The sequence below is a fragment of the Natator depressus genome, chromosome 20 (genome assembly GCF_965152275.1).
Source record: "Natator depressus isolate rNatDep1 chromosome 20, rNatDep2.hap1, whole genome shotgun sequence".
Classification (NCBI taxonomy): Eukaryota; Metazoa; Chordata; order Testudines; family Cheloniidae; genus Natator; species Natator depressus.
In genome coordinates this window covers 13,203,654-13,347,832 of record NC_134253.1, presented here as the reverse complement: position 1 = coordinate 13,347,832, position 144,179 = coordinate 13,203,654, and the positions used below count along the sequence as shown (strand labels likewise).

Here is a 144,179-nt window from a genome sequence, read left to right as displayed (position 1 = left end):
TGCTCATTCCCTTTCAGGTCTTCATTATGTATGCAAGGTGTTCAGTTAACCTTAAAATCAAAGATGTAAGATACTGCAGGAAACTAATAATTTCTACTTGGTCTTCAGCTTAACTCTCTGTGTTATAATGGAAGAACGGCTAATCACCTTATGCGAATGAGTAACTAGTTTACTGTGTATGCACAGGAAACAGAAGATTAGCTTCAAAGCAAAGTACAGGAAGGTCCTGCTGTAACCATTTTTGTGAGATAGGCTTGTCAGCCTGCTAGAATAGCTAGAAAAGAGAAGGCTCGGGCCTCATCCTGTCATCTCTAGTCTGCTGAAACTTTGAACAGGGAAAGTGTAAGCCATAAGACAGAGAGCTTCCAAATCATCATTTGAAAGAACCTGGAAAATGCATGGAAAAACTAACAGACTTTACATCTAAGCTGCCTTTGGATTCTGATCTGTTGGGATGATTCCAGAGAGACTTGTACAAGCCAGCAGTTTATTCCATCACTGTTGTGATCCTGAACTATGAGCATTGACAGTCACTTGTATGGATATTGATCTTTTAACCATTTGTAACTCTCTTTCTTTTAAGAAGAAATCTTCAATTTCGTTATTAAGGATTGGCTGGCAGCATGCTATTTGGGAAAGACCTGAGATTCACATTGACCTGGGGATAAGCATCTGGTCCTTGATGATGGGTGAACCTCACATATGGTGAATCAGGTTTTCAGTAACCCCTCACTATATTAGACTGGCTGTTTAGATGGGAGCCTAGGTCTGGAATGCCAAAAGGGGACCGTGTTTGGCATTTTGTTAACTAGGGTGGAAGGTCTTTTGCTGTTGACTTGGTGAATGTAATTCTAGAATAAGCCATCCGTTTGGGGGATTGTCTGCCCTCTACTTCTTGCAATCTGCCCGGAGTGTGGTCACAGCATTGTTGTGTAAACCTCTCTCTTATGGAAGCAGAGGGATCTTAGTCACTTTGAGATCCTAGCTGCTGCCCTGGAAGCGTTTTTCATGCATTTGCGTTGAGTGTCAGATCGGATATAAGCAGGGAAGTCAGCTCAAGGAAGAGGAAGGCTATACTCACTGTGCTATGAACTGTCTCTTGATAGGCAGTCAGCAGCTGGATGGTGGCCTGCAAGGCCCTTTCTCTCTCCCACTCCTTCTCTGAACTGAGCCATGTCTCTAGTAGCTGTTGGTAGAGCAGGGGAATGGACAGAGTTAGTACCAGAAAATCCCTCCCAAAAGTTCCTCTTAAACAGGTTTAATTGTCACTAAAATCCCTCTCCAAAGCATCCGACCTCCATGGAGCGAAGGAATTACATGTCTAATGGAAGTCCCAGGGACCAGATTCACCTCTGAGTGATTGAAGCCAAAGGAGTTACATGAGAGATGAATCTGGGCCCCTGTATGTGAGGTCTCCTGTAGACTGTCTGATGGGAGCTGTCTACCACATTGCATGCTGTTTGATGTCTGCTGCTGTGTTCTGTTTCCTGGGCAACTTCTCCCACGTGGAGTGGCCAAATGACAGAGAGGAGCATTTATTTTTATTAATTTGAAGAAGAGCAGAGAAGTCCCCCCCAGCCCAGCTCCTTTTAGAACTTCATTTGTATACTGAAGGTGCATCAAACTCCCCACCCCTCAGCTCTTCAGGATATTCTGTTCATGTCTGAGGAACAGGAAGTCTCCTCTGGATGAGTTTCCATACACAGGGCTTAACTCAATATGAATGAATTCCTCTTTGAAGAAGTGATCAGTTTCAACTGGTTCTCTTGGATTTGGCTACTGCAGTGGTGATTTTCTTGCCGGTCCAAGTAGTGTCAACTACATTGTAAGAAGTTGGTCCCAATCCAGCCCTGGCATAAAATGGCATAGCTTCTGTGGATTTCAGCGGGGCACATGCCTGCTTATCCCAGGAAGAATTTGGTGCTTTTTCCCCCGACAATTCACTCCATTGTGGAAAATTCCTCCACAACTGAAGCTTGACCCCCTAAATCCCTGACTCTTCCCTGCAGTAAAACAAGAAACAAACAAACAAACAAACAATCTCCACCATGGTTCAATGGTCTACTCACTTGAAACATTTCCTGGAACCAGTGTGCGGTTGGTTCTTCCTCCAGCAAAGTCTTCATTAGCTTGCCAAGGGCTTCCAAGGACTCTACGTACAGTGACTGAAACCAGAAGAGAAGGAGTGAGGCTCAGCACAGATAATTTGTGTGTGTGTGGGGGGGGGGGGGGACTGTGCGCTGGGGAAAGCTAACCATAACCTTGCCAGGGAGGCCATGTGTGACTGCCATCACCCAGTGCCTGCTGGGCAGAAATACAGTGGATGGTGCCTGAGGAGAATTGTTGTCACGTACCTGTACAGGCAAAGCATCCTTTGCTGTCTCACCTTCCTCTTTCATCATCTTCTCCAAGGGAGGGAGGGAAAACAAACTTTTGAAACACTGATGAAGGAACTCACGGTTTTCCTTCAAGGTCAAAGACGGTTTGAGTTTGCTGGCAGAAGAAAGAGAGAGAGAGAAAAGTCATGCATTAGACTCAGTACCACCTCCAAGTAAAAGAAATGGGTACAATGACTGGAGATTGTCTCAATCTAAAACCCCAAATGCAAACAACCCTTCACTTTGCAGCTGAGCACCTCTTTGCACCTCTATTAAGTATTGGCTCATTGAGAAGTAAAGCTAAAGCTTCAAGTCCCCTTTTTAGAGAAACCCACAAACTTCCTTCCCCCTGCCAGCTAGCCAGACACCTCCCTCCCCATCTGAACTCTCCTGCATTGTACTGCATGCCCCACAACCTCCAAGTTTGTGTCTTTCAAGCACAAACCTCCAAATGGACACATTCAAACCCTCAAGAACTAAAGTTCTGCTGGTGAGCAGCATGTGAGCCAAACCCGGCAGGCATCAAACTGCTCCCAACCTGGCACTCATGAACTAACAAAGACGACGTCACAGTGCCAGGAAATATGGCAGAAAATAGCCTACCTCAGATGTCTAATGGCAAGAATTGCCTTGTAGCGAACTGGAGATGCCAGGGAATCCAGTGGTTCCTTTTTAATGAAGTCCTGAAATGCATGAATAGGGACATAAAAATGGGAAATGGATTTGAAAGGCAGAGAGGCTTTCCTCTCACACCCTGAAACAGGGCCATATGCCAGACCTGTAATAAACAGACACCGTGCTCGGCAGGCTCTCTGCCTCAGAAATGGACCGTAGGGCCATCTGCAGGCTATATAGAGGACAGAAAGATAATTCGGCAGACACAAGCCATTCTTGCCACTAACAGCCCACAATAGGTCGGCATCCCTGCCAAGCTCAGAGTGGACCCAGCAGCATTCTGGGGGCCGTGCAGGTAGCTCATGAGACTGCAGTGGTACAGTCACAGCCAATGGATAAAACACCATCTACCTGGAAAACCAGTCTTATGACATTACAACAAACTCCTTTGTACTTCAGTCCTCAAAGCTCCTAATCACTCACCAGCATGTAGCCAAGGAGCTCCAGTTTGTAAGAGAATTTGAACTCCTGGGAGTCTCTGGTCTCCAAAATGGCACAGCTAATCTCCGTGACATTCTGGATGAGGGTTAATTTTAGGTGCATGTCCTACATAATCCAGAAGGAGAAACAAGAGGATGTGGATGAGAAACGGAGAGAAGAACCAGAGTCCAGAAGATAAAGATCAGGAATTAAATCTAGCCTCAGGAGAGGAGAGAGGTATCCACAGACCCCAGAAGGCAGAGGACCCTGGCTCTGCACCCACCCCAGAAGAAGAGAAAACCCAGGTTCATGAAAGAAATCCAGGGCCACTTACACCAGAGCAGCCAGGACTCCGGCTTGATGTAGCAAGGAAATCAAGCTCTGTGCAATTTAAACAAGCAACTTGTGGAGAGAAAAGGCAAGAGCTGAGGGCAGATTATTTAGAATTTACCTTGTTTGTAAGAGCGATGCCCAGCACCTGAAAAACGAAATGCAAAACAGCTATTAGCAATGTCTATAGTCCCACATAACACACATCCTCAAAATGGCCTGGCTGGTGAATATGGAGCAGAGAGAAATCATGATTGTTAAATCTTCCAAAAGGCAGGAAATGTATTCAGAGGGGGTGTTTTGCAGAGGTCAAGATCAGGGGCCATCCTACGGAATATTTGCATTTGTGAACTTCTGGAAGATATCCGTTTGGTTCAACTGTGATCAACTTTTTTGACAAAGGCTAAATGAGAGTCTCAGTTAGACAGGGCAGAATTGAATGGCAAAGTGACGTGGCGAGGTTGCACTGAGAGGAGAGTCAATACCAGCAGTCAGACACCTAGGGAACAGAAATAACGAGCACACAGACAAACAAGGCGACAGAGAAGAGGTGAGGGAAGTAGTGAGTCCAAGAAACAGAATGACAGCAAAGAAACTAAATACAAGTTAGCCCCATTCTCTCTTGGCTAGCAAAAGATAGAGCTAGATACACATACATATTAGGGGAGTTAGAGTGTTATTCTGAATAGCCTGAGTGTGACTGCGTCTGAATTACTGTGTAGCTGTGCTCGACAGAATTTCAGAAGAATATAGAAAAACTAGAGAAAACACAAAGAAGAGCAACGAAAGTGACACAACATGTGACAGCTCACGCTCCATCCATTACAGTTTTAAATTTGAATTACATGACAAATTATTGCTCAAAGGAGAGTTTTAGAAAATACAAGCCCTCTCTCTATAAACTCAGAGGCAATGCTATAACTTCAGGGTAATGTCCCTCACAGTTGTCACGCAAAAGCTCTTAGCTGACAACTGGTTCTGTAATGGTGAATGACGTTCCTTGTGATGTCTGCCTCTACTCGGGAGAGAAGCTGCTCTTTTGGAGCATGGACAGCCACGTTGCTGTATGTCAGCATCAGGGTGCGGCGAGTCTTGCCTCTTGTCCCATGCTGGTAGTCCTAGACAATAGGAAACGTCACTAGAGACAAGTTCTTCTGATTCATTTGGCCTTGGAATGAATCAAACATTGGTGGAGCCGGGCCCCCGAGCCTTGAATACTGCTGGAGCCCAGGCACCATGAGCTCATAGAACTTGCCGCCCCGTCGCCATCATTCCCACTGGGTAACTCTGACCCAGAGAGCCGAAAAGGCTGAACCGACAGCAGTGGAGTACACGGGAGCTTAGTCATTGACACTGGTGGGTACAAGATCAGGCACTAAATGTCTTGCCTAAGGCTGCACAGTGAGTAAATGGCCGAGCCAGCAATGGGAGCCCAGAGGCCTAGTCTCCTGCTCTATCCTCTAGATCAGTGGTGTTCAACCAGGGGGACTTCTGTACCCCTGAGGGTCTGCAGGGGTCTTCCAGGGGGTATATCAACTCATCTAGATATTTGCCTAGTTTTACAGCAGACGACAAAGAAAGCACTTGCAAAGTTACTAACTCAAATTTCATACAATGGCTTCTTTAGACTACTCTATATACTGCCCACTGAAATGCAGGTACAATATTTAGATTCCAGTTGATTTATTTTCTAATTCTAGGGCAAAAATGGGAAAATAAGCAGTCTTTTTTCAGGAATAATGTGCTAGGACACTTTTATAATTTTATGCCTGATTTTGTAAGCAAGTAGTTTTTAAGTGAGGTGAAATTTGGGGTACACAAGACAAATCAGACTCCTGAAAGGGGGACACTAATCTGGAAAGGTTGAGAACCACTGCTCTAAATCAGAGGTTCCCTAATTGTCATCCGTAGACCACTGGTGGTCTACCTAAAGCGGGTTGATAAGCCACATGCTGCTTGCAACACCTCCTCATTTCCAGCTACTAACCTGGAATAAAAAACAGCTAAAAATACCTTCAGTGCTTTTCCATGCAAGCAACTGATGTAGTTCCCACACATTGTGCATGGGAGGGGCGCTCAAGCCATGAGACATCAGACCATAAAAATCATTTGAGAGAACCCCAGCTCCACATTGTGCTCCTGTCTGCTTAACGGCAGGCATCACGTAGAACGCATACATTGGGGGACAATGCTAGCTGACCGGAGCAGACACTACCGTGGGGCTGCTGCCCCTGCTTTAGAGGGAGAGGAAGTTTGAGAGAACCCCCTGGCTCCTTTACCTTCAGGCGGCTGACGAACCCAGAAATCTTAACCTGGCTCATTGCAGCCCCAAACTCCTGAAGTGCCTTCAAGGTGAGGTCCAAGTGGCTCGCAGCACAGACTGCGAGGATGGAAACGACTCCCTGTCACCCAAGAGAAATACAGGTTAGGATCGAACCAGGTGCCTGATAGATCCCACGAGTCCATTCCTTTCACCCAAAGTGGTGTAAAGTGCCAATCAGGCCTGAGACACATGGGGAGCGGGCGCTGAGTGAAATAGCAATCAAGAGGATAGGAAGCAAAATGGCATCTGTCCCAGGCCAACTCAGAGCTGAGCCCCACAGAGAGCATTCAGGGATTACTTGGTAAAATGGGGAGAGGGACAGAGGTCTCACCTGTCTCTCAGGGGCTTCCATATAATCTGCTGTCGTCAGAAGTGTATGAATCTGTGATTTAACATGGACCAGGTCCTGACAAGCTGCTAAGGACATTCCTAGCGCCTTATACAGGAAACTCTGAAAGAAAGAGACCAGCCCTGGGATATCAGGAACACAATGTGCCTGTCAGTACAGACCCAGCTCAGCAACACTCAGGAAGGAACAAGACAGCCAAGTCCAAGCACCCATGCTGCAGAAACATCCCATCGTCTAGCCCAGCCAGAGAACCAACAATGCAGTACAGACAAGCAGCCTGTCCAAGCAAATATTGGAAGGGCAGGGGGGCAAGAGAGCAGGGAAGAAGTACAAACACATTTTATACGCAGAATAAAATATCAAATAATGAAGCCTTGAGAGAAGCCTTATGCAGCCCTCCAATCAGAATTTCAGGGGAAAGTAACTAGAAACTAAACCTTAACAGAGAACAAACCTTCTCTTTGGAGGGGCTGGCATAGCCGCCCATCTGCCAGCTCAACTCAAGGGATATCTGGCTGCTCCAGGCACTGTCGTCTATCATCTCCAGAGATGTTCTTAGGAACTGAGTGTAAAACCAGAGTTAAAGCAGATGGTTAATTGCAAAAATGTGGGGGTTGTTGTGGGGTTTGGGGTTTTGGTTGGTTGGTTGGTTTTTGCTTCCTTGTTCTGTTGTAAACTTTCCAATATTCAGGTGTCATGGGAAGATTATTTCCCTATTGAGAACTATAAACATCGACAATCCAGACTTCCTCTGCCTCTTGTTCTTGAACCTTTGCCTGAGGATTCCTCTCAGTCCCCAAACCCAGATGGACAGTGAATTGGAGAATGAGATGGAGCCAAGACATCTGACCATTGAGGAATGATTTTCGAGTGGATGGACGATGGGTCTAGTCAACTTTGAAGAAAGGGCCCTGGACTACGAAGGACCAGGCACCTTCTCTGAAGTGCTATGGACCTTTTATGACACCTCCCGAGGGTACCCAGGGTTGTGAGGGACCTCACTACCACCTGCCCTTAGCACGAGGAAGCCTTCTCTGTGCCTGCCAAGTGTCAGCTCCTGACTCTGCCAGTCACAGGAAACACAAGCACACCCTTCTCACCCCATCCAGGCTCCACTGTCCTTCTACAGATAAGCAATCGGTACACTCCACCCGCCCAGCCCTCTGGGCATCCCCAGAATGTCCAGCCCCTGTTCCACTGGACACTCACAGAATTCAGAGGTTTGCTACACACCACCTTACCAGTTTCACCTCAGCATCACCGCTCCATTTCACACACTTCGATACATTGACAGTGAAAACAAGTAGAGTTTAATTCACCAAGATCAGAGATTTGAGAAGCAGCAAGAAAAATTAATGGAAACAAATGGTTACATAAAAAGAAAATCCTAACACACTTCTAGAGCTTCAACTTAAAGAACCAAACAGTCCCCTGTCTCACAAGGGATAGCTCCCCCAGATCTCTCTCCCAGCAGGAAACACCCAGACCAAATGTGATCCTCCATTCATAAGACAAGCCACTTGGCAATTTGTCCAATAGGTGAAGGATACCTGGTGCAGGATACCTCTGGACCTCCAGATATAGTTCCAAGCATCCATTGTTCGCTTGTAAACAGGGTACCCCCTATTGTTTGTTTGTTTTTCTTGTCTCGAATCTCCTCTGGAGACTTTGCAATCACTTGATTAGAATTTTGCTCTATTGATTAGCATCCACTGGGAATAATTACTCAGTCTACATACAGCCATTCAAGCAGCTAAGCATCTTCTGCCTGAAAGAAACTTCTTTATCACCTTCTGGTGACCAGCCGCAACGCACAGACCTTCAAAGCATCAATTTCAGTAGACAACCAGAACGCCTTAGATATTATCCATCCAGTCACTGTGCAATGATTATGAGGATTATGCCGTGTGGCACAGGCATCCAGGAAAGGCTTTACATGACACCCTTTGATGATATAGAGATCAGATCCAGGGAATCCTGGGAACCCTATGCACTCCTGTGGCCTCTGTCAGTGGGTACCCAAAGGACCCGGGGTCACACCCTCAACTCCCATTGAAGTCAGCCAGAGGTTAGTAACTCTCAGCACTTTGCTGTTTCAGGCCCGACTTTTGAACAGCAGCCAGGAAATATCAGAAGCCTCACAAGAGAACCTAATCTTAGTTGATTTTTGAGCCCAAAGAATTTCAAATGAGGCTGGATCTGGAATGGGAAATTCTAGAGTGTAATCCAACCCCAAATGGAACTCCAACCCTTCTGGGGCTTCTTTGTCACTAGGTCCTTTCCTTTCATTTTCAGCCCTCGCCATAAAGATCTTCCTTGTCTGGATTTACATGAGGCTGTAAAGAGCTCTTTCTGACCACAAAGGCTTCTCCATGAGATACAGACACCAAACCTTGTCTTGTCTCTTTTCCTTTTTGGGTTTCTCAGAGCAAGTTTTCTTTTGAGTGGCAAATAGAAAAAAAAATCCTTTAGACGTCCCCCAGTGATGCATTAGCACCATTAGCATGCTGGGTTTCTGGTTAAGTTTTGTGTTGTTCCCAGGGGTAATACAGAGGGATTTATAACTAGAGCTGGTTGAACAATAGTAAGTCCATTTCACAAAACAAGTGGGATTTTTTTGTTTTCTTGATTTTTCAACATACAAATGAAAAGTGAAAACACAAAAATATTTTGCTTTTCAAAATCAAAAATGACCATTATTCCATTCTTTGTTTTCCCCATTTCCTTCCCTTTATCCCTCGTCCCCGTGCTTTTTCCCCCCTCTTCCACTTGTAATTGAAAAGGTCGGGGGGGGGGGGGGAAGGGGGAAGGAGACAAACAGCAAAGCAACTGGAAAAAAAATCAGCTTCAGTTTCAAAAAACTAAACATTTTCTATTTGGGTTGGGCTTATTTTGTTTTGTTTTTTTTGTGTGTGTGTTTAAAAAAAAAAAAAAGAACCCTGAAAAATTTGAAAATGTCCCATGAAAAAAAAAAGGCCATTTTTAATTGAACAAAAGTTGCAAATGAAATGGTTTGACCAGCTCTGCTTATAATGAATAATTTATCATTATTTTTTTCCCCAGCTGATACATTTGGAGGGGGAAGGGAGGCCTGTGACAATACATCTGAAAGCCATCCTCTACCTGAAGCAGCATGTGCTCCCACTGTGCATGGTCCAGGGAATTCTCTGTGTTTCCTATAAAGCAGGAGGCAAAACAATAATGTCACCTAGATTAGCAAGAAGAGTCATCCCAGGTATCTCCTTTGCGATGAGTCCTTCTAAAACTCCTGGTCTGCCAAGCTGTAACATACCTGGGCTTTCAAGGCGAAATGGGACTGTACCTATTGGGCTCTAGGAGAGTCACCCCGCTCCTGTCCTGAGGGACTTAAAACAGCCCTGGGCGAGGGCTGTAGGAGGGAAAGAGGTGAGAGGTTTTTCGCAGGAGTGGGTGGGTGAGATTCTGTGGCCTGCGTTGTGCAGGAGGTCGGACTAGATGATCATAATGGTCCCTTCTGACCTTGCTATCTATGAATCTAGGAAAGGGATTAACAACAGCTGGGCTGACAGGGAAAGCAGCCACAGCTGTAGCCAGGGTAATCAGGGCCGTGGGCCAGTAGGAGAAGGTCTTTCTCTCTAGTTTTGAAGGGAGCAGGGCCTGCCTGCAGAAAGGGTACTGGGAATGAGGGCGGGCTGGGGAAAGGCCAGAGGAGCAGGGAAGCTCTAGGCTGGCAACTACCCAGGCTATCGGGCCTGGTCCAAGGCCCATAGGGGTACTGGGTTGCAGGGAAAGACAGCAGACCCAAACCCCCTTGCCTGTGGTGACTGGCTCTTACACTGCAATCTGCCCCAAGGTGCAGGGGCTTGATGATGATGATGATGCGCAGTAGCCCAGACTGAGGCAAGGTGGGGATTAGAGGGTTGGGCGTTCCCCAGAGAAGGGAGACCCATAGAGACTGAGGGGGTACTGCCAGGGGGCAGCACCCTGGGTAAAAAGGGCACCGGGGTCTGAGAGGGACACGGGCCTGCAGAGGGTGCTCTGTGCTGGAAAGAGCTAATTCCCAGATGGCCAGCAGGAGGCGCTGCAGGGGTGAGTCGTTGCGCCGTCACAGGGACCTGCGCCAACGTTCTTTGTTGGACCAACAGAAAATGTCCTGTTTCAGAGTAGCAGCCGTGTCAGCCTGTATCGGCAAAAAGAAAAGGAGGACTTGTGGCACCTTAGAGACTAAGAAATTTATTTGAGCGTAAGCTTTCGTGAGCTACAGCTCACTTCATCAGATGTTACGTACCCCGCTGGCATTTTTATTCAGGGTCCGTCAACCCACCAGGAGTGAGATGCTGAGCCCTCCCAATTCCTCTTGACTTGAATGGGAGCTGAGGGTGCTGAGCACCTCACAAAACTGTTCAGCACATCAGAAGACTGGGTTTAATAGGAATACAAACTTTTCCTGCAGAATCAGAGATTCTGGACTTGATCCGAACTGGATGTAAATTGGTGTAGCTTCACTGAAGTCAATGGAATTATACTGATTTACATCAGCTGAGAATCTGGCCCTGTTTCTGAGTGTCCAGCTCTAACCTAGCCTTCTTTAATGTCAGCACAATGTAGCGCTGGGGACTCTGTACAGCCACAGCAAGGAGGGAAGATACAGCTCATTTTTTTAAATCTTTTTCGGAATATCAAACCCACTTGTCCATTGTGGGGTTCGACGTTCATGAGAAACATATCGGGCTTGTGCTGCACTTAGGGTCTGTCCTGCTCCACAGAGACTAGACAGGCGCTGCTACGTCACTGGAGCTCTGCTGGCATAATGCCATCGTGTAGACGCAGCCTACACTGACTGAAGGGTTTTTTCCATGGACGTCAATAGATTCATACCACTGTAAAATTGGTGAAAGACATTATTAGGCCCACAATACCTAGATTCTCCCTAAGGCACCCACTTGGCCAACCTAGCTTTTATGGCTTAGGTTTCCTTACAGAAAGACAAACTCTGGGTTTTTTAATTGAATCCCCCTTGAAAGTAAACATGGGGTTTAATGTTCAGAAAAAGTCCGTTTGCAAAATCAGACTCTACATGTAACCCCAAAATCTTTCACTAACCTCCAGCTTCATGCGTATTGACCTTCCCAAAAAATAACCTAGCAAAGGTGTGGGGGAAACTGCTGTGAAATTTCCATTCAGCTGAAACCTTCCTGGCCTGATTCTGCCCTGTTTGAATTGGCCTCAGTGGTTCACAGTTATCCAGAGGAAGCAAAAGTGTGGGCCTAGAAGCCCCATTTCAATTCCCCACTGTTCCCACGTACTGCAACAGGAATGGCACAACACACGTCAATACGAAGCTGCTTTTTCTGGCTTCCCTTCTATTCTCCATGGACCACACTCCTCCTAACTAGCACTTTACCTTCAATGTACTGCAGCAGAGATGGGATCTTTACTCCCCACATCTCACCCACTGCTGCATGGATAGTTTGGTGCAGGGCCTTTAGTAACTGCAAGGCAGCACATCCGTGTCCTTCTCTTTCATAAGGGGATGAGGCTACTACCTGTCAATGAAAGAGAAAAAACAGGCTAAGTTTTGTCGGCACAATACCCGTTTGTTCCGGAGGGAGGGAATAGTTCAGAGACTCTCATTGTGGAGACCATCCAATAGAGTTGTTGCTTCTACTGCAGTGCCTTCCTGAAGAAGAAAGCATTCTAGCTAGTAGGAGGATGCAGAACAGTGTGTCTCAGGAGAGGCCGGAGAGAGAGAGAGCCAATCATACACATTCCTCAGCCTAAGTCAAGCATCTAGCTACAAAACCAATTTGTACAGTTAACTGTCCCATTCCACAGAAAACCTATTCTCATGGTCTACTCACCAGGAGTCGCGCCAGCAGCCCCTGGGGTGTAGGGAGTTGCACTAGGGAAAGAAACAGAATAGCGTTAATTATGCCAGGCTTTGCAGAGAGTCCTGCTGATGTTCTTCACCTATCCATTTCCAACATGCCCACCAATGTTGAATACAGCTGATAATAATTTGCATTTCCATAGTGCTTTCAGTCTGAGCATCTCAAAATGCTCTGCAAACATGTATGAATTCCACCTCACAGCACCTCTGTGAGCTTGGCATGAATTACTCCTTCATTTCACAAGTGGGGAAGCTGAGAGAGAAAGATCAAGTGATTTCCCCAAGGTCACATTAGAATTTTGGTGGCGAGCTGGGAACAGAACCCACATTTCCTAGCTCCCTCCCATGGCCGTGTTGTAATCACAAGACCATCCCTCATTCATTTGAGCCTCCTGATCACAGATGAGAGAACTGGAGCAGACTGAACCTGTTCATTTCATAGTGCCTGGAGAGAAGAAATGAAAGAGTTTCTGTTATAAACCTCGTCCACTGTAGTCGAGGCAAGCAGCTGCTTCTCCTTCCTGCTGCTTTTTCTCAGCCAGTTCCCTCAGGCATCTGCAGAGAGGCTTCAAAGTACCCGTGTACTGAGCTGGCACCACATACTCCAGCAGCCTTGGCCATAACACCTGCACAGAACAGCGAGACTGTTCAGTACGGAGCTATTTCCGTTCCCCGACCTCCAGTATCCTGCTGTCTGAATCCCTCCCTGTCATGTAGCTTCTCCTTTGATTCATCACGGACCCTTCCCTAACCTATCACCTCATCTCTCTCTCCCCATTAGCTCACTCTACCTCTCCGCTGCCCCCTCACTCTGTCTTTTAAAGACACTATCTTGTTTGGTGAGCAATTGGGCTCTCACCCAGAGATGAATCCTCTTTCCCAGCATTAGAGCATTATGGAGATATTTCGATAGTACCATAAGCTTACCCAGAACTTGACAGACCTATATAAGGCACAGTCCCAGCCCCAATAGCTCTTCAAATCCAGGATCACCAACTCTACATTTCAGAAGTATTCATGGGGGATCTAAGGGGAAGTCGCACTCAGACAGTGGAAAGAATTAAGAGACGATCTCTGCAACATGATTCCTTCCAGTTAAGTTGCTTTATATCTTTTCTCTAATGTGAACCACTTACTCCATGATGAAGGGGTCACATCGTCCCTGGCATGAATTTGACATGCTGATCCTCCATTATGCTGACTTTCAGAAAGCTTCCTTGTGGAGGGGTACAAGGAACGTAAGGAAGAAGGTCCCTATTTCAAGAAGCAGTAGCAAGAGATCACTTACTTGGGTCATTCCATTGACTGAGGTGTCCAGAGATTGCAGGATGTCAATGCACAGGGTTTGGATCGTGCTTTCTTCCTCAGCACCCTGGGCGAGAAGTGTTGTTCCCTGCTGTGAGATAGCTACATAGAACTTATTCGCTAGTAGTGAGACACTGGCAATAGAACCAGTGTCCTTCTCTTACAAAGCCATCTTGAGCATTGACCTGTGCCTGCTTTTCTACGGCACTGGAAGTGCACAAACATCTGAAGGGAAGAGAATAATAGAAACTCCGAACTGGTGGGTCAGATCCCAGGCTTAGGAAAACCCTAAAATGAAGGGAATGATTCACTGAACACAAAAGAGTTCCCCCAACAGTGTTCAATTTTTTAAAATTTGAAAAACTGTTTCATCTTTTGATCTCTGAGGAAAAACATTCCGATTCTGCCCAAGGGAAACAAATATGCAGAACCAGGGGGATCCAATCTCTTTGTTCTCATGCCCCAACCAGCTTGGTCATTCTGTGTGTAGTGAGTGTGATTCTATCAGTGGGCCTAATTCTCTACTGATTTCAGTTTAAAGGAGACCAAAACTGGCCTGATGAGAAAAAGCAGCCTTCTTTAAGGTGTGTGTGTGTGTGTGTGTGTGTGTGTGTGTGTGTGTGTGTGTGTGTGTGTGTGTGTTGCCACAAGCTCCAGCTTTGTAGAAAAGGGGCCAGGCAGAGCTAAGATCTTCAACAACTTACTGTCAAGTTGAACTCTTTATGTTCATACATATCATGGATTCGGTCATGGAGCACAAAGTGTCTGGAGCCCGGGGCTGTGTCCATGGATAGAAATACGGATTGAAGATATTTTTAAACTAGTACATGTAGAGTCGAGCATGTAGGGAGTGAAAGATGCAGCAAGCTTGTCCAGGCTCCTGAGACAGTCTGTGATGCAGCCTGCATAACTGAGTGTTTTGCTGATAGTTTAGGTCTGCTTTGACAGCCACAGAACGGGGCATCGTTCTGTTTTTTGGAGAGTCTATTTGAAACAAAAAGATGTGCTTCCTTGTACAAGAACATTGCACTGAAGAATGGTGTTTTCTGACTGTTCAATGACTCATCAGAGGTTGGAGCAGCACAGATAACTCTGTTAGATGGAAATACCCAGTGTGAGATTCTGGTCTCTGTTACACTGGTATAAATCCAGAGTAACACCACTAAAGTCAGTGGAGTTACCTTGACTTTACACCAATATCACGGATCCGATTCTGGCTCTATTCATTCAGTCCAGCTGTCCTGGAGTCAAAACTCCCACTGAAGTCAAGGGGAGCAATCAGCATGCAAGAATGGTAGGACCGAGTCCTGAGTGATAAGAACTCTCCTTACCAGTTTGCTGGTGGACACACTGAACTCGCTGAAAACATATGCTACCAGATCTCATGCTGCACAATTCTCCACATTTCCTGAACTGAGCAGCGTCCTGATGAAATGAAGAGCTGCCTTCCTCACCTGCAAGGGTAGAGATTACACACAGCACTTCTTGTTAGCCCTTCTGCCTGAAATAGGAGCTAGGATATGATATGAGAGTCCTTATGCTTTTGATTTTGTCTCCTTGGATTAGAAACATGGATACATTTAACACCGGCAGGAGAATGACATGCCTTCTCTATTCTGCAGTCTCTCATCTGGATCGGAATGAAAGCTCCACCCAGATATCCATTCATCCCATAACACTGAAAAAATTGAAATAGTTCACTGTTCCACACACAATCTTACCGTAGCATTCTGATCACTGAGAGTGGATTTCACTGCCTTCACAATCAGAAGCTTTTTACCTCTTGTCTCAGGCACTGAAAGATAAGGAGAGGTGTACAGTACTTCTTTGTTCCACACACACTCACTTTCCACACTGGAATTAATCCTGGATTTCAAAGGGCCCTAGTTAAGAATAGTACCAAGCTTCTCTCCTCTACAGAATCAGCGGGGAAAACGTAGGACCAGATTCTGGTCTCAGTTGCACCAGTGTAAATCTAAAGTAATTCCATTTCTCTAAATAGTGCCATCCTACTACCATGATGGAAATATTATAAAGGAGTTTGATAGACTGAGGAGACTGAAGTTAATCTGTGTTTACACCGGCATAACAGGACTCAGAATCTAGTCTAGAGTGTATAATACTTAGGATTCTCGAGTCAGGAGTATTATTCTATTTTTATCTGATTATTGTTATCATGCATTAGCCCCAAGTTAACTTCTATATTGGAAGTTGAAAAAGACCTTGACAAATATCTTGGGCTACATTCAGCACTTAGTTGAACCTGTTGATTTCCATATGGGGCCATATGGGGGTAACTTAGGGCAGCATTTGGTCCCTTAGTGGATCTCCAAACCACTGGTGACTGTGTGTTCTAGAGCCTCTGTGCCCCAGGTGCAGAGGTGATGAGTCTGTTGCAGCCCTGCCGTGCCTACAGAGCCTTGGTTCTTTAGCTCAATCTCTAGTAGCTCAAGCTTTTAGCTCTGGATGTCCTCAACTCAACCCTCAGCATGTCGGCCAAGAGGGCAGCTGGCACAGTTGCTCCTGTGTTACTTACAGTCAGCCCCAACAATAGCTCTCAGGAGCTCTAAAGACGCCACACGAACGGCCTCATGCTCAATCTCCAGCTGCTCGTGTAGGAATGCCAGCAGGTCATCAGGAGAAGAACGGGCTGCAAGGGAAGAAATCACATCCTCACTGTCTGCAGAACCCTTCTTCTTACCGTACCTCACAAAGGTAAGGAAGTTACAAAGAAACCACTGTGTAACTCAGAGTTTCTTCCCCTTACCTAGCAGAAGTACACAATGGAAGAGCTCTTTGTGGTTTTCTATGCTGAGCTGCTTAGCTGGAGAACAGATCTGTGGGAAGAAGGGAAATGGTCAAAGAAAAACTAATCAGAAGCAATGGAAAAGAAAAATGTTCAATTAGTTTCTAAGCTTCCACTTCCTGCTGGTCCAACTAGAGGTCTGAACCCCAGGGAGATGGTCCTGCACGCACAGCAAGACTCAAAGACAATGACCACTACATTAGATAAGAGAAGCTAAAGTGTTTTGAGCAGCAGAGCTGACCTAATCAAGACACAGCCACAGTTTTTACTTTACAACTCTGACTCCCCCTGGTAATCGGCTTATGGTGAAATTGCTTTACAAACTGAGCTGGATAGTAGCTAAGAAAATGAGAGCGCTCCCTGCTTACTCTTGAGCCTGCAGAAATCAGTAAGGCATGAGGAGGTCCCCAGGCTCTGCACGATCATTCCATCGATTTTTCAGTGTTAATATGCTTCAGATCTGCTGTGCCTAAGCTCAAGGGATCCAAGCAAAACCACCCCTCACCTGGTTGTGCAGAGCACTGCAGATGGCTTGAAACTTCCCTTTAGGTAGAGGGATCTTATATTCACCAGAGACCTCCAAGAGCTGGCTCAGACTCTGCAACAGAGGGTGAAAGTCAGATGGTGGGCACACAAAGGAGCCATATGTAGTGACTGAAGCAGATTCAGGGGATTCCTAGATTCCAAAGCCGGACCGGGTTCTTGCCATCATCTAGTCTGACCTCCGGTCGGTATGACACAGGCCATAGACCTTGCCCAGAATAATTCCCAGAGCAGAGCTTTTAGAAAAACATACCAATCCTGATTGAAAAATCGTCAGAATCCGCCTCGGCCCTTGATAAATGGCTCTAATGGTTAATTATCTCACCATTAAAAATGTACACCGTATTTCCAGTCTGAAAGTGTCTAGCTTCAGTTTCTAGCCATTGGATCAAGTGACACCTTTCTCTGCTAGACGGAAGAGCCCATTAGATAATAGGAGTCCCTCATGTAAGATATTATAGACTGTAATTAAGTCACCCTGTCACAGGATAGGTCCAGCCTGTCAAGGTGGTATCAGGTTGAGGAGGAATTGAAGTAGATCTGGAGCGGCCCAACTGGCCTAGTCTCCCTAGCCACCACAGCAGTCCGGGCTCCTAGGGCAGCATCGCCTAATGGTCGGGATCAGTGCAGCAGCCCTTGGGTGAGGGTCCGCGGCCCAACAGCCTGAGTCACTTGGGCTGCCCTCCTAGGGATGGCAGTGCGGCCTAGTGGCCAAAGTCACTAGACCCACCCTTGGCTGCAGGGCAATGCGGCCTAGTGGCCAGAGTCGATAGAACCACCTTTTGCGGCAGGGAAGTGTTGCCTAGTGGTGAGCCCTTCTCCACTGGGTCCTACCTATTCCACAGGGCCCCAGCCCAGGGCGCAGGGGTATCTGCCACCAACTCAGCGGGGATCCTTCCAAAGCATGCTGAGTCAAGCCTGCTACCTCAACTGGATCAATGCTTCGTCCACCTAGGCTGCTTCCCACCCGTTCTTCCGCAGCTGGGAGTCTCAGGGATTCTGGGGTCTCTCCTCCATCTCTGGCATTGGGTGGCTGGGGGTCAGCTGCAGCCACAGTCCAGCTGGCCTCTGAATCCTGGAGCACTGGCAGTCTCTCTGCAGGAGCCTGCAATGCGCCTCCGCTCCCTTCGGCAGCCATCCCAGCCTGAGCTGAGCGGCTCTCTTTTGTATCCTGGGTCCAGCTGAAGCATGCCCAGCAGAGATGAGGGGGCATGGCCTCCTCGGCCCACAAAGCATGATTAACCCCTGCTGAACCAAGGCGGGGTAGGTAAACCCCATCACACACCCTTTTACTTTCTGTGTATTAAACTAAATAGATTGACTTCCTTGATTCTCCCTCTGTAAGGCATAGTTTCTAATCCTTTCATCACTGTGGCTCTTCTGTCAATTTATCAACACCCTTTTTGAACTGTGGGCACTAGAACTGGACACAGGATTCCAACAGTCGTCAGACAAGTGCCAGACTTAGAGGTAAAATAACCACTGTGCTCCTCCTTGAGATTCCCCTTTTTATGCATCCCAGCTTTTGCTTTTTTGGCCACAGCATGAGTTCATGTTCAGCTGATTATGCCCCATGACCCCCAAAATCTTTTTCAGAGTCACTGCTTCCCAGGACAGCATCCCCCATCATGTATGTCTGGCCTAAATCCCTTGTGCCTAGACGCATACATTTACATTCAGCCGTATTTAAAGGCATATTGTTTCTTTGCGCCCCGTTTGCTAAGTGATCTAGATCACTCTGAATCCGTGAGCTGTCCTCTCCATTATTTACCACTCCCCCATTTTTATCTCATCTGCCAACTTTATCAGTGATGATTTTATGTCCTCTGCCAGGTTATTGATTAAAAAAAAGGTGAAAATCGAATTCCTTCCTGCATCTAACACACTTTTCTCCTTTGCTGCTTGAAGCTTCCCGAATGTCTTGGATGCCATCTACATACTTTACTATGTTTACACAGTTGCGTAGTGCCCTGATGCTATCAAACAAGTCCATGATGCATTGGTTCCCTCCAAATCATGGGTATTTCAACCCCCAAAGTGACCACATACTCTGTACTAGAAAGCTTCAACCAACATAGACGGTGAGTAAATATCACTACCAAGAAGTTAGAGCTGTCTCATGACTTCATTTACAACTGTGTAGCCCCACTGAAGACAGAATATGGCCCCTTACTTCTCGCTCATGTGGTACTGAAGGGGGATGAAATAGAGAGACAAGGTGAGTGAGACAATATCTTCAATTAGATTATCACACCCACCTTGTCGCTCCCATATCTTGGACCAACATGGCTACAACAACACTGCAAAGAACGGTAGATGAAACAGACGGGCAATGATTTTATATCTATCGAGTTATGCAGTGCAAAGCAATGACCCTCAAGCCTCCTTATTATTAATTTTCAACCCTTGACAGTTGGCTGGGTACCGACCAGAGACAACATATGGTAGCCCCTGCTCTGAGGAGCTTATGATCTAAAAGAGAGACACAGAGTTGACAGGATGTTTTGGGAAATCACAAGGAGGGAGTATCTTGTTGTGCAGGTGTTTTGTTTTTTAGCTCCTTCTCCTCCCCCCCAGGAAACAGAGGATGCTTTTCATCAGAGGCAGTTACCTACAAATCTTGTTGCCTGGGTCACCATGTGTATAAACCCAGAACTTGTGTGCATATTTATTATCTAACAAGTCACTATCTAGACCAGGAAACCCCACTGGCAGCAAATTCCTCCTGCAGTTCACACATGCACACACAGAGACAGTTACCTTAATGAGTGGTACCTCACCTTGGTGACGTGAAAAACGTCAATTTCCTCCTTATATTGCTCAAGGAGCCATGAGATCTCTTTAAATATGGGATTTTGCGGCTCCTTTTTGTGTAGCAGGATGCCCATCATGGGACCAAGGGCTTTGATGATGGCCTGCTTGAGCTGCATAGATGAGACACAGAATTTATGTTCCTACGAATTCATTCAATATCTTCCAATAGGCATACCTTTTCTACTTCTAATGAGTGCAATTTCCCTTGTTCCACTGTCGGAACGGTCCTATCCCAATATTTCCTGGTAAAGAACCAGGACTCGTAGGGTTGGTGTCAGGATTATATTCTAATGCACCTCACAACCAGACCAGGTAAAATATTTCCCCAGATTAGTATGCGTTCTAGGCCAACTCATCCCTGCTGTAACTCCACTGGGGCCGAATGGACTTAGACCAGGAATTAATTTAGCCCACTATCCCGGGTTCATCTGCACATTAGGTGCACAAAACTAGACTCCATGTACACTGGGTACAGATAGAATTTCCATGATGTGGTGACATTATAAACGTATGGGTTTTCGATGTTTTCCATGACAATCTGTTCCATTCTAAAGGACCTACTATTAAATGCCATCATCACAAAGAGTGCCAGACACACAGAATGTAACATCACAATTTCCGCTAAAGGTTTAGAAAGCCAGCAATTCTCACCTCCAGCTCCTCACAAGTCAGCCAGTTGCTGGTCACATGACAATATAAGGGAAGAATTTGACGGCAGAATTGTGATTCACCCATTCTGGGGAATGAGCACTTTTCCCAGTTCGTAAAATATCCATTCACTGCCCTTGACCATTTTTCCAGAACTGCATGGAAGGAGAGAAGACAGGCAATGTGAAAAGGACATAGTAATAATGAGGAGAAGTTGCTTTCTCAGAGAAGACACCCAGGCCTATCGTTTACTCCAATTCCATGGCAGCTCCTATCAGGACTAGATGCTGAAATCCCATATCAATCTGGAGCTATTTCTCTTTCCCCCATTCCATTTCTTGTTTCTTAAAAGGCTTTTTTCTTTGTACATCTCTCCATCTTTTTTCAATGACCATCATTTGAAGACTCGCGTCCTCTGCAGTTGTTGTTTGTTCAACCCGAACACTGTATGATTTCATCTTGAGTTACAGTTTGTCTGAAAGATGTTCAGTGCCCCTAACTGCCATTGGCTTTCCTGGGATTTGAAGGTAGTGGGGAGCACTTTGCCCTAAAAGTATGTGTATCTAGTGTCCTTGCTAAGACGAATTAGGGCCCAATCCTGTTCTCTATGAAGTGAATGGCAATATTCCCATTTCCCTCAAGGGCACAGGATTAACCCTTACTGAGCATCACCTGAAAAGCAAAGGAAGAGAGAAGTGGAGAAGAAGAGAAGACAGAGAAAGAGGGTGAAAGGAGATGATGATGAGGAAGAAACTAAGGAGAGAGAATGGGTGGAGGAGTGGGAAACAGGAGATTTTTAAATGTACAGTAATGAAATCTGCTCCCTTCACCTCCTCCCCCAGGAGCCTCCTGGCAGAGGGACAGCTTCAGCCTTTGTGTCTGTTTATTTTAAACGATATGCGTGAGTCACAAAGGGCCTGAACTTACAAATGCTCAGCACCTCCTGCAAAGTAAGGAGCACTCTCAACTTCACTGAGTGCCACGGGAGCCAAGGAACGCAGCACCTGGTGCAATCCGGGGAAGGGAGCACAGTTCAGGGCCTGTTTGCAAACTTGGTCAGTCACTTAAATCTGTACCAAGACCCCCTAAATATCCATTTGGGGCACCTACAGGAAGTGCTGGCACTTACCACCACAAAATGCTTGTCTCATCCTGCTGTCCTTGACTAACTCCAACATGGAGATCATGTCGTTCAGGATCACTCCCACAAAAGGGATACACTTAAGTGCTGCAGAGAAAAGCCAGAAGAGAAGGAAGACAGACAATCAGCTGCTCTCTGCCTTCTGACAACACACTTAGAAACACTGTGGGGCAGGATGCTATGGGTTCCGAGGCCATTGGCGCTGCGTAAGCAGAGCAGAATGGCTTTAAAGCAGCCATTGAAAGCCAGTGGGGGATTCACCCTGAAGAGGGGAATCCTCCACAAGTGTACAGCTGTGCCCAATGCCCAACTCTCTCCCAGAGTAAAGGGAGAGGGCACTGGGGCGGGATGGGAAGTGGGGTGGAGAAGAGCTCCACTAGACCTGATCTTCCACTCATTCCCATCCTTAAGGTACTTCACTCAGGGGCATAAGTTAGAGCTTGCACCTCCATCTGGATCGCTCATGATCTGGAGGCCAGAACTAGCAACAGCAGTTAATCTTGTGTTTCTACACACACACACACACACACACACACTCAAACAGAGCTCTGTTTAGCGGTAACATTTTTAGGTAGAGAGATAATCCCCTGTCCTTAAATGAAAAACAATCACTTTGAAAGAAAAGAGGGAAGTGACCATACCATAGGCGGATGACAGGTTGCCCAACGTAATGAAAATAAACTCTTCAGGCAGCTCCAGACGATACACCAGCTTGAACATGACATCATTGAAATAGCAGCGTGCCAGAGTCACTAAGGTGTTGCTAGCTGCCACTTTTAGTTCATTTCTTGCTTCCTAAAAACAAAAACCAAAAGAGAGAGACTGATGTGACTGAAGCCGGTTGCACTAGCCAGAGTTGTTTACATGAGTCAAGTCCTTCTTTCTGTGCACAAGTTGTGAATGAACCAACCCAACTTTCTAAGGGTAGAGTCATTCGTCATAAATATTCCTTGAGTCACTTGGCGAAACAGTTTTCAGCCTTTGAGTTGCTTGCAAGCTGCTTCGTTAGCCTATTCGCTGTTAGCTACTTGTGGTGGGTGACTGGTCACCATAGTCACATGATATTTTCCCTGCCCTTCCCTGAGGCGGTAAGTGAGACACAGACTGGGCAGCTTCACGATATTCCGAGAGCTTTCCTCGAATAAACTGTCCCCCAAAAGGAGGCTGACTTCCTTTGGAACAAGAGAGGGATTTTTCCATGGGTTTTCCTGCTGGCAAACTATATTCTAAATCCAATGCTGCTTCTTTTGGAGATAGCTCAGATTCTGTCTTGGGGCTTTATACTGCCACTTATCGCTACAGTATCAGAGCGCCTTCCACATAAAATCAGTATCAATAATGAAATCCCGAGTAGACTTCGGGAAAGACTTGCTCCTTAAGACACCATAGGCTTGTCTCTGGGTCTGAGATCATGTGTCTCAGGTCCTGATCCTGCAAAGCACTTCAGCACATGTGTAACTTTCAGCATGTGAGTTGTCCCATGTTATGCATGTGCACAAGTGCTGTCTAGGACCTGGGCTTTGGTCTGGAGGAAGGTGTGGACCTCTAACAGAAGAATACATTTTCATTTCAGTATATAGTTTATCCCCCCAAAAGAGAGTTTGAATGCGTTAAAGCTTTGGATCCTTTGATTGGTATCTCAGGAGAACTAACTTACCTGAGTCTCTGTCATGTGGTTTGAGGCTAGTGTTATTATTTTCTCCAGAAGCCGTCTCTCTAGGCCCTGGGTGTCCTGCTGTAAGACTTTCTCCAGGACACAGTAAATGTCTACTCTGTTTTGCTGGGGAGAAAACATAAAAGAGAAGAATTGGGAAAAGTTTTTCTTGACGACCAGACAGTAATTTGGCTAATAAGCCCCTGCCCTAATTGGTGGCTTAATTGGTGTAAAACATGCCCTGCCCTCCACAAGCACCGCATTTAGCAGCGCTTCAGAAGCAGCCGAGCAACTGACATCGTTTAATCTTCCTGGAGAGAAAAGAGCCAGAGGAAGCGCCCTTCACTGCCCCCTTCTCTAGTTTCATTTATTCAGAACAAACAATAAAAATGAGCCCCTTGCCCTTGCTCTAGCCACTCCAGGCAGAATTTGTAAATGTGGAATATAAAATACCCAACTCCTGCAGTAAGTCCTCAACCGCTCCCAGGGGCAATGAGCTCAGCCGTTAGATCTACACTGACAGTAACACGCTCGAAGGTGTCTTTTATGCGGCCCATCAGTGTAGAACTTCACAGATGAGACTAACTATGGAGGAGTTGTAGGATCAGTTGGGACCGAGAAAAAATAAAGCGGGACACAGAGCAATTAAAAGCCTGAGGAGAGAACAAGATTCATTTCAGAAAACTGCAAACTAGCACCTCTGGAAAGGAGGTAGAAGTAACTGACAGAATGGGAGGGAGACAAGTGGGAAGCAACAAGTGCCCTGGGGGTGACAGTGGAAAACAAAGTCAACAGGTATATGCAAGGTGTGATGGCTACCACAAAGAGCCATGTGGGTTGGGTCTTTTACACACAGGGATCATGGCACAAAGCAGGAAGACAACAGTTCCTCTCTGTTCAGCTGAGCTGTGACTGCATCTGGATGAGTGCCTTTTCTAGCACCACATTCCCAGAGAGATCAACAAATGGGAAGTCATTCCTGGGAGAGCAAAACAGAATGCAGGGGGTTGGCAGAAGTGACTCCTGGTTAGAGCCCTGCAACCTGACCCAAATCCTAGGGGACCTGACCACAGGCGTCCGGGTCAGGTTGGATGAGAAAACAACTGGACCCTCTTGGGCTCGGGTCAGGTCGGCTCTCCTCCTTTAGCCCCTCGGATCTGCACAACCGTGACTGCGTGTTCCTGCCAGCCACCACCTCCTTCCTGCGCTGCACGCGCTGTGGAGCGAGGATGCCGAGGAGTCACAGCGTCTCCCTCTCTCTCTGCAGCGCAGACCCAGCGCAGCAGGGGCCATGTCAGAGGATGGAGCCATCGCTGCACACAGTGGCCGCTGCACCAGCCCCATGAGCAGGATGCAGCGGCAGGATCCGGTTGGGGGGGAAGGGTTGGGACCAGGATGGAAAATGATTCAGCCCTCTCAGGGTGAGGTGAGTGGGCCGGGGGCCAGTTCAGGTTGGGCTTAAAAATTGGGCCTGAGCAGACCCCTACTTCTGCAGACAGACGGAAAGAGCTGTCTGTGTCCGATGCGGCCAAGGGATGACTCTGAGGGAGAGAGGATAATACCATACAACTACCTGGAGGGTGTGAACACCAAGGAGGGAGAGGAATTTTTTAGGATAATACATTTCAGTAAAAGTAGTGGTAATGGGATTAAGCTAAAAAAGGACATTCAATGTAGACTTTGACAACAGGAAAAATGCCCCAACTGTGAGACAGGGCTATTAGGTTATGACATAGTCTTCCTAGGAAAGAGGCGGAAGTTCAGTCCTTAGGGGCTTTTCAAATTAGTTTGGCCAAAACAGTGGGAAATGGCTGCTGGGAATGCTCCTGCATTAGCAGGGAAATGGACTGGATGATCCAATAGGTCTTTTCCATCTCTGTCTCCTGTGAGTCTAGACATCTGTGTGACCTGCATGCCAAGGTCATAGCCCACTTTGGAATGTTCAAAGCCAATCAGATCTCTGAATGGGAGAGGTTAGGGGTCAGACAGGGTCTGCATCAGATCTCTTGATTGGCTAAACGTTCCAGTGGTTCTGCTTTAAAAGGCATGCTTCTGCAAACTGCAATCATAACAGACAGCTCCACTGGGGAGAAGCCCCTTCCATTCATTTTTAAATGTAAGGAGGATTTTTTTAATTGAAAATTGTCACTGATAACTTATCAATACATAAGCACTACATAATTCAAGTAATTCAAGTAATTAATCACGTGAATTAACATAATTAATCACTCTTCTTACAGTGAGTATGATAACACCCATTTTTTCATGTTCTGTGTGTATATAAATCTCCTCACTGTATTTTCCACTGAATGCATCCGATGAAGTGAGCTGTAGCTCATGAAAGCTTATGCTCAAATAAATTGGTTAGTTTCTAAGGTGCCACAAGTACTCCTTTTCTTTTTATAATTAATCAAGTAATTCAAATAATTAAAGGAGTCAGAGGCCAAGACAAGCAGTTCAGTTGGCCTCCTAGTACTTTAATGGAAACTAAAATGCCTTCTGTGTTGGCCCTTAATAGAGAAATGGACTTTGTCGGATGCAAGTATTAATCAATGGAAAAAAGGGGTCTGAATATTCCTCCTGGGGCAATTCTGCACTACTGCACACGTGCATAATTAATGAGCCCCGCATATTTTTATTTTTTTGCACAGTAAAAAGCTTCTGCTGAAATGCTGCTGCCATTCCATCTCTTGCCCACCAAAGGGTGCTGTGGCAATAGAACAAAGGAGCAACTCCCTATCAGCGCAGGAAGAGAGAGAGCCTGTCTTCTTCACAGCAGGCCAGGTCAGGAGACAGGGGCTATGGGGAGACAGACAGTGTGGGATGCTGGGGTGGGGTCAGTCAGGGGCTCATAAGGGCTAGTGGGGGAGGACAGACTGGGGCAGGGGCTGAATGGGAGTGGAGGCACAGAGTTAGAGGAGGAGGGAGGTTCAGGGCCCCATAATGATGGGGGAGGAGGTGCAGAGCTACATAAGGGCAGGGGGTGGTTGGCTGGGGGCACAGAGACACATGGGGACAGGGGGAGGGGGTACAGGGACACATTGTTAGGATACAGATGTTCAGACCTGTCTGTAAAGGCCTATCATCTAAGAATTTAGGTGTATTCTTATCACTTGGCTAGTTCTAGAGGTATAAAAGAAAGAATCAAAATCACTGTCTGCCAGGGTAAGGTCCTTCTCTTACTGTGACAGTCTGAGGCCCTGTTCTTAGGCTAAGGCCTTTGGCTAAGCAGCAGAGGCAGCCATAAGCTGGGAAGCGACCGGTCACCTCTTCACATTCCCAACTAGTCACATTGAAATAAGGTGCTATTGGGCTGTTAGGAACACAATCCTGTTCTGATAATGCCTATTGACTCCAGAGAAAGGGAAGGGCCTAGAAGATGTAAAAGGAAACTTAGTTTGATAGCATCCTGTCTGGCAAGAACTCACTTATCACTAGCTGGGATGTGAAATCCTCATTTCTGTGTTTCTTCTATCACTGTAGTCCCCATTTCCCCATTGTTTGTCTGTATAATCTCTGTCTGGTTCTGTGATTGTTTCTCTCTGCTGTATAATTAATTTTGCTGGGTGTAAACTAATTAAGGTGGTGGGATATAATTGGTTACATAATCATGTTACAATATGTTAGGATTGGTTAGTTAAATTTCAGGAAAAGGATTGGTTAAGGTATAGCTAAGCAGAAGTCAAGTTTTACTAGATAGTCTGCAGTCAATCAGGAAGTGAGGGGGTGGGTGTGTGGGTGGGGGAAATGGAAACAGGGAATGGGGGTGTGGAAATTGGAATCATGTTTTGCTAAAGGGGGAAATGGGAACAGGGAATGGGGCTGGGGAAACTGGAATCATGTTTGGCTAAGGGCAGGAATGGGAACAGGGACACAGCTGTAAGGCTCTGTGGTGTCAGAGCTGGGAAGGGGGACACTAAGGAAGGAAACTGAAATCATGCTTGCTGGAAGTTCACCCAATAAACATCGAATTGTTTGCACCTTTGGACTTCGGGTATTGTTGCTCTCTGTTCATGCGAGAAGGACCAGGGAAGTAAGTGGGTGAAGGAATAAGCCCCCTAACACACATGGGGATGGGGGGGAGTGGGTTTCTGAGTGGGAGTGGAGGGACACGTGGACGGGGGTGCAAGGACCCGTGGGGGTGCAGGAACACATGGAGACGGGGCAGATGTGCCTTACTGAATGGGAGAGGTTAGGGGTCAGACAGGGTCTGCATGGGGGGAGCTGCCTAACAATTCCTCCCCGCCCCTCCCAAAAAAACTGTTCCATACTTTTCCCACCCATACCCAGCAACGCTCCAAGTTCACACCCAGGCTCCTTCCCAGCAATTTACTTCCCTCCATTACCCCTGACTCTACCAAGCCTTTGCACTGGGCCTAAGGGGTGCAAGAAATATGGTTCTGTATTGAGTTTAAATGAATTATTACTCAGAGTTCTGTATTAACATGCATAGTAAGGAATTGGTTTGTCAAAAAACATTTCCTGAATCCTTTTTGTTGTCTGTATTCATACAGACATACTTGCTGACAGGTATTTTGAAATAAATAACCAAAAATAATTTTAACGGGTGTAATCATATTGTATTATTTTGACAAACAAAATATGCAGAATTTTGCAGAACTTCTCAAATATTGTACGCATCATTTTTATTTTTTTCTTGCAGAATTCCCCCAGTAGAAAATATATAGATAAGGGTCCCTTCGATGCTATAATCTCAATAATATGTCATCATAACAAAGGAGTGTTGGCTAGGATTTAGAGCAGGGAGTCAGTTCACTTGGGTTTTATTCACATTCTTTGACTAACTTGCTAAGTGGTGTTGAGCAAGTTACTTAATTCCCTGTGACACAAGTCATCCGTAAATGGGGATAATGCTTCCCATTCTCACCAGGGTGCTGTGAGTCTTAATTCATTAGTATTAGGGAAGTGCTTTGAGATTTTTGGACGAAGATGCTAAAGAAGGGCAAAGTATTATTAGAAGAGATTACTGCTAGTCCGATCGTGTACTTTTACTGTCTACAGCCCATGTACTCCACTGTGTGTAAAAGGACAATGCTCTCTTTAGAGAGCATTATATCATCCTGATCTGTAAGAACAGCATTTTGCATGATGAGTTTACGCCTGAGGACAGAAGGGCGAATACTGATTCTCCTGATGGTGCGCCAGGCCAAGTTCTACACTGAATTACCCCCGTGCAGTCCCCTGTACCCCCATGAAGTCAGGCAGACTTTGGTGTGGACACCTGGAAAGCGGATGTAATTTCATGAAACTGCCCTACCTCATCCTTTTGCAGTTTCTCGAGCAGAACTGTCAGAACGATAGCCAACTTGCTCTCGGCTATAAAGGCAATCCTGAGGGCAATTTTGCCATTATCTTGGTCACCCATATGTGCCAGGAGGGAAACAACCTCATTATAAACACCTGAAATTAAATAAAAGGATTCGGCTGGTTACCACTGATAGCAGAAATTGGTGCTGGCCTCTTTAATTCACTATCCAGTAAAGATTCTGCAGGAGCCCAAACACTGTGAGAAGTAGACCTGGGAATCCTGGAAATCCTCTTCCTTCCTCCTCATGACCAGGTTTGTTTGCTGAACTACCCAGTGTGCTTGGGGGGAAATCATAATGAAGCAAATTTGCTCCTTTCAAGTAGGTCCCCACGTAAAATAATCTTCCTTTCCCTCTTTACTGTCAATTGATGAGTTTTGATAGCATACAGAATAATAATTTAACTCTAAGCCAAGAAATAGAGCTAAAGTTAAGCACATGCTTAAGAGTTTTGCTTAGTCAGGGCCTCATTTTCAAAAATCCTGCGCACCCAGATGTACCTATTGGCTATGCTGGGAACTTTTGGGGCTCGGTATCTCTTGAAAATCAGGCCACTGTTGTAGACCTCGGTATGAATTTAGAAGCTTAACTTTAGGCCCCTTGTTTTGAAGAAAGCCTTTAATCTTCTTTTATGGTAGTTGAAATACTTGCAGAGAAGACTCATGGAAGGGAGTTCATCCAGTTCATTGAATATCAGGGTTGGAAGGGACCTCAGGAGGTCATCTAGTCCGACCCCCTGCTCAAAGCAGGACCAATCCCCAACTTTTGCCCCAGATCCCTAAATGGCCCCCTCAAGGATTGAACCCACAACCCTGGGTTTAGCAGGCCAATGCTCAAACCACTGAGCTATCCCTCCCCCCTGTACAGTTGCCTGTAGAGGTCATAAAGGAATTCCCCTGCCCCCGCGCCCCCCACCCCAATGCAAAATTGGTGAGGTGTACGTTGTGAGTGGGGTGGGGTGGGGTGGGTCCCTCCAACCTTCATCTGAAGCATCAGGGATTGACCGTAGCAGGAGATGGGACACCTGCTAGGGTGGACCAGTGCTCTAAGATGGTTCAGAGAATCTGTTTCCTTAGCTGTCCTGCTCACGTGCTCAGGGTCCAACTGATCTCCAGAGTTGTGGGTGGGAAGGAATTTCCCCCTGCTCGGATTGGCAGGGACCTTTGAATGGCAGGATGGGGCACTGATCACCTGCTAGGATAATCTGAGTATATCTGACCTAATCAATTCTCGACCATTGCAAGGGCCTCAGGCATTGGTGGAACCTCAGTCTCTCCTGTCCTCTGCCGATGGCACACAACAGTTTTGTCTCCTAAAGACTGAAATGGTTTCGTCCAAGACAAGTTTTGGGGTTCAGTGTAGGGTTGCTAGGTGAAATTTAGTGGCCTGTGAAATACAGGAAGTCAGACTAGAGGATCTAATTGTCCCTTCTGGCCTTAAACTCTAGGAAACAATGAAATAGCGGGTGTATGAAAAAAATCAGGATTTGATCTCCCATGTATCTCTTCGCTCTGGGCAGAAATTCTCCAGGAGACTTAATATTTCACAAGAAATCTGAAAGGCCGTATTTATCTGTCTCCATTGTAACAGCATTCCAAGCATGAAGGAGGAACTAACAAGATTTCCCCTTCCCAGGAAAGACTGCTTGAGGTTAGGTGATTGCCCATCCGTTATGCAAATTGCATCCTTCAGTTGTAACACCCAGATGCAAACGGAATCATAACTGTAACCTACTCTGCCCATCTGTGTGGGATGAGGAGCACTAGTGTTGCTAAGAAATGTGACCCCATGCTTTGTTCTTTTGCATTTAAGATATTAGCAGAGCTTCATTTAGACAGCTAGAGGAGAAGTCCTTCTGCCTTTTTTGTTCTAATTTCCCCTATCTCTGATGGAGTTGGCTCCATGGATGCAGAAGACACAAAATGAGGACCCATAACAAACATAAAACAACTGGGAGAAAAGAAGGAAGACCTCCCCCATAACATTCCCTAGAAACTCAGATTCTCAGGAAAGTTTCCAGGTCCAGAGGCTGTAGGCCAACTCCTCAACTGGTGTAAATCAACACAGCTACAAGGAAGTCAACAGAGGGACACTGGTTTACAGCAGCTGAGGTTCTGCTCATACAAATGGAGAACATTACAGCTAATCTGTATGCCTATGCTTTCTAAATGTGTGTGTGAATATAGAATGGATATAGAGAATACAATGCTGACCCTTACCTCTGTCGGTTACCTCCTGCTCACTCACAAATTTATTCATGTTTTAATCTTTCCTCAACACTTCCTCCAGTCCTGTCTCCAAAGAGCTCCAGTACTGATAGGCAGCTGGCCTCTCAGGCTGTCCTGTCCAGGATAGCCAGTTCAGATTATGCAAGCACTATTATGACATCGCTGTGACTGTGGCATAGCACATAAACTGCCGCTGACCAGGTAGGTGCTGTGATGACATGGACAAGAGCCTCAAAGGTATTTAGGCTCCTAACTCGCACTGAAATCAATAGATGTGAGGAACCTAAATACATTTCAATATCTGGGCCCATCCATGTACGCAGTCCAATAGGTGGCTAAATTTGCTCCAGTGTAGAATTTCTCATTCGCTCTAAATCATTTTGAATTTTGGTTCCGTCCCTCTCTCAGTTTGCCACACTTTCCAATATTGGTTTTATTGGAAAATCTGCTCCTGGTTGAATGGATAGAAAATAAAAGCACCGAACAAAGAAAGAGAAGAAACTGCCTTGGAGAATGCACAGTGACACTTGAGCGTGGTTGGTTGGTTGGAATGCACAGTGACACTTGAGTGTGGGTGGTTGGTTTCCTTTGCTTTTTAATTCGGTTGATTAAAAAGCTTGATGAAATCTTATTGGACTGTATTACAAATATTGATTTTTATATTGTTTTACAATGAATTGAAATTTATTCTTCATTTCCATGTCCCGCCAAACAAATCAACTAAATTATTTTTGGTTGTGTTTAATACAGCGTGGTGTCATATGTATGGCCATATGTAGAGCCCACACTTGATTTTGGAGATGATGTTGCCTTTAAAGCATTCAGAGTGATGACACTCTTTGCAGTAAACCATATGGAAAAAGAATTCCAGTTACATGTGTCCTTTGCTATGTATAACTGATTTTGTGCCTTACCCTTTTTGATTTTGCTCTTACATGGACACTCTATTCTTTTGTACTCCTCCTTAGTAATTCGTCCAAGTTTCCCCATTTTGTAGGATTTCTTTTTGATTTTCAGGTCATTACAAAACTTCTGATGGAGCCATTGGCCTCTTACTATTCTTCCTCTCTTTCCTTTGCATTGGCAGTTGTGCCTTTAATATTGTCTCCTGGAGAAACTGCCAGCTTTCCTGAACTCCTTTATGCCTTAGACTTTTGCCCCATGGGTCACTACCTACCAATTCTCTCAGGATGTTAAAGTCTGCTTTTGGCAGTCCTTCTCCTGTCATTCTCACTCCTTCCTTTCCTTAGAATCATGAAATCTATCATTCATGACCCCTTTCACCCAAATCACCTTCCACCTTCACATTCACCACCAGCTCCTCCCTGCTGGTCAGAATCAAGTCTAAAATGGCTGTCCCCCCGGTTACTTCCTCCATTTTCTGAAACAAAGCATTGTCCCCAGTACATTCCAGGAACTTATTGGGGAATTTTGGGTTTTACCATATTCCTTTTTCAGCAGATGTCTGGGTAGGTAAAGTCCCCCATTACGATCAGGATTTGTGTTTTGCATATTTCTGTTGTTTGTTCTAGAAATGCCTCATCTCCCTCCTCTTCCTGATTTGGTGGTCTGTAATAGACCCCTACCAGGTCCTCACCCCTGTTTATTCCCTCTTTTATCTTTACTCAGAGACTTTCAACTGGTCTGCTTCTCACCTCCTTCTGGACCTCAGAACAGGTTTACAATGCAATATGTCCTCTCTTTTTTTTCCTGCCTGTCCTTCCTCAACAAGCTATAGTCCTCTATACCAGTAGTCCAGTCATGAGATTTACCCCATCAAGTATCTGTGATGCAGTTAAGCTCAGTGAAGATTTATGTACTAAAACTCCCAGTTCTTACTGTTTATTCCCCATTATTATTCCTCCTTGCTTGTGTGTACAGACATCTAAGATGTTAAGCAGATGCCCCCATGGATTTCCCTCTTGTTTCTCCTATAATTCTACTGCAATTTTCCACATCTACTTCTCCCCACGCAGCTAGTCCTCTATTAAGGCCACCTTTTTTTACCTGGTGGCTTTTTTCACCTGCCCCCTCTGAACTTAGTTTTAAGCTCTTCTCCTAAGGTTGGTGAGTCAGTGCATGAAGATGTTCTTCTCCTTCTTGGTCAGACGGACCCCATCTCTTCCCAGCAAACCTCCTTCCTGCAATAGCATCCCATGGTAGAGGAAGTCAAAGCCTCCCAGAGACCCATCTTCATAACCCTATTCTGTGGGCATGCCTACCATTGAGTGTGTATTGAGCAGAAAGAACACTCAGTGCAGGAGACAAGGGGACTGAGTTAAACTGCAGATGTCAGGTTCACAAACTTCCATTTTCCGTGACTAATCTCTTAAGCTAGTGGGGATGGCCACGGTATAAAAATATTTCTGGAGATCAGCATGTGATTATTTGTATTGCAGTCCTGCCTCACAGTCCCAGTCACAGAGCAGGATCCCATTGTGCTAGGACCTGTACAAACAGAGAACAAGATGGTCCTTAACTGTCATTAATTAATTAACACATCTTAACAGCACAACAAACAGACAAGAGGATAATAAAGCAAGCAAAAAAGCCCCCTTTGACCAGGTACCAGCAGATAACTAATATAGTGCTACCTATTTCGGGAACTTTCTTCCTGATTCAGGGTCTGATGTGACTCAGCCCCTGTTCCATGCCATTGTGTAAACTGGGGACTCGTACATTTGCACAAGATGGAAAGTATCCAGTGGCACACCGTTGAGGCCTACTCCATTTTTAGTACATAAACAGCAGGCCACTCTGCAAGAAGCTAAGGGCCTGGTCAGCACAGAGAGTTTGCCTGTCTCTGGGCTGGTGTTCTGCAGCCCTCGCTGTCTACACCTGGCTCCATAAAGTCGGGCCTTTCCAAAATGCAGCATCAGGTAGGAGCACAGGTAATTGTAAGAATGCTTGCTCATTGCAGCTGTTACCATCCGGGCAAGGCATCCACATAAAGTCCACTACGGATGGACCAGTGATGGGAAGAGTGTTCATGCATGTGACAAGTAACACCATGAACTATGTAATGCCACAGAACAAATTAAGATCAAGAACAGAACAAGAGTATGTGTGGCAAAGCCATGACAAACACTGTGCAGGCATCAAGGAGCTCATAAATTAGCACCTCATCACCCCAACACTGCCTCAGCTTGACTTAGAGCTTGGGCAACAGTAGACCCTCAAAAGGAGGAGGCCACAGCTTTACACCCGTGGTCACTGTGATGTTAACTGGCTGCATTTGACAAGAGCTGGATCAGAGGTTGACTTTGAGTGTATTTACAGGGGGCAAGGTTTTCACAACACAAGCCTTGTGCACACACAGCACAGTGTTCTGCAGCAGTGCAAGTTGAGCTGCAGCAATGAGCAGCGGGATCCTGCTTGGGCTCGTAATTCATACACTTCTCTCACTAATGAGGATCAACAGATCAACCCATACTGAATGCAGCTTGACAATATACCATCACTTAAAACACATTACAGTCAGAGAGGATGATAAATATTCCATTTATACACATTATGTACAAGGCCCAAAATGACTGAGGATGCAAGAAAACAAAGCTGGTAAATACAGAAAATGCATTTGTCATAAATATAAAGGGAAGGGTAAACCCCTTTAAAATCCCTCCTGGCCAGAGGAAAAATCCTCTCACCCGTAAAGGGTTAAGAAGCTCAAGGTAACCTCGTTGGCACCTGATCAAAATGACCAATGAGGAGACAAGATCCTTTCAAAAGCTGAGAGGAGGGAGAAAAAACAAAGGGTCTGTGTCTGTCTGTCTGTCTGTCTGCTGCTTGTGCCGGGGACAGAACAGGAATGGAGTCTTAGAACTTTTAGTAAGTAATCTAGCTAGGTATGTGTTAGATTATGATTTCTTTAAATGGCTGAGAAAGGAACTGTGCTGAATAGAATGACTATTCCTGTCTGTGTGTCTTTTTTGTAACTTAAGGTTTTGCCTAGAGGGATTCTCTATGTTTTGAATCTAATTACCCTGTAAGGTATCTACCATCCTGATTTTACAGAGGTATTCCTTGACTTCTATTAAAAGTCTTCTTGTAAGAAAACTGAATGCTTTTTCATAGTTCTAAGATCCAAGGGTGTGGGTCTGTGGTCACCTATGCAAATTGGTGAGGATTTTTACCAAACCTTCCCCAGGAAGTGGGGTGCAAGAGTTGGGAGGATTTGGGGGGGAAAGACGTGTCCAAACTACATTTCCCAGTAAACCCAGTTAAAGTTTGGTGCTGGCAGTGGAAATTCCAAGGGCAAAGGGTAAAATTAATTTGTATCTTGGGGAAGTTTTAACCTAAGCTGGTAAAAGTAAGCTTCGAAGGTTTTCATGCAGGTCCCCACATCTGTACCCTAGAGTTCAGAGTGGGGAAGGAACCTTGACAGCATTACTGAAAAAACAGCTGCAGACTGACTCCTGCTAGCAAGAAGCTTCTGTACAATGTACAGTAAGATACTGGGCTTAACCCAATGCAGGGCTAGGCTGAATTAAAGTCAGTCAAAGTTTTGTCTGAGTAGGGTATGAGGCCCAGCTCCTCAAAGGTCTTTAGACTCTTAACTTCCACTGAAATCAGTGGAAGCTAGGAGCCTAAATCCCTACTGTAGAATTTGACCCAATAACAACAATAATAATAATAATTTGCATTTCTAGAGAGATTTTCTTCTTCAAAGCATTTTACACACATGTTTTCTAACTCTCTGCTTCAAATAAAAGCCATTATTGACAGACAATTCTATTTTTCTGTCACAGCACAGACAAATAGGAGAGTGAAGAGAACACAGTTTATTAATGGGATTTTAAGCAGGTTCTCGTATGGAAAAAAAATTAAAGATCCAGCACGCAAAAGATGACTCTGCTTAGCTGTGTGCCTTGTGGCTTAAAGCAGAATTCCAAGAACATTACTTCGCTTTTTGAAATGGTTTCTCAATTAATGACAACTCAAAATATCTGCTTCCACCTAGTGGTGCGGGTTTGCATAACAGGTGTTGTTTGTATTCCCTGTTTTCGATATCTTTGCCTAAAAGATAAAATACATCAGAATCTACTGAGACAATTCACACTTCTGCACAAAGCCACAACAGCACTAAGAATGTATGTATTTGTTAGCAAATAGGATCATTAGGGAGAAGGAAAAGGATAATCTCAGAAAGAGGCTCTCTCTTTCTCCTTCACTTTATTCTATATAGGTTTTTCTACTGTTTTCATCAATGAAGTATCTGAGCAGCTTCCTCTAGTACATTAATAATATGACTCACATCTGTCATGGTAATATCTTTTATTGGACTAACTTCTGTTGGTGAAAGGACTGCACAGAGTTCTCCTTCAGGTCCTTGAAAGGTTATTTCTTTCACCAACAGAAGTTGGTCCAACAGAAGATATTACCTCAGCTAGGGTGACCAGATGTCCTAAGTTTATAGGGACAGTCCAGATATTCGGGGATTAGGCGCCTATCAATCCCACCCCACCCCCATCACGATTTTTCATACTCACTATCTGGTCACCCTATCCCTCACCCACCTTGTCTCTCTAATAGCCTTGGAATGACATGGGAGTTTGTTCTCCTGTCACAGGCTGTCCCCTGAGAAAGCTCTATCTACTGCACAGACAAGCCTCATCCTTATAGTAGAAAACTTCATGGTGCCTGAGAAATAGGCCCTGTCAGCCACAACCCTAATCCCAGGGATTTACCTGATATTTTAGATATACTGGGCCCTGGCCACTGAGCCCCTGGAAGAGAAGGACTGCGACCTGGACCTGACTTGATGTGGTCACGTTGCAGAAGTATGTACACAGCGTCTGAAGGCAAACAACAAACAACACTTCAATGGTCACTGAATGAGGGGCCTGTGGAAAAAATAGTACAATTGTGCAATTAAAGACTGTGTAAAAATGCACGTGCACAGTACTCAGACTCCCTGAATCCTGGCATTTCCGAACTTTCCATTGCTCAGTTTTGCAAACTTACTAATTGTTATTTTAATGCAGATTTTTATATATTTGTTGGGCGTCTAAAGATATAAAAATACAGACATCGATTCATATCATTGTCGTGCAAACATCCCCATTTCATTGTTTGTTTTTAAAGAAAAAAGTACAGGACTAGGTTCTGGCAATTTCTGTATTGAGCTGTAAAGAAAGGTATTTTTAAGGGTTTTGAACTGTCGAAACAGAGGCACAGAGATTGTCTCACACAGGGAGGAGTGGGTGATGCAGTGCACACTTTCCCAAGCCAGCAGAGTTGCTGGACCCCAGGAGATTCCCCCTCTATTCCTGAGCCAACCTTTGCCAGAAGCAAGCAGACAGAAGGACAAAAGTAGCTCTCCATTTTAATAAAGGCTCTTGTAATTTCCTGGGTAAACTGGTCCCTTCCATTCTTTAGCTGACTATTACTCAGGCTCTTTTCTTACTGGCGAACTTGAATTTGATTTTTCTACGTCATGGCCAGTCTTTATCGTCTCTCTTGTAAATTTGAATATGCCAATCCCTGAGAGGACGTACTTTCTTGTTTTTTCCTGATTCGGCGATCATAGCTCTGGGGATTGAGCTCCCATTTAAGGTACTTTTTAATGATGACCCCCAGTCCTTTATTTCATCTATCAGGATGTTCAAAGAGAGCAGCTACCCTTCACTGAATGCCACTGCTCTGACTTTGGATTCCCTTGTAGAATGTGTGGGGCTGGGGTAGTTGTCTCAGCTGGATTCTTAATCCAGAGGAAAGACGCTCTCCCCTGTTCAATCAAGATCAGGAATGCCACATAGATTTGAGAGAAAAAGTACGTTTTACTTTTACTCTATTTTCTTATTTCTCAAAAGGAACAGTACAACAAAAATAAAAACATTGTGAATAATCAATATAGGTATTGATGTATCTTGTCTGAAATGGGACAGCTGCTCTTCTACTCTCGGGATGGATGCCATATCAATAGATAAGATAAAAAGACAGGCCTAACTGAGAGACTGAACCCATATGAGGGCCAAATTCTGCTCCTCGGTTACATGAGTACGTCGCTCCCCGACTAGGGCCCAAATCTGTGTAAAGAAGAGTAAATCTGGTCCCGAGGGAGTATCGAACAACTTCCAAACTGTATAAGGAGGGTGGTTGAGTCTAAACTATAAAGACAGTTCCAAATATGGACCGCAGTTCAGGAAAGCAGCCTTATTCATCCAAGCATATGAATGATCCAAGCATATGAATAATTTAAAAAAATTAATTGACACAGTTGGACACCATTCACATTTGAAACATAAAGTAGCTTAAAACTGTCCTAGCTTGAAGTGGTTTGAAACTGCTTCAGGAAATGTGGTCCTCTTACAAGTGTAGATGTGAGTTGCATATATGGTAAAGCCATGTATACAGAATACATGCTGATTTTAATCCTATAAATTTCCCAAACACTATACAGAATATCTAATGGCTTATTTTTAAATCCTAATCAGAGAAAAATTAAAATGATTTGTGCAAATAATTGAATTCTAAGGATTGTGTAACAACAAACACTCTTATTTTCTAGATCTACTGAGAGCTAGCTCTGAGAGAACAAAACAGTATTTTCAGTGTTTATGGTTCTTTACTGAAGCAGGTCTATTCTTTATCTAAGAACAGGAAAACAAAAGAATTCACAATATTGTTATCCCTTTTGACCTGAGCAGTTAGTGAATATTTTGGGTCTTGTGAGTTGTTTCCATTAGGGGGAGAAATGGATGATGGAGTCAGGTATTTTTTTGACACAATCCTGCTTATTTACAAAGAATGTACACAAAGTTCTATTTCCCTAACGACAGCAGGAATAGTTTCTTGGCTCACAATTCCAAGCCTCTTTCTATCCAGCAGTCTACCCTAAAGCGCGCACGCTCTCTCTCTCTCTCTCTCTCTCTCTCTCTCTCTCTCTCTCTCTCAACTTTTTCTGAGATCACACTACAAATACTTCTCTGGGGCTCCTTTGTGCTTCTGCGGTGTCACACTCCCTCTCTTCCTCCCCCCCCCGCCCCGAACCCCGTCCCCCTGCATTTGCATTCAGACCCCAGTGAAAGCCCCTTCCACTGTATGGCTCAACTCCTATTCCAGCTTTACTTGATGGTGACTTCTATTAAGTCAGCCATCTATTCCACAAAAGAGCTTGATTGTTTTTACATTGATCCTGAATAAAGGACAACTGGTATGCCCACCAGCTTCAATAAGGCTTCCCCTTTCCCCAGCATAACTACCTGTTTTCATGTTGTTTTTATAAATCTGTATCTTGTACACGTCTGCAAAACCCACAGCATTCTTTTATTTTTACTAACCTGAAACAGGATATTGAATGCATAATTTCAGTTACACCAATGTAAATCTGTGGTAATTCATTAGAATTATTCCATATTTATCCTGGTGGCAAAATATGTTAGCAGGTCACTAGAGAAAACATGACACTTTTTGATAATTGTTATTGTTGCCGGCACCCGGTGCCGAGAGGCTAAACAACAGCTGAGGTTGGTTCGCTACCCGGTGTGCTACACCCAATAATCACAACGGGGTGGAGAAGCAGAAAAGTTTATTTGCAGCTGCAAAAAGGTACAGGGAGAATAAAATCTCCAATCCTGCACCCAGAGCAGGAAGTTACACAAGCTTTTATACATCCTTTTTCCCAGCATACCTATCCAATAGCAAGCTGTCCTAAGTATCCATATAGCCAGCCAATCCAGTTCCCGGCGAGTTCCCTTGTTCTCTGTATCATTTGTTAAACCATACATAAAGCTGCTTTATTCAGCATTGTTCTTCCATATCTGCCCTCTTTGGCCTTGTTTAGTTTCAGGCAGTCTGACTCTGCAACATATTGTTGCAGATCCTCAGCATAACTGCTGCGAGTGCCTCCAGGCGGGGGGGCCAAGGACACTTGGGCCTAGTACACAGAGCTGCTGCGAGTGCCTCTAGGCTGGGGGGCAGGGGGCGCCAAGGACACCTGGGCCTAGTGCGAGGGGGCTTCATCGACACTCGTGGTCTTCCATCCCCTCGAGTTACCTAGTGGCCATGCCCCAGTGTCCCCACTGAACTCCCACATCTGAACTCCCAGCCAGAGCCTGTACATGCTCCACCACTAGAGGCCCTGATGCAGCAAGCCACCCCTATAGAGCAAAACAAAACTACTTCCCACATGGCATTAGGATAGCAAACGATAGCAGAGAAAGATAAGAACTTGCTATAACAGGGATTCTCAAACTTCATTGAACCACGACCCCCTTCTGACAACAAAAATTACTACGCGACCCCAGGAGGGAGAACCAAACCCTGAGCCCGCCCAAGCCCTAGCTCCCCTGGGCCAGAAGGGGCCAAAGTCAAAACCCAAGGGCTTCAGGCCCAAGCAGGGGGTGGGGGGAGCTGTAACCTGATCCCAGGGCTGAAGCCCAAGTCTCAGCCCTGCTGCCCAGGGCTCAGGCTTGGGCTTCAGCCCTGGGTCCAGGCAAGTCTAACTCCAGCCCTGGCGACCCTATTAAAAAGGGATCCTGACCCACAGTTTGAGAATCGCTGTGCAGTAACATGCAGTGATTATTGGTGATGCTTGGTTTCCTCACAAAGGCATGCACAAGGTTACATGGAACTCACCAGATGGTTAAACCACAAACCAGACTGAGCACATGTCAGGAGACCGGGTTGTAGGCGGTCAGGCATAGTGGTCAGAGTGGGAGTCATGCCTAGTGGTGAGTGTCCAAATGCCAAAAGCAGGGATTGAGACAGGGCCAAAACCAAGAAGCAGGTCCAAAGATTAGAACTAGAGTCAGAATCCAAATGCCAGAGCCAAGAATCAAGTAGGGTGACCAGACAGCAAATGTGAAAAATCGGGATGGGGGTGGGGGGAAATAGGAACCTATATAAGAAAAAGACCCCCAGATCAGGACTGTTCCTATCAAATCGGGATATCTGGTCACTCTAGAATCAAGAGAGAGTCGGAGTCAGGAATCAGAGCCAAGGGTCAGAACCGGATCACCGGGGGCAGGGAAGAAGGGAGCAGGGCTGGTTCTGAGGCAGGAGCAAGGCTGGGTGTAGGACAGGATCTGGGCTGAAGCTGTGGAGGAACAGAGCAAAAGCAGGGCTTGGCAAGAGCTGAGCACAGGGAGGCAGAGAATCACTGAGCACCCAGCGAGCGACTGCTGCTGCTGAGTTGAAGAACCAGACAGCTAACTTCTTCAGCCAATCTGGCAGGGTGGTCCAAGCAGGACAGTGTCGGAGGATGGTGCCGTGGGGAAGGCGAGCAGAGCTTCATCATCATGGGCTTGCTTCTGGACGGCGCCGTGCCTTGTGGTGCCGGAGGTCTATCTTGCCTGGATGGAAACTGCGATACCATCATGGCAATCAAGTCCCTGGCCACCTCAAACGTGTCCAGGATGGAAGGGAGCTCCTGCTCCTCCACCTGGCACTCTCTAGCAGGAGGGTCCAGTGGCACCAGACTTGACGGATCCCTCTGCAGGCCCAAAGTCGACAGTGCTGATCCCTGCGTAGGATGCATACCGCTTATGCTGTCAGACTCAGTGCTCTGACCATGGGTGAGCGCCCTCTATTCGTCTTCTTGTGCTGCTTAGGTGGCACCGGTGATTGCGAGCCGTAGTTTCTCTAACAGAGGCCAGAGCGCTGCGCACAGAGGTGCTTAATGCCAAGTCCTGCTCGCCCAGAGCTGGCAGGGGATGGAGGGCTGCCTCCATAAGGAGTTCTTTGAGCCTGAAGTCCCTTTCTTTCTTTGTTCTCGGGCGGAGAACTTTGCAGATCTTGAAGCGATCTGTTTGATGTGCCTCCCCCAGACACTTTAGGCAGGAGTCATGGGGGTTGCCCATTGACATGAGCTTGTAGCAGGTCCCGTACGGCTTAAACTCTTGGGATGGAGGCATGTGCCGAACCCCAAGAGGGGAGGGAATTGGGCTTGGGGGAACCCCCCACTTCTATCGAACGACTTACTGAAAACTAACACGAACTAATTAACTATTTACAGGTTAACAGAAAGTCCAATCACTGGGGAAACTGCTTGCGGAGGCAAGAGAGACACACAGCTCCAACGACCGTCAGAGGCAGTAAGAACGAATTGAAGAGGTGTCGGGTCGGCAGGGACCTATATACACCGCCATGAAGGCGCAGCTCCGGGGGCTCCACAGCTGACCCGACGGGTACTGCTTGGGGAAAAACCTTCCGACGACTGTGCACGCGGCATACGCACACCTACTTGGAATCGACATGAGCAAGCACTCGAAGAACTTGGCAGATTCCCCCACAATGAAACCCTAATGCAGGGCAGCTTTACCGTTAATCTGTGCATTAGATTAGGAGTCAGCAAGCACCTGACAGGGCTGTAGCCATGAGTGGGCCTGAGTGGGCTGCGGCCCACCCACTTAGCATCCAGGCCCACCCAGATCGGGGCTGGAGCCCCCCGAATCCACAGGCTGGGACTCCCAACACCGGGTCGGTGTCCATCCGTGTCCCGCTCCTGCCAGCGCCACATGCTGCTGCCCTGGTCTCCAGCCCTGCCCCTACAAGGTACACCCCCGCCTCCCCCAGGCAGCCTCATGGTCAGGTGCCTGCTGAGCAGTAAAGGACAGCTAGAGTTGGTGGGGGAGGCCGGTCTCCCTATCCCCAACCGCCCCATCATTGCCCACCCAGTTTCCCTTTCCTAGCTATGCCACTGCCTGTAAAGCTTTTCCTACAGAAGGAAAGTGCTCTCTTCAAATCACCACTCTGCCAGCAAAAATAGCTGAAGGCTGGTTCTTATCAGCCTTCCCTTGAAACTTCAGCAAAGCCTTAAATACAGGCCCTGGCAGAATTCGTCTGAAAGGAGATCCCAACACAGGTGTGGTGAAGTCAAGGGGTAGTCAGTCCGTATAGCAGAGGGTACAGCTTCTCAACCAAGAAACAGGCCTTCTGTCCCCAATATTCAGCTAAGCTCTATTCACGCTACCTCTACCACTACCCGACCGCAGAAAACGTCTCATTTGAAAGAGGCTCTCTGAAAAGGCCCCCTTTGTACACTGGAAAGTGATCTCAGCAGGATTAGAATTAAATCCCATTTCCTTTACCCTTTTTAGGAACACTAGTGCGGCTGCTTTAGTCTCCAGAGTGCTTTAGAAGCATTCCCAAGAGCACCTGTGTGAGACAAGTCATCCCGTCGTACTCGTGGGGAAAAAAGCGGGCACACACAGCCTGACACATTTCAGGCAAGTCACTTAATACTGAGAAAACTCTCAGGAGTCCTGCTAGAAGCTGCCGTTACGCAATAATGCTGAATTTACTCCATTTGCTTTTCCATGACAATCGTGTGATGCCACAAACCCAGGATAATGACACCATAGCAGGCTCAAGTTCAAGGAGAGGAAGAACTGGGTTACAGTCTATGCATATATTTTATTCTCATGCAGAGACCCAATAACAACAATCGTATCTAACTCACTGATCCCCACTCCTCCAGCATCTGGACATCCCCTCACAGTCAGACACCCCTGCTGAGCTCAATCTCCCCACAACTCAACCCCCTCCCCCCACTGAGCCCCAACTACCTTCACCTGGACTCCCAATGCAGAATCCCATTACCTTTGCAGCCAGCACCCCCAACAAGCTCCTGGGCATCCAGATCACCCACTGAGCCGCCAGCTCCCAGATTGCCCCACACAGAACTCCCTCACCCCACAGCTGGATTCGTTCCACACTTGGATCCCACCTTGTGAGCCTCTCTGTCCACACCTGGTGCACCTGGCATGGTGGGGCAGGACTCTGGGGTGTTTCTGGGGCAGACCCAATCCTTGCATTGTGTCAGGGTTGGGTGCAGCCTCACCGGTGAGTCCCTGTCCCCTGGGGGCGGGGGGGGTGGGGAGGGGCGGCTGCACAATGATCTCCCACCTCTGTGCAGCCAGTGGCTTGTGCTCTCCAATGCCATGCTGGAGCCTCCACATTTAATTAACAAATAAAATTTGCAGAATTTTAAAATATTGTGCACAGAATTTTTCATTTTTGGGTGTAGAATGCCCTTAGCAGTACTGGGCTCACACCTAGAAGGCAGTACCATGGCTGAAACAGAGCACTCCAACTAAAGGTACTGCAGCCATGATGCAGGTCCACTTCTGCTATTACAGATTCACACGCTGTCAAATTGTTGTGGTCAGCTGTACAACAAAAGGATTTCACCAGAGCTGACGTGATACCCCTACTCATGGTGATTTCCACAGCCACACAGGAGAACAAAACTTGTTTTCTAGCCTCCTTCTAGATGACACTAAGTCCCAGTTATCACTAGGCCCCTTCTCTACAAATCCCTTTAAATGCGTGGACCTCAAAATGCATACAATTGTTTCAAGAGCTCTAGTTCTCAATTACTGATATAAATTAAGCAACCTCATTTTCCTTTCTACCGTATGCAGAAGATTGTTTCCCCCCACCCCCTTCCAAAACTTAGACATTTATTTTCGAATCAGCATGAATGAGATCTAGCATAAAGCACATTCCGGTTGCTGAGAGCTTGCCTAAATACCCATTTCTGTTCCCACTCTTTTGTCATTGACTTTAATGGAAGTGGATTGGGCCCTAAACTAATAATCTACATTGAATGCTCATCACTAATCTCATAATTTAAAACCAAATTAAGCCCTCCCAACCTGATCACCATTGATTGAGGAAACAATTTAGATGCCAACTTGAAAAATCCCTTTCTAGAATACGAAAGAAAAGAAATGCAAAGCCTAACTTTCCAGCTGAACCACTAGGAACTTTTATCCTTTAAGCAATATTGGTTGTGAGCCAATTTTCAGTCTATTTTGCAAACCATTTTCATGAACTGTAGCCTAACCTACAATGAACAATGTATTACATATTTAGTGAAGATTAATTGTAAAGAGGTTCCTTGATCAATTTTACACTTATTCCATACAGACATTCAGTTTTAAATAATTTTAGCAGACAACTATATGGGTAAAGGACTATCAAGAAAAAACTTTTTTTAAAAAAAATCAGTCTTAATAAAAATGTCAGAACAAGATATCAAAGTGTCAAAACATTTCTAGAGACAAAAATATACCCAGGCCATCTTACAAAACCTCAGACAGCAAAACATACGTCAGTCTCTCATAGCTTTACGTGAACAAATATTACAGTCAAATTATACGTCTCCTCCTGGCCCAGGTGAACCAAAATATGCTGTTTACTGTCCAATACCTTCACTTTACATAAGCTCAAGCTTCCAATGAGAAGGTCAATTACTTACTGGGATAATAAATGCCAAGGTTTTGCCTGATCCAGTCTTTGCAGCTCCCAGTACATCTTTACCTTGCAACGACAAGCCTATGGTCTGCCTCTGTATCTCAGTAACCATGCGATACTGTGCTTCTTGCAAACCTAGTATTTGGGAGAGAAAAAAAAAGATTCTTACTTTTTGCCTTGGATAATGATACATTTTCCCATAAGGAAAAATCCTGCAGGTGGCAACATTATCTTGGAACTCTGATATTTAAAAACAAAACCTCCTGAAACAGCCAATGAAGAAGACTGATGAAAATTGGTCTTTTATTCAAATACTTTCCGAAGAACTGTTGGTGTACTTACCTTTCAATGTTTTGTTTGACAATGGGAAATCTGAAAATCTTTCAATTTCATTTGGGCTGATCTGAAACAAAAGGATTTTTAATCAATGCTAGAATATAAGAATACCATGGGATTGAAATGATATCCTTTTCATTTGCTGGTAACGTTGGTAGAATTTTTCGTGGGTTAATTCTAGGAGTACCCGGCAATCAACGTCAACCAGCTCACTGGAGGTAAAAGGTCTACACATAGGCATAGTTTGACTTCTACATTTGGGGGGCCAGCTTCAGTCAGGCCAACAGGACTCTGCATGGGGAGGGGTGCGCAAATTCCACAACTGTCGAGGCCTGCAGTTTGGGGAGGAGGGGCAACCCTCCCACCCCACAAACTACACCCTTGCATCTACAGGAGGTTTACCTAACCCTGACACTTTTTCCTAATCTAGACACATTTTAAAATGTGGAAAGGGGAGCAAAATATGCACTTATCATGGCTCTATTATGTACAGTAGCAGTTCAATCTAAGGTCTTCAGAAACATCCAATTGTAACAACAATCTAAGATACATAATCAAGGTTTAAGCATTCCATACGCTGCTTGCCAAAAAGCCCAAGCCATGACATGCAATTAAATGCTCATACTAAATAGATGATAAAACAATATCAAACCTAGGAGCAGAATTTCTCTAGATTTTTCTGAAGCTGTCCCACCACTGGGGACTCTCTGCTTCTCTCCCTCCCCCATCCCCAGGGCCCCCGTGCTTCCCCACCCCCACCCCTCGACTGACCTCTTCCTTGCCTGCCCACCCCCAGACACCCTAGTGCAGTGGAGGAAATAGACCGCAGGAGCTGGAGGAGGGCACCTGCATGGCGCAGCAGGTAAGAGCTCCGACTATGTGCCACGAACAGACCTCTGGTATGGAACTCGAGATGGGGGTGCCCCTCCACCCTCCCTAAATGGCAGTCCTGGCCAGGGCTCCCACGGCTTCCCCACAGCTGCTTGTGTCATCCCCACACCTTTGCAGGGCGGGTGCAGCAACAGGGGCAAGAGTCGCTCACTGGCTCTATGGTGGTGGGAGATCACCCTGAAGCCCCCCGCCTCCCCTGAGACATGGACTCAGAGGTGAGGCTGCACCCGACCCTGACACAGGGCCAGGGCTGAGCCTCTCCAGAAACACGCAGGGACTCTGCCCATCTGCACTGAGCTGTAATGTACCTTTAGCCTGAAAAAGAAAACTCAGAGAGACGGGAAGAAGCAGCTGATAGGGATGGGAGAGAATGGGGATCGACGGATGGAGAGAATGGTATTGGTTCCCTCTAACTAGACAGCAGGGATGGGTTTGTGTCTTGGAGAGAAGACGGTTTCCATTCTTCTCAGCAGACTGGGAAACCATCAAATTAAAGAGGCACTTTGTAGCCAAGTCTAACAGAAAAATGTGTGAGTCTCAAAGAACATTCAGGGACAACACCTGAGCAGGAAGCCCTTCTCCTCCACCAGTAGTGAAGTAAAGGGGGTGGGATTTGGCGTTCCCACCATAACACAGCCCTTGGACTCCACTGAGTAGGAAAGGAATTATTTGAAGCAAACTCTGGTTAGTAGGTTTAGTCCTCTGGTTATTAGATGTGTGGTTGTGACTATTGATAACACTTTATGATCATCTGGTGCCTTTTATCCAGAAGGATTTCAGTGCTTTACACATGGTATTATTTTATCCTTTGCTGAATTGCAGCCAGCCCTTGGATGGAACATGTCCGTCAACCTTCACTACATGTGGGGTGAAGCGCAGAGTAATCTATCTATTTGAGACTGCTGTGTGGGCGTGAGTGTATGCTTTCCTCGATTAGGCTTGTTTCACTCTTGTGAGCAAAACCCATAATTGGTGGTGTATTCTTGTATTGGGTTTTGTCACGTTTGCGATGGAGCACACTATGAGACTGAGTACAGCAGTGATAAACTTTCTGTTATTACTAGGGCCCTACCAAATTCACAGTCCATTCTAGTCAATTTCACAGCCATAGGATTTGAAAATAAGACAATTTCACATTTTTGGAAGTTTACCCCTGAAATTTCAGGCTGTTGTAATAGTGGGGGCCCCAACTCAAAAGGGGATGGGGGAGTGTTCCAAGGCTGCTCTAGGGGCATTGCAGGATTGACACCCTCACTTCTGTGCTGCCTTCAGCAGGGATGGCGACCCCTGCATCCAGACCTACCCCCACAGAGCCCCCCCTGCGTCTGGATCTGTGCTGAGCTCCTCCTCCCTTCATCCAGACCCGTGCCCTGACTAGCCCCCTGCACCTGGACTATCCCAAATGAGCCCCCCATCCCACTGAACCCCCCAGCACCTGGACCCCCATGCTGAGTCCTCAGCACCCAGACTCCCCTGCTGACCCCCAACCACCTTCATCTGGACCCCCTGCACAGTCCCATTCCCCCTGCACCCGGAACCCTCACTTCTGAGTCCTGGCCTGCGACCAACACGCGCAAACTAGGGCCCGCGGGACCGGCCTGTCCGGCCCGCCTGAGCTCCCGGCCAAGGAGGCGAGCCCCGGCCCCTCCCCCGACCGCCCTCCCCCCGTCTCCGCCCCATCCAACGCCCCCGGCTCCCTGACTCTCTCCGCAAACCCCTGCCCCTCATCCAATCCCGCCCCCCGCTCGCCGGAGCCGGTCCCGCCGCTGCAACGCTCCGCGGCAGGAGCAGCGGGCAGAGGGCGAGCGGCTGCGGGGGAGGGGCCGGGGTTCGCTCCCCGGCCGGGAGCTCAGGCGGCCGGACAGGACGTGGGCAAACGACGTCCGGCCCGCAGGACCGTCCTGTCCAATCCCCGGCCCCTCCCCCGCTGCCTCCCCTCCCCCGGGGTGTGGATAGGGGACAGGGAGTGGGGGGGGGTTGGGGTCCCGGGGGCAGTTAGGGTGCGGAGGTCTCCGGAGGGGGCGGTCAGGGGACAGGGAGCAGGGGGGGTTGGGTAGGGGTTGGGGTCCCAGGGGCAGTTAGGGTGGGGGGGTCTCCGGAGGGGGCGGTCAGGGGACAGGGAGCAGGGGGTTGGATGGGTCGGGGATTCTGAGGGGGGCAGTCGGGGGGGGGAAGTGGGAGGGGGTGGATAGGGGTGGGGGGCCATGCTATTTGGGGAGGCCCAGTCTTCCCTACCCAGCCCTCCATACCGTTTTACAACCCCATGTGGCCCTCGGGCCAAAAAGTTTGCCCACCCCTGCCTTAGTGACACAGTGGGCCTGGCTCATGGCTCTGAGAGTGAAGGCGCAGCCTGGCCAGTTGGAAACTGGTCCATGAGATCTCTGTGCTTCTCTGAGCCATGTGGCTCCTGATCATCGTCAGCTCTCAGACACGCCAGCATGACCCCCGGTCTGAGTCCTGTAGACCGAGGAGAGCGCTAAGCCCCTGCTGTGCCCCGTGATTCTGCTGCAGAGAACGACAACCTCTGGCCTTCTCAATGCGGCTCTCCCCTCTCCTGCCTGGGACCTGACCCATAAAGCACGCTTCCCCGGGTTTTATTAGGCGTGTTTTGTAGACTGTGAAACTGAGGCACAGAGAGGTCAAATGACTCTCCCAAAGTCACAGAGGGAGTTGGTGGCAGAGCTGAGCATGAAAAGCTGGAGTCCTGGTCCCCTGCCCACCAGGGGAGATGGTGCTCCACAACCCCCGGTGTCTTATCTGGTTTGACCTACATGGTTCCAGTGAAGGCCGGGCTGTTCATCTGCCTTTGTACGGGCAACGTGCATGAAAGGCCAGGATTCCCTGAGCCTGGGAGGAATCTGTTACCCTGAGTAATGGTGGGGCAGAAGGGGATTGAAGGCCAGAGCCTGAGAGGTGAGAGTCGAGAGGCTGCTCCCCTGTGTCCACTGCTAACTCTCCCCCTTGAGCATGTTGCTTTGGGCCAGGTCTGGCAGAGTTGCAGCCAGTTCTGCACTCTGCAAGGGCTGGGCGAGTGACGGGTGTGTGATGCGATGAAAACCCTCATCTAAGCTGACAGTGCCCAGGAGACAGGCTCTGCAGCACCAACTGACTCCCGGGCCACCTCAGCTGAGTTGCTCCCCTCTGTCACATGGGGCCAGTCATCCCCCCAGTAGGGGCACTGGGGCTGAGTAGCTGGTTTGTGGTGGGCGTGGTGTCTCTGATGAAAGGCCAAGTATTAATAACGGGTGCCCACCATACTGGCCAGCTGCCTGAGTGCCAGCATCACAAGAGTGCTGCTGCCTAGCTCTGCTGTGGGTCCAGGGCCAGGAAACGTGCTAGGGAACGGGCACTCGTGCAGCCCGCAGAGCTAACCTAGGGGCGGCTGTGTGTGAGGAGCCCAGCTTGGCTGTGCCAGGCCCCCTGTGTCCTAGTGCATGTGCAGCAATGCGGATGCACTGACAGCCAGGTGAGAGCATAGCCTGGGTATTCGGGCTGCTGCTCACAGCTGGTGTGGACACGCTGCCTCCTTTGCTATGCGAGAGACATGCCTGGCACTTCCCAAGCCAGACGCCCTGCGGCAGCTCTCAGCAGGAGCCCTGCCTTTAGACCCTGCTGCAGCTGCATTTCCTGCTCCTGCTGCTGCTGTAAGGGCAGATGCTGGTTCCTGATGGGGAGCATCTGGCAGTGCCTGTCCTGCTGGGGCCAGTCACCAGGGCAAAGTGTACTTGGCAACGAATTGAAAAGATAAAATGGCAGAATGAATGCCAAGCCGGATACCAGTGCTTCTGGGAATGCCAGCCTGGGCCCCCAACTCCAGCTAAGGAGGGTGGCAGATCTCCTGCCTTCAGAAGCCTGTCTGTGGCCAACTCCCCCTTCTGTCTGAACAGCGGCATGCAATGCTGTCAGCCCCTCTGGGGGTGCAGTCAGCGTCCATCTCACAGTTGTCTTGTGGCTGATCTGCCCAGCGTGGGGGCTGCTTCATTGGGGTGTTGAGTTCCCTCCTTTGCCCGGCACCAGCTCTCACTAAGGTTGTTGGCCTTCTGGAGCATCCTCCTTTGCATCTAGCTTGCAGCCGAAGGCACAAACCTTGTGCACAGGAGCAAGTTGACACCTCACTGCCTCCCACCGGGCACTGCCATCCTGTGCAGGGGTGAGGTCACTCCCTGAGCAGTTCTCCTCACAGGTCGCTGCTCCCCACTTGGAGTCTCTTTTTCGCATTGCCCTTCTCAGCTAATGTGTTGTGTGTGGACACAGCCCCTAATGTGAACAAAGACCTGGACCCTGCAGCTCCAGGCCAGGCCATGATTGAAGAGATGCCATCAGTGTGGGGCTCGCACCAGCTGCTGGGCAAGAGGGACCCTGGCTTTGATTCCACCTGGCAGTTCCTGTGGCCCTAGACAGCAGCAGGTTCAGGAGGGTGGGTGTGCTGCACTTGTTAGACTCTGCACTGAGCTCTGGGAGCGGGCAGGGAGAGTGGGTGGGTGGGTGGGGAGGGGGCTATGTCTACACTGCAGTGAAACCCACAGCTGGCCTGGGTCAGCTGACTTGGGCTGAGGGGCTATAAAACTGCTGACTGGGGGCCCTGCAGAGAGGTGGGGGAAATCTCCTCCTCGGTTGCTAGGTGTGACTGCCCTGGTTTTTGGGGCTCCCCTTGTCTTTTCAGATCCTCCACTGACCTGGGTCAGTTTCAACCAGTCCTTAATGACCCATTCATTCAACTTCAGACAGCGTGACCCAACACCTCTTAAGAACGGCCATACAGGGTCGGACCAAAGGTCCATCCAGCCCGTATCCTGTCTTCCAGCAGTGCCAAGGTGCTGGAACTAGGAGTGCTGGGGGTGTGGCAGAACCCTCTTGCTTGAAGTGGTTTCCCTCATATAGTGCATTTAGTTTTGTTCAGTGGCTTTGAGCACCTCCACTATAAAAATGGTGCCAGTGCCCCTACAACAGTGGCCAGTGCCAGACGCTTCAGAGAGAATGACCAGAAGAAGGCAATTTTGAGTGATCCGTCCCCATCATCCAGCCCCAGGTTCTGGCGTTCGGTGGTTTAGGGACACCCAGAGCATGGGGTTGCATCCCTGACCATCTTGCCTAATAGTCATGGATGGACCTGTCCTCCAGGAACTTCTCTCATTCTTTTTGAACCCAGCTGTATTTCTGGCCTTCACAACATCCCCTGCCAATGAGTTCAACAGCTTGTCTGTGCACTGTGTGAAGAAGTACTTCCTTATGGTAAAAAGAAAAAAGAAAAGGAGTACTTGTGGCACCTTAGAGACTAACCAGTTTATTTGAGCATGAGCTTTCGTGAGCTACAGCTCACTTCATCGGATGCATAGCATATCGTGGAAACTGCAGAAGACATTATATACACACAGAGACCATGAAACAAAACTTCCTCCCACCCCACTGTCCTGCTCGTAACAGCTTATCTAAAGTGATCATCAAGTAGGGCCATTTCCAGCACAAATCCAGGTTTTCTCACCCTTCCCCCCCCACACACACACACATACAAACTCACTCTCCTGCTGGTAATAGCCCATCCCTCTTTGAAACCTCTCTTTATAATGCGCATGATAATCAAGGTGGGTCATTTCCAGCACTAATCCAGGTTTTCTCACCCCCACACACACACACCCCCCTCCAAAAACCACACACACAAACTCACTCTCCTGCTGGCAATATCCTGAAGGATGACCCAACACTCTCACAAATCTTGGGAGAAAGGCCAGTCCTTGCCTACAGACAGCCCCCCAACCTGAAGCGAATACTCACCAACAACCACATACCACACAACAGAACCACTAACCCAGGAACCTATCCTTGCAACAAAGCCCGTTGCCAACTGTGCCCACATATCTATTCAGGGGACACCATCACAGGGCCTAACAACATCAGCCACACTATCAGAGGCTCGTTCACCTGCACATCCACCAATGTGATATATGCCATCATGTGCCAGCAATGTCCCTCTGCCATGTACATTGGTCAAACTGGACAGTCTCTACATAAAAGAATAAATGGACACAAATCAGATGTTAAGAATTATAACATTCATAAACCAGTCGGAGAACACTTCAATCTCTCTGGTCACGCAATCACAGACATGAGGGTCGCTATCTTAAAGCAAAAAAACTTCAAATCCAGACTCCAGAGAGAAACTGCTGAATTGGAATTCATTTGCAAATTGGATACTATTAATTTGGGCTTGAATAGAGACTGGGAGTGGCTAAGTCATTATGCAAGGTAGCCTATCTCCCCTTGTTTTTTTCCTACAAACCCCCCCCAAGACGTTCTGGTTAAACTTGGATTATTGCTGTGCACATTGTAAGATGAGCTATTGCCAGCAGGAGAGTGAGTTTGTGTGTGTGGTTTTTGGAGGGGGGGGTGTGGGGGGGGTGAGAAAACCTGGATTAGTGCTGGAAATGACCCACCTTGATTATCATGCGCATTATAAAGAGAGGTTTCAAAGAGGGATGGGCTATTACCAGCAGGAGAGTGAGTTTGTATGTGTGTATGTGTGTGTGGGGGGGGGGGCGGAAGGGTGAGAAAACCTGGATTTGTGCTGGAAATGGCCCTACTTGATGATCACTTTAGATAAGCTGTTACGAGCAGGACAGTGGGGTGGGAGGAAGTTTTGTTTCATGGTCTCTGTGTGTATATAATGTCTTCTGCAGTTTCCACGATATGCTATGCATCCGATGAAGTGAGCTGTAGCTCACGAAAGCTCATGCTCAAATAAACTGGTTAGTTTCTAAGGTGCCACAAGTACTCCTTTTCTTTTTTCTTTTTACGAATACAGACTAACACGGCTGTTACTCTGAAACCTTCCTTATGGTAGTTTTAACCCGCTGCCGATAAATTTCATTGGGTGACCCCCTGGTTCTTCTGACATGTGAAGAGAGAACGAACATTTCCTTCTTCATTTTTTTCACACCACTCGTGATTTTATAGACCTCCCGTCGTTGTCGATGTTTCCAAGCTTGTGAAAAGTCCCAGTCTTTTTAATTTCCCCTCCTACTGGAAGCTGTTCTACCCCCTTCATCATTTTTCTTGCCCTTCTCGGTACCCTTTCCAACTCTAAGATACCTTTTTTGAGATGGGTCAATCATCTGTGCATAGTATACAACTTGTGGGCAAACGATGAATTTATATAGAAACACTATGGCATCTTCTGTCTCATTATCTATCCCTTTCCTAATGGTTGCTAACATTCTGTTCAGTTTTTTGACTGCTGCTGCACACTGAGCAGATGCTTTCAGAGAACTATCCACAGTGACCCCAGGATCTTTCTTGAGTGGTAACAGCTCATCAATGATATGATAAACCCCCCTCATTTTCTATGTATTGTTGGGATTATGTTTTCCAGTGAGCATTACTTTGCACTTACCAACATGGAAATTCATCTGCCATTTTGTTGCCCAGTCACCCAGTTGTCTGAGGTTCCTTTGTAATTCTTCACGGGCTGCTTTGGACTTATCTGTCTTGAGTAAGTTTCTATCATTTGCACTTTTTGCCACATCACCATTTACCCCCTTTTACAGATCATTTATGAATATGTTGAACATCACTAGTCCCCGTACAGATCCCTGGGGGACACCACTGTTTACCTCTCTCCATTCTGAATATTGACCATTTATTCCTATCCTTTGCTTCCTGTCTTTTAAGTTACTGATCCATGAGAGGACTTTCCCTCTTATCCCGTGACTGCTTACTTTGCTTAGGACCCCCACCAAAGGCTCTTTGTCAAAGGCTTTCTGAAAGTCCAGGAACCTCATGTCTCCTGCTTTGCCCCATGGGCATTTTAACCCTCCAGACCCATTGGGTAACAGTGTGAAGTGCAGAGGGAAACTGAGGCATGCATAGAATTAATTAAAAATATTACAGAAAATTCCCACTTTATTATACTCTGGTAGGTTTTAAACCTGATGCTGCACATGGAAATGTGTCCAACTGTCTCTCAGGCATGGGCCATGCCCCTTGTGTGCTCCTTTCTCCCCAATATCACACTTGTGACAGAGTGCTCCCAAGCAGGGCACAGCTGGGCACCTGGGAACAGAGCTGAGCCTCCCCTGAGCACAGCCAAGGTCACTGACTCTCAGGAGAACTGGTGGCTTTCTTAAAGTCCCAGCTCCTGGAGTCATGTGAATTTGTGAGAATTCCAGGTTTTGCCTAGCCAATGAAGTCAGTGTCTAGCGCTCATGGCTGGGGAGCACAGTCCAGCAGCTCCAAGGAGGGATGAATAAAGAACCCAAACTGATCAGTTTTGTAATCCCATGATTTTGGGGGCCTCACTTCTGAGCTCTGAAACTGGTGACGCTGCATAGATGGTGGGCTCTGTGTGCCTATTAGCTCCAAAGTACGCTAGCAACAACCAGCACAGAGATGTCCTCTGAAGTAGCTGCCACTGTTAATGAGGGGAGCTGCAAGGCTTAGCTGAGCCACTGGGTGGGAAAGGGTGGGTTGGGGGGTGGGATGCTGGGTGGGGCAGGGCAGGCTGGAGAGAGTGAGATGGCAAGTGGGGAAGACTGACTGGGCCGGGGGAGGGAAGGCTGGCTGAGGGTGGCAGGGAAGGCTTGTGGGGAAGGGGGTGGGGCGGTGGCAGCAGCAGGTGCTGGCAGACACTGGGTGGGAAGTTGAGGGGGTGTTGGTTGCGGGAGGCTGGGTTGGGGGAAGCAGGTGCTGGGTGGGAAAAATTGGGGGGCTGGGACATGGGGGGCATGGGCGGTGGGCTAGAAGGGGCAAAGGCTAGGCTGGGATTGGCAGATGCCGGGCAGGGAAGGCTGGGCTGGTGGGGTGGGGAAGGCCACGGGCACTTTGCTTGGCCTTTCCACACAGCATCTGTCTGTCCAGCCCTCTTATCAGGGCATGGCCTTGCTTGCTGATCAGTCTTCAGAGGCTGCTGCTGCAGTGCAAAGGCAATCAAGAGCTGAATTAACCTGACTGCTTCTGCCCCATGCCTCAGTGGGCACCCTGCATGAGAGCCAGCAGAGGGACCCTTGCGTCCTGAGCAAAGCTCCCTGCCAAGGGATTCTCCCAGGCAGCCTTTCCTTCTGTGCCAGAGCTTTGGGGTGAGAGGAGATGGCTGCCCTGGCAGGAATCTGGGGCCCATTGATCCAACACCCTTTGTCCCTTGGGTGGCTGTTAACAGCATCATGGGCTCGTCTGTGAGCCTGTGTGGGATAGAGGGCGGCTGCTCTTCATTGATCCCTCACCCTCGTTATCTGTAGCCTCTCCCTGGCCGATAAGGGGGCTACAGGGTGAGGGCAGGGCTGGGCCTGGAGCCTGAGCTTTGGCAGCCTGCCACTGACTGCCATGCCGGTGTTACGGTAACACCAGGACTCTGATTTGAACTCTGCTTCATGCTGTCACCTTGGGCCTGGAGCTTTGCCACCTGGCGTTCGCCTGAAGGTGGCGAGTGGTTTTCTTCTAATGTTTGAGCCAAATCGGTGCAGCTGTTTGAGTCCCACAAGGTGGGTCTCTACGCTGTGATGTGGAGAATGAACTCTGCGGGTGGGGTAAGGGCTCTGCCGCTGGGGCAGCGGGGGCCTGCTCTCCAGGCCAGTTCTCTAAAGTCAGCCTTTGTATCTTAAGAACATAAGTGTAACCTTTCTGCCTGTCAGAGTTGGCAGCAACAAGGGCCGGGTTCAGTATCTAGGGGATCCATTCCAATAACACAATGGAAAACCGGCTCAAGCCCCCACCCAGTGACCTGGGACAAATATATACCACCCCCGCTGGGCGCCTCCACAAGGCAATACTTCCCCTCTCGCAAGCACAGAGTCTGAGTGTAGCAAAAAACCTTTCAGTAACAGAGAGAAACAATGTGGCATTATGTTGGGGAAACACCACCAACAGGATTCATAATATAACCCATGAGCAAAAAACCCACCCCAAGCAAATTGGGCCATGTCCTTTCCATTTGGTTCTTGAGTCCAGCAACCCAAAATCACCCAAAGTCCCAAAAGTCCAACAACCGAAAAGTCTCTGTCCCTGGTCAGGGCAGCCCCAGAGTTCAAAAGTTTACCTGCAGAGTTTTACCTCCCAACCTGGGTGGAGATTGGGGTTAAGGGGCACCTTACGTGGTCCAAAGCTGATGGCCCCACCTCTCCATGGGGCTCTGCTTTGCCAGCCGCCCCATAAGTTGCTCTAGGTATCCAACAAACTGCTCTGCTCGCCATCCCGCAAACTGCTCTACCATATATCTTCAGGCTCCCCCGCTACTTAACACAACACTCAGTGATTTCAGCTCTTAGTAAGTTTAGCTCTTTCATGATTTCAGCTTGTAGTAGGGGAGCCTCAGTGTGGGTGCACCATTAGCCCAAAGTGAATTCAGCTCAGCAGCCTGTAACTAGACTCCTAATGGAATCAAAATTATAGTGGAAAGAGGAAGAAGTGCAATTAGCATGTAAGGCCCTCATGAAAGGGGGTGGGGGACTGCCATACCACCAGGTATTAATACCTGTCCCCAGCCTCTCTCCCTTCACAGAGTTTTGGAACCCATGTCCCTTGCCTAGCGAGTGCTACTTAGTTGATGGCGAGTCGCTCCATCGTAACAAAAGGCCAAGTACAGTTCCATTGTCCTTGATTCCCATAATCAGGATAATAACAATTTATTCTTCCTGCCCCAATAACAGAGACAATGGGGATCCCACAGCAGCCAAAGTGACCATTTGGGCAGCTATGGCCTCATTCTAGGCGGGCTGGGTGTGCCTATGCAAATGAGATCGGCCCCTGAAGTTCTTTTCCACAACTTGCCACACCTCACCACCAGATGTCAGGGTAGAGCTCATCCCGATTCTGCTTACAAGAGGAAAGTGATCAGGAACAGTCAGCATGGATTCACCAAGGGCAAGTCATGCCTGACTAAACTAATTGCCTTCTATGATGAGATAACTGGCTCTGTGGATGAGGGGAAAGCAGTGGATGTGTTATTCCTTGACTTTAGCAAAGCTTTTGACATGGTCTCCCACAGTATTCTTGCCAGCAAGTTAAAGAAGTATGGGCTGGATGAGTGAACTATAAGGTGGATAGAAAGCTGGTTAGATTGTCGGGCTCAGTGGGTAGTGATCAATGGCTCCATGTCTAGTTGGCAGCCAGTATCAAGTGGAGTGCCCCAAGGGTCGGTCCTGGGGCTGGTTTTGTTCAGTATCTTCATTAATGATCTGGAGGATGGCGTGGATTGCACCCTCAGCAAGTTTGCAGATGACACTAAACTGGGAGGAGAAGTAGATAGGCTGGAGGGTAGGGATAGGATACAGAGGGACCTAGACAAGTTGGAGGATTGTGCCAAAAGAAATCCGATGAGCTTTAACAAGGACAAGTGCAGAGTCCTGCACTTTGGAGGGAAGAATCCCATGCACCGCTGCAGACTAGGGACCGAAAGGCTCGGCAGCAGTTCTGCAGAAAAGGACCTAGGGGTTACAGTGGACGAGAAGCTGGATATGAGTCAAGAGTGTGCCCTTGTTGCCAAGAAGGCCAATGGCATTTTGGGATGTATAAGTAGGGGCATTGCCAGCAGATCGAGGGACGTGATCATTCCCCTCTACTCGACATTGGTGAGGCCTCATCTGGAGTACTGTGTCCAGTTTTGGGCCCCACTCTACAAGAAGGATGTGAAAAAATTGGAAAACGTCCAGCGGAGGGCAACAAGAATGATTAGGGGACTGGAACACATGACTTATGAGGAGAAACTGAGGGAACAGGGATTGTTTAGTCTGCGGAAGAGAAGAAGGAGGGGGGGATTTGATAGCTGCTTTCAACTACCTGAAAGGGGGTTCCAAAGAGGATGGCTCTAGACTATTCTCAGTGGTAGCTGATGACAGAACAAGGAGTAATGGTCTCAAGTTGCAGTGGGGGAGGTTTAGGTTGGATATTAAGAAAAATTTTTTCACTAGGAGGGTGGTGAAGCACTGGAATGGGTTATCTAGGGAGGTGGTAGAATCTCCTTCCTTAGAAGTTTTTAAGGTCAGGCTTGACAAAGCCCTGGCTGGGATGATTTAATTGGGGATTGGTCCTGCTTTGAGCAGGGGGTTGGACTAGATGACCTCCTGAGGTCCCTTCCAACCCTGATATTCTATGATAAGTCTCTGCCTGCGCTAGAGCTTAAGTCTTTGCAGTTAATTTAACCCTTCTGAAACAGGAGGGAAGTTACTCAATGTTCCAGCTGAGGCCACATCTATATTGGGAGCATTTTGCCAGGATAGGTAAACTAGTGTGGACATAGAAGAGCACTACTGGCCCCCACTGAATGAAGAGCCTTTACCCTTAGAAAAGAGCAAGAATACAAAGAGGAAGAACCCACTGCTCAGGCTTGCTCTGCATGGCTTTTATATTACTAGAGCTATGTTGGCTAGGGGCGTGATTCCTCACCAATACAATCAGACCAGGACATCATCTTTACACGTGGATGCAGTTATACCGGTATAAGTGCGCTTATACCAGTACAACTAATATACACTAGCACTGGAGAGCTTAAAATAAGATACTAGACTGAGAGGACAAAAGAAAGGAGCAGATTCTCCTCTTAAATATACAGCATTCTCGCCCAGGATAGAAGACTGAGAAGAGGGAATTTCAGACAGATGTACACTGAATAGAGTTATTAGCAATATAAAAAAAAGATGGCTTAGCAGCTCTCCTGCTCTGATTGCAAAGTAAAGAATTAACTGCAACATCAGATCACTTCTGCTTTGGCCAGCCAGAAGGCATCCATATAACACTGGCTGCATTTGCTCCATGGCCTGAAGTGGGAAGTAAATACCCTGGTCCCATGAGTGAACTGTTGGAAGAGAATAGGATCCCATCACTGAGCTAGGTATTCTGAAGAACCTGTTTCGCCTTTCTTCAGGGTAAATGCACTGATCCGAAGGGCATTACTAAATATGAACTGGATGCTTTTACGAAGTGGTAAATGGATGAGCGATATAAATATGAAATAAAGACGGCTTCTTCCAGCCTAATAGCAAGTGAATGCATCCTTCTAGCAAAAGGCAGCACAGCATACCGAGCTCACCATGCATTAGCATTTACAAAAATATGATTTCCCAAGTGCATTAGAGACCTTAACATCCCATCCTACCTTCCTGCACTTTATAAGATGATAGGGAAACCGACAGGCCCTGATTCGATGACAGTAATCATAGGGACATTGTATTAACCTCTCTGGATCCAAAGCATCAACTGGAAGAGAAGGAATAAAAAGACAAAAGAAAACATTCTGTAAAACAAGATCTAAGTTCATCATCAACACAATTAACAAGAGTGGAAACATACTAGGTACTGGAGCAGCCCTCTAACGGGGTTAAGCCATCAATTTTTAATAGCCGAGACAAAAATGCTAAACTGCTAAGTTGGCACTCATTGTGCGTACCCAACCAAATTCACTTCGGATTTTGGGTGAGTGGAATATTCAATTAAAAATGAGGAAAGCGCAATCAGTAGTGCAGAGTGGCCAGTACATATTAATGACTATACTTATGCAGAACAGTGAGCTGGAAATAAACATTACTATAAAAACCCTTGAAGCTACCAAATTAACTAGTTGTACAGTAGTGACATGCTAAGGATTGGCAGAAGCACGGCATTCTGAAGTAAATCCTTTTGCATTTACCTTCATACTCCAAGGCCTGTGGCGGTTCAAATACAAGACAGCACAGAGCTTTTAGCAAGCAAGCGAGCTGGTCTGCCAACGGACTTCTGCCTGTCAGCTTTCCACCTTCCCCTTTATTCTTTCTCTCCCCCCGCGCATTACATTCTCCAACCGATAAAAGGAATACACTGGCTTTGTTTAACATTCTTATTTACCAATTTCTATCTACCGCATTCCTTGCTCTCGGGCCTTGAGCCCAGTCCTGGGAGGCTTCCCACGGTTCATGTCATCTGGGCGAGATTCCAAGGTTCATGCCCTTGAGAGGAGCTGTGTGTGCACAGCTCCAGCACAACACTCTGGGTGTGCCCTGAATGTTGCCAAACGCATGAACCGTGTATGAATCCCACAAAGGCCATCTCTGCTGGATTAAGAAAAATATCAGACTCAAACAAACATGTCTGGAGTTAAGGATGCAATTTGCACTACAGTGCACTTGGCCCTGTAAAGTGCAGAGGTTGGCAGGTGCTTAAGAGCCCAACGCTCACTGAACATAGTGAGGGCCTAAGTCACAGGCACTTTTTGAAAATGTTCCCTCTTAGTCCATACTATGACCCAGAGACAGGCATGAGTCACCTTAATCACTTAACAGTTACACAGAAGGGACAAGGTAGGGGAGGACCAACTTCTGACAGTGAGACACACAAGCTTTCAAGCATACATAGACCTCTTCTTCAGGATTCAGTTTGTGTCCGTGCAGCAGCTTTCTTGCCATCACAAATGTGTCTCCCCTCACACCTTCCATGCTATTTATCCGCATTTGTATCAGTGTACAGAGGGCATGCACAGAAAGGAACATGGGCCAACGGACTGTGGGAGGTTTTCTAGATAGCTGGAAGTAAGGAGGATGGGCCAGATTGATTACATAAATCAGTGTTTTTCAACCTTTTTGATACCAGGGACCAGCTTAGAATCATAGAATATCAGGGTTGGAAGGGACCTCAGGAGGTCATCTAGTCCAACCCCCTGCTCAAAGCAAGACCAACACCAACTAAATCATCCAAGCCAAGGCTCTGTCAAGCCGGGACTTAATAACCTCTAAGGATGGAGTTTCCACCATCTCCCTAGGTAACCCATTCCAGTGTTTCACCACCCTCCTTGTGAAATAGTGGTTTCCTAATATCCAACCTAGACCTCCCCCACTGCAACTTGAGACCATTGCTTCTTGTTCTGTCATCTGCCACCACTGAAAACAGCCTAGCTCCATCCTCTTTGGAACCCCCTTTCAGGTAGTTAAAGGCTGCTATCAAATTCCCCCTCACTCTTCTCTTCTGCAGATTAAATAACCCCAGTTCCCTCAGCCTCTCCTCATAAGTCATGTGCCCCAGCTCCTTAATAATTTTCGTTGCCCTCCGCTGGACTCCCTCCAATTTGTCCACATCCTTTCTGTAGTGGGGGGACCAAAACTGGATGCAACACTCCAGGTGTGGCCTCACCAGTGCCAAATGGAGGGGAATAACCACTTCCCTCGATCTGCTGGCAATGCTCCTACTAATACAGCCCAATATACCATTGGCCTTCTTGGCAACAAGGCCACACTGCTGACTCATATCCAGCTTCTCATCCACTGTAATCCCCAGGTCCTTTTCTGCAGAACTGCTGCTTAGCCAGTCGGTCCCCAGTCTGTAGCAGTGCATGGGATTTCCTTCCTTCCTTCCTAAGTGCAGAACTCTGCACTTGTCCTTGTTGAACCTTATCAGATTTCTTTTGGCCCAATCCTCCAATTTGTCTAGGTCACTCTGGACCCTTCCCTACCCTCCAGTGTATCTACTTCTCCCCCCAGTTTAGTGTCATCTGCAAACTTGCTGAGGGTGCAATTAATCCCATCATCCAGATCATTAATAAAGATATTGAACAAAACCAGCCCCAGGACTGACCCCTGGGGCACTCTGCTTGATACCAGCTGCTAACTAGACTTGGAGACATTGATCACTACCCATTGAGCCCGACAATCTAGCCAGTTTTCTATCCACCTTATAGTCCATTCATCCAATCCATACTACTTTAACTTGCTGGCAACAATACTGTGGGAGACCGTATCAAAAGCTTTGCTAAAGTCAAGATATATCACATGCACTGCTTTCCCCATATCCACAGAGCCAGTTATCTCATCTTGGAAGGCAATCAGGTTGGTCAGAATCATAGAATCATAGAATATCAGGGTTGGAAGGGACCCCAGAAGGTCATCTAGTCCAACCCCCTGCTCGAAGCAGGACCAATTCCCAGTTAAATCATCCCAGCCAGGGCTTTGTCAAGCCTGACCTTAAAAACCTCTAAGGAAGGAGATTCTACCACCTCCCTAGGTAACGCATTCCAGTGTTTCACCACCCTCTTAGTGAAAAAGTTTTTCCTAATATCCAATCTAAACCTCCCCCATTGCAACTTGAGACCATTACTCCTCGTTCTGTCATCTGCTACCATTGAGAACAGTCTAGAGCCATCCTCTTTGGAACCCCCTTTCAGGTAGTTGAAAGCAGCTATCAAATCCCCCCTCATTCTTCTCTTCTGCAGACTAAACAATCCCAGCTCCCTCAGCCTCTCCTCATAAGTCATGTGCTCTAGACCCCTAATCATTTTTGTTGCCCTTCGCTGGACTCTCTCCAATTTATCCACATCCTTCTTGTAGTGTGGGGCCCAAAACTGGACACAGTACTCCAGATGAGGCCTCACCAGTGTCGAATAGAGGGGAACAATCACATCCCTCGATCTGCTCGCTATGCCCCTACTTATACATCCCAAAATGCCATTGGCCTTCTTGGCAACAAGGGCACACTGTTGACTCATATCCAGCTTCTCGTCCACTGTAACCCCTAGGTCCTTTTCCGCAGAACTGCTGCCTAGCCATTCGGTCCCTAGTCTGTAGCGGTGCATTGGATTCTTCCACCCTAAGTGCAGGACCCTGCACTTATCCTTATTGAACCTCATCAGATTTCTTTTGGCCCAATCCTCCAATTTGTCTAGGTCCTTCTGTATCCTATCCCTCCCCTCCAGCGTATCTACCACTCCTCCCAGTTTAGTATCATCTGCAAATTTGCTGAGAGTGCAATCCACACCATCCTCCAGATCATTTATGAAGATATTGAACAAAACCGGCCCCAGGACCGACCCCTGGGGCACTCCACTTGACACCGGCTGCCAACTAGACATGGAGCCATTGATCACTACCCGTTGAGCCCGACAATCTAGCCAGCTTTCTACCCACCTTATAGTGCATTCATCCAGCCCATACTTCCTTAACTTGCTGACAAGAATACTGTGGGAGACCGTGTCAAAAGCTTTGCTAAAGTCAAGAAACAATACATCCACTGCTTTCCCTTCATCCACAGAACCAGTAATCTCATCATAAAAGGCGATTAGATTAGTCAGGCATGACCTTCCCTTGGTGAATCCATGCTGACTGTTCCTGATCACTTTCCTCTCATGTAAGTGCTTCAGGATTGATTCTTTGAGGACCTGCTCCATGATTTTTCCAGGGACTGAGGTGAGGCTGACTGGCCTGTAGTTCCCAGGATCCTCCTTCTTCCCTTTTTTAAAGATTGGCACTACATTAGCCTTTTTCCAGTCATCCGGGACTTCCCCCGTTCGCCACGAGTTTTCAAAGATAATGGCCAAGGGTTCTGCAATCACAGCCGCCAATTCCTTCAGCACTCTCGGATGTAACTCGTCCGGCCCCATGGACTTGTGCACGTCCAGCTTTTCTAAATAGTCCCTAACCACCTCTATCTCCACAGAGGGCTGGCCATCTCTTCCCCATTCTGTGATGCCCAGCGCAGCAGTCTGGGAGCTGACCTTGTTAGTGAAAACAGTGGCAAAAAAAGCATTGAGTACATTAGCTTTTTCCACATCCTCTGTCACTAGGTTGCCTCCCTCATTCAGTAAGGGGCCCACACTTTCCTTGGCTTTCTTCTTGTTGCCAACATACCTGAAGAAACCCTTCTTGTTACTCTTGACATCTCTTGCTAGCTGCAGCTCCAGGTGCGATTTGGCCCTCCTTATATCTTTCCTACATGCCCGAGCAATATTTTTATACTCTTCCCTGGTCATATGTCCAACCTTCCACTTCTTGTAAGCTTCTTTTTTATGTTTAAGATCCGCTAGGATTTCACCATTAAGCCAAGCTGGTCGCTTGCCATGTTTACTATTCTTTCGACTCATCGGGAGGGTTTGTCCCTGTAACCTCAACAGGGATTCCTTGAAATACAGCCAGCTCTCCTGGACTCCCTTCCCCTTCATGATAGTCCCCCAGGGGATCCTACCCATCCGTTCCCTGAGGGAGTCGAAGTCTGCTTTCCTGAAGTCCAGGGTCCGTATCCTGCTGCTTACCTTTCTTCCCTGCGTCAGGATCCTGAACTCAACCAACTCATGGTCACTGCCTCCCACAAGTCAGGCATCACTTGCCCTTGGTGAATCCAAAGCTTGCAGCCTTTCTAAACAGTGTCAGGGGGATCTGAGGGACAGGCCATTGAGAAAGACTGACACAGGTACTTAGGACAAATGGCTACTTGTGACGAAGTGGAAAATGTCCTGGTGTTTGTATGAATACTGTGCGCGCCTCAGTTTTCCCTATGTGTTGCACAAGTATCTAGGTGGGGGGATAAGGGTGTGTGACCTTTGCAGATACCCCGAGAGGGAAGGTGCAAGTGCCGTCTAGCTCCCTGGGCCCAGACAATAGATGTATCTTGGCAACTGATTGCCGGGGCCCATCCTCTGCAAGAGCCAGTTGGAGGAATTGGAGAACAAAGGGAGGTGGAGGCCAGGTGACTGGTTTGCCTGGGGACCAGCATACAGGATGGAGGAGGGGCAATTGGGTGTGACTGTAGGTGGGCTGCTGGAGGCTGGTCAGACTCCTGGTTTGGGACTCAGGAGGAGACACACATGCCTCTGGGTCTCCTCAAGATGAACTTTGCTGTAACTTCCTGCTTTCTGTGCTAACAAGATTCTGCTCTATGCTGTGTTCCAGACGACTAATAAACCCTTCGGTTTTACACCGCTGGCTGACAGTCACTCCTGACTGCTGAAGTTGGGGGTGCATGGCCCCTTTGGAGGGCGTGTAAGGTTTCCCCAGGTGTCCTATTCAGGTGGCTCACTGCAGGGAGCTTATGGCATGAGACAGGGATGCTGAAAGCTCCGAGGTCAGACCAAGGAGGAGCTGAAGCCCAGGAGGCTTGTCCTAGTGAGAGTGTGCCCCAAGGGGTCGTCACACTGCAAGAGGGTCCTGGTCCGGGGGCTAGTCTTCACCAGACTCACTGCAGCTGCGCTAATGTAGGGCAGTAGTGTAAACGCACTATGAAGACCAGAGAGCGCTTTCCTGTCAGCATAATTACTCCACCTCAGCGAAAGGTGGAAGCTATGACAGAATGAGAGTGTATCCCACTCACTTAGCGCTGGTGCGGACAGCTCAGGGGGGTGGCTTTTTCATATCCGTGACCGACATAAGTTACATCAACTTAAGCGGAAGCATAGACAAGCCCTGAACTTCATTCAATGGTTCCAGAGCACCAAGCCCGTGCATCCATGAACTACTATGGGGGGAAAAAGTCCCCAATGCCTCAAACCAACACCATATACCTGGCTAGGCCTCTGGAGAGGGCAGCACCCTTACCTGACCATGGTACTAATTAGGGCTGTCGATTAATCACAGTTAACTCACGTGATTAACTCAAAAAAAAATTATTAAAAAAATGAATCGCACAGTTACATTTCAATTGGTATTCTATTGTGTATTACACATTTTGGGATGTTTTCTACATTTTTAAATATATTGATTTCAGTTACAACACAGAATACAAAAGGTACAGTGCTCACTCTATTCTATTTATTGCAAATATTTGCATTGTAAAAATGATAAACAAAAGAAATCGCATTTTTCAATTCACCTCATACAAGTACTGAAGTGCAATCTCTTTATCGTGAAAGTGCAACTTACAAATATAGATTTTTTTGTTACATAACTGCACCCAAAAACAAACCAATGTAAAACTTTAGACCTTACAAGTCTACTTACTCCTACTACTTCTTCAGTCAATCACTGAGAGAAACAAGTCTGTTGACATTTATGGGAGATATGCTGCCCACTTCTTATTCACAATGTCACCTGAAAGTGAGAACAGGCCTTTGTATGGCACTTTTGTAGCCGGCATTGCAAGGTATTTACATGCCAGAGATGCTGAACTTTCGTATGCCCCTTCATGCCTCGGCCACCGTTCCAGAGGACGTGCTTCCATGCGGATGACACTTGTTAAAAAAAATAATGGGTTAAATAATGTGTGACTGAACTCCTTGGGGGAGAGCAGTGCGCCCCCTGCGCTGTTTCACCCGCACGCTGCCACAGATTTCCTGTTATAGCAGTCGCGGATGATGACCCAGCACATGTTGTTCATTTTAAGAACACTTTCCCTGCAGATCTGACCAAACACAAAGAAGGTACCAATCTGACATTTCTAAAGATAGCTACAGTACTCGACCCAAGGTTTAAGAATCTGAAGTGTCTTCCAAAATCTGAGAGGGTCGAGGTGTGGAGCATGCTTTCAGAAGTCTTAAAAGAGCAATACTCCAATGTGGAAACTACAGATCCAAACCACTAAAAGAGAAAATCAACCTTCTGCTGGTGGCATCTAACTCAGATGATGACAGTGAACATGTGTTGGGCCACACTGCTTTGGATCATTATTGAGCAGAACTCATCATCAGCATGGACACATTATCTCCTGCAAATGTAAACAAACTTGTTTGTCTTAGCAATTGGCTGAACAAGAAGTAAGACTGAGTGTACTTGTAGGCTCTAAAGTTTTACATTGTTTTGTTTGAGAATGCAATTTTTTTGTACATATTTCTATATTTGCGAGTTCAACTTTCATGATAAAGAGATTGCACTATATTACTTGTATTAGGTCAAGTGAAAAACACTATTTCTTTTGTTTTTTTGTACAGTATAAATATTTGTAATGAAAAATAAATATAAGTGAGCACTGTACACTTTGTATTCTGTGTTGTAATTGAAATAAATAAATTTGAAAATGTAGAAAACATCCACAAATATTTAAATGGTATTCTATTATTTTTAAATGCGTGATTACATTTTTTAATTGCTTGACAGCCCTAGTACTAACAGGATATTTATCATGTTGCGTCTGTAGGAAAATGCATTTTGGAGCCAGCCACTGGTAATAAAGTAAATTATGAATTATGGCAAGGACAGGGCCTTAATAAGAACAGTCACTTCACTGGGATGATCCCCAGGAAACTGATTTAGGCCCTGGCTGCACAAGACATGACTGTAGCTTTATGACCAGTTTGTACCCCACACAGCAAATTTGATCTGCTAGTTGGATCATCCATTTCTCCAGACCACAGACATGCTGCAGCTGGGGGACATAGTCCACTAGGTCAATGTGGGAACCCACAAACCATGATGCACACTGTGGAGGACTGCAAAATGGCAACTTCCTGGAGGTCTTCATGCCTTGAACATCACTGATAAGAACGCTGCGGCTTGGCTGGATTGCATACACTAAATAAATAATACGAACCACACACAGCTGCAGTTACGCCCCCACTCCAGCCTTCCTGGCTCACAAAGGTTGGGGCATGATGTAGAGTATCTGCACCCAATACACTGCCTAGAAGCATTTGTCTCAGTACACCCAGTCCCCAACCCAACATATTACCCAGCCAGTCTCACACCCACCTTGCAAAACCTAGATATTGTTTCTTGCTGTGTTATTGACCCACATCATCCTTTATTGCCTCTAAAGTTTGTGTGGTTTTGAATTGCAAGACCACCACTGCACCTGGTTTTGGGTCCCAGAATGAAAGAAGTTGTGAACTGCTGCTCTAATACACAGAAGCATATATTGACCAAACTTAATGCCTATAGCGGAAAGTTACTCCACTCCCTCCTTTAACCAAGTTTAAGATACTTTCATACTTTCAAAGATCTAAGCTGTCTCTCACTGTATCTTTGCAGGAACCATGAATAGAAACAGAGAATTGTAGGACTGTAAGGGACCTCGAGAGGTCATCTAGTCCAGTTCCCTGCATGAATATTAGAAGCCAGCAAAGAAACACTTACCATAGTTGCTTCTAAATCCATTTGACTGATGCTGAAAGAACTGAAGCTTTGTTGGAGGACCCTTTGAGCCAGTCTCTGAGTGTCACTCTCCTCCTAAAAATATCAACCCTACAGACGAAAAATGAGGAGATTCACAGATTTCTAAGGCCAGAAGAGACAATTATGATCATCTAGGAGTGGTTTTTAACCTGTCACCTGCAGACCCCTGGGGGTCCACAGACTATGTCTAGGATTTCCAAAGGTGTGCTGCACCTCCATTCAAAAATTTTTAGGAGTCCTCAAATGAAGAAAAATTGAAAACTACTGATCTAGGCTGACCTTCTGTAGGACACAAGGCATAGGACTGCCATGAATTAATTCCCATTTGACCTAGAGCAGATCCTTTTGAAATCAAAATTGGATGTCTTTCGAAAATTTGATGGAGAATCTACAACAGTTGGTAATTTTTCTAGTGGTTAGTTATCCTCACTGTTAAAAATAAATCTTATTTCCATTCTACATTTTTCTAGCTTCAACTTCCAGGCACTGGAAATAACTTTGAAGTCATTTCAATTTATCCATCACAGCTATTAAGTATCAAAGATCAACTGCACTACAGCAAGTGGTAGACTTTACAGCTACGCTGTGCAGGCATAGGATATAAGCTTATTCTTGGGGGCCCACGTATAATGTAGGGTACCGGGAACCATGTATTCTTGTGCTCCACAGAGAAAAGGTTTCCTCCAAGATGCTAAAATCCACAGATTTTTGTCTGAAACTTCCTCTTTTCCCAATACATTTAAGAGGATTCAAAGAACCAGTTCCCAAGAAAAATTAAGCCATGTATTTGGGCAGCTCAGTTATCTTTTCTTATACACACTTAAAGTAATACTCCATCCTGAGCCCCTCCACCTGCCTGAGAGGTCAACACTTTTACACCTACCTTGTGGCTCATGATCTGTATGAAGAACTTGGTTCCTGATGTTTTAGTTAAAACAAACAAACAAAAAACGCAAAGAGTTAGATTCTCTCCTGTCTTCACTGCAATTCACACAATTTGAATGCATCAGTCATCTAAAAAAATCCTTCCCCCCAAGATTATAATTCTAAATAAGACAGAATTTAAAGGACTGCACAGTCTAGAGTCAACCTGAATCTCAGATTTGGTTGCCCATCAGAAAATATGTTTGCTACCCCGCCGGCAAGTTGTCACTTCAGTACCATGATGTGCTTTTGCTCTGAAACGTGACCGGCTAAAAATGGCATCTCCTTAGCTGGCCTGCTCTGTGTTTGTGTATTTGAATCAGAGCTGTGACGGTCGTGACAAAAATGAGAAGGGAGAGGATTTGTTGCATTTTCCTCATCTTAACTCTGCAGAGCCAGCCCAGCTACAGGAGGGAGAGCGCAGGTCTATTCTGCATCAACATTTTTATTATTTGTTTGTATTAGCATAGTGCCCAGGAGCCCTAGTCATGGACAAAGATCTGTTGTGCTAGGCACTGTACAGTGATTAAACAAATGCAACATTAACAGAAAGAAAAGGAGGACTTGTGGCACCTTAGAGACTAACCAATTTATTTGAGCATAAGCAGAATTAATATCATATTGCCTCTATATAAATCCACACTACATCCATATCTTGAATACTGTGTGCAGATGTGGTGGCCCCATCTCAAAAAGATATATTGGAAATGGAAAAGATACAGAAAGGGGCAACAAAAATTATTAGGGGTATGGAACAGCTTCCTTATAAGAAGAGAGAAGACTGGGACTTTTCAGCTTGGAAAAGAGATGACTAAGGGGGTGAAAGTAAATAAGGAAGTGTTGTTTCTGCTTCTCATAACACAAGAACTAGAGGTCATCAAATGAAATTAATAGGCAACAGGTTTAAAACAAACAAAAGGAAGTATTTCTTCACACAATGCACAGTCAACCTGTGGAACTCCTTGCCAGAGGAAGTTGTGAAAGCCAAGACTATAACAGGGTTTAAAAAAGAACTAGATAAGTTCATGAATTAGTCAGGATGAGCAGGGATGCAAAACCAAGCTCTGAAGTGTACCTAGCCTCTGTTTGCCAGAAGCTGGGAATGGGCCAACACTGGGTAAGGAGGAATTCTAGGCTACCCTTAGCTGTATGGTTATGACACTATCTGACCCCCCTGCTGGATCCCAAGGCCATAGAGCCATTCAGCCAAATGGATGGTATTGAGATGGGGGACCATGACCTGTTCAAACAGGCTTTGCTGCTGAAGTTTGAACTGACCCCCGAGGCGTCCAGGAAACGATTCCGGGGTGTATGCAAGACCCCAGGTGTCACTTACAAGGAGGTCACCAATCTGCTGGGGGAATATCTCCGTAGCTGGGGGAAGGGCACAGGGGCCACTACCGCAGAGGAGGTGTGTAACCTGGTGGGGTTGGGGCAGCTGTATGACATCTGCCCTCCAGACTTTAAGGTGTGGTTAGTGGACCGGAAGCCTAAAGATCTGGGCAGTGCAGGGGCACTAGTGGATGAGTTTGTGAACAGCAGATAGGGGGCAGGAGGGAGACCCACATCAGGGACTCAGAAGGGGAGTCACACAGAAACCTCTCCAGGGTGGGACTCCAGGAAGCCCAACTCACAGGTGCCCCTGAAGGCTGGGGCACGCCGACCCCCCGTGGGACTTGAGGGACCTGAAATGTAATTACTGTGGCCAAAAAGGACACAAGGTGGCTCAATGCCTGAAGATGGAGGAAATGGCAGCCAAGCAGAACCCGCGGGGTGTCAACTGGGTGGAAGCCCACTGAGAGGGGGCACCGCGGGTCCAGGGGGCCGCAGTCGATAGGGCTATGCTGGGGTCGGGGGACACACCGAAGCACGAGGGTAGGGCTTGACAGTGCTGGGCCAGAGCCTCTGTCCCAAAGTGGGGAAACTGAGGCACCACCAACCAGGGCTGTACCCTCAAACCCAGCAGTCGAATTCCAGATGGAGCTGCAGGAGGATCGCTCCTTAGAGAAGCTGAGGGCCCTTGCTGGCCACAGTGGTGCAGGATCCCCGGGGGAGGACCGCCGGGAGAGATTCCTGTGGGAGAAGGGATTCCTGTGCCGGGAATGGGCTGGTTCAGGGCCAACTGAACCTTGGAAAGCCAGGAGGCAATTGGTGGTCCTCCCCCAGAGGTACCACCACAGACTGTTGTACTTGGCCCACAATATTCCCCTTTCAGGGCATCTGGCGCACCAGGCAGAGGCTGCTGCAGCACTTTTACTGGCCTGGGGCCTTTGACGCCGTCCAACAGCATTGCAGGGCCTGGGACTCCTGCCAGAGGGGGGGGAAGGCCCAGGAGAAGTGTAAAGCAGCTCTGAGACCTCTGCCCATCATAGAGGAGCCTTTCTAGAGGGTGGCCATGGACATAGTGGGGCCCCTCAGCAGGGCAACCCGGTCGGGGAAGAAATACATTCTGGTGGGGGTAGATTTCGCTATCCCGAGGCAGTGGCCATGTCCTCTCTGGAGGCAGACACCGTGGCAGACGCGCTGCTCACCATTTTCAGCAGAGTGGGTTCCCCAAGGAGGTCCTTACAGACCAGACGTCCAACTTCATGTCAGCCCTGCTCCAGTGCTTGTGGGAGAAGTGTGGGGTCTGACACACCTCGGCCTCGGCGTGTCACCCTCAGTCCAACAGGCTGGGGGACAGGTTCAATGGGACCCTAAAGATGATGCTGAAAACCTTTCTGGACCAGCACCCACAGGAGTGGGAGAAGTATTTACCCCACCTGCTGTTCCCATACAGGGAAATGCCCCAGGAATCCACAGGGTTTTCCCCTTTCAGAAATAGGAGGAGGGTGAGGGGACCCCTCGACTTGATGAAGGACGAGTGCGGGGGGAAGGCCTCCCCCGATGGAGTATGTTCTGACCTTTCTGGAAAAGCTCGTGGAGCTCATGGGCTTGGCCAGGGGAAACCTAGCCAGGGCACAGAGGAAGCAGAAGGTCTGGTACGACCGCTCAGCACGTGCCTGCTTCTAGGCTACCAGGGACCAGGGGATGCTTCTCATCCCCATGAGGAAGCACAAGCTGCAAGCTGCCTGGGACGGCCCCTTCAAGGTCATCAGACAGGTAAATGAAGTGAAATATGTCGTGGAACTATCCATCCGGGCACACCGCCACCGGGTGCACCATGTCAACATGATGAAGCCATACTGGGACAGGGAGAAGTTGGGGCTGGCTGGGTGTGGGCAGTGGGAGGAGAAGGGAGAGGATCCCCTGGTGGGACTCCTCCCTGAGGTGGGGGCTGACCCCTCTCTGGAATCAATTCTCCCCTCAGACCAGCTAACCCCTGCCCAGCAGGCAGAGATCAGAGAGGTGCTGCCTTCACACCGGCAGCTGTTCTCCAGCCGGCCTGGGCTCACTAACCTGGCTGTTCACCGGGTGGAAACAGGAGCCAATCTTCCCATCAGGTGTTCCCCATTCAGGGTCACTAGGAAAACAGCCCAGGACCTGGAGAGAGAGGTTGGAGACATGCTGGCTTTAGGGGTGATCCAGCCGTCCTCCAGCCCCTGGGCCTCTCCCATGTTGCTGGTCCCCAAGAAGGATGGGTCAATCCGGTTCTGTGTGGATATCGGAAGTTCAGTGCCATCACCGTGTCCGATGCCTACCACTGATAAAATCCTAGACAAGTTGGGGGGGCGCTGATGTGACGAAGTGGGACTGTTCTTAATGTTTCCTCTGAATAGTGTGGGGGTGCCTCAGTTTCCCCTATGCAGTTCTTAAGTATCTAGGGGGTGGGAGAAGGGTGTATGATCACTGCAGAGCCCTAGAGGGCAGGTGTGTGCAGGAGTCTGGACACAGAGAATGGCCGACACCCTGTTTCCTGGCCACTGATGGCCTGGGCCCTTCCCCCCTGCAAGTTGAGAGCTAAAGGGTTGGAGAACAAGGGAATCAGGTGACCTCCTGGCCCGGGAAAGGAACAAAGCCCAGAGGAGGAGGGGCTGGAGGGAGTTTCAGTTTGGGATGGCTGGGACATGGAGTGAAGGGCAGACGTGGTTGTCTGGCTCACTGACCCTCAAAATGGACCCAGCTGAGGGGTCCTGTTCTCTGCACCTACAAGCTCTGTTTTAGACCATGTTCCTGTCGTTTAATAAACCTCTGTTTTACTGGCTGGCTGAGAGTCACGTCTGACTGTGAAGTTGGGGTGACCTCGGAGCATTCAGCCTCCTCTGCCCCGCCTGAGCGGACTCGCTGTGGGAAGCGCACGGAGGGGCAGAGGAGGCTGAATGCTCCGAGGTCAGACCCAGGAAGCTGTGTGAGCTGTGTCCTGCAGACAGTCTGCTCACAGACAGGAGACTTCCCCAGAGTCCTGACTGGCTTCATGGGGAGCAGTTCCAGAGCATCGCCCGGGGACTCCATGACAGCTATCAAATCCCCCCTCACTCTTCTCTTCTGCAGACAAAATAACCACAGTTCCCTCAGCCTCTCCCCATAAGTCACGTGTCCCAGCTCCCTACTCATTTTCATCGCCCTCTGCTGGACTCTCTCCAATTTGTCCGCATCCTTTCTGTAGTGGGGGCCCAAAACTGGACGCAATACTCCAGATGAGGCCCTCACCAGTGCTGAATAGAGGGGAATAATCACTTCCCTCGATCTGTGGGCAATGCTCTTACTAATGCAGAGCAATATGCTGTTAGCCTTTTTGGCAACACGGGCACCCTGCTGACTCATCTCCAGCTTCTCATCTGCTGTAACCCCAGGTCCTTTTCTGCAGGTCCTTTACACCAGTTCCTTAACCACCTTTCAATTCTCATATTAAACCCCATCTTCTCCAATTGAACTAATAATTTCCCAATTGTATCAAATGCCTCACTGACAGCCAGGTGGATTAGATCATTGGTTCTCAAACTGGGGGTCACAACCCGGTTAAGTGGGGGGATCACGAGCCCCAACCCCAGCGCGCGGCTGTAAGTTGCGAGCCCTGACCCCTGCGCCAGGCTGTCAGCCCCGACCCCTGTGTGGAGCTGCGGGGCTACGAGCCCCAACCCAGGCACACGTCTGTGGGTCACGACCCCTGTGCTAGGCTGTGAGCCCTGACCCCAGTGTGCGGCTGTGAGTCCCGACCCCGACCCCTGCGCCGGGCTGTGAGCCACGACCCCGGTGTGCAGCTGTGAGTCCTGACCCTGACCCCTGGGCCGGGCTGTGAGCCCCGACCCCGACAGGGAATCGTGGCTGCGAGCCCCGACTCCAACCCCCACACAGGGCTGCAAGCCCAGACCCCAACACTGGCCAGGAGCGGGCCTGTGATCCCTGAGTCCGACTGCCACATGGGGTTGCAGGTCCTGACCCCAACCAGGAGTGGGGCTGTGAGCCCTGAGCTGGGGCCTCCAGGACGCTGGGAGCCCCGACCCCTGTAATGGGGTTTCAGGCGGAGCCCGGCCATGCTGAGGGTTATCAGCCGGGAGCACGCACAGGGTTGTCAGCCCCGAGCCCCGCCACCCGCTGTGTTTTAGTCTTAATTTAAAAGCAGTGAGTAAAGGTCAATTCATTTTAAGCAATAGGGTTTAAATTTAGTATTTAACATGGTGTTAAATATCAAAAATGTGTTTTTAATTTTTAAGGGGGGGTCGCACTCAGAGGCTGGGTGTTCGAAAGGGGTCACCAATACAAAAAGTTTGAGAACCACTGGATTAGATCTACTGCGTTTCCTTTGTCTGAAACCTCAGTTATCTTCGCAGAGACACCGCTCAGGTTGGCTTGGCAGGACCTACCGATTGTAAAACCAGGGTGTATTTTATCCCAGTTACCGTTCACCCCTTTGTCCTTCGTTACTTTCTCTCTCAGAATTTGTCCCAAGACCCGGCAGAGAGCTGAGGTCAAATTAAAAGGCCTGGAGATACCTGGACCACGTTTTTTTCCATTTCTTAAAAATAGGAACTATATTAGCAATTCTCCACTCCCCCGCCCCGAGTTTACAGAGTCATCAGAAATCCTTGCTATTGGGCTTGCAATTCCATGTGCCAGTCCCCTTACTATGCATGGATGGAGCTTATGGGGTGCTAGGGGCTGCAGTGAGTGGGGTGGGAGGACCCAGTAGGGGGCACTCGCCCCTTCTAGTCTGTGCCGGCCCCAGCATAGTGCTCAATTTGTGCTATTTTGGGGGTTGTAAATCTAAGCTCCTGAGCGCTTGTCACTAAGGAGCCCATGTGCAGTGCAGCCTGGTCATAGAATCATAGAATATCAGGGTTGGAAGGGACCTCAGGAGGTCATCTAGTCCAACCCCCTGCTCAAAGCAGGGCCAATCCCCAATTTTTGCCCCAGATCCCTAAATGGCCCCCTCAAGGATTGAACTCACAACCCTGGGCTTAGCAGGCCAATGCTCAAACCACTGAGCTGTCCCTCCCCCCTGGCTCCCTGGCCCAGCTCCCCACGCTCTGTGCAGCGCAGTGCAACTAGATGTGGGATTCTTCACTTGTCCTAATCTACTTGCTGTGTGGCTGTTAAACAGCTGCTCCGTCCCACCCCAGAGGTGGCTGCATCTCAGTGCTGGGCAAAGGATCCCTGTGTAAATAGCCCCTGCACCCCACCCCAGAGGTGGCTACATCTCAACCCCAGGGATGAACTGAGTGACTGGAATACAAGTGACTCTAGTCCTGGGAGTGAGCAGGGCTGCTGGGCCTCTTGCCAGGGAGGTGGGCAAGGCCTCAGCAGAGATTGGGGCCCTGGGGTGGTGCAAGGCCGGGGCCGAGATTCTTCTGGCCGTGGGAGCCCAGTGACTCAGTCAGTGCCCCGCTCCCAGCCAGCCCTCCCCATTCACCGAGCCCTTCGTGCCAGCCATGTCGCTCTGAGTCGCACTAGGTGCCACTCGATAGGTCACCTACAATCACATGGTTTCTTTTCAGTGCCTCGACTGGGCAGCGGGTAATGAGCGGTGGATAACGGATTCTCCAGGCCAGGACTACAGACCTGCTCCCCCGCTGTACCAGGGATGCCCCGCTGGTCCCATCTCTGCCCCAAGAGCCTCCCCCTGCAGTCCCTGGCAGGGAAGGGATTGCCCCACTGCCAGCGCCCAGCAGGCCTAAGTGTGACATGAGTTTGGGGGTCTCAACCCCATCCCTAGGGGGATGGGTCCATGCTCTGACGGGCATTAGCTGACAGCCAAAGACTGGCCAAGAGTGCCCTCCCCGCCTTCTCGGGCAGGGCAAGGGGTGGAGTACAGAGTGATCTGCTGTGGGGCCCAGGCCCTCAGACTCTGGGGCTAGCAGCACTGCCCCAGAGATGAACCTCCCCCAGGAGCAGGGAGCAGCTGCCGGGTCCAAAGCATCCCAGCAAACACTGGCCATTTGGTACCAGCCAGGGGAAAGTCTCGCACCCAGGCCATTCTGGATGAGAAGCGTGTGTGGGGAGATGGGAGCTGAACACGGACCCCTCACCCCCATAGGGCCCAACAGTGGGGAACCCAGCCTCTTACCTGGCTGGTACCTCCCATGGCCTTGACACTGGCCCCAGTTCAGCCCAGTTCCCCCACTCTGCAGGGCACTGGAGAAGCCTCCACTGTCAGCTTTTCCGCTGGCACTCTGTGGCAGCTCCTGCCGAGGCCCCAGGGCCCATGCAGGGCAGCGCTGCCCTCCCAGGGGGCTCGTTAGCCAGGGCCATGCAGAAGCCTGGGCCCCAAAAGCCAACCATGGCTCCCCAGCCGGGAGCGGGTTTCCTTGACACCTGGGTACCCCAGGGGGCGAGATCCTAAAGAGCAGGAGGGGAAGATGCAGAAAGAGGAGAGCTGTGCACGGGGCCATGGAGCCGGGGGGAAGGGACAGAGAGACGTTTAAATCAGAGGGGCGGAGGGCGCGCCCCATCTTCCTCAGAGCCCTGGGCTGGCCTGTGCCCCCTGGCACCAGGGTGGGGGCTGGAAAGTGACTTGCCTTGCCCCAGAGTGCCAAGGCCACTGGCTGTACCAGAGAGGCCGTGCGGCTGCAGGAAACCCGCCCCCCTCCCCTCGAGCTGGGCTCCGTGGGGCCAGGATTCAGGCCTGGGGAGCTTTGGGCCTTGTGGAGGGGACTCCAGCACTGGGGAAAGGGCCAGCTCGACTGCCCCAGAGCCCAAGGCTTGCGTCACACCCCCATCCCCCACGCCAACGGCCCTGCCCTGAAGGGACCCATCTAGGGGCAGAGCGGAGCTCAGGCTCTGTAGCCCCAGCGTGCCAGTCCCACAGCCGGCAGGCAACGCGGGTGCTGTCCCAACAGGAACTGGACTGAGCCCCTCTCCACAGCCACCACCCACTGTCAGACACTGCTCCCCTGGGACAGATTCGAACCCATGCCCCAGAGAGGAGAGACGCCCCCTACCCCCGCCAGCCCAGAATATTATTATTCATCTTACATAGCACTGTCCAGCAAAACACTTCCCAAAGGAGGTCAGTGTCATCATCCCCACTGTACACATGGGGAAACTGAGGCAGAGGGCAGGGAAGGGATTTGCTCAAGGTCACCCAGTGGCAGAGCCAGACATAGACCTCCAGTCTGCTGCATCCCAGATCAGTGCTTTACCCACTAGGCCACACTGCCTCTCTTGACTCTGTGGCCATAGCTTGGGAGCGGCTTTCCCTCCATGCACTGCCAGGGGGAGTCATGAGATGTTTAGTATTGTCTGTCCCAAGTGTGGGGAGGCACGAGCCACCCCAGGTCCCACACAGGTGCCTCTGTCGAGATGGCACGAAGGCCGAGCGGGCCCATCAGCTTTGGTGCCCCTCTTGTGCCCCAACATTCAGAAGTAACTAGTCAGGCCTCAAAATCATGAGATTTGCTTAAAAAATCACAAAATTTTAATATTTGTTTGCATTCTGGCATGGCTGTGTTTGGGAGGTTCGAGGTCTGGGGCTTTTCCTCCACGCTGAGGGTGGGCACTTTATCTAACGAAAGCGAAGATTCTTCGTTACTGATCCCATTCCAACTCACCCACCCACTCACTGCTGGGCTCACCATGCAATGATGAGCGTTGCCGACGCTGGCCATTTAAGGGTTAAAGTGTGACAGGGTGTTGGTCTACCCTGGCACTAGAATCATAGAATCATAGAATCATAGAATATCAGGGTTGGAAGGGACCCCAGAAGGTCATCTAGTCCAACCCCCTGCTCGAAGCAGGACCAATTCCCAGTTAAATCATCCCAGCCAGGGCTTTGTCAAGCCTGATCTTAAAAACCTCTAAGGAAGGAGATTCTACCACCTCCCTAGGTAACGCATTCCAGTGTTTCACCACCCTCTTAGTGAAAAAGTTTTTCCTAATATCCAATCTAAACCTCCCCCATTGCAACTTGAGACCATTACTCCTCGTTCTGTCATCTGCTACCATTGAGAACAGTCTAGAGCCATCCTCTTTGGAACCCCCTTTCAGGTAGTTGAAAGCAGCTATCAAATCCCCCCTCATTCTTCTCTTCTGCAGACTAAACAATCCCAGCTCCCTCAGCCTCTCCTCATAAGTCATGTGCTCTAGACCCCTAATCATTTTTGTTGCCCTTCGCTGGACTCTCTCCAATTTATCCACATCCTTCTTGTAGTGTGGGGCCCAAAACTGGACACAGTACTCCAGATGAGGCCTCACCAGTGTCGAATAGAGGGGAACGATCACGTCCCTCGATCTGCTCGCTATGCCCCTACTTATACATCCCAAAATGCCATTGGCCTTCTTGGCAACAAGGGCACACTGCTGACTCATATCCAGCTTCTCGTCCACTGTAACCCCTAGGTCCTTTTCCGCAGAACTGCTGCCTAGCCATTCGGTCCCTAGTCTGTAGCGGTGCATTGGATTCTTCCATCCTAAGTGCAGGACCCTGCACTTATCCTTATTGAACCTCATCAGATTTCTTTTGGCCCAATCCTCCAATTTGTCTAGGTTCTTCTGTATCCTATCCCTCCCCTCCAGCGTATCTACCACTCCTCCCAGTTTAGTATCATCCGCAAATTTGCTGAGAGTGCAATCCACACCATCCTCCAGATCATTTATGAAGATATTGAACAAAACCGGCCCCAGGACCGACCCCTGGGGCACTCCACTTGACACCGGCTGCCAACTAGACATGGAGCCATTGATCACTACCCGTTGAGCCCGACAATCTAGCCAGCTTTCTACCCACCTTATAGTGCATTCATCCAGCCCATACTTCCTTAACTTGCTGACAAGAATACTGTGGGAGACCGTGTCAAAAGCTTTGCTAAAGTCAAGAAACAATACATCCACTGCTTTCCCTTCATCCATAGAACCAGTAATCTCATCATAAAAGGCGATTAGATTAGTCAGGCATGACCTTCCCTTGGTGAATCCATGCTGACTGTTCCTGATCACTTTCCTCTCATGTAAGTGCTTCAGGATTGATTCTTTGAGGACCTGCTCCATGATTTTTCCAGGGACTGAGGTGAGGCTGACTGGCCTGTAGTTCCCAGGATCCTCCTTCTTCCCTTTTTTAAAGATTGGCACTACATTAGCCTTTTTCCAGTCATCCGGGACTTCCCCCATTCGCCACGAGTTTTCAAAGATAATGGCCAAGGGTTCTGCAATCACAGCCGCCAATTCCTTCAGCACTCTCGGATGCAACTCGTCCGGCCCCATGGACTTGTGCACGTCCAGCTTTTCTAAATAGTCCCTAACCACCTCTATCTCCACAGAGGGCTGGCCATCTCTTCCCCATTCTGTGATGCCCAGCGCAGCAGTCTGGGAGCTGTCCTTGTTAGTGAAGACAGAGGCAAAAAAAACATTGAGTACATTAGCTTTTTCCACATCCTCTGTCACTAGGTTGCCTCCCTCATTCAGTAAGGGGCCCACACTTTCCTTGGCTTTCTTCTTTTTGCCAACATACCTGAAGAAACCCTTCTTGTTACTCTTGACATCTCTTGCTAGCTGCAGCTCCAGGTGCGATTTGGCCCTCCTGATATCTTTCCTACATGCCCGAGCAATATTTTTATACTCTTCCCTGGTCATATGTCCAATCTTCCACTTCTTGTAAGCTTCTTTTTTATGTTTAAGATCCGCTAGGATTTCACCATTAAGCCAAGCTGGTCGCCTGCCATATTTACTATTCTTTCGACTCATCGGGATGGTTTGTCCCTGTAACCTCAACAGGGATTCCTTGAAATACAGCCAGCTCTCCTGGACTCCCTTCCCCTTCATGTTAGTCCCCCAGGGGATCCTGGCCATCTGTTCCCTGAGGGAGTCGAAGTCTGCTTTCCTGAAGTCCAGGGTCCGTATCCTGCTGCTTACCTTTCTTCCCTGCGTCAGGATCCTGAACTCAACCAACTCATGGTCACTGCCTCCCAGATTCCCATCCACTTTTGCTTCCCCCACTAATTCTACCCGGTTTGTGAGCAGCAGGTCAAGAAAAGCGCCCCCCCTAGTTGGCTCCCCTAGCACTTGCGCCAGGAAATTGTCCCCTACGCTTTCCAAAAACTTCCTGGATTGTCTATGCACCGCTGTATTGCTCTCCCAGCAGATATCAGGAAACTTAAAGTCACCCATGAGAATCAGGGCATGCGATCTAGTAGCTTCCGTGAGTTGCCGGAAGAAAGCCTCATCCACCTCATCCCCCTGGTCTGGTGGTCTATAGCAGACTCCCACCACTACATCACTCTTGTTGCACACACTTCTAAACTTAATCCAGAGACACTCAGGGCAGCAGAAGGGCAGCAGGAAGAGCAGCAGCCCCACAGTTGAGCTGCCTTGGAAATTTGGGGGTGTGTGTGGAACCCTTATGTTTTCACCCCTTGCAAAAAATTTTCAAAAGCCAAAAATGTATATGTGTGTGTGTGTGTGTGTGTGGTTTTTTTCATCCCCTCCCATCCACTTTCCAGTGGCAAATGAGAAAAGGACAAAGGGCAAAGAAATGGGGGAGGGAGGGGTAATTTTTGAAGGCTTTTTTTAAATTGATCATCAAAAACCAGAAACGTTTAGAAAGAAGCAAACTTTTTCTACAACACTGTCAAGAAAAAGGCCAATTTACCAACAAAAAAGCTCAGGCTTTAGTTAAAAGAGGAGCGAAAGAAGCAGGGCTGAAATAGGTACAGAATATAATGAAAGGAGGGGGGTGCTCCTATTTGCCCCCCCCCTTCACCTGCCCTAGTGTTGCAAGAGCAATGGGACGCTCTGTGAAAGCAAATGTCAAGGGAAGTTACATAATTAGCCAGGGGAACTCACTGCCACTATATGACACTGACATTGCGAGCCTGGCAGGATTCAGACAAGGATGGTGTGGGGTGGGGGAGCAAGGGTGTCAGGACAGAATTTAGAAAACAGAGCACAAGGCCACTGCTGACTGTCAGGATGAGGGGGATATGCCCCCCTTCCCCCCCTCCCCCGACTGGTTATGTCATCATTAGCCACTAGGAGGGGGTTCTTGCACCTTCCTCTGAAGTAGCTGGTGCTGGGGTGGCTGGCCCCATTGATCTGATTTGGGGAAGGAGGCAGCAGGGAGAGGGCAGGGTACTGGGCTAGATGGGTCCTGTGACGCTAGCAGACCAGGTGCCAGCTCATGCCCAGGCCCTTAGGCCTCACTGAACACTGACAAATGCAGAGCTTGACCCAGCCTGTGTGTTAGCCGTGTGAAAACAGCTGCTGATCAGCGTGTGTGGAGTGTTTCGACTTGTGGAATTGCTTGCAGAATTGATCTCTCCCATAACCTCTGTAGCCCGTGGTATAAAGTTAGAATGAATGTTTGCATCGTAAACCTCTGTAACTGCTCTACACCACTGAGTTTGCAAGGCAGCTTACATCCACCTAACACTGCGTCTACACTAAAATTTGGCTCCCGCTGATGTAACTCACCTGCTTTGCTGACTTAATCATGCCACCGCCCCCAGTCAGCGTAGTTAGGTCAATGCAGTGTCAATGTACATACTGCATTGCTTACATCGACTGTCCCGCAATGCCCCACACTGACAGTACAATCGATACCACACACCACAAACACAAGGAGCCAGGTGTACGCACACACAAGTGCTGTAACTACTGTGGCGGCTGCACGCAGGGCGATTTGATTTTGTAGTGTAGCCATGGCCTGTGTAACTCCCCCAACAGGGGAGAAGCATGAATTAGTGTAAAGTGCTGGGCCTGCCCATTGAAACCAAACGAGCTATTGCGAAACATCCTTACTGATTGCCTCTGTTGTTAGATATTTCACTGCGTGTGTGTGTTCTCCCTGTGTGCTGCCCCAGCTCTGCGCAGACAGCCAGCACAGCAGACCTTGAGTGAACCGCCCAATGACCACAAGATCCGTTAAGGGACGAAGGCACCCGGCCAGGTTTATTGTTGACAAGGCATGGTAATAGCACCTGGCAGACTCTACGAGGATACTAAGACAAGTATGCCTGTGACAATGGACGCAGCTCAGTGAATGGCGGGACTTTCCATTTCCCCCTTGGCTGGACCAACACATTCTCTCAGAGATACCCTGATACAAACAAGCTGCCCCTCTGACTTAGATACTGCCCTCTGACCTGGCTAGTTATTGTCCACTTTTTTGTACATGTTGGTTTGATTAAAACATTTGTATTTATTACGTTGCTATTTGACCTTATCTTTTAGGAGGGCTCAGTGTGTTCCTGTTATCCTTGGGGAATGTTTTTGTGCCATTCTTGATATTGTGGGTTTTGTACCACGCTTCTGGAATGTGTTTGTGTGAGTCCTTTGTGCCGAGCACTGTCCAGGACTGCGCGTTTCTGCACGATCAGCGCTGGGCTGGCCAGATTCTGGGAACATGCAAGTGGGCAGGGCCTGACGTTTGCTCACAGCAGGGAGAGGGGATACTGGGCTGGATGGGCCCTGTAGGAACCAGCCAGGCTGAGTTTCCTGCAGGGCAGAGGGAGGTGAGTGGGCCTCGTTAGATGCAGCCTGGGGGGCTGGCTGTGGTGAGGGGGGTCTCGGGCTGTGGGGGGGTTCTCTCCAACAGGCTGTCTCTGTGACTGATGCTGATCGCACTACGCTGCCCCCTTCTTAAAGCCCAGCCCAGCCCAGCCCAGCCCAGCAGCTGGAGCCCACCCAGTAATTAGGAAATGTGATTTAATTTCAGACAACGAAATGCCACGAAAGTGGCGGGTGAGCCGGCTTTGGGCTGCGCGGTAAGACGATAAGCAGCATCACACGGGCTGGTTGCATAATTGTGAACTTGGCTCAGGCCGGTCGCCTTCTACACCCCCCGCCCAGCCCTGGAGGTTGGGGGCCGACTCTGGGGAGGGCTGGGGGACGAGATGCTGGGTCCCTGCCCGGGAGAAGGGGTGTGCGCTGGGCATCATTCTGGGATCGCTCAGCCCCCAGCATGGCCAGGCCCAGGGCAGGGGGCACCAGGCTGCAGTCCATACCCACAAGGAATGGGCAGGTTGGGGACAGGGCTAGCTCAGCCTGGGTTTGGTAAACTCCGATCTTTAGACAATATTTCCTCCAGGGCCGATTGGATGCACCCGTGCTGCCTACAGGGGGCACTGCCGCTGCATGGGGGTATCACCCACCCGCACCTCCTGCCTCCCACTGTCCCACCCCAAATCACCCCCTGGCCCCTCCACCCATGCACTGTGTACAGCTTGCAGTTACTGTAAACCTCCCTGCTACCCCCACTGCCTCCCCCCAGCCCTGCTGTAAGCCCCCCAAGTCACCCCGCTCTGCCCCAAACAATCTCCCTCCAGCAGGGTCTGCATGCAGGTCTCTGCAGGATGAGCTCTTCTGCAAGCCTGGTGCAGCTTCACCTGTCCCTGGGTCCCAGCTCCGCCCTAGTCATGATCCCCCCAATCCAGGCCCAAAGGTCTTGGGGGCCCTGGCACAGCTGACACTGGGAGCTTATGCTCAAATAAATTGGTTAGTCTCTAAGGTGCCACAAGTACTTCTTTTCTTTTTCCTAACCCAAATGTATCCCATTGGCTACAGGGAGTTCCAAGCTGGGACAAGTTCACCTTGATGTCTTTCTCCAGCAGGCAGATGGTTGCAGAATCTCTCCTGGGTTGCAGAATCGCTCCTAGCCAGGGCTGGCTTTGATGCAGCAGCCTGGGGACGGTGCCCCATCCTAGCTGGGCAGGGCTCATGCCCTCCTTGCCTGGCCAATCCCATCGGGCTCCCCTTGAATATGTCCAGGACGCGATGGCTGCAGCCCTGCAGCCGCTGTACAACCATGGGCACAGTAGGCCTGTGTGTGGGTGTTCGTCTGGCTCCAGGGCTGGGGAGGGAGGAGGAGACCCGGGAAAGAGCAGCAGCAAGCCGTTCGCTGAGTAGACAGGACTGGGCTGGCAGCTCCAGGTGCGTTCCCAGCTCCGCGGAGAGGGACGTCAAGGCTGGCTGGACTGGGTCTGCGCTTCCCTCCGAGCCAGGCTCCGGGCAAAGCGTTGGTGACTGGGAGACCCAGCGTGTGTGTGATTACCCCAAACCTTCCTGCAGGCACCGGGGGACCGGGTGGCACCTGGAAAGACCGTGGAGGTGTTTCCTTTGGACCAGCTTCAGCCTGGCCAGGCTCCAAGCTCAGCGCTCCCCTGCCAGCCTCATGAAGGGTCCTGGAGGAGTCAGAACACAGGGCAGGGGAGGAGAACGTAACCCTGCCATGGGGCTGGGGCTGCTTTGCAGCCGAGGGCGATGGGGGGCTGCGTGGGTGCTCCCGCATGGGCACTGCTGCCCTCCAGGGGACGGACGGCTGGGCCCGCACAAGGGGGCCTGTGTTTATACCTGGCGCAGACACAAGTGCTAGCGCCGCACAGCAGCTCGTGAGGATCTGACGGGCTCCATCCCCAGCTGCGCCCTGACGTGGCCCAGCTCTGTGCCTCAGTTTCCCCCTCTGTAGAATGGGAGGATAGCGACACCAACCCTCCGGCTGTCCCGCTGCAGGACTGGGCCCTTGGTGGCATGGTTCTGGAGGATAGCTTCATGCAGCCAGGGAAGGCTGGCATCAAGCTGTCTGTGTTTTCAAAGGCCCTCCAGCTCCCTCCCCTCCCCCTGCACTCTGGTGCGGATTACAGGGATCCCGGGGCGGTTTTTTATTGGGAACGCTTCCCAGCTGCTGCTCCAGGCCCAGAACACGGTGTGTTCCCTTTTAAACCTCGCACTATATCTGTTAGCCTTTTACAAGGCCAAGACAAGAGCTGGGGACGCAGCCAGGGCTGGAGCTCTTCTCCATGTTCCTTTCCCGGTGTGCCAACCAGACGGCTGCACCATGTCACCGCCAGCAAGTTCCTTTCCCTTAACGCTCAGTGGAAACCCTTCCTGCTGCCACTTGCCAGCCACGCCAGCGTCACACCCACAGACCCTGGTCGTCGGCGGGTGGGGATCAAACCTGGGGCCTCTGGTGCTTAGTGCATGAGCCTCTATTGCATGAGCTAAAAGCCCCCTGGCTGGTAGCGACGGCTGCAGAGCAGACTCATCTCTCTCTCTCGAATGGTCTTGGTGCCACTCGATGGGACACAACACTACACCCAGAAGATACGTGGGTTACATCAGCTGGCGGAGGAGTAACTTCATATCGAGCTTCAGATCCCCATCTTCGGCTTTGATTGATTGGGGAGGGGAGTCCCCAGGCATGCTGGGGTGGCTGGGAGGAAATCGAAAGGAGCTGTTTGTGCTGAATTGCCCCCCCCCCCGTCACCCCACATTGTCCATCACAAACCCCGGGGCAGCAGCAGCTTCCAGTACACTGGGCTCCCCACAGCTCCCATCGGGGCAGACCTCGGCTGGGGCAGTTTCTCCCAGCCCTGTTCAGGGGCACAGCACATTCTCCAGCCCCGTTCCTGGAGCCGTGGTCACTGACACGAGCAGTGGATCTGCCCCAGTGACTTCAGTGCAGCTGTGGGACTCAGCGCTGCAGAACAGGAGGCCCTAGGTCACTAGCAGCTGAAGCGCCAGGATGAGAACCCTGGGCCCTAAAGCCTCCCTGTATGACGTCCCCAACCGCTCTCCAGAGGAGAACGCTTGCCCTGGCTCTGGGACTAGGGCTTTTAATCCGCTCCGGGTGGCTCCGTTCCCCAGTGGCGCAGGCTCGTTCCTACCAGAGGGGTTTATTGCAGTCTCTGTTTGCCTCCCGTTAACAGCAGGCAGGAGGGAGGCAGAAGCTAGGAATTGCACACCCGCCCCTCAAGGCAGGTCAGTCTTTCCCAGAGGCTTGGGGAGTGGCTCTGCTTTCACTTTGGCCTGTTCACTCCATCTGACGCTGTTGTGGGCCGGATGTTAACCAAGCTGGCTGGGTTTCAGCCCAACACTCATTGCAGGGCCTCTTGCCGAGGCATCAAGTCCCAGGGTTAAACAGGGCACCCTGGGGCTCCCAGCTCCCTGCACAAACAGCAAAATCTCATACCCAGTGTGATAAAGTGGGACTATTCTTAATGTTTCCTCTGAATAGTGTGGGGGTGCCTCAGTTTTCCCTATGCAGTACTTAAGGATCTAGGTGGTGGGGTAAGGGTGTATGATCATTGCAGAGCCCTAGAGGGCAGGTGTGTGCAGGGGTCTGGACACAGAGAAGGGTCAACGCCCTGTTTCCTGGCGACGGATGGCCTGGCCCTTCCCCCCTGCGAGGTGAGAGCTAAAGGGTTGGAGAACAAAGGAATCAGGTGGCCTCCTGGCCTGGGAAAGGGACAAAGCCCAGAAGAGGAGGGGCTGGAGGGAGTTTCAGTTTTGGGGCTGGCTGGAGACATGGAGTGAAGGGCAGACGTGGTTGTCTGGCTCACTGCCCCCCAAAATGGACCCAGCTGAGGCGTCCTGTTCTCTGCACCTACAAGCTCTGTTTTAGACCGTGTTCTTGTCGTCTAATAAACCTCTGTTTTACTGGCTGGCTGAGAGTCATGTCTGATTGCGAAGTTGGCTTCCCCAGGACCCCGCCTGGGCGGACTCGTTGTGGGAAGTGCACGGAGGGGCAGAGGATGCGGAATGCTCCGAGGTCAGACCCAGGAAGGTGGAAGCTGTGTGAGCTGTGTGTCCTGAAGACAGGCTGCTCACAGAAAGGAGACTTCACCAGTGTCCTGACTGGCTTCATGGGGAGCAGTTCCAGAGCATCGCCCAGGGACTCCGTGACAACTGGTGGCAGAGGTGGGATCTACTGCACCCCGTGGACGGCACTTCCTGCAGTAAGTGACTGGGGAGCAGTAAAACGAAGGGGGATTGACGGGGACCAGGCGTGCTCCTGCCCCTCAGCTGCTATCCCAGCCTGCACCGCTCCACCTCTGACCCACGTTCCCAGCACGCATTGCTCCTGCCCCATAGCTGCTGTCCCAGCCTACACCGCTCTACCTCTGACCCACGTTCCCAGCACGCACTGCTCCTGCCCCTCAGCTGCTGTCCCAGCCTGCCCCGCTCCACCTCTGACCCACGTTCCCAGCATGCACTGCTCCTGCCCTCAGCTGCTGTCCCAGCCTGCACTGCTCCACCTCTGACCCACGTTCCCAGCATGCACTGCTCTACCATCCAGGCTGCGCTCCATCCCCTGCCACCACTGCTGTCCCAGCCTGCACCATGGCCCCTTAGCCGCACTCCCCCATTCACACCGCCCTCCCAACACGGCCTGCTCCAATCCAAGCCCGACCCTGGGGGGCACCAGCTAACCCCTGCGCCGAGTGCCCAGGCCCCTCCCGCCCCGCCCCTTCCGCGGGCGGGCTGACTTGAGCAGCCTCGCTGGGGTGCCCGAGGGGAGGGGGGGTTGGAGCCTCGCTGGGGTGCCTGAAGGGGGGCGGGGGGTTGGAGCCTCGCTGTGGTGCCTGAAGGGGGGCAGCGGTTGGAGCCTCGCTGTGGTGCCCGAGGGGAGGGGGGGTTGGAGCTTCGCTGTGGTGCCCGAGGGGAGGGGGGGGTTGGACCCTCGCTGTGGTGCCTGAAGGGGGGCGGCGGTTGGAGCCTCGCTGGGGTGCCCGAGGGGAGGGGGGGGTTGGAGCCTCGCTGTGGTCTCACGGCGCAGGACGCGGGAGCTTCGCGGTGCCTGCTCCGGAGCTCCAGGAGCCGCCTTCGCACTGAGACCACGCGCCTCCGGTTCGGCGCAAAGTAACGCCTCCTGCTGGGTTCCCCTCCCCTCCCCCGGGCCGGTAACCTATTCCCTCTTCCCTCCCCCCGGCCGGGTAGCCCTTCCCCCTCCCCTCCTTGTCCCTCCCCCTCCCCCTCCCCCCAGCCGGGTAGCCCTTCCCCCTCCCTCCCCCTTCCCCTTTCCCCGGCTGGGCCGGCGGGGTAGCAAACATATTTTCTGATGGGCAACCAAATCTGAGATTCAGGTTGTCTCTAGACTGTGCAGTCCTTTAAATTCTGTCTTATTTAGACTTATAATCTTGGAGGGAAGGATTTTTTTTAGAGGACTGATGCATTCAAATTGTATGAATTGCAGTGAAGACAGGAGAGAATCTAACTCTTTGCGTTTTTTGTTTGTTTGTTTGTTTTAACTAAAACATCAGGAACCAAGTTCTTCATACAGATCATGAGCCACAAGGTAGGTGTAAAAGTGTTGACCTCTCAGGCAGGTGGAGGGGCTCAGGATGGAGTATTACTTTAAGTGTGTATAAGAAAAGATAACTGAGCTGCCCAAATACATGGCTTAATTTTTCTTGGGAACTGGTTCTTTGAATCCTCTTAAATGTATTGGGAAAAGAGGAAGTTTCAGACAAAAATCTGTGGATTTTAGCATCTTGGAGGAAACCTTTTCTCTGTGGAGCACAAGAATACGTGGTTCCCGGTACCCTACATTATACGTGGGCCCCCAAGAATAAGCTTGTATCCTATGCCTGCACAGCGTAGCTGTAAAGTCTACCACTTGCTGTAGTGCAGTTGATCTTTGACACTTAATAGCTGTGATGTATAAATTGAAATGACTTTAAAGTTATTTCCAGTGCCTGGAAGTTGAAGCTAGAAAAATGCAGAATGGAAATAAGGTTTATTTTTAACAGTGAGGATAATTAACCATTGGAAAAATTACCAACTGTTGTAGATTCTCCATCAAATTTTCGAAAGACATCCAATTTTGATTTCAAAAAGATCTGCTCTAGGTCAAATGGGAATTAATTCATGGCAGTCCTATGCCTTGTGTTCTACAGAAGGTCAGCCTAGATCAGTAGTTTTCAACTTTTTTTCATTTGAGGACTCCTAAAAAATTTTGAATGGAGGTGCAGGACCCCTTTGGAAATCCTAGACATAATCTGTGGACCCCCAGGGGTCTGCGGGTGGCAGGTTAAAAACCACTCCTAGATTATCATAATTGTCTCTTCTGGCCTTAGAAATCTGTGAATCTCCTCATTTTTCGTCTGTAGGGTTGATATTTTTAGGAGGAGAGTGACACTCAGAGACTGGCTCAAAGGGTCCTCCAACAAAGCTTCAGTTCTTTCAGCATCAGTCAAATGGATTTAGAAGCAACTATGGTAAGTGTTTCTTTGCTGGCTTCTAATATTCATGCAGGGAACTGGACTAGATGACCTCTCGAGGTCCCTTACAGTCCTACAATTCTATATTTCTATTCATGGTTCCTGCAAAGATACAATGAGAGACAGCTTAGATCTTTGAAAGTATGAAAGTATCTTAAACTTGGTTAAAGGAGGGAGTGGAGTAACTTTCTGCTATAGGCATTAAGTTTGGTGAATATATGCCTCTGTGTATTAGAGCAGCAGTTCACAACTTCTTTCATTCTGGGACCCAAAACCAGGTGCAGTGGTGGTCTTGCAATTCAAAACCACACAAACTTTAGAGGCAATAAAGGATGATGTGGGTCAATATCACAGCAAGAAACAATACCTAGGTTTTGCAAGGTGGGTGTGAGACTGGCTGGATAATATGTAGTTGTTGGGTCGGGGACTGGGTGTTCTGAGACAAATGCTTCTAGGCAGTGTATTGGGTGCAGATACTCTACATCATGCCCCAACCTTTGTGAGCCAGGAAGGCTGGAGTCGGGGCGTAACTGCAGATGTGTGTGGTTCGTTTTATTTATTTAGTGTATGCAATCCGGCCAAGTCGCAGCGTTCTTATCAGTGATGTTCAAGGCATGAAGACCTCCAGGAAGTTGCCATTTTGCAGTCCTCCACAGTGTGCATCATGGTTTGTGGGTTCCCACATTGACCTAGTGGACTATGTCCCCCAGCTGCAGCATGTCTGTGGTCTGGAGAAATGGATGATCCAACTAGCAGATCAAATTTGCTGTGTGGGGTACAAACTGGTTATAAAGCTACAGTCATGTCTTGTGCAGCCTGGGCCTAAATTAATTTCCTGGGGATCATCCCAGTGAAGTGACTCTTCTTATTAAGGCCCTGTCCTTGCCATAATTCATAATAGACTTTATTACCAGTGGCTGGCTCCAAAATGCATTTTCCTACAGACGCAACATGATAAATATCCTGTTAGTACTAGGGCTGTCAAGCAATTAAAAAATGTAATCGCGCACTTAAAAATAATAGAATACCATTTAAACATTTGTGGATGTTTTCTACATTTTCAAATATATTTATTTCAATTACAACACAGAATACAAAGTGTACAGTGCTCACTTATATTTATTTTTTATTACAAATATTTATACTGTACAAAAAAACAAAAGAAATAGTGTTTTTCACTTGACCTAATACAAGTAATATAGTGCAATCTCTTTATCATGAAAGTTGAACTCGCAAATATAGAAATATGTACAAAAAAATTGCATTCTCAAACAAAACAATGTAAAACTTTAGAGCCTACAAGTACACTCAGTCTTACTTCTTGTTCAGCCAATTGCTAAGACAAACAAGTTTGTTTACATTTGCAGGAGATAATGTGTCCATGCTGATGATGAGTTCTGCTCAATAATGATCCAAAGCAGTGTGGCCCAACACATGTTCACTTTCATCATCTGAGTTAGATGCCACCAGCAGAAGGTTGATTTTCTCTTTTAGTGGTTTGGATCTGTAGTTTCCACATTGGAGTATTGCTCTTTTAAGACTTCTGAAAGAATGCTCCACACCTCGACCCTCTCAGATTTTGGAAGGCACTTCAGATTCTTAAACCTTGGGTCGAGTACTGTAGCTATCTTTAGAAATCTCAGATTGGTACCTTCTTTGCCTTTGGTCAGATCTACAGTGAAAGTGTTCTTAAAATGAACAACATGTGCTGGGTCATCATCCGTGACTGCTATAACAGGAAATCTGTGGCAGTGTGCGGGTGAAACAGCGCAGGGGGTGCACCGCTCTCCCCCAAGGAGTTCAGTCACACATTATTTAACCCATTATTTTTTTTACCAAGTGTCATCCGCATGGAAGCACGTCCTCTGGAACGGTGGCCGAGGCATGAAGGGGCATACGAATGTTCAGCATCTCTGGCATGTAAATACCTTGCAATGCCGGCTACAAAAGTGCCATACAAAGGCCTGTTCTCACTTTCAGGTGACATTGTGAATAAGAAGTGGGCAGCATATCTCCCATAAATGTCAACAGACTTGTTTCTCTCAGTGATTGACTGAAGTAGTAGTAGGAGTGAGTAGACTTGTAAGGTCTAAAGTTTTACATTGGTTTGTTTTTGGGTGCAGTTATGTAACAAAAAAATCTATATTTGTAAGTTGCACTTTCACGATAAAGAGATTGCACTTCATGTACTTGTATGAGGTGAATTGAAAAATGCGATTTCTTTTGTTTATCATTTTTACAGTGCAAATATTTGTAATAAATAGAATAGAGTGAGCACTGTACCTTTTGTATTCTGTGTTGTAACTGAAATCAATATATTTGAAAATGTAGAAAACATCCGAAATTGTTTAATACACACACACACAATGGAATACCAATTGAAATGTAACTGTGCGATTCATTTTTTTAATAATTTTTTTTGAGTGAATCGCGTGAGTTAACTGTGATTAATCGACAGCCCTAATTAGTACCATGGTCGGGTAAGGGTGCTGCCCTCTCCAGAGGCCTAGCCAGGTATATGGTGTTGGTTTGAGGCATTGGGGACTTTTTCCCCCCATAGTAGTTCATGGATGCACGGGCTTGGTGCTCTGGAACCATTGAATGAAGTTCAGGGCTTGTCTACGCTTCCGCTTAAGTTGTTGTCACTTATGTCAGTCACGGATATGAAAAAGCCACCCCCCTGAGCTGTCCGCATCAGCACTAAGTCAGTGGGACACACTCTCATTCTGTCATAGCTTCCACCTTTCGCTGAGGTGGAGTAATTATGCTGACAGGAAAGCGCTCTCTGGTCTTCATAGTGTGTTTACACTACTGCCCTACATTAGCGCAGCTGCAGTGAGTCTGGTGAAGACTAGCCCCCAGACCAGGACCCTCTTCCAGTGTGACTACCCCTTGGGGCACACTCTCACTAGGACAAGCCTCCTGGGCTTCAGCTCCTCCTTGGTCTGACCTCGGAGCATTCAGCATCCCTGTCGCACACCATAAGCTCCCTGCAGTGAGCCACCTGAATAGGACACCTGGGGAAACCTTACACGCCTTCCAAAGGGGCCATGCACCCCCGACTTCAGCAGTCAGGAGTGACTCTCAGCCAGTGGTGTAAAACAGAAGGGTTTATTAGTCGTCTGGAACACAGCATAGAGCAGAATCTTGTTAGCACAGAAAGCAGAAAGTTACAGCAAAGTTCAACTTGAGGAGACCCAGAACCATGGGTGTCTCCTCCTGAGTCCCAAACCAGGAGTCTGACTAGCTGTCAAGGTTCCTCCCCCACTCTGAACTCTAGGGTACAGATGTGGGGACCTGCATGAAAACCTCCTAAGCTTACTTTTATCAGCTTAGGTTAAAACTTCCCCAAGGTACAAATTAATTTTATCCTTTGCCCTTGGAATATCCACTGCCACCACCAAACTCTAACTGGGTTTACTGGGAAACGTAGTTTGGACACGTCTTTCCCCCCAAAATCCTCCCAACCCTTGCACCCCACTTCCTTGGAAGGGTTTGGTAAAAATCCTCACCAATTTGCATAAGTGACCACAGACCCAAACCCTTGGATCTGAGAACAATGAAAAAGCATTCAGTTTTCTTACAAGAAGACTTTTAATAGAAGTAAAGAAATCCCCTCTGTAAAATCAGGATGGTAGATACCTTACAGGGTAATTAGATTCAAAACATAGAGAATCCCTCTAGGCAAAACCTTAAGTTACAAAAAAGACACACAGACAGGAATATTCATTCTATTCAGCACAGTTCTTTTCTCAGCCATTTAAAGAAATCATAATCTAACACATACCTAGCTAGATTACTTACTAAAAGTTCTAAGACTCCATTCCTGTTCTATCCCCGGCAAAAGCAGCATACAGACAGACACAGACCTTTTGTTTCTCTCCCTCCTCCCAGCTTTTGAAAGTATCTTGTCTCCTCATTGGTCATTTTGGTCAGGTGCCAGCGAGGTTCCCTTTAGCTTCCTAACCCTTTACAGGTGAGAGGATTTTTCCTCTGGCCAGGAGGGATTTTAAAGGGGTATACCCTTCCCTTTATATTTATGAAACCAGCCTCCAGCAGTCCACCTACAGTCACACCCAGTTGCCCCTCCTCCATCTTGTATGCTGTTCCCCAGGCAAACTGGTCACCTGGCCTCCACCTCCCTTTGTTCTCCAATTCCTCCAACTGGCTCTTGCAGAGGATGGGCCCCGGCAATCAGTTGCCAGGATACAACTATTGTCTGGGCCCAGGGAGCTAGACGGCACTTGCACCTTCCCTCTCGGAGTATCTGCAAAGGTCACACACCCTTATCCCCCCACCTAGATACTTGTGCAACACATAGGGAAAACTGAGGCGCGCACAGTATTCATACAAACACCAGGACATTTTCCACTTCGTCACAAGTAGCCATTTGTCCTAAGTACCTGTGTCAGTCTTTCTCAATGGCCTGTCCCTCAGATCCCCCTGACACTGTTTAGAAAGGCTGCAAGCTTTGGATTCACCAAGGGCAAGTGATGCCTGACCAACCTGATGGCCTTCCAAGATGAGATAACTGGTTCTGTGGATATGGGGAAAGCAGTGCATGTGATATATCTTGACTTTAGCAAAACTTTTGATACCATCTCCCACAGTATTGTTGCCAGCAAGTTAAAGTAGTGTGGATTGGATGAATGGACTATAAGGTGGATAGAAAGCTGGCTAGATTGTCGGGCTCAACGGGTAGTGATCAATGGCTCCATGTCTAGTTGGCAGCTGGTATCAAGCAGAGTGCCCCAGCGGTCAGTCCTGGGGCTGGTTTTGTTCAACATCTTTATTAATGGTCTGGATGATGGGATTAATTGCACCCTCAGCAAGTTTGCAGATGACACTAAACTGGGAGGAGAAGTAGATACGCTGGAAGGTAGGGAAGGGTCCAGAGTGACCTAGACAAATTGGAGGATTGGGCCAAAAGAAATCTGATAAGGTTCAACAAGGACAAGTGCAGAGTTCTGCACTTAGGAAGGAAGGAAGGAAATCCCATGCACTGCTACAGACTGGGGACCGACTGGCTAAGCAGCAGTTCTGCAGAAAAGGACCTGAGGATTACAGTGGATGAGAAGCTGGATATGAGTTAGCAGTGTGCCCTTGTTGCCAAGAAGGCCAATGGTATAATGGGCTGTATTAGTAGGAGCATTGCCAGCAGATAGAGGGAAGTGGTTATTCCCCTCCATTTGGCACTGGTGAGGCCACACCTCGAGTGTTGCGTCCAGTTTTGGTCCCCCCACTACAGAAGGGATGTGGACAAATTGGAGGGAGTCCAGCGGAGGGCAACGAAAATTATTAAGGAGCTGGGGCACATGACTTACAAGGAGAGGCTGAGGGAACTGGGGTTATTTAATCTGCAGAAGTGAAGAGTGAGGGGGAATTTGATAGCAGCCTTTAACTACCTGAAGGGGGGTTCCAAAGAGGATAGAGCAAGGCTGTTTTCAGTGGTGGCAGATGACAGAACAAGAAGCAAAGGTCTCAAGTTGCAGTGCGGGAGGTCTAGGTTGGATATTAGCAAACACTATTTCACTAGGAGGGTGGTGAAACACTGGAATGGGTTACCTAGGGAGATGGTGGAAACTCCATCCTTAGAGGTTTTCAAGGCCCGGCTTGACAAAGCCTTGGCTTGGATGATTTAGTTGGTGTTGGTCTTGCTTTGAGCAGGGGTTGGACTAGATGACCTCCTGAGGTCCCTTCCAACCCTGATATTCTATGATTCTAAGCTAGTCCCTGGTATCAAAAAGGTTGAAAAACACTGATTTATGTAATCAATCTGGCCCGTCCCCCTTACTTCCAGCTATCTAGAAAACCTCCCACAGTCCGTTGGCCCATGTTCCTTTCTGTGCATGCCCTCTGTACACTGATACAAACGCGGATAAATAGCATGGAAGGCGTGAGGGGAGACACATTTGTGATGGCAAGAAAGCTGCTGCATGAACACAAACTGAATCCTGAAGAAGAGGTGTATGTATGCTTGAAAGCTTGTGTCTCTCACTATCAGAAGTTGGTCCTCCCCTACCTTGTCCCTTCTGTGTAACTGTTAAGTGATTAAGGTGACTCATGCCTGTCTCTGGGTCATAGTATGGACTAGGAGGGAACATTTTCAAAAAGTGCCTGTGACTTAGGCCCTCACTATGTTCAGTGAGTGTTGGGCTCTTAAGCACCTGCCAGCCTCTGCACTTTACAGGACCAAGGGCACTGTAGTGCAAATTGCATCCTTAACTCCAGACATGTTTGTTTTAGTTTGATTTTTTTCTTAATCCAGCAGAGATGGCCTTGGAGTATGAAGGTAAATGCAAAAGGATTTACTTCAGAATGCCGTGCTTCTGCCAATCCTTAGCATGTCACTACTGCACAACTAGCTAATTTGGTAGCTTCAAGGGTTTTTATAGTAATGTTTATTTCTAGCTCACTGTTCTGCATAAGTATAGTCATTAATATGTACTGGCCACTCTGCACTACTGATTGCCCTTTCCTCATTTTTAATTTAATATTCTACTCACCCAAAATCCGAAGTGAATTTGGTTGGGTACACACAGTGAGTGCCAACTTAGCAGTTTAGCATTTTTGTCTCGGCTATTAAAAATTGATGGCTTAACCCTGTTAGAGGGCTGCTCCAGTACCTAGTATGTTTCCACTCTTGTTAATTGTGTTGATGATGAACTTAGATCTTGTTTTACAGAATGTTTTTTCTTTTGTCTTTTTATTCCTTCGCTTCCAGTTGATGCTTTGGATCCAGAGAGGTTAATACAATGTCCCTATGATAAATATCATCAAATCAGGGCCTGTCGGTTTCCCTATCATCTTATAAAGTGCAGGAAGGTAGGATGGGATGTTAAGGCTCTAATGCACTTGGGAAATCATATTTTTGTAAATGCTAATGCATGGTGAGCTCAGTATGCTGTGCTGCCTTTTGCTAGAAGGATGCATTCACTTGCTATTAGGCTGGAAGAAGCCGTCTTTATTTCATATTTATATCGCTCATCCATTTACCACTTCGTAAAAGCATCCAGTTCATATTTAGTAATGCACTTCAGATCAGTGCATTTACCCTGAAGAAAGGCGAAACAGGTTCTTCAGAATACCTAGCTCAGTGATGGGATCCTATTCTCTTCCAACAGTTCACTCATGGGACCAGGGTATTTACTTCCCACTTCAGGCCATGGAGCAAATGCAGCCAGTGTTATATGGATGCCTTCTGGCTGGCCAAAGCAGAAGTGATCTGATGTTGCAGTTAATTCTTTACTTTGCAATCAGAGCAGGAGAGCTGCTAAGCCATCTTTTTTTTATATTGCTAATAACTCTATTCAGTGTACATCTGTCTGCAAGTCCCTCTTCTCAGTCTTCTATCCTGGGCGAGAATGCTGTATATTTAAGAGGAGAATCTGCTCCTTTCTTTTGTCCTCTCAGTCTAGTATCTTATTTTAAGCTCTCCAGTGCTAGTGTATATTAGTTGTACTGGTATAAGCGCACTTATACCGGTATAACTGCATCCACGTGTAAAGATGATGTCCTGGTCTGATTGTATTGGTGAGGAATCACACCCCTAGCCAACATAGCTCTAGTAATATAAAAGCCATGCAGAGCAAGCCTGAGCAGTGGGTTCGTCCTCTTTGTATTCTTGCTCTTTTCTAAGGGTAAAGGCTCTTCATTCAGTGGGGGCCAGTAGTGCTCTTCTATGTCCACACTAGTTTACCTATCCTGGCAAAATGCTCCCAATATAGATGTGGCCTCAGCTGGAACATTGAGTAACTTCCCTCCTGTTTCAGGAGGGTTAAATTAACTGCGAAGACTTAAGCTCTAGCGCAGGCAGAGACTTATCATAGAATATCAGGGTTGGAAGGGACCTCAGGAGGTCATCTAGTCCAACCCCCTGCTCAAAGCAGGACCAATCCCCAACTAAATCATCCCAGCCAGGGCTTTGTCAAGCCTGACCTTAAAAACTTCTAAGGAAGGAGATTCCACCACCTCCCTAGGTAACCCATTCCAGTGCTTCACCACCCTCCTAGTGAAAAAGTTTTTCCTAATATCCAACCTAAACCTCCCCCACTGCAACTTGAGACCATTACTCCTCGTTCGGTCATCTGGTACCACTGAGAACAGTCTAGATCCATCCTCTTTGGAACCCCCTTTCAGGTAGTTGAAAGCAGCTATCAAATCCCCCCCTCCTTCTTCTCTTCCGCAGACTAAACAATCCCTGTTCCCTCAGTTTCTCCTCATAAGTCATGTGTTCCAGTCCCCTAATCATTCTTGTTGCCCTCCGCTGGACGTTTTCCAATTTTTTCACATCCTTCTTGTAGAGTGGGGCCCAAAACTGGACACAGTACTCCAGATGAGGCCTCACCAATGTCGAGTAGAGGGGAACGATCACGTCCCTAGCTCTGCTGGCAATACCCCTACTTATACATCCCAAAATGCCATTGGCCTTGGCAACAAGGGCACACTGTTGACTCATATCCAGCTTCTCGTCCACTGTCACCCCTAGGTTCTTTTCTGCAGAACTGTAGCCGAGCCTTTCGGTCCCTAGTCTGCAGCGGTGCATGGGATTCTTCCCTCCGAAGTGCAGGACTCTGCACTTGTCCTTGTTAAAGCTCATCAGATTTCTTTTGGCCCAATCCTCCAACTTGTCTAGGTCCCTCTGTATCCTATCCCTACCCTCCAGCCTACCTACTTCTCCTCCCAGTTTAGTGTCATCTGCAAACTTGCTGAGGGTGCAATCCACGCCATCCTCCAGATCATTAATGAAGATACTGAACAAAACCAGCCCCAGGACCGACCCTTGGGGCACTCCACTTGATACTGGCTGCCAACTAGACATGGAGCCATTGATCGCTACCCACTGAGCCCGACAATCTAACCAGCTTTCTATCCACCTTATAGTTCATTCATCCAGCCCATACTTCTTTAACTTGCTGGCAAGAATACTGTGGGAGACCATGTCAAAAGCTTTGCTAAAGTCAAGGAATAACACGTCCACTGCTTTTCCTTCATCCACAGAACCAGTTATCTTGTCATAGAAGGCAATTAGATTAGTCAGGCATGACTTGCCCTTGGTGAATCCATGCTGACTGTTCCTGATCACTTTCCTCTCCTCTAAGTGCTTCAGAATTGATTCCTTGAGGACCTGCTCCATGATTTTTCCAGGGACTGAGGTGAGGCTGACTGGCCTGTAGTTCCCTGGATCCTCCTTCTTTCCTTTTTTAAAGATGGGCACTACATTAGCCTTTTTCCAGTCATCCGGGACCTCCCCCGATCGCCATGAGTTTTCAAAGAGAATGGCCAATGGCTCTGCAGTCGTATCCGCCAACTCCTTTAGCATTCTCGGATGCAGCACATCCAGCCCCATGGACTTGTGCTCGTCCAGCTTTTCTAAATAGTCCCGAACCACTTCTTTCTCCACAGAGGGCTGGTCACCTCCTCCGCATGCTGTGCTGCCCAGTGCAGTAGTCTGGGAGCTGACCTTGTTCGTGAAGACAGAGGCAAAAAAAGTACATTAGCTTTTTCCACATCCTCTGTCACTAGGTTGCCTCCATCATTCACACTTTCCTTGACTTTCTTCTTGTTCTCTAGTTTGTCGCTTACTTAATTTAAAAATAAAGTGGCTGAATTATTTAGGGTTTCAAAGCACTTACTCCCCAGGTCGGCTTCTTAGGGCAATTTCATCTGTGCATTGAACCATGCCAGTGCTGACACTGCAACAGTTTCACTGTGCTTGTTCTGGGGCTGATCTTCAGTCAGATAAATTCAGGGCGTAGTTTAAATGTAAAAATAAACAAACATAGGCTGTATCATAAAGGATGCGTATGCTTTGCTGTTTTTCCACTGCTTTTGTGCTCAGGACCTGAACTAAGTTTGATTTTCCTTGTTTTAATTTTTTCAACCTATTTCAGGATGCAGATTGCACAAACCCTTCACTGGTGATTAGAAAACACAAGGGTTTGGGTGAATTCAGTGAGATAGCACATGCTTTTTCTGTTTCTCTAGAACCACCCTGAAATTGCAAAGCAGCTAGCCACATGCCCCTTTAATGCCCGCCATCAGGTTCCCCGAGCTGAGATCAGCCGTCATATATCAAGCTGTGATGACAAAAGCTGCATTGAGGAAGACATTGGTGAGAAAATAGTAGACTCCTTTGGCTCTGTAAACTCACTTTGGGAACTCTTGGGCTAACGGAGTTCTAACGTAACTTTTGCTGTTAATGTTAGATTGTTTTAATGCTCTATTATTCCATAAGCAACCCTTTACCTGTAGTGCTTCATGATCCTGAAGTAGCAGGAGTCCTTGAAGGCTTGAGTTTCATTCATTCTGTGTCCATGCAAATTCTCCTAAGCATCTGAGAGGCAACTGGCTTGCATTACATGTGTTATCTGCCAGAGATTTTAGCATTAAAATGGGAACTGTGCATTATGCCATAAACTGTGTGTGTTGAATGAGATCTAGTTGGGAATCTGGATGGCTTAGAGAGGAAAGATAGTGGCCATGAGAGAGGTGGGTCTCCAGTGCAGATCTGACCTGATAGTGACCAAAAATCTTTATAGCCTGTCTAGTGGCATATGTGAAATAAATTGGTCTCAGTCCAGTTCTTAATGGACAAGTGTCTAGATCATAACAATCCTCCCTTCTGTTACATCCTACTTGACTATCTTAGCAGAAAAGCCATGACTGAGCCAGGGAGGCTGAATAACTTTCCCAACAGGAGTTGGGTTCCTCCAGTTCAGAGTGGGGCAAGTTGGGGAGGGGACTATGGAGAAGCTTCCCTACCACTGCCCATGCTGTCTGCTCTGTGATGAGGAGTTCACTATCCAGGTCTGTCAGCCCAGCACCTAAATCACTTGGTTATGTGGGTCGTGTTCCAGTTCTTCCCCCCACTGATATCTATATGGCTATCACTACACTGGAAAACGTACCTATTCTCTGGCAAATGTAGAGTTGTACTGAAGATAGCAATGATGTGCATGTTAATGTAGACAGGGCTTAGAGCATGACAGTAGTGAAAAAACCCTGAGAAGATTTTTGTGACATGACAGTAGAAACACACCTGAACCCTCTCTCAATTCATATGTTGGAGCAGCTGCACCATTGCTGAAAGATGTGTGCAGAATTGTTTAGCTTTAGAAAAGGCCTAAAACAGGCATTGGCAAATGGGGGCCACATCCACCCTGCCAGATCATTTGATTTGGCTTGCCAAACATTCGGTGTTGTAGCAAACCTTTCTGAGTTAGACAATATATAGCCTCTTAAGGTATGGCCCACCAAAGGGTTCTCATGGATTTTGTATCCCTTTGCTACCTTCAAGATGCCCATCCCTGGCCTCAAGAGTTTTGCTCCTAAGACTAGGGGAGTACCTGATCAGCTTCCAGTGTATGCTGCTCCTCTCCAAGGCCTAGAGCTATTCTACAGCTAGGTCAAAAAATGATTAATGTACCTAAAATAGGATTTTATTTTATCCAAAAAGATTTTCTCACTAAGACTCTTCTTTGCTTTAAGTGAGTCACTCAAATAACTGCCAGGGAGAGAAGATGAACATTGTCAGCATGTGGCAGCCGCCCCCATGTGATGAAGATTGGGATAGAGGTAAGGAAGTAGGTTGATGACACGGGCTGTCAGCGCCTGCTATTCCCTTCTTCTTGTCCCCAAAGAAGTCACATGGACTAGGAGAGAGAGGTCCCATAGATCCTTCTGCACAGATCATGTGTTGGGACACCCAATTATACTGTCCGTGAACAAATTAAGTTCCCCTGCTTCACAGGCTCTTCCACATGCCTTCTATTCTTTACAGAACTTCTGTTGTTTTCCATATAGTCTGTTGCACCATCTGTGCTTTGATGAAAATGGAAATTGATGATAACCTTTACACTTTATATTTCTCAGTTAAATGTCTGCTCTGCTGTCACTTATGCCAAGCCTTAGAAAATTCTCATTCCGTTTTGTAAACCTAGCAGCGTCTCTGTCGTATTTCTTATTTGATGTTGCTATGACGCTTGCAGAAGTTACTCAGTACTGAGCCACAGTGATGTCTGTTTCCTTTTGGCAGATCTACAGGAGCAATCAAATTCTACTTTCGTTTGGGGCACGTTCAGTAGTGGCGTAAACAACAGGTAGCAAAAGGTGTATTTCTTGTGACAGTGCTTTCCATAAATGATGTGCTTTCAGACTACTTTGAACTCATGCTGCTGTGTTGTTGGGAAGATGCAATTTACTTTATGAATCCTATTTTTGGGGTGATGGTGGGGGCGTTCCCACTGGCATGACTCAACATTCCTGTGCCCCTGGGTCAATGTTTCCTGTCTCCTTTTAGTGGCAGATCCATATGAGAGTATACGAACATACTGTTGCTACCAGATAATGGTTACTCCTCTAGTTCTACTATAGTACTATTAGTGCTGATGGCCCTGGGTTCAATCCCCACTGGTTCTGTATTTGTGGGGGGGGTTATTAAACACTAAACTGTTACGCTGGGCTTGATAGAAATGCAGACTGATGTCAGCTGTTTAAGCCTAAAACTTCTGACAGCTAATCTAATCTCTCATGGCCTGAGTCAGAAATAATCATTTTGTTGTTTGTGTAATCACAATGCGGGATTGGAAAATGAAGCATAATGTGTCTGGTCATTATCTCTGTCTCACCCCTGAACACCCAAATCATTGTACTGTGCCTTACCTGTCTAATCAGAGGTCATCAACATATGAACTTCTACAGCCTGTAACAGTGACATAGAATTGTAGGACTGAAGGGACCTCGAGGTCCTCTAGTCCAGTCCCATGCACTCATGGCAGGACTAAGTATTATCTAGACCAGTGGTTTTCAAACTGTGGGTCGTGACCCAGATCTGGGTTGCGGAATGAAAGGCACTGGGTCGCGGCGGCTCTCGTCAGCACTGCTGACCGGGCCGTTAAAAGTCCCGTCGGTGGTGCTGCCCAGCTAAGGCAGGCTAGTCCCTAGCTGTTCCGACACTGGACTGCGCCCTGGAAACAGCCAGCAGCAGGTCCAGCTCCTAGGTGGGGGGTGAGCCCCAGGGCTCCATGCGCTGCCCCCGCCCCGAGCACCGGCTCTGCACTCCCATTGGCCAGTTCCCGGCCAGTGGGAGCTGGGTGGGGCAATGCCTGTGGGCGAGAGCCATGCGGAGCTGCTTGCACCCCTGCGCCTAGGAGCCGGACATGCTGCTGGCCGCTTCCGGGGTGCAGCATTGTCCGCGGTGCCAGGAAAGGCAGGAAGCCTGCCTCTGCACCCCAGCTGCACCGCTGACCAGGAGCCTCCCGAGGTAACACCACACCTCTGCCCCAGCTCTGAACCCCCCAAACCCAGAGCCCCCTCCTGCAGCCCCAGCCCAGAGCCCTGACCCCCTCCCACACTCTGAGCCCCTCATTCCTGGCCGCAGCCCACACCCCAGACTCCTCATCCCCAGCTCCTTTGGATCGCGGGCATCAACAATTTTTTTCAACTGGGTCACCAGAAAAAAAGTTTGAAAACCACTGATCTAGACCATCCCTCACAGCTGTCTATCTAACCTGCTCTTAAAAATCTCCAGTGATGGAGATTCTGCAACCTCCCTAAGCAATTTATTCCAGTGCTCAACCACTTGGACAAAAGGAAAAACTTCCTGTCAAACCTAAACCGCCCTTGCTGAAATTTAAGCCCATTGTTTCTTGTCCTATTCTCAGTGGTTAAAGAGAACAGTTTTTCTCCCTTTTCCTTGTAGCAACCTTTTCTCTACTTGAAAACCGTTATGTCCCTCCTCAGTCTTCTCTTCTCCAGGCTAAACAAACCCCATTTTTTTCAATCTTCCCCCATAGGTCATGTTTTCTAGACCTTTAATCAGTTTTCAGAGTAACAGCCGTGCTAGTCTGTATTCGCAAAAAGAAAAGGAGTACTTGTGGCACCTTAGAGACTAACCAATTTATTTGAGCATGAGCTTTCGTGAGCTACAGCTCACTTCATCGGATGCATACTGTGGAAACTGCAGAAGACATTATATACACAGAGACCATGAAACAATACCTCCTCCCACCCCACTCTCCTGCTGGTAATAGCTTATCTAAAGTGATCATCAAGTTGGGCCATTTCCAGCACAAATCCAGGTTTTCTCACCCTCCGCCCCCCCCCCACACACACACACACAAACTCACTCTCCTGCTGGTAATAGCCCATCCAAAGTGACCACTCTCTTTACAATGTGTATGATAATCAAGGTGGGCCATTTCCAGCACAAATCCAGGTTTTCTCACCCGACCCCCCACCCCCATACACACACAAACTCACTCTCCTGCTGGTAATAGCTCATCCAAAGTGACCACTCTCCCTACAATGTGCATGATAATCAAGGTGGGCCATTTCCAGCACAAATCCAGGTTTTCTCACCCCCCGCCCCACACAAACTCACTCTCCTGCTGGCAATAGCTCATCCAAACTGACCACTCTCCTTACAATGTGTATGATAATCAAGGTGGGCCATTTCCAGCATAAATCCAAGTTTAACCAGAATGTCTGGGGGGAGAGGGGGGTAGGAAAAAACAAGGGGAAATAGGCTACCTTGCATAATGACTTAGCCACTCCCATACTAACCAATTTATTTGAGCATGAGTTTTCGTGAGCTCTAGCGAGAAACTGCTGAATTGGAATTCATTTGCAAATTAGATACCATTAATTTAGGCTTAAATAGAGACTGGGAGTGGCTTTTCTTTTTAATCAGTTTTGTTGCTCTTCTCTGAACTTCCTTCAATTTGTCCACATCTTTCCTGAAATGTGGCACCAATCATTGGACACAATACTCCAGATGACATTTAATCAGCCTGGACTAGAGCAGAAGAATTACTTCTCGCGTCTTGCTTACAACACTCCTGCTAATGCATCTCAGAATGATGTTGACTCCTATTTAGCTTGTGATCCAGTATGACCCTCAGATCCTTTTCTTCAGTACTCCATCCTAGGCAGTCATTTCCCATTTTGTATGTGTGCAACTGATAGTGGAGTACTCTGAATTTGTTCCTATTGAATTTCATCCTGTGACGGGTTCCCCCAGGGGTGCCACCTGGGACTGGGGTTCCACTGAGCCCACTGACTCACCAGCCTGGGCTCCCTCTCAGCACTGTGCTGCTGTGACAGACTATAGACTGCTCCTGGACCTACACTCCCAGCAGCATTCACACAGGCAGGGACACACCCAGCTGCAGTTTCATGCAGGCTTTGGACAGCCACTGCATGATCCAGCAATAGAGAGGCTACAGCCAAAATAACCCCCAGTCTGGGACCCCAGAGCTGTACCATCCCGCCCTGATCAAAACCCCAATCAGTATGAATTTATTACCCAGTTCGCCATTCCTTCAATGTGGAGAGGACAATGCATACTTGTGTTAACCAGGCTGAGATTTTTCCCCAGACGCTTTGGTCACAGGCATACCAGTTTAGATAAAGCAAAAAAGTTTAACTACAAAAGAGAGATTTTAAGTGATAGAAAACAGACCAAAGCAGATTACCTAGTAAATAAACAGAACTGCAAACTATAAGCCGAAAATACTAGAAAGATTGGATATGAATTAACAAATTCTCACCCTGGTTGATGATACAGTCAGGCTTGCAGATTCTTAAGGGACAAGCTGCATTTGTTTTGCAGCTTGGGATCTCCTACCCTGTTCCAAGACTTTTTCTTTTAGAGCTTCTCTCTGTTGAGTTGTGGGGAAGTGAAAAACAACCAACGATGTCACTCCTTGCCTTATATAGCTTTTTCATATGGCAGGAGCTCTGTTTCAAACTTGGTTCCCAGACCAGTTTGTGGAAAAATTCAGGTACCCCAAATGGAGTCCAGAAGCATGGTCTGGTCACATGCCCTTGCAGAGTCATAGCAGCCATAACTTACAGACTGGCCTTCCACAGGAAGGCTAAGCTATTCCACAGCCCATTGTCTTTGTTGATGAGCCATTAGCACTGTTTGGCTTCTTCATTGTTGTACCTGAAAGGCTGGCTGTGGGTGTTTTCCAGAGTAAGCCCCTTTGAAATACAGATACCTAGTCAATATTCATAACTTCAGATACAAAAATGATACATGCATACAAATAGGATAATCATATTCAGCAAATCATAACTTTTCCAATGACACCTTACATGACCGATCTTGTACAAAACATCATAATTATGCCATAATCATCCTAATAATAATACTATGATGAATATGGAGTGTTGCACATCCTATTTACTTCAGACCATTTCTCCAGTTTGTCCCAATCATTTTGAATTTTAATCCTATCCCCCAAAGTACTTGTAACCCCTTGCAGCTTGGTATTGTCTGCAAACTTTATAAATGTGCTCTCTATGCCATTATCTAAATTGCTGATGAAGATACTGAACAGAAGCGGACCCAGAACTGATCCCTGTGGGACCCCACTCAGTATGCCCTTCCAGCTTGACTGTGAGCCACCTACTCTCTGGGAACGATTTTCCAACCAGTTATTCACCCACCTTGTAGGAGCTCCCTCTAGGTTGTATTTCCCTAGTTTGTTTATGAGGAGGTCATGCGAGACCATATCAAAAGCCTTATTAAACTTAAGATACACCACATCTACCATTACCCTCCCCCATCCACAAGGCTTGTTACACTGTCAAAGAAAGCTATTAGGTTGGTTTTGCCATGATTTGTTCTTGACAAATCCATGCTGACTGTTCCTTATTGCCTTATTATTTTCTAGGATTCTGCAATTTGATTGCTTAATTATTTGCTCCATTATCTTCTCGGGTACTGATGTTAAGCTGACTGGTCTGTAATTCCCCAAGTTGTCCTTATTCCCCTTTTTAGAGATTTGGCGCTATATTTGCCCCTTTTCCAGGCCTCTGGAATCTCCTGTCTTCCATGACTTTTCAAAGGTAATTGCTTATGGCTCAGATATCTCCTCAGTCAGCACCTTGAATATTTTAGGATGTATTTCATCAGGCCCTGCTGACTTGAAGACATCTAACTTGTCTACGTAATTTTTAACTTGTTCTTTCCCTATTTTAGCCTCTGATCCTATCTCATTTTCACTGGCATTCACTGTTAGACGTCTGCATGAAGTCTGCATGTATAGAGATGACTAGGGCATGTGTGCTGAGATGCCATTTTCAGTTGAGGGCAGTGCAATACTGATAATCAAGCTTTAACTCTGTTTTTTCTTGCTGTCTTTGGCTTATTTCTTTCTTGTCTGGATGACTGATTCTGGGGATTTTAGTCAAAGTAGATGGCATCAACATGTTGTACACTTTTCTCTAGCCTTTGTGAGGAGAAGTAACTCTTCTGATTGCATGAAGGTTTATTTAAATTAACATACTCTGTTGTCTTCAGTTTTAGAAAGATACTTGAATATTTATAGTAAAAGGTACTTGGCTAAAAGAAGTACACATGTGTAGGATAATTCGTATTTGATCTCTTTCAGCCCTGGGTCCAGCGTAATAATGGAACAAAAGAATAACCTAACGTCAGGCATGAGAGCACCCAAGTCCTTGCCATATAGCCTATCCTGGAAAAGCAGTAAGTACAATGGCTGGTGGTCTCCTCATGCTGTAAGCTGGGACCTACATGTTAGCTCAAAGTGGAACGGGATAACTTTTCTCTGTATTTTTATTCCGTGTGTCAGCATTCTCCTCCATAAACTGAAATGCTTTTATTACCACCATCAGCAAGTGGAGATGGAGAGCTCTGTAACACAATCCTCCCTAGAAGCAGCTGCATTTCTGTAGTGGATGGAGTGTCTTCTGTAACCAGGTTTTATTTTGCTGTAGGTGGCATTGTGTCAAAGGTTGTCAGGCTCCATGTATTGCCCCCATTACTGTAGCATCTGACATTTAAATTATTCACCGCTATTCGAAAGGAGTACTTGTGGCACCTTAGAGACTAACCAATTTATTTGAGCATAAGCTTTCGTGAGCTACAGCTCACTTCATCGGATGCATACTGTGGAAAGTGTAGAAGATCTTTTTATACACACAAAGCATGAAAAAATACCTTCCCCCACCCCACTCTCCTGCTGGTAATAGCTTATCTAAAGTGATCACTCTCCTTACAATGTGTATGATAATCAAGTTGATCAAGCTATTACCAGCAGGAGAGTGGGGTGGGGGGAGGTATTTTTTCATGCTTTGTGTGTATAAAAAGATCTTCTACACTTTCCACAATATGCATCCGATGAAGTGAGCTGTAGCTCACGAAAGCTTATGCTCAAATAAATTGGTTAGTCTCTAAGGTGCCACAAGTACTCCTTTTCTTTTTGCGAATACAGACTACCACGGCTGTTACTCTGAAACCTGTCACCGCTATTGGTTGAACAAAAGTCGAGGCTTACAAACAGGTCTGAGTTTGGCACAGTGGAGCTCAACACAGTTGTAGCTCTTCGGGGATAGCTGCTACTGAAGTCAGTGGAATCATAGAATCATAGAATATCAGGGTTGGAAGGGACCTCAGGAGGTCATCTAGTCCAACCCCCTGCTCAAAGCAGGACCAATCCCCAATTAAATCATCCCAGCCAAGGCTTTGTCAAGCCTGACCTTAAAAACTTCTAAGGAAGGAGATTCTACCACCTCCCTAGGTAACGCATTCCAGTGTTTCACCACCCTCCTAGTGAAAAATTTTTTCCTAATATCCAACCTAAACCTCCCCCACTGCAACTTGAGACCATTACTCCTTGTCCTGTCCTCTTCTACCACTGAGAATAGTCTAGAACCATCCTCTCTGGAACCACCTCTCAGGTAGTTGAAAGCAGCTATCAAATCCCCCCTCATTCTTCACTTCTGCAGACTAAACAATCCCAGTTCCCTCAGCCTCTCCTCATAAGTCATGTGTTCCAGTCCCCTAATCATTTGTGTTGCCCTCCGCTGGACTCTTTCCAATTTATCCACATCCTTCTTGTAGTGTGGGGCCCAAAACTGGACACAGTACTCCAGATGAGGCCTCACCAATGTCGAATAGAGGGGGACGATCATGTCCCTCGATCTGCTCGCTATGCCCCTACTTATACATCCCAAAATGCCATTGGCCTTCTTGGCAACAAGGGCACACTGCTGACTCATATCCAGCTTCTCGTCCACTGTCACCCCTAGGTCCTTTTCCGCAGAACTGCTGCCTAGCCATTCGGTCCCTAGTCTGTAGCAGTGCATTGGGTTCTTCCGTCCTAAGTGCAGGACCCTGCACTTATGCTTATTGAACCTCATCAGATTTCTTTTGGCCCAATCCTCCAATTTGTCTAGGTCCCTCTGTATCCTATCCCTGCCCTCCAGCATGTCTCCTCCTAGTTTAGTATCATCCACAAATTTGCTGAGAGTGCAATCCACACCATCCTCCAGATCATTTATGAAGATATTGAACAAAACCGGCCCCAGGACCAACCCCTGGGGCACTCCACTTGACACCAGCTGCCAACTAGACATGGAGCCATTGATCACTACCCGTTGAGCCCGACAATCTAGCCAACTTTCTACCCACCTTATAGTGCATTCATCCAGCCCATACTTCTTTAACTTGCTGGCAAGAATGGAAGCTGTACACGTGTGTAGCAGCTGTAGCATTTGGTTTGGTTTTGCAAAACTTGATTGAAATCTCAGAGCTAGGGTGTGTCTATGCAGGAAAACCTACCAGTATTACTTCCAAGGGGATGTAATCTAAACTAAAAAGGCCATTGTTTGGAATAAGGGTTCACGTAGGAAGGCACCCACATAGTGGTGTAGTAATGTGTATTCCTTAGGGAATTCTGCACTAAAAAATTAAACATTCTGCACACAGTATTTTAAAATTCTGTATATTTTATTTGTCAAAATAATAATATAATCACATCAGTTTCAGTTATTTTGGTATCTTATTTCAAACTACCTGTCAGCCAGTATGTCTGTAACAATACAGACAGCAAAAAAGATTCCCCCAGGAGTAGAGAGTCAAAGAAACTCCTACAACAACCCAGTTCCTGTTTCTCTGTTATGCTTTTGTTGGGCACCTGTCTGAGTGTGTCACACACATCAGCTGGGCCCATCTTGGGAGAAATCTCTGTCCCTCCAGTCTTAGACATCCACACCTCCTACCCTCCCAGAGTCCAGCTGTGGGGCACCCCCTTAGTCCCCCAGACACCTGCACCCCCTACTACCCAGAACCCAGGGATCCAGAGGGAGAAACAGCCTGATGCTGGGTCCCAGGCTTGTACAGAGTTTCCTGCATGCCACTTTCTTCCTTCAGGACATGCTGGGAACTGCACCTGCATGGAAAAGTCCAGCTCCCCCTCGCCCTGGCAGTGTCATGTATTTGCAAGCTGGAGAGCCAGGCTCTGCTAGGTCCCGCATCTGCTACTGACAGCCAGCAGCTTTGCAGCACTAATTCTGCTCTGGGAGGAGGGGGGGAAATGAAATTATGTGCAAATTCTGCACTGTGTTGTGGCACAAAATTCCCCCTGGAGTAAATGTTGGTAATTTCCCCTATATACAAGCCTGGGTCTGTTCCCAATGGTGTCTATGGATGAGTCTATTGTAGTTGTTGGGGAGTGTGGGCTCAAGACTTGGCATTTTTCTCAGTCATCTGAGTCCATCCCTGGTGAGCTGAAATGGCTGTTATCCCTCCCAAAGTCAGATCCTGAGCTTCAGCTCCATGCCTTACTCTGAATGCCCTGTCTCAGCCCTTTGCTGCATGGCTGCCGTGCTTTCCTGTCCGCCACATGTCCTGCTAGTGGAGGGGACGAGGATCTCCGAACCGCAGATGTCAGGCTGTGGGGACTGGAAACGGCTCAGAAAAGAGAAGCAAAAATTACCCAGGGTCTGGAATGGCTTCCATACAAGGAGAGACTAAAGAGATGACTAAGCGGGATGTGATAGAGGCCTATAAAATCATGATTGTTGTAGAAAAAGTGAATAGAGAAGCATTATTTACCATTTCACACAATACAAAAACCAGGGGGTCACCTGATCAAATGAATAGGCAGTAGGTTTAATACAAACAAAAGGAAGTGCTTTTTCACACTGTGCACAACTAACCTGTGGAACTCATTGACATGGGATCTTGTGGTGACCAAAAGTGTAACTGGGCTTAAGCAAGAATTGGATAAGTTCATGGAGGATAGCTCCATCAATAGCTATTAGCCAAGATGATAAGGGATGTTACCCCATGCTTTAGGTGACTCTAAATCTGTAACTGCTAGAACCTGGGAGTGGAAGAGAGGGGTGGATCACTCCATAATTGCTCTGTTGTGTTTACTCCCCTTGAAGCTCTGGTAGGGGCCACTGTTGGAGACAGGATACTGAGCAAGATGGAATATGATCTGACCCAGTATTGCAGCTCTTATGAGCTCTTGCCACATATGACTCTTCACAAGGTTTTGTTCTTTAAAAACTGATTCAGTTGCCCAATGTCCCAAGAGCCCAATTCCCAAAGCATTGAGTTCAGGGTAACTACTATTAAACAGCCTGGTGGTATTCCATGCCATTTGGATCTTAGGGAGGGAGTTTCATGTACTTACACTATACTTAATTGAAAATCTTTTACCCCTTAAACAGCAACAAGCATTAACTGGAAGGAGGTGTGACCCATTGAGCGTTTTTCTTGGTCCCCTTGTCAAACTGTAGCCTTGACGGACTGGCCATAAAGCTGTCCTGTTCCGGGAATGCCTGTGGCTTGAAAGAAAGCAAGATTTTGCAAGAGAATTCCTTTGAAGTAGCCATTAGTTTAAACATTAGGGAGGATTATGGTCTTTTACTTCTGAGTATATGACAGAGTTTCTGTGATCTGAGCATCTGTTCCCAGTGTGAGCCCCTCTTGCTACAGAGACTGTCTCCTTGATCTTGGGCAAGTTACTTAAGCTCCCCGTGCCTCAGTTTCCCCATCTACAGAATGGAGGGATGGTAATACTTACCCTGCAAGTTAAGTATTACTAGTTAGCTGAGAAGATAAACATGCAACCTATAACGCATCCTCAGATGAAAGGTGATGGAGAAGCACAAAATAGCATTATTACGGTTTACACTTTGGGTAGGAATTTGCCAGTTTAAAAAAAAAGGCCTCCACTTTTGCAGGAGATCCCCATTGAAATACACACGTTACTTGACGCCTGCTGTAAATTGCCAGGCGAAAGCGTGAATGAACTGAGAATGCAGCATCATGGACACAGTTATTTGCAGTACAAAACACACTCCACATAAATGGGGGCTTGGTGTGAAGCTTATTTCTGTAGTTTATTTTTATCACTGTATTTTGAGCTAGTAGGTCAGGATTCATGTAACTGTAACTCTGAGGTGCTGAGCGATGAGTACGTTTCAAAAGCATAACGTCTAATAGTCTGGTTGCAATCTGATTTAAGAAAAATCTGAAAATTGTAATACACTATGCTAATCAACTCCTTCTTTGCACCAAGCAGGGTATTTTTTTTTACCCTTTAAGTGCAGTTGTCCTGTCAAAAGCAGCCTTACATAAAACACATGGGCGGGGGAACAAGAGAGAGATGATTAATTCCCAAGTTTTCCTCAGGTGTTAGGCCAGAAAATTCATGATGATATTATTTATATCATTGTTACAACCAGGATCTCATGGTGCTAAGGGCTGTACAAACAGAGAACAAAAAGACAGTCCCTTCCCCAAAGAGCTTAGAATCCAAGTAAGAATCTGAAAGTCACGCTGGCTTGTGCATTGCCAAGAGTTAGAGATTCTGCAGCTGGAACTCAGTTTGACTAATCTGGCTATACGCAAGCCAGCTCTCCCTCTCAGCTTTGCTGGCTTTGCAGTGCTAGCAGAAGTAGTTTGGTCAGTAAAGTAAGCAGAAAGATAACAAACAAATGCACATAAGTGGCAGGTCAGAGTAAAGGGAACTGTCTAATATCCTCGCTTTTCAAGCCAGAACTAAACTTTAAAAATGTTCCAGTACTTAGAGCAGCAGTGAAGCTTGCATTTTGCCTTGAAAACACCTCTTTTGGACTCCTTTTTAAGCAGACCGGTTAGGTACAACCAGATGCTTAATCACCTCCCATGATTAAAAAGCCAGGCAGCCCAGGATATTGTACCAATTTCACAATAAAATCTGCGGGGTGCATGTGTCTAGGGAGTACAGGGTGCGTTGTCGGCAGCCCTCTGCTTTTTTTTTATGCTGAGGTGCATGGATGGGAAATTGGTACTTGAAAAATGACTGCTCATCAGCTTTTGCTACGGTCATCACTATGGGCTGGCTGGCTGTGGTATGGAATAGTCGACCATTTCCAGATGCTGGACAGTAGGTGTCCTGATTTCAGGTGGAGAGTCCACACGTATCATTGGACAGGTACTGGAACATTTCACAGACAAAACCTGCAATCAGTCTTGTCGCTGTATGGGCAGGCCACCTTGGGATTGTGTGCACCTGTATCTGATTAGATTTTCTAGTACATTAATCTTGTGAGATGAGGTTTTCTAAGGAGGATACTTGGGTGAAAGCGGGAATGGCTTAGCTCAGTGCCTGAAGGTCACAGCATTGATAAACACACACTGGAGATGAGTTCAGATGTGTCTGTGTACATTTGGATTGGTTGAGAGTGAGCTAAAGGACTTACTCCAAGTCTGTGGTAACGACCCTTAACATGCCCAAATAGAGCAGCTGGTCATATAAAGCTTTAGCCAGCTTTCTAGCCAAGGTGTGGTGAGGATCCAGTCTAGCAGGGCTTCCTGGAGACCTACAGAACGTACCTGTGCTTCATATTTGATCTTTCTTAATGAATCATTGCACTATGGGCTGATGCATGGCATCAGCCTTGTTCTGCTGGGTCGGCTCCCAAAGACACAGCAGTAAGGACGGTTGCTTGGTTTTCATTCCACTGAAGGTGTTGGAGCTCCAGCCAGACAGGCTGGGTCTATTTTTGGGAAGGAACTAATGCTGAGCTCTGGGCTCAGGTTGGGCACTAGTCCTGATCTTGCATGAGCACAACCAAAGGGGCAGGAATAAGAGCATCGTCACCATACACTGGGACTCTATATAGAGCAGTCAGACATCTGCTTCCCCCAGTTAAGGAGCTTTTCCTGCATGTTGCTTGTAAACAGAGAACAGTTTGTCTAATAAACTGCCCCCTTCTCTGTGTATATGAAAGGGCCCCTAAGCCCTTATCCAGGCCTCCAGTCCCATTCCCCTACTCCCTGGTGTGCTGACCAAGGAGCAAAACGCTAGCTCCCTGTGCTAGTACAGGAGTTGCTTGTGCTCTGGTGGTGGTAGCATGAGGAGTGCTGCGTCGCTGCTTTGGGGAGACCGCAAACTGCCTGGCTGTGAGCACGAGTGTGCAAGAACAGTCCAAGTGTCTGCGTTTCAACACAGTGATTGACTTTGGTGAGGGGGTAGCTTGTGGACCTAGACTGAGTCCAAAGCAGCTTGTCTGTTGCTTACAACTGGGGGATGATGTTAGAGCTGCTATTGTTGACTATCTAAAATGTCTTGCTTTTTAATCTAATTGCAGGAGCCGGTAACTGAAGACCAGAGAAGAGGCTGCTATTGAGTGCTCATCATCTGTTTCCTTTAGAAATGTGAGGTGCTGGTTAGGAGACTCAGACTTATAAATTCCCTCTGTGTTGGCTAAGCACTCGCAGCCCTAACCTTCCTGCAGAACTGTTCTTCACATATCGGCTGCTGTCCCAAAATTATCCCGACCAAGGTAATTAGACAGAATGCTGTTAACCCTTGATATCAGAGATCAAACCCTCAAAAACTAACTCCACACACGCTGATGCCAAGGAGCTAGCAGAGTTCAAACTGTCTGGATCAGCATGCTCTACAAGTTACCTCCTGTAGGGTGTTTGTGTAAATCATTGCTCAAGCCCTGCATGTCTTTGGATTTAAATGCGTTGCAGCTGTTTACCACTGCATGGTGCTGATGGTACGTCCCTCTCATAGGGATTGCTGTGCCAGGTCAGACCATTGCTCCATGTGAGCTCACACTGGGGGTAAGCTCTCGGTGGTACATCTCTCCCCGATGGGGAGTTAGGCACCTGAATGTTTGGTTCCCTCTGTTTCCCTCCAGAGACCTTGAATGTGTTTGTGTGTCCCAGGATCAGATCAGCTGTAGCTCTAAGGCCTGCCTGTTATGCGCACCCACCTAGATGTGAAAAAGGAGCTGCCATTCAGACTGTAGATGGTGTATGGGGGAGTCAAAGCAAAAAGTCTTAAAACAAAATATTCTCATTGCTGTTTAGATTAGGCCTAAAAGTTCATCTGTAAGAGAGCTGGGATGGGGGATTCTGCTGAAAAGTGGCTGCCTTATCAATAAAACAGTTGCACTGTGCCCTCCCACCGTGGCAGCCCTAACACCACACTTCACATATGTGATGCCCAGTGCATGCCGCTGCTTGAGCACCTCTGGCCTGGTGCCCCTCTCTAGTCTCGCTCAGACTCTCTTGGGCTGTGGGGACTTGCAAATGATTTTTGTACTCCGTCACAGAGAGTGCCATTTAGTTCTGAGCAGGGGCATGTGTGGGTGTCCTTGTGCTTCATGGAGAAGGTGAGGGAATGTTAATTGTTGTAAGAACAGGGCTGGGGTGGCAGGAACATTACGCATCCTGGAACATCCACCCAGTCTAACACCTGGTGTCACGTGATCTGGACAACATTAAAGCGTGAGAATATCCAGCCAGATCCTGGTCTGTAGCTCTGTCCCATCTGTGTCTGTCCAGCAGAGCAAAGGGAACAGAGGGCAGCCAGGAATTTCCCTGACATCATAACGAGTTTCATGCTACCTGCTCCCTTCTCCTGGGCAGAGAAGTGCTGGAGTGGGCCTCCCTAAAGCAACATACGCTCCAGCCATTCTTGGCCCAAAGAGCAGTCTCGGGAGAACTGTGGTAGTCAGCGTAGTTTCAAGTAGTCCTTAGCCGGCATTAATTACACTAGAAGATATTTCTATCCCCAGCTGGCTCCAGCATCTGCATGTCAGCCAGACATAGGATCTGGCCATCACATTCTCGTCAAACCTGTCTTGTCCTGTTCCCCTCCACCGCACAAAAGAGGAGATTTGATATTCTGAGTAAAGAGCAAAGGCCCCTCCTTGCTCTTAGCCGAGCATCACTGCTTGATCCTGTACAGGAAGAATAATCCTGCGCCTGACATCCGCTTGTCACCATGGAAACAACTATAGGGCTGGCCCTTTGAGGGAGTGAAGTGTGTTTGGTCAGAAGGCAAGTGTAGCAAAATCTGCTTTTGCCACCCTGCCATTCTGACAAGAAATAAATATGTGCTCTGGTTAGTGAGCTCTTCATACACCCATTGTTGTATCCACGAGATACTCTCTTGGGAGGGATTTCAGTGTTCCACTCCTGGCATTGTGGTTTAGTAGGTCCCACTTGCAAACCTGATGAGAGCAATGTCTAAAAAGTTGTGATAACGGGTAAGTAGCACCTTCCCCTCCATTAGCAGCAGCTCTGTTATAAAACTTGTTGCGTAGTTTTTTTAAGTCTTTGCAACTTGAACATATTTCTCTTGAGGGCAGAGTTAGGTAGTCAGCTTCTTAGCAGCAAAGCAAACTATACATCTTTAGTTTGGCCATTAAAACTAGTCTGTGAAGATCCCAGTGTATGCAGAATAACTCTCCCTAACAATTGTACATAGTGGCAGCATGTCACTAACCTCTGCACTCCAGATTGGCGCAGTCTGTAACGCCTCCATAGAATACATTCTGCGTGTCCTGTTAGGTCAGCATGTTCTCCTCCAGAGGACAGATGTCATGGGACTTCTTTTAGGTTAGCTATTCTGATGCGTTGCCTCAAAGATTTGTGGAGGCAGGAAGGTGCACAGACCTCAGACACTGAGCATGCCCATCAGCACCAGGGCAGGAACTGAAACAGCGTTGCGTGGAGCTACCGCTGGGATTTCCCAAAGGGCTTGGTGTTGGCCTTCAAGCTTGTCTACAGTGGGAAAGTTATTGAAATAGCTGTTCCGGATTAACTCCCTGTGTGGACATTTACTGCTGAATAAGACTATCGTTTTCTAATTTAGTTTAAAACTTAATCCACCTCCAAAGTGGATTAAGCTAAATGAGAAAAAGGCACTCGTATTCTAGAACAGTATGTCTGCATGGGGCCTGAGACAGATGTCGCTATTCTGGGAGACTTCCGTGTGTAGAGACCCTGACTGCTCCTGGTGACGCTAGTGGAAGGCGCTGGCTTCAGTGGAGCAGTTAGGCCACTGGCTTCAGTGGAGCAGTTAGGCCAAAGCTGCGTGTATCTCAAACCCCCACTCTCCAGTGTTAAAGGGCAAGAAAATTCTCAGCTGGGGTTAGGGCAGAGTACCCCTTCCCCCACTGTGTGATCATGGAAATAATCCCCTGTTGTCAGTCAATGCTGTGTCTTGTCCCAGCCTGTCACCTGCAGCACTCATACTGACAAGCTCTGACTTTACCCTGCCTGCCCCACCTTAGTAGGGCGTTAACAACATGTACATGTGACCTTACAGCTAACTTGTTATCAGAAGCTGGGTTGAGTTTTGATCTAAAAGATCCATGCAATAAATAACCAACACACACACACACCCCTCCCCCTTTCAAAGCATACCCAAAAGGGGTCTGGCAGTTTGGGGGAGCCTAACTGCAATAGAAGCAAGCTGTTTATAACCTTTTATCTAGTAGATTGCAGATAAGGTACTGCAACTGCAAGGGGACATCTTAGAGAAAAGGAAACCTACTCTGATGTCCTCTCTGCTCTGGCAGAGTTAGGCAAAGCGCTCCTGAACTCTGCACTCAGCTGCTCTTGTCTCTTGAGGTTACAAGCTCTCTGCTGCTCTAACACCCGCACATTTTTCATTTGTGGGTTTGGATTGTGAGGAATCAATCCTATTGATTCTTTTCAACCCTCTCTCCATGTTAGTTATCCTGGGTTAGTTAGGACCCACCAAAGGCACTTGTACCTGAGCTGGAAACCAGGGCTATGCTGTCAGAGACTGCCCAGCACCATCTGCCTTGTGTAGAAATATAGCCCTTTTCCAAAATCGGAGCCAGATCTGGTGTTTGGAGAGTGCCTCCTGCAGAGAGAGACGGGGCCCAGTTCCTTGGTGCCCTTGCACTTGTGGTAGCATGTCGCAGCAGCTTCGCGGTGGTGGGAGTGACTGTCTCAAGGCACAGGACAGCAGTGAGCTGGGGCGGAACGTCTGTATGCAGGATAAATCAGTGGTGGTCTTCCTTACAAGAAAGCTTCACCTGACCACCCAGCAACTTGATGCTCCTCCAGGGTTAGAAACAAGGGAAGTTTGAGAAGCCCGTTGGCAAAAGTTACTCTCTGGTTTCCTTTATTGAAAAAAAACAAAAACAAAAAACAAGTGCATTGAGCTAAAGTTTTATTTGTGGAAGTGTTCAGGATGGGCTGAAAACCTACAACTTGCTAGTCTGATTATGGGTACATAGGGCCATTAGCAACAGTGGTACTAGCTAATAGCCGCTGGGCCACCATTCCTGCGCTGGTTAGATGCACTTGTGAAAATGGGGTCCCACAACTTGGTAGCAGATTTTCAAGATTACCCAGGAGCGCCCCTGAAGAAGAATGGAGGCTACCGGGAAACCTGGCCAAACGCGCTCAAATCAGCATTGTGGAGGGAGCTGCTTTGGCTGCACTTTAAGTGCTTTTGGGGACATCACTGTGCGTTTGTTTGCGCGTTGCACAGTGCCGTAATGTTACACTGCATAAAGCTAAAACAATGAGCCATGTAGAGAAAAGAGACACCGTTAAGAGTTTAGTTCATTTCTCAGGGGTGAAAATAACCTGAGTTTGAGCTTTTGTTTTGTTCCCCATGTTTTGGAAATGCTGTTCCTAAAAGCTGTCCATGGCTGTAATTTTGTTCGTATTTCAATAAAACCTGCTTTTTGGATTGCTCACACTGCCTTGTCATCTTACACCACTTTAGCAGGACATTTTATTTCCTTTTCCTTTGTCTTCCAACAAAAATGAAGAGAAAAATAACCTGTTTATAGCATCTCTCTAATCCTATAAGCAGCCCTATCTGCTCTCAAGAATTCCATCGTCTCAGAATGGTAGATTACATTACCTCCAGCACCGACTGGTGAATTCTAGATTATAGTGAGATTGGTGTGAATGAGCTGTGTATGCCTTTAACAAGGTGGTGCATTGAAGAATAAATCTGATTTTAAAGGAGGTAATTGATCCAGTCTAGCAAGAGGAAAATGAGCCCCCAGTAGTGGCAACCTAGAACAGCACAAATAGATTTTAGGCTGTAGGTAACATTTCCAGTGCTTAAATTACTTAAGAGCCTTTGGCCTTGTTGGTGTGGGAAAATATTTTTTGGTTTAAGTGAATGGTTAAAATTCAGACTTTCTAGCTGCATGGGTCTGATGCTCGTGGACATTGAGTTCAGTATCCAAAGGGCCTTGGTTTGGTTTATATCAATTGAGGAAGGGGTTTAAGCTAAACCACCCCCAGTAACCCACTCTTCTACTGGAATAAGAGTGCCCCTGCAGGCGGGTTACACCACTGGCATCACTATTCCCAAACAGCTGCATTGACCTGAGTTCCAGTCATGCCCATCACTCATTTCTCAGTTTCCAATGCAAACAATATTAGGAAATACAAAATTAAGATTTCAACATAAATTCCATTGTCTCGTAAAACAGCAAGACTCCTAATTTATTCTGTCACAAAACCAACCCCACCCCCCCAGCCTTAGCTTGAACCAAATTACCAATTCTAATGAACGTAATGTTGAGTCTGAAGTGCACTAGCTACTGCATCTGTCAGTATCTTCCTCAGTTTGTATAACTTGTGGTAAAGTAATAACATAGACACTGACCTTACATGTCAACAAAATACCAATCACAATGACTAACCTAATCTTCAGCCTTGGCAGTCTGCAAAACATATCAGTCAGTTTCATGGGATTCCCTTGATAGCCAAGACCTAAATCCCATTTTCAAAAGTGAATGAGAAACTTGAGTCTAAGCTCATTGAAAATCAAAGGAGTTCACCATCCTAAGTCAGTTATTGAAAATATGAACCTGTTACCAGTTTAGTGTAAACAGAGATTGTTCCTTGAACACTTGTCTGTAATTCTTCACACTTTTCTTTTGGAAGCTATTTCTAAAATCTTTCATGAATGAAAGAAAAAATCCCCATAGTTTTGAAGCCTGTGACACACAATTTAAAACAGAAGGACATCATCAGCTAGGGGAAACTGTCAGAACTCTACATTGGAGCGATGGCAATCTATGCCAGCAGCCAGCTGTGGCCCAGAGCTAACAAAGAAGGTGACTTAAACCTGGTTGTATAAAGGCTTATCTAAATGTGCTTCTCTGTAGTCACGTGTGGTCCCATTGAATACATTAAATACATGTTTGCAGGACCCAGGCTTACAAGTCAGCCATGCATGTCACACGAGTTTGGCTTTCAGAAGCAGAGAACTTTTACGTTGGGATAGGTTTGTTCTGTTGCTGTTTGGTGCTGTGCCCTTAGAACTTGAGCTGAAGCGAGAGCTCACCGTTTGAATAGTCCCTAGGACAATTCCGCTTTGGGAAGGTTCTTTAAGAAAGTGTTAAGTTCCCTGGTGCTGCGGTGCATCAGCTCTGCTACCTTTGCTTTGATCACATTTTTTAGCTGTCCGTTTAAAATAGTCTCAAAATTGTGTTTTGGGTCCTGCAAAAGGAAACAAACACTTCAAGCACCTGCCAGAATTAATCCAGGTAAAAATGTCTGATTTGGGGAGGTGGGGGAATAAACTTTTAAATAACCCCTCCCAGGTCCCTGCAGAGCTGGGGTTCTCATAACGCGTGTGACTCCTTGTTTATCTTTGCTGCCTGTGACTACATTTTTTAAAGCACAAACGGCTCCAAGGCCTGCAGCTGTGCTTGTCAGACAGGAGTTTGAAATCCCCTTTATTTATGTGCGGAGCATTTAGAGCAGCCTAGAAGCTGAGCATCCATCCCACCAGGCTGGAGAAGCATCTCAAACACTGTTGACCCCTTTATGGCACATTAAGAAGCAGCATATTTCTGTCAATAGCATCAGTGAATTGTCTATTTCATGTTGGCTGTGAAATACAGACCGCCTAATGGAAACCTTATTTCAGAATGTCAATGCTGGGACTTTTGAAGGGCAGGCAGCGTTTGCAGCCCTTGCATTCACTCCTCTCACATGCGGCGGGCACCCCACGGGGCCGAGAGTTGCTTTTCTTTCTTTCCACGCTTTCCGAGGCGCTGTGTGGCTGGAAGGCTGCAATTGAGGCTTTGCCTGTGCAATCTCCTTCTGGGCTTTGCTTCCAGACTTGTTTAAGTCGGGTTCTTTGCAGACCTGCTTTTCTCAGCCTCATGTTTGTGTTTCAGCCTGAGAGGATAAAAGCATTTAGCCACAACCCACTCCACTGTGGAGTGAATAATCCCCACGAAGCCCTGCAGGCTGCAGGTGCGGGGAGGGTGGCAGGTATACTTCTTATTTGCAAAAATAAAGTATCGACCCAACTGTTAATTTGGCATTTTATCTGTAACCAGCGAGCACTGGGGCAGGCCTGTTCCTGAGGTAAGCTGCAGCTGATGGGGGAAGGGCAAGCTAGAGGCCTTATCCTGTTACTGTGGATACGACGAGCCGGGGGGGAACAGATTAAGCTCTGGGGTGGATGTTGCCCAGTGAGCTGAGCCAAGGTCGGATTCCAAGGCGGGGTGGCTGGCTGGAGTCACTAGGTTTGGGGATGGCAGGATGAGTTTTAGAGTGCCTGGTTTGTTTCTGGGTCCCTGGGGGACTCCCCATTCGCTTTGGCTTGGGAGGGCGGCGAGGTGGCAATTGCCCCTCAAGATGCTGTCCTGGTAGGCATGGCCCTGTGGCATTGTGGGAGACAGGACAGGAGTGATCTCTGGAGGGAGGGTTTGAGTCCGCCCCTTACACCAGCGACCCCTCCCCAGCCACGGCAGAGTGCAGCCCACCCTGTGGGCGTGAGGGGGAGCTGGGATCTGCGTGCCCCTGTGCAGCAGCCTCCCTCAGGGCAAAGCACCCCTGGCTCCTGACGAAATGGCCTGGCTCCTCAGCCTCAGGCACTGTGCAGCCTGTCCCACCCAGTCCTTGAACACCAGCCCTGGCTATTGGCCATGGTCCTTGCCCCAAGGACAGCACAGTCTGGCATGGCCAGGAGAGGGGGGAGGGGAGAAGAGGAAGAGCCCCCTGCTCTTCCTCCCCCCTCCCAGTCTCAGGGCTAGTCTACACTGGCACTGCTGTGGCAGCGCTTTAACGAGGCTTGTGTGGTCAGGGCACAGCGCTGGGGCTCCCAGCGCTCTAAAAAACCCACCTCCACGAGGGGAATAGCTCCCAGCCTGGGGCCTTGTCTACACGGGCACTTTGCAGCGCTGAAACTTGCTGTGCTCAGGGGGGTGTTTTTTCACACCCCCAGTGAGCAAGTTGCCGCGCTGTAAAGTGCCCGTGTAGACCAGCCCTCACCCTCCTCTGCCAAGCAGCAGGGCCCCGTGCCGGCTGAGCCTTTCTGGAAACCAGGAGGATGGTGGTGTAGTTCATCTTAACCTCTGAGGATGGGACAAAAAGCCATGGGCTTAAATTGCAGCAAGGGAGGTTTAAGTTGGACGTTAGGAAAAACTTCCTACCTGTCAGGGTGGTGAAGCACTGGAATAAATTGCCTAGGGAGGTGGTGGAATCTCCATCACTGGGGATTTTTAAGAGCAGGTTGGACAAACCCCTGTCAGGGATGGTCTAGATAATACTTAGTCCTGCCTTGAGAAAGATAAGAGACTCAAACATTTTGCCTCCAAAAAAGGCTACAATAAGTTATAATGCCATTTGTTTTGCAGAATCACTCTGTTTTAATATAAACACTTGTTTTGATTTTGTTCTTGTGTTTCATCAAAAAATTTTCATCTTGAAAATAAATGCTTAAGCCAGGGCCTCTGTAAAACAAACCGGGCTCCTGGGGCAGCAGATGGCGCTGGAGAGCTGGTATAGGGAATCCCTTTGTCAAGTCTCCCTTGCCTTCTTCACGGGTGGGAGGGCAGGTGGTCAAGTGGTTAGAGCAGAGGGACAGCGAATCAGGTCTCCAGGACTGTGTTCCCAACTCTGGGGTGGAAGTGGGGTCTAGTGATTACAGCAGGAAGGGGGAGGGGCTGAGAGCCAGGACTCCTGGGTTCTATTTCCTGGCTCTGTTGCCTGGGGAGGTGAACACGGCTTCCCACATCAATAACAACATGGCTCTACAGAGTGCACTGAGCACCCCACCACCAGCACCACGCTGGGACGGGTGCCCGAGGGATTGTCTGCCAGGCTCAGGGGGGCTCCATTCCCCAGTGCCCCCCCACCACCAGAACCTGCATTTCCAGGTGCCAGGCATGCCTGGAAACCTAACTCTCCCTGGGCCAGGAGCCTCGGAAACTGCCAGCAAGTGATGGCACCCAGGCCAACTGGGAGAGGCTGGAAAAACTGGCTGACTCAGAGAGGAGATGGATGAAATGGGACCTGCACTGACCCAGCCCCTACCTTGTTCTGCCCCCACCGCCATCCTGCTTTGGCAGGGCAGCACAGGGAATGGGGCTGGCAGTGCAAGGGGGCAGCAGTGGGTTGGGGGTAGCAGTAGCAGCGAGGAGGGGCTGCAGTGCAGCAGTGACTCCGGGACCAGCCCACGTCCTGGGCTGGCTCCCGATGGGGGTGGCTCTAAGGAGTTGTCTCCAGGCTGCAGGCCATGGGGCTGGGCATCCTGCTGGAGAGGGAGAGGGGGGTTCCCTTGGCATCGCTCAGGGTCTCTCCCAGCCCTGCAGGTCTGGGCCATTGTTAGGCAGGCAGCCCAGGGGACCCGCTCCCAGTGGCTGGGCTTTGGTGAAGCATGTAGGAGGGCAGGGCTGGGGGCTTTCTCTGGGGCAGAGCAGTCACATAAACACCTGCCCCAGGGGATGCTTGGAGGCTGCTATCTCCTCGGGGGAGTGGGAAGGGGCTGTTCCTGCCCCAGTGCCCTGGAGCTGCTAGTCACTACAGCTATTACTGATCCCCTAGAGATGAGGTGGGAGCCCATCCCCCACAAGCTGCAGACTTAACTAAAAACCGCTTAAGAAGTGCTCCTGTCTCCAGCACTCAGATACCCAGCTCCCAATGGGGTCCAAACCCCAAATAAATCTGTTTTACCCTATATAAAGCTTATACAGGGTAAACTCATAAATTGTTCGCCCTCTATAACACTGATAGAGAGATACGCACAGCTCTTTGCCCCCCCAGGTATGAATACTTACTCTGGGTTAATAAGTAAAAAGTGATTCTATTAAATAAAAAAAGTAGGATTTAAGTGATTCCAAGTAATAACAGGCAGAACAAAGTAAATTCCCAAGCAAAATAAAATGAAACACGCAAGTCTAAGCCTAATACAGTAGAAAACTGAATATAGATAAAATCTCACCCTCAGAGATGTTTCAATAAGCTTCTTTCACAGACTGGACGCCTTCCTAGTCTGGGCACAATCCTTTCCCCTGGTACAGCCCTTGTTCCAGCTCAGGTGGTAGCTAGGGGATTTCTCATGACTGCAGCCCCCTTTGTTCTGTTCCACCCCCTTATACATCTTTTGCACAAGGCAGGAATCCTCTGTCCCTTTCTGGGTTCCTAAATGGAAAAGCACCAGGTTAAAGATGGATTCCAGTTCAGGTGACATGATCACATGTCACTGTAAGACTTCATTACCCACTTGCTAGCACACGTATACAGGAAGACTTACAAGTAAACAGAGCCATTTACAACCAATTGTCCTGGTTAATGGGAGCCATCAAGATTCCAAGCCACCATTAATGGCCCACACTTTGCGTAATTACAAATAGGACCTCAGAGTTATATTTCATATTTCTAGTTTCAGATACAAGAATGATACATTTATACACATTGGATGAACACACATGGTAGATTATAAGCTTTGTAATGATACCTTACAAGAGACCTTTTGCATGAAGCATATTCCAGTTACATCATATTCACGCTCATTCGCATATTTTCATAACATCATATGAGTGCACCGTCACAGTTAGCAAATGGTGGAAGGGGCCAGGCGCGGTAGAGTGGCCTGTTAACATAGGACAAAAAGGGGGGCTAGTGGTTAAGGCTCAATTCCTAACGGCTAGACACTGAAAATCATGGGCTGAACAGACACTGGCTCTCCGACTTATTACAACCACCTGTAACCCACCAGCCCCCTTGTTCTCCTGCCCCTGCAGCGGTGTTAACACACCACCACACCTCACAGGTCACTTACAACATGTGCTGACTCCTTACGCTGAGCAATCTGTGCACTTGCCCCTTGCTGTGAGCTGGGAGAACTTCACACCCGAAGAAGGGCTTGGTGTGGCTCTGAAGCTCTCTCTCTCCAGCAGAAGTTGGTCCAATGAAAGAGATTCCCCCCTGCCCCCTCTGTATGCTGGGCCCCACTTGGCTACAGCTACACTGCAAACACTAAGACCCCCGGGCATAGACAGCTGCCCCTTGCCCACTGGCTGTCTGTGAGGGCGCCATGGGGGGAGAGGTAGTCTCCTCCCACCCATTGGGTTCCACTGCACCATGCACCTATCTGGCCTGGACTGGGGACATCAGCTGTAAGTTCAGCCCTGTGCTTCCCCAGCCAAGCTGGTTGCAGCACCATGGAGGCAGGTATCTTGGTACTGCCAACCCAGTCACCTCTACTGCCCACCTCATTCTTCCACACAAGCCCACAGCACCAACTGCCTACAAGACAATCCTTGAGCAACACCGTGAAGACAACCTCTCTCCTCGACTACAACCCCCAGCTTTGTAGCTCCACTACAGCCGAGCATCCCTCCCAGCTCAGCCCAGCCCAACCCTCTGTTGCCCCCCACCATCCCTCGCAGCCCGACCCTCCATCACCCTCCCAGCATCCTCCCAGCTCAGCCCAGCCCGACCCTCCATCACCCTCCCAGCATCCTCCCAGCTCAGCCCAGCCCGACCCTCCATCACCCTCCCAGCATCCTCCCAGCTCAGCCCAGCCCGACCCTCCATCACCCTCCCAGCATCCTCCCAGCTCAGCCCAGCCCGACCCTCCATCACCCTCCCAGCATCCTCCCAGCTCAGCCCAGCCCGACCCTCCATCACCCTCCCAGCATCCTCCCAGCTCAGCCCAGCCCGACCCTCCATCACCCTCCCAGCATCCTCCCAGCTCAGCCCAGCCTGACCCTCCATTACCCCCCAGCATCCTCCCAGCTCAGCCCAGCCCGACCCTCCATTACCCCCCAGCATCCTCCCAGCTCAGCCCAGCCCGACCCTCCATCACCCTCCCAGCATCCTCCCAGCTCAGCCCAGCCTGACCCTCCGTCGCCCCCCCACCATCCCTCCCAGCCCTACCCTCTGTCGCCCCCCCGCACCATCCCTCCCAGCTCAGCCCAGCCAGACCCTCCGTCACCCCCCAGCATCCTCCCAGCCCAGCCCAGGCTGACCCCCTGTAGCCCCCGCAGCATCCCTCCCAGGCTGACCCCTCCACAGCCTGCCTACAAGCCCCACTCACAGGGCATCTGAATGCAGGAGGTGGCTTGAGAGCAGAGAGGTGCCTCCCCACTGGCACAGGCGCTGATCCCCCCAGGGGCTGCCCCCCCCAGCCCAGTGCCCCTAGGGCCAAGGTGTCACTCAAAGCTGAGCAAAGTGCCAGGCCCAGATTCAGATTGTGCCTCCCCTGACCCAAACAGCTTCCCAGGGGGAAGGGCAGAGGGGCGACCCTGCCCCACTGGAGAGTGACCCCGTTCCCCACAATCTGCTATCATGGCCACAGGCCGCAGCTCCTTCTCCCCATGGCTGTGGCTCTGCCCTTCTCGCCGTGACCCCGGGGCTCCCTGCTAACGCAGGGTCCTGGGGTGTCTGTCGTAGGAAAGGGGCACACAGGCCTTTCTGCGCCGGCAGTTTCAGGCCTCAGTAGCCCAGAGCCCAGTGGCGCTGGTGCCCCAGCACAGACAGGCAGAGCTGCCCCAAGTTGCAGCTGGCACTGGGCCACGCCCCGCCGGCTGCAAAGGGCAGGTCCCCGCGGCACAGCTAGCTCAGCTGTGCACCAGGGAGTGGGCGGGTTGTTTTCCTGCACGGTGATGCCAGGGCGGTGCGTTGAACTGGATAAAACCCACAGCGACAACAGTCAGCTTGTGGGCTCCGGGGAGGAAGGCAGAGGTGGCTCTTTGAGCCCTGCTGTAGGGCGCACCCAAACCCAGCACCACTCCCATCCTGCCAGCTCTGGGTAAGGTGGCCCCCATACCTCCAGTGCCTGGGCCCCTCAGGGGCTTCAGTGCCTTTATCCTCACAACCCGCCCCCAACTGCAGGGCCACTAACCTCATCATGTGAGGGAAACTGGGGCACGGGAAACTAAGGGCTGGATTTAGGCACCAAAGTCCCACTGAACCCCAGCAGTTAGGCACCTACATACCTGTGGAAGCCTGGCCTGAAGGGCAGTGCCAGGGCACGGCTCCCCAGGGCCTGCACAGAGCTCAGCAGGGACAAGTTTCTCCCTGCCCCGTGGACTCACCAGCAAAGCTTTGGGTCAGGCTCTTGTATCTGCACTGGCCAGGTGAGCCCCATGGCTCCCTGATCGGGCAGGACCCCTGTGCAGCCAGCAGGAGGCAGTGCAGCACCTGAGGGCTGCACGTGGCTCTGTGGGCAGGGCCTGTGCGCTGCACGGGGGAACAATCCCCTCTGCAGCCAGCCAGAGCAGCCAGCGGCCTGGGCAGGGGGGATTCTGCACCCCTGGGGGCGGAGGGGCAGCTCATGGAGGGGGGGTAATCCGGGGAAAGGGGGGGGCTCTGGAGCCATGTTTGGCCCAGACAATGCCTCAGTAAGGAGATGAACTTGAGGGTTCCCCAGGCTAAACCGAGCCCTGCCATAGCTGTACCCTGTGACCCCCCCGCCCCTCCCCCCCACCTGCAGATGGGGCTGGCTGGTGCAGAAGGGCCAGTCTCTCCTGGAGGGTGACACAGCATCAGTGATCTCCAGCGGCTGCCTCTCAGGGCCCCAGCACGGTGCCTGCTGCTCCCATCCCGGCCAGCTCCTGACGGCTGTCACAGGGTGAATCACGCCCTGAGCCTGCAGCCAGTGGAAGTGACTCTGAGGAAACAGAACAGCGGCCTCCAGCTTCCAGCCCATCAGCTCCCCACTCCCCCAGGCCACGTGTCCCACGTCCAGGCTGCCACATGCCCCATGGCCACGCTGCCCATGCTGGCGCCAAGGGGTCAACCCGCCCCACCAGGTCTGTCCCCCCAGCCCCAGCCAGCCCCGACAGGCAGGGTGCAGGGGCATGGCGCTCTTTGGCCTGAGACCCGAGCTAATCCTGTGGAGGGCCAGAGCTCAGGCCTGGTGCCATTCAGCCGCCTGGGCTGGCTCTAAGCACGTTCACTAGCCCGTGCCTCAGTTTCCCCTGTTGTTAAATGGGGGTGACAATCCTGACTCCAGTCCTGTGTGAGAAGGACTGTTACACACACAATACTTCGTTACTCACACACTCTAGGGGCACCAACCCGTACCCAGTTCCTAGGGCTCAGGCGTAACCTCACGCTCTAGGGCATCCACCATTACCCTTCCGTGGGCTCAGGGCGTAACCTCACACTCTGCAGGTTTGTGGGGTCTTTTACCAGTGAAAGAGCCTTACACAGGAATATCCTTAACCTCTATTTATTGACAGTCACCAAAACAGAATGCACCCGCTCCGCATACAATGCTCACCACTCACCACTCCCAAAAAGGCAGCTGACCTTTTCTTGATTGCCAGCCAGGGTCAGGTCATCTGGGGGACTCCAGCTTCCACACGGTGTGATTGGCAGGTGTTGAGGTCTGGCAGCTCTGACCTTGGGGCTGTGTCCTGGAGTTGGTTCCAAAGAACTTCCTTTTGGACCCACCTTTACGTAGTGAAACTTGAGTCTTGCTTAGCTCGACCTTAACCATCATTTTACTAAAATATTACAAAACAATTTTCTAACTAATCCTAGCACATTGCAAAACAATTCTTTAACCAGTCATACCCCACCACCTTAATTGATTGACACCATCGCTCGCTCTCCCCCACTCTTACTCACTTTCACCAGGACTGGGCAGGGGGTTAGGGGAGCGGGGGTGATGGCTCCGGTTGGGGGTGCGGCCTTTGGGGTGGGACTGGGGATGAGGGGTTCAGGGGCTCTGGGCTGGGGCCAAGTGGTTCGGAGGACGGGACGGGGCTCAGAGCTAGGGCAGGGGGTTGGGGTGCGGGGTGTGTGTGCGCGGGCAGTGCTTACCTCAGGTAGCTCCTGGAAGTGGCCGGCATGTTCCTGCGGCTCCTAGATGGAAGTGTGGCCAGGCAGCTCTACAGACTGACCCCAGCTGCAGGCTCTGCCCCCACCGCTCCCATTGGCCACCGTTCCCGGCCAATGGGAGCTATGGAGCTGATGCTCAGGGTGGAGGCAGTGCACAGAGACCCCTTGGCTGCCCCTGTGCCTAGGAGCTGGACATGCCGGCCGCTTCCCAGGATCCACGCGGAGCCAGGGCAGGTAGGGAGCCTGCCTTAGCCCTGCTGTGCTGCTGACCGGACTTTTAGTGGCCCAGTCAGCAGTGCTGACCGGTGCCACCAGGGTCCCTTTTCGACCGGGAGTTCAGGTTGCAAACCGGACACCTGGCAACCCTAGTTCTGTCCCGGCTCTGGGAGGGGAGCAGGGTCTGGGGGTTACAGCACAGGGGCTGGGCATCATGACTCCTGGGTTCTCTCACCAGCTCTGCCCTCCCCCAGCTGACTCACTCAGCTTCCGGGGGCGAGGGCCTCTGAGGTGTGGCCCAGAAGACGCAGAGGCGAGCTGGTCTCAGCCCAGTTCCCCGCAGCACAGGGCTGACAGCGCAGACATCCCCCACCCCCAGCAGAGCCAGAGGGCACAGAAATGCAGCCAGAGCAGAGCTCCGAGCTTCTCCCTCGCCCTGGCACCTGGCGCCCCTGCGCCAGCTGGGGCACTCACTGGCTCCTCTTGCAGCTTGTTCAATGGCCTGGTCACCTGGCGGGTGGGGGGTCCTTGATAGGGATGCAGTACACAGGGGCGGGGGGGAATGATTCACTGACTGACATGGAACAACTGACTCACACGCCTCCTCCCTGCAACCACCCCACTGATCCACTGCACTGACCCACACGCTTCCTCCTCCTTGACCCACACGCTTCCTCCCTGCGCCCATCCCACTGACCAACGCACCTCCTCCTCCCTGCCCCACCCTACTGACCCACACGCCTCCTTGCCCCAACCACAGCCCCACTCCCCCCTTACTCTTCATGCCCCCCACCCACAACCGCAGTCCCAACCCCTCCTCACCCCTCATTTCTCCCACCTCACCTCCTCACCCCCAGCCCCCATCCCACTCCCTCACTCTGCCCCGCACTTCTTCCAGTTTCTCAAGTCAGGCTAAAATGAAAAGCACATAATGAAAAAAGGGAGGTCGCTGACGGGTGTGACTCCCTGGAGCTGGGGGGACGGGCCTGGGGTAGGGGGCTGATGCAGGGGGCAGACAGAGAAGGCAAACAGGGGACTCTTTACTGAGCTGTTCCCAGGACCTTCTCAGGGGCGCTCCATGCTGGACACTCCAGGAGGGAGCTGCTGGTGCTAGGAGGGGCCTTTGTTTTGGGGGTTGGGGCTGGTGAAAGGTGCTGGGGTTGCAGCCTGTTCAAACTAGGGGCTGCAGCTGTCCTGCTGCATCCCCTTTGCCAGCCCGCCCAGCAAGTGCCAAGAGGGTGGGTGTTTGTCTAAGCACAGGTCTGGGAGCCAGGAGCACCGAATACTGGCTCAGGCACCCACTGGGCCAGCCCCTCACCTGCTCTGTGCCTCAGTTTCCCCCTCTGTGAAATGGGGGTGATGACACCCATCACATGGGGGAGCCATGTGCTAAGCATCATCTGGGTGGCCCAGCTACATTGGCCTAGTGGGCAGAAGCCTGGGAGTCAGGACACCTGGGTTCTATGCCTGGCTCTGACCTGCTGCTGGGGGAGAGGGCCAAGGGGTTCATAGTGTGGGAGGGGTCTCCAGGCTGGGGCAGGGGGTGAGGGCTCCGGCTGGGGGGGGGGTGCAGGCTCTGGGGTGGGGCTGGGGATGAGGGGTTTGGGGTGCAGGCAGGGGCTATGGGCTGGGGCCAAAGGGTTCGAAGTGCTGGACTGGGCTCAGGGCTGGGGCAGGGGGTGGGGTGCGGAAGGAGGGGGTGCGGTCACTCCCCTTCCCTGTGCCTGTTTCCCTCCGCCTTGGTCTAGGAGCGTGCCTCTGCAGCGGCACCCGAAAAAGGATGATGAGACCCACCCAGCTCATGGCACCTATCAGCCAGTGCAGTGTCACTGATCGCTCCTAGCCAGGGCTGGCTTTGATGCAGCAGCCTGGGGACGGTGCCCCATCCTAGCTGGGCAGGGCTCATGCCCTCCTTGCCTGGCCAATCCCATCGGGCTCCCCTTGAATATGTCCAGGACGCGATGGCTGCAGCCCTGCAGCCGCTGTACAGCCATGGGCACAGTAGGCCTGTGTGTGGGTGTTCGTCTGGCTCCAGGGCTGGGGAGGGAGGAGGAGACCCGGGAAAGAGCAGCAGCAAGCCGTTCACTGAGTAGACGGGACTGGGCTGGCAGCTCCAGGCGCGTTCCCAGCTCCGCGGAGAGGGACGTCAAGGCTGGCTGGACTGGGTCTGCGCTTCCCTCCGAGCCAGGCTCCGGGCAAAGCGTTGGTGACTGGGAGACCCAGCGTGTGTGTGATTACCCCAAACCTTCCTGCAGGCGCCGGGGGATTGGGTGGCACCTGGAAAGACCGTGGAGTTGTTTCCTTTGGGCCAGCTCCAGCCTGGCCAGGCTCCAAGCTCAGCGCTCCCCTGCCAGCCTCGTGAAGGGTCCTGGAGGAGCCAGAACACAGGGCAGGGGAGGAGAACGTAACCCTGCCGTGGGGCTGGGGCTGCTTTGCAGCCGAGGGCGGTGGGGGGCTGCGTGGGTGCTCCCGCATGGGCACTGCTGCCCGCCAGGGGACGGACGGCTAGGCCCGCACAAGGGGGCCTGTGTTTATAGCTGGCGCAGACACAAGCGCTAGCGCCGCACAGCAGCTCGTGAGGATCTGACGGGCTCCATCCCCAGCTGCGCCCTGACGTGGCCCAGCTCTGTGCCTCAGTTTCCCCCTCTGTAGAGCAGGAGGATAGTGACACCAACCCTCCGGCTGTCCCGCTGCAGGACTGGGCCTTTGGTGGCATGGTTCTGGAGGATAGCTTCATGCAGCCAGGGAAGACTGGCATCAAGCTGTCTGTGTTTTCAAAGGCCCTCCAGCTCCCTCCCCTCCCCCTGCACTCTGGTGCAGATTACAGGGATCCCGGGGCGGTTTTTTATTGGGAACGCTTCCCAGCCGCTGCTCCAGGCCCAGAACACGGTGTGTTCGCTTTCAAACCTCGCACTACTGTTAGCGTTAGCCTTTTACAAGGCCAAGACAAGAGCTGGGGATGCAGCCAGGGCTAGAGCTCTTCTCCATGTTCCTTTCCCGGTGTGCCAACCAGACGGCTGCACCGTGCCACAGCCAGCAAGTTCCTTTCCCTTAACGCTCAGTGGAAACCCTTCCTGCTGCCACTTGCCAGCCACGCCAGCGTCACACCCACAGACCCTGGTCGTCGGCGGGTGGGGATCAAACCTGGGGCCTCTGGAGCTTAGTGCATGAGCCTCCATTGCATGAGCTAAAAGCCCCCTGGCTGGTAGCGACGGCTGCAGAGCAGACTCATCTTCTCTCTCTCTCGAATGGTCTTGGTGCCACTCGATGGGACACAACACCACACCCAGAAGGTGCGTGGGTTACATCAGCTGGCGGAGGAGTAACTTCATATCGAGGTTCAGATCCCCGTCTTGGGCTTTGATTGATCGGGGAGGGGAGTCCCCAGGCATGCTGGGGTGGCTGGGAGGAAATCGAAAGGAGCTGTTTGTGCTGAATTACCCCCCCCCCCGGTCACCCCACATTCTCCATCACAAACCCCAGGGCAGCAGCAGCTTCCAGTACACTGGGCTCCCCACAGCTCCCATCGGGGCAGACCTCAGCTGGGGCAGTTTGTCCCAGCCCTGTCCAGGGGCACAGCACATTCTCCAGCCCCGTTCCTGGAGCCGTGGTCACTGACACGAGCAGTGGATCTGCCCCAGTGACTTCAGTGCAGCTGTGGGACTCAGCGCTGCAGAACAGGAGGCCCTAGGTCACTAGCAGCTGAAGCGCCAGGATGAGAACCCTGGGCCCGAAAGCCACCCTGTATGACATCCCCAACCGCTCTCCAGAGGAGAGCGCTTGCCCTGGCTCTGGGACTAGGACTTTTAATCCGCTCTGGGTGGCTCCGTTCCCCAGCGGCGCAGGCTCGTTCCTACCAGAGGGGTTTATTGCAGTCTCTGTTTGCCTCCCGCTAACAGCAGGCGGGAGGGAGGCAGAAGCTAGGAATTGCACACCCGCCCCGCAAGGCAGGTCAGTCTTTCCCAGAGCCTTGGGGAGTGGCTCTGCTTTCACTTTGGCCTGTTCGCTCCACCTGACACTGTTGTGGGCCGGATGTAAACCAAGCTGGCTGGGTTTCAGCCCAACACTCATTGCAGGGCCTCTTGGCGAGGCACCAAGTCCCAGGGTTAAACAGGGCGCCCTGGGGCTCCCAGCACAAACAGCAAAATCTCATACCCCCCACTGGTAGACATATTTGGGCAGAACAATGGGTTCCAGCAGATCATGACTTTTCAAATCATACCTTCCATGGCAGGCTTTGTATGAAATATCACAACTATGCTGGCTCTGAGGGTTACAGGGTGCTCTTTGGAGGGATGGTGTCACACTTTTGTTAAGGACAGAGCTGGTTGCCAGCAGCTGTTCGTGCAGCGCTGTGGTTTGGAACATGTGCTAATAACAGCATACTGTGCAACCTTATAACTTCAGCAATGTTGCCACCCACATTGACCAAGACAACAGTGACCAGCAAATGATACGTTTTCAGAGGAGCCTTCCCCAGTCATCCTTGTACAAAGATTATGACGATAGTGCACAAGGGGTGAACTCAGGGGTACAGTCAGTCACAGTGACTCCTGTGCCCAGAGAGGAGCACTGACAATGGGGGTACCTCGCTCTTGAACCCTCCCCCAGGCTGGAACAAAAGCATCCTCATTGCGCAGGCAACAGAGGTGAAATGGCAGCAAAGCAACAGCCAGGCCTCAACAGTCGTCTGAGCGCTGCCTTCCTGTGCTGGAGAGCAACAGGAAACTGCACAATGACCGGACCCAGCACAGGTGAGAGCGCTGGCTCTTACAGTGCCAATGCCCACACTGCAGAACCCAGCTCGGACCACATCCCACGCCTGAGCCCCCGTCCCCTCCCTGCAGCCTGCGTCTGAGCCCCCGTCCCCTGCCTGCACCCGAGCGCCCGTCCCCTTCCTGCACCCGAGCGCCCGAGCGCCCGTCCCTGTCACGGAGTCCCTGGGCGATGCTCTGGAACTGCTCCCCATGAAGCCAGTCAGGACTCTGGGGAAGTCTCCTTTCTGTGAGCAGCCTGTCTTCAGGACACAGCTCACACAGCTTCCACCTTCCTGGGTCTGACCTCGGAGCATTCAGCATCCTCTGCCCCTCCATGCGCTTCCCCCAGTGAGACCGCCCAGGCGGGGTCTTGGGAAAGCCAGAAGGTCCTGCCCCACAACTCCGCAGTCAGATGGGACTCTCAGCCAGCCAGTAAAACAGAGGTTTATTAGACGACAGGAACAGGGTCTAAAACAGAGCTTGCAGGTGCAGAGAACAGGACCCCTCAGCTGGGTCCATTTTGGGGGGCAGTGAGCCAGACAACCACGTCTGCTCTTCACTCCTCATCCCCAGCCAGCCCCAAACTGAAACTCCCTCCAGCCCCTCCTCCTCTGGGCTTTGTCCCTTTCCCTGGCCAGGAGGTCACCTGATTCCTTTGTTCTCCAACCCTTTAGCTCTCACCTTGCAGGGGGGAAGGGCCCAGGCCATCAGTTGCCAGGAAACAGGGTATAGGCCATTCTCTGTGTCCAGACTCCTGCACACACCTGCCCTCTAGGGCTCTGCAACGATCATACACCCTTACCCCACCACCTAGATACTTAAGAACTGCATAGGGGAAACTGAGCCCCCCCCCACACTATTCAGAGGAAACATTAAGAACAGTCCCACTTTGTCACATCCCCCTTCGAGATCGAACTTTGCGGGGTCACTTTAGCCAGTGACCTGGGGAAGTTCGAAGCCACCAGCGTTCCCATGGATGCCCCAGCATCTCTCCCGTTCCTTGGTAGGAGTTACACCAGGCCCTTCCAGTTTCACGCCCTCCCTTAGGTCGGAGGTGGTTCATAGCACTCGGAGGCTGCATGTGGGAAGGTTTATGCGGCCTGTGCCCTTTGGCCACCCCCAAAACCCCAGGGGGTCAAACTGGGATTGGGTCTTCTCCCCAACAAGCTGGCCAAACACAGACACTTGGTTATAAGACTGTTTAACTTTCTTAACAGCTTTCACTCCATCTGAGACCTTCTCAAAGCTATCCACACTGGATCTTATAACAGGAAAGTCAGTGGATCCATTCACAACAGAAAATTTCTGGCTGTTAGGAACTGAAACTTTCTTGATTAAATCCCTTTCACACCCTTCAGTTGCAGTAAACTGCTTGCAAAGACTCCATGAGGATTCCTTTCCCTCGGGCTTTTCTATGCAACAATTCACCCCTCACAGAAATTCTGCCCTTACCCTCTTCACCGAGGGCTTGCTCAAGAGGAACATTTTCCTGAGCAACAACAGACTCTTTCTAGGTCTCCCTTACATCCAGAATTACCTCTGGCCCATCCGGCGGATTTCTACACAATCCCCTTTCAGGCAAACTTACAGACTTCCTAGATAAAAGGTCAGAAGCATTCTCCTTCCCTTTGCCACACACAAGTTCAGGAATCTTTTCCTTCTTGCCAAAGGTTTCCACACCCTCAGTAGGTAACACAATCACATCACCTTCATGCTCTCCTTGTGCCCTGGCTAGGATCTCACCCTGATTAGACAGGGTTGCTACACCCTTTCCCAACAACACACTAGCAACAGGCAAAATACAAGCACCAGAATTGTCTGGTCTCTGGGAGTTTACATAGACACAAATTGGATGCGACCTAGTTGCAGGGCCATTCTCCCAAGCAGACACAAACTTAGGACCCTTCCCTTCCTGGGCTTTAGCTGAATCCAGAACCAACTCTGAGACAACTGCACTACCTTCAACCATCACAGGCTGAAAGGCCCCTTCTGTCTGCTCCACAGACAAAGAAGAGCCGGACACACTTTCTCCTTTACCAGAAACACAGCTTGGGATCTCTTTTCCCTTGTCCCAGCACACAAGGCTGGTCACAGACAACTGCTTGGAGATCAGGGTAGCTCCCTCCATAGGCAAGTCAATACCCCTGACAGACACAGGCACATTTCCTTCACTGTCCCACTTCTCCACCCAGCTAACAGGTAAGGTCCAGGGACACTCATCTTCCACTCGCCTCGCCTTCCCACCCTGCTGACTAGACACAGCCATCAGCTCACAAGGCTGCCTAGGCTCATCCAGACTTTCCTTACCAAGCACCTTGCCACTCCCAACAGATCCCCTGCCCTGCCCTGCCTGTGTCTCCCCCCACTCAGCTGGGGTCTCAGCTCCCACTGTGCTCAGCGCTGCCCTTGCTGTCCCAGTGGGGGTAGGCAGCGAGCTCGCTGCTTTCCTCACTGCATCAGAGCCAGCGTGAGCCCCCCCTCCGGTGTGCAAGGGGGGCGGGGAGCCCCAGGGGTCTGGTTACAGGCAGGTAGGTAGCCTGAGCCTAGCAGCTCCTCCCTGCTGCCAGCCAGGTCATCTGCATTTTCACTGACCATTTCCCTCTCCACCGATTGGTTCCCTGGATTCAAATTCAAACCCTCCGCAGTTACAGGAGTAAGGCCTGGATCCTGTCCCAAAGAGACACAGTCACTACCTAACAGGGTTTCACAGCTGGTGTCCTGGAGAACCCCAACAACCAGCCAGCCCCACCCCTCCTGGGTCTGCACAGGGATCTGGGCCATAGGCAGGTTGAGGGGATTCATCCCTGGGACCCTCACCCAGCTCACACAGCCCCTCAGCATTTGAGGCTGCACCACCTGGGGCCTGACAACTGTTCTCTCTGTCCCAGGATCTCGCCACCCCAGGAATGTCTCCCCATTGACCATCACCTTCCGCTCCCACTGGAGGTCCAAGGGGCCCAACCCCAGGAAACTCCACACAGACATATAGGTTGGGGTCAGGAGTGGGAGCCTGTCCACCTCCCCACCCATCTGGCTGATGGAGTCTGTGGCCTTGGGACCCAGCAAGGGAGCTAGACACTGGGGCTTTTCCACAGGGTCCCCCTGGTCCAAATCTCCAGCCTGCTCAAAGGCAGTGAGGTGGGCATCCACATCCCCCCCTCCTTAACCAGGGGCAGCAATTTAGTCTCGAGGTTCCCTGCAGAACTGGCACCCCGGGATCTGTTCCCACTGACCCCTGGGAGGACCCCTAGGCCTCTCCACTCCACCATCGCCAGTTCATGCTGCTGCTGCTTCTGCAGCTCTTTCTTGGACTCTCACTGTCTCTCACAGTCCTCTTGCTCTCTCGGACTCAGCTCCAATCCCATCCATCTCCGATCCCCTGATGGGGAACCTGATCGTGAAGACCCTTGTCTGGTCGGGGACAGGAGTCTTGGGGATGCCTGGCTACCACTCCAGCTGCTCCCAGATCCTGCTATAGCTCCATTTGGGGTCAGGAATCTGTTCCTTAGGGTGATCATCCTCCTCCAGCTGCACGATTAACTGTGCTTTGGTGAACTTTCCAATGTGCAACCCTCTCTTTCTGCACAGGGTTACAATGTCCTTCTTCCGCAGATGGTGATAGGCCATCGCTCTGCTGTCCCCAAGTTGTTGTGGACTCACAGGCCTGTGTGCTCTCAGCTTCCCACGGTTTCCAGGGAGAACCCCTAGTGTGCCAGCCCTTCTCGAGGTCACCACCTCTTTGCCAGGGTCGAGCTGCAGACTCCTTTGCCCCTTGGGCTGCTCGCTACAATCCCCAGGGGAACCCTGTTACTGCAAAAGTCCTTCTCTCTCCCAGGGCCAAGTCGCAGGCTCCTCCGCCCCTGAGACTGCTCACCACAGTCCCCAGGGGGACCCCATTACTGCACAGTCCTTATCGCTGGTCACACACTCCCAGGGGTTAACCGCCCCCCGAAACTGCTCCTCTCTGAGCCCTCAGCACGCCTGGTCCTCGTCAATCCCCCTTCGTTTTACTGCTCCCCAGTCACTTACTGCAGGAAGCGCCATCCGCGGGGTGCAGTACATCCCACCGCTACCACCACTTGTCACAGAGTCCCTGGGCGATGCTCTGGAACTGCTCCCCATGAAGCCAGTCAGGACTCTGGGGAAGTCTCCTGTCTGTGAGCTGATTATCTGAGGGACACACAGCTCAAACAGCTTCCACCTTCCTGGGTCTGACCTCGGAGCATTCAGCATCCTCTGCCCCTCCATGCGCTTCCCACAGCGAGTCCGCCCAGGTGGGGTCTTGGGGAAGCCAGAGGGCCCTGCACCCCAACTCCGCAGTCAGACGGGACTCTCAGCCAGCCAGTAAAACAGAGGTTTATTAGATGACAGGAACATGGTCTAAAACAGAGTTTGCAGGTGCAGAGAACAGGACCCCTCAGCTGGGTCCATTTTGGGGGGCAGTGAGCCAGACAACCACGTCTGCACTTCACTCCATGTCCCAGCCAGCCCCAAACTGAAATTCCCTCCAGCCCCTCCTCCTCTGGGCCTTGTCCCTTTCCCGGGCCAGGAGGTCACCTGATTCCCTTGTTCTCCAACCCTTTAGCTCTCACCTTGCAGGGGGGAAGGGCCCAGGCCATCAGTTGCCAGGAAATAGGGTGTTGGCCATTCTCTGTGTCCAGACCCCTGCACACACCTGCCCTCTAGGGCTCTGGAATGATCATACACCCTTACCCCACCACCTAGATACTTAAGAACTGCACAGGGGAAACTGAGGCACCCCCACACTATTCAGAGGAACCATTAAGAACAGTCCCACTTTATCACACCCCCTGCATGGAGTTCTGTCCTCCACAGCAGCCTGCCGAACCCAGCTGGGGCTGGGGCAAATGAAACCCAGGAACTGACAGTGGCCCTTGGAGATGGGGATTCCTGAAGGGGCTGTTCCGAAGGCATCGGCCAATGGAGGGAATGCCCAGTTATCCCGGCCATTTTACTAGCGCTCTGGTTGCTGACCTTGGGCCGATCTGTGTTGGAGCCACAGCCATGAACCAGCATGGAGCCTCCACTGGGCCTGCTGCCTGCCTGCCTTTCTTTGTTCCTGTGATGCTCCATTAGCCCCAGGACACCTTCCCCTGCAGTGGTTAAATGGGGAGTATCTGGAGGTCTTTCCCAAGCCCCCATCCCCTTCCCCTACTAGAGGCACGTCGCCAGAAGTGGTGGAGGGCACAGACCCCTGCTGCTCCACAGCCTTGTCCAGCAGCCTGGCCCTGCCTTCACGGTCCCTTCGTGCTGCAGCTGGTCCAGGAATGGGGTCAATGGGTTCCACGAAACCTCTTCCTGGGCTCTGCGTCAGGCAGAAGCAGATAGAGTGAGGCCAGAAGGCTCCTTGCTGCTCCTTGCTCTGGTTCTGCATCACCAACAGGAGCTGCTGGTTCCTTGGACTCCCTCCACACAGCAGCTGGGCTTGCTTAGCATCCAGCACACTACAGGCTTCCCGCTCAGGGTGGTCCAGGTGAGACAGCTGGGGATGGGGGATCTGGCTTGGAACAAATCAAAACCAATATGAACCTATGGCCAGACCCCAGGGCTGTTCTGGAGAGCCTCTGGTAAGAGTTTTTGAGTCCGCTTCTCCTTTCTGGGCTTCCTTCCAGGGCCAAACACTGCAGGGGCCAAGGGATGCTCTTCTCAGAGATACCAACACTAGACGGGCCATTCCGATCATCTAGTCTGGCCTGCTGCGCTGCACTGCACAGGCCAAAGACCCTCCCCCAGGGATTCCTGCATCCGGTCCAGGGACTTGTGGGAAATTAGAGCAGATGTTGGAGGAAGATCCAGTCTTGGTGCCAAGACTCAAAGTGGAGAGTCTGGGGAAGTTGGTCTCCTGGTTGGTTCCCCTGGATGTGAAACACGTGGGCTTTATTCCCAGTTTGGACCTGTCAAGATTCAGCTTCCAGCCATCAGATCTTGCTCTGCCTTTGACTGCTCGATTAGAGCGCGCTCTGCTCCCAGAAATCTGCCCCCACACAGGTGCTTTTATACCAGTCACTTCGTCACCACCTCTTAGGCAAAGTGCTTCAGTATCCGCCATCAGGCTGGTTTTCCAGGCCTCAGATCATTCTTGTAGCTCTTTTCTGAACCTTCTCCAATTTTCCAACCTCCTTCTTAGAGTGTGGACCCCAGGCTTGCACTCAGAATTCCAGGCGCTTCTTCCTTGGATCCTTCTAGGAGGAAGCGGCAGTGTGACGAGAGCCGGATCTGGTGAGGCATGCAGCCCAGCTTCCAGACCAAAGGGGAAAACCCACGATAAATCCACACAGCAACTCAACACCCGCGGCTGGCCCGGCTCGGCTGACTCGGGCTTGTGCTGCGGGGCTAAAAATTCCTACGCAGACATTCAGGCTGAGCCTGGAGCCCGAGGTCTGGGACCCTGCGAGGAGGGAGGGACCCAGAGCCTGGGCTCCAGCATGAGCCCGATCTTCTGCATGGCAACTTTTAGCCCTGCAGCCCTAGCTCGAGTCAGCCAAGCCAGCCGGCTGCAGCTGTGCCCAGGTCTGTTATTCCAGTGACAGACTCTGCAGGCTAGATTCACAAAGGGATTTAGGTGCCCAACTGCCACTTTACGCACCTAAACTGCAGAATCGGGCCCACTGGGATTCACAAAGGCCCCGGTCAGCTGCAGCTGAGCCCGGGAGGTGGCTAAACTCACTCAGCACCCACCTTTCTGCAGTTAGAGTTCCCAAAGTGCCCACGTGCTGCCGCTGGGCGCATGCCCTGCAGCCTCATGCCCTGCAGGGCCCCTCTGGCACGTGGGGCTCAGAGCTCACCTGCTGGATCGGGCCCCGGCAGAGAAGCCTAACGCCAGGCGAGGGCTCACAGCTGAGAACGCCAAGCAGAGGGAGGCACCTTCCTGCAGCCAGGACTTAGGCACCTGGCCTGGGAGAGGGGCAGGACTTGACGCACGCCCCTTGGCTCAGCACCCCACATAAGGGACCTTAGTGAGGCGCTGCCCAGCCTGCTGGCTTTTGGGATTCCCATTCAGAGGCCCGTCATTGCACAGGGAGCCTAGACGCCAAATTCCAGCTTTGTGAATCCCAATGATTTGCTAGGCGCTGTGACGCTGACCATCACCCTCTGGGGATGCAGCCCTGGGGTAGCAACCCCAGCCGCGGCAAGTGCGGAGCCCTGGACCTTCAGCAGCAGAGCACAGACCGCGGCCACTTCAGTAAAGCAAGTGACTCCATGGAGCTGCGGCACTAGTGGACTGGTGTCCTCTAGGTGGATGAGCCACAAGGAGGAGCTGTGACACGCTGCGCTTCACGTGTGCCACTCGCTGCTCAGAGACTGGCTGCATCGTCTCTTTGGGTTTGAACCGAGGGTGAGATCCACAAAGGGACTCCAGCATTGCAGACCCTGATGCCGAGGCGCCTGGTGCCCAGTGGAGCCCTCACACTAGGCAGGCAGAGGGAGGAGAGTTAGGTGCCTAAGAAAGCGGATCACAGAAGCCAGCTGTCATAAATATAAAGGGAAGGGTAAACACCTTTAAAATCCCTCCTGGCCAGAGGAAAAATCCTTTCACCTGTAAGGGGTTAAGAAGCTAGGATAACCTCGCTGGCACCTGACCAAAATGACCAATGAGGAGACAAGATACTTTCAAAAGCTGGGAGGAGGGAGAAAAACAAAGGGTCTGTGTCTGTCTGTGTGATGCTTTTGCCGGGGACAGAACAGGAATGGAGTCTTAGAACTTAGTAAGTAATCTAGCTAGGTATGTGTTAGATTATGATTTCTTTAAATGGCTGAGAAAATAGCTATGCTGAATAGAATAAATATTCCTGTCTGTGTGTCTTTTTTGTAACTTAAGGTTTTGCCTAGAGGGATTCTCTATGTTTTGAATCTAATTACCCTGTAAGGTATTTACCATCCTGATTTTACAGAGGTGATTCTTTTTTTTCTTCCATTAAAAGTCTTCTTGTAAGGAAACTGAATGCTTTTTCATTGTTCTAAGATCCAAGGGTTTGGGTCTGTGGTCACCTATGCAAATTGGTGAGGATTTTTACCAAACCTTCCCCAGGAAGTGGGGTGCAAGGGTGGGAGGATTTTGGGGGGGAAAGACGTTTCCAAACAACGTTTTCCCAATAAACCCAGATAAACGTTTGGTGGTGGCAGTGGAAGTCCAAGGGCAAAGGGTAAAATAGTTTGTACCTTGGGAAAGTTTTAACCTAAGCTGGTAAAAGTAAGCTTAGGAGGTTTTCATGCAGGTCCCCACATCTGTACCGTAGAGTTCAGAGTGGGGGAGGAACCTTGACACCAGCCCATGGAGCCAGCCAGTAGGAAGCGCCCAGGACAGGCGTGTGGCCTAAGCCTCATCCCTCAAGGGGAGGGAGACGCTGCAGGATGTACAGCTCTGAACACCTGTCTCAGAAACACCAGAGGGAGGGACAGACCCCCTGTTTTCAAATCCCTGCTCTGCTGCCTGGGGCAAGGAACTTGAATCAGGGCCTCCCGTTAGGTAAGCAGGTGATTGCTCCCCGCTATTTGCAGGGAACTTTCCTGGCTTATGCACAGTCCGAGTCTGCGCTCCCACTCCCTTTACCCAGAGGCTGCCTGACCTCAAGGGCTCCCCTTCCACTCTCCTGTGGCAGAGTCCTCGTAACCTCGACAAGGCTGGGCCAAGGATTCCTGGGGGGCTCCACCCCCAACCTTGTGGTGGTCACTTAGGGCAGGGGCTAGGGTGTCCCCACTCTGGGGTGCTCTCTCTGCTCTGTGCTTCCCTGACCCACTGATCATCACATACAGTTCAAAACAAATACAGTTTATTAAACAATCAATTTAAAAAATAAGGAAAAATCAGGAAAGGTGAAAGGAAAACATGTTGTCACGGAGTGTGGGGGAGTCCAGGCCCTGCACCCCTCTTCCTGGGATTCACCGTGACTCTCAGCCAGCCAGTAAAGCGGAAGGTTTATTGGACAATAGGAACACAGTCTAAAACAGAGCTTGTGGGTACAACCAGGACCCCTCAGTCAAGTCCTTCTTGGGGGGGCAGGGAGCTTAGACCCCAGCCCTGGGGTTCCCTGCGTTCCAGCACCAAACTGAAACCAAAACCCCCCAGCAGGCTCTCTCCTGCAGCCTTTGTCCAGTTTCCCGGGCAGGCTACACGCTCAGGTTACAGGCTCTCAGGTATCCCATCCCCAGTGAAACTCCCCTGCCACATTCCCAGGTCAACACTCCCCCCTCCCTGCTGCGTCACACACGTCAACCCGCTCTGTGGCATGGGGACACCACAACCAGTGTCTCTGGGATGTCCGGGCAGTTCACAGTCCGTCCCTCACACGTCTCAGGCCTCCTGCCCAGGCCCTGGCTGTGCTGCAGGGACAGTTGCTCTGGCGGTGGCCACACGCTCTCAGGCTCTAGGTGGCTGGACCCTTCTTCCCAGCGTCACGCCCCCTCTTCCCCCCCCATCAGGGTTACAATCCCCCTCCAAGGTGCCTGCAAAGCCCCCTGGCTGGAGGCATCTCCCCGCAGTGGGCCTGCTGCCCAGGGTCCCCCTCGCTCTCCCCAGCTGCTCACCACACCCAGCCCCGGACTGCTCCAGCTCCAGCTGCAGCTGCAGCTCTGCCTCCAGCGCCCTGGGCTGCTTCTCGGGCCCCTCTGGCTCTGGCTGCTGCAGCTCTGCTCCCAGCACAGGTCTGCTCTGCAGCCTGTGACTCTGCTCCCAGCACTGACCTGCTCCCTGGGCCACTTCTCTGGCCAACGCGGCCCCTGCTTCCCAGCTCAGCTCGGCCCCCAGCTCTCTCCTTAGCTCCGCCCGCTCTGGCCCAGGCAATTCCAGCTCACAGGGAGGACAGGACCCCCCTGGCCTCCTGACTCCCTCATTAGCCTGCCTGCCCTGTCAATCAGGCTGACCTAGAGCATTGGGCTCTCCCCATTGCCCCTGGAGACTGTCAGTCTCAGGGTCCTGATTTCCCATTGACCCTTCCCCTTTCTTTGGGACTGGGATCTAGCAACCAACCCCCCCACCACTGAGTTTTAGTAAGGGGACAACAGTCCCCTCCCACATACCCACCGCCCATCTCCTGGCCACTGTGCCGTGTTGCTTTCGCTCTCTGGTTTATTTTGCCCAAAGGTCCAAAGGTCTCAGTTTGTGCCAGCGCAGAACGGGAACGTTTCTGAAATCTCGATAGTGTTTGTGGGACTGGAACATCATTTCCCAACGTGCTCTCCTGGGAGGATTATCTCAGGGATGGCGAGATATATGGGCCTGTGGTGCCTGGGCTCCAGCAAATTCAGGGCTCGGGGGCCTGGCTCCACCAACGTTCAGGGCTGGATTTCTTCCCCCAGCCCCGCCTGCCACCCCCACACGCCTCCCCTGAGCATCCCTGCCTGCCCTACTGGCTACAGAGGCTGAGGCAGCTGCTGCGCCTGTGGAGGGAGAAGGGAGGAGTTGCCTTGATGGGGCGGGGCGGGGGGGGGAATTCATGTATAAAAAACTTTGTTAGGGTGGAGTTGAGGTCATTGCTGCAGATAGAGGTCTTCACCTGCAACCATCCCCCCTCACAACCTGGGACGGAGGACCCCCAGACTCAGACACCAGACAAACAGAAAATGCTAGTTAGAGTCACACACAACACGACCACAAAACCTTAACTCTGCCCTCTCGAGGATAGCCATAAGAACTGGGAACATCTCCCCTCACCCTCCCTAATAAAAATGCCATGTACACAGAGTACATGCCAACTGCAACTCTAGATCGGGGCTCTGACCCATATGGCCCAGTGGGACGTCCAGCAGGGTCTATGTAATACCACTGGCATGGGGATTAATTGTTCCCGACTGGCATAGATCCCACCGC

At 49.4% G+C, this 144,179-nt stretch overlaps 1 protein-coding gene across 1 annotated transcript; it reads left to right on the top strand.

The window, feature by feature from the left end:
- Window positions 1-46,198: 46,198 nt before the first annotated feature.
- On the top strand, window positions 46,199-140,590 carry LOC141975282 (gametocyte-specific factor 1-like). The gene is made up of 7 exons (XM_074935579.1): window positions 46,199-46,210; window positions 95,855-96,049; window positions 99,212-99,338; window positions 100,715-100,801; window positions 101,262-101,325; window positions 106,627-106,753; window positions 140,477-140,590. The coding sequence occupies exons 1-7, from the start codon at window positions 46,199-46,201 to the stop codon at window positions 140,588-140,590; spliced, it is 726 nt and encodes a 241-aa protein (XP_074791680.1).
- Window positions 140,591-144,179: the final 3,589 nt, after the last annotated feature.

Excerpts from the sequence above, each read along its gene's own strand:
- LOC141975282 (XM_074935579.1), top strand. Across the intron at positions 100,802-101,261 it reads TGATGAAGATTGGGATAGAG|ATCTACAGGAGCAATCAAAT; the intron begins GTAAGGAAGTAG and ends TCCTTTTGGCAG. Across the intron at positions 106,754-140,476 it reads GCTGGTGGTCTCCTCATGCT|CCCTGGGGTAGCAACCCCAG; the intron begins GTAAGCTGGGAC and ends CTGGGGATGCAG.